Source organism: Prionailurus bengalensis, chromosome E2 (assembly GCF_016509475.1).
Source record: "Prionailurus bengalensis isolate Pbe53 chromosome E2, Fcat_Pben_1.1_paternal_pri, whole genome shotgun sequence".
NCBI lineage: Eukaryota > Metazoa > Chordata > Mammalia > Carnivora > Felidae > Prionailurus > Prionailurus bengalensis.
Window position 1 is genome coordinate 18,792,243 of NC_057352.1, and position 142,493 is coordinate 18,934,735.

At 47.0% G+C, this 142,493-nt stretch overlaps 3 protein-coding genes, 2 long non-coding RNA genes and 1 pseudogene across 12 annotated transcripts; 3 read left to right on the forward strand and 3 right to left on the reverse strand.

Annotated features, from left to right (window-relative positions):
* Positions 1-1,283: 1,283 nt before the first annotated feature.
* Positions 1,284-23,102, reverse strand: GRAMD1A (GRAM domain containing 1A). 6 transcript variants are annotated; one of them, XM_043600570.1, is made up of 20 exons: positions 23,021-23,102; positions 15,632-15,842; positions 15,523-15,543; positions 14,963-15,047; positions 14,721-14,824; positions 14,548-14,643; positions 13,728-13,808; positions 10,188-10,300; positions 9,871-10,021; positions 9,122-9,320; positions 8,107-8,250; positions 6,390-6,508; positions 6,166-6,308; positions 5,360-5,463; positions 5,101-5,274; positions 4,916-5,003; positions 4,090-4,101; positions 3,653-3,760; positions 3,449-3,569; positions 1,284-1,741 (listed from the first exon to the last, which is right to left on the reverse strand). In XM_043600570.1, exons 2-20 carry the CDS (start codon positions 15,731-15,733, stop codon positions 1,649-1,651), a joined length of 2,058 nt encoding a protein of 685 aa, XP_043456505.1. In that variant the 5' UTR covers positions 15,734-15,842; positions 23,021-23,102; the 3' UTR covers positions 1,284-1,648. The 6 variants fall into 6 exon arrangements, with proteins under 6 accessions (XP_043456505.1, XP_043456503.1, XP_043456506.1 ...); XM_043600568.1 differs by lacking the exon at positions 23,021-23,102 and adding an exon at positions 22,343-22,487; XM_043600571.1 differs by lacking the exon at positions 23,021-23,102 and adding an exon at positions 21,735-21,963.
* Positions 22,976-24,561, forward strand: LOC122495083. The gene is made up of 2 exons (XR_006300334.1): positions 22,976-23,092; positions 23,227-24,561. It is a non-coding gene; the product is annotated as an uncharacterized LOC122495083 (long non-coding RNA).
* Positions 24,562-49,154: 24,593 nt separating this feature from the next.
* Positions 49,155-50,100, forward strand: LOC122495035 (annotated as a pseudogene).
* A 6,397-nt stretch (positions 50,101-56,497) lies between these two features.
* Positions 56,498-67,960, reverse strand: LOC122495077. The gene is made up of 3 exons (XR_006300328.1): positions 67,831-67,960; positions 58,302-58,364; positions 56,498-56,869 (listed from the first exon to the last, which is right to left on the reverse strand). It is a non-coding gene; the product is annotated as an uncharacterized LOC122495077 (long non-coding RNA).
* Positions 67,961-68,743: 783 nt separating this feature from the next.
* ZNF792 (zinc finger protein 792) lies at positions 68,744-104,252 on the forward strand. 3 transcript variants are annotated; one of them, XR_006300310.1, is made up of 6 exons: positions 68,744-69,111; positions 72,301-72,427; positions 72,910-73,032; positions 73,896-76,647; positions 88,772-88,869; positions 103,839-104,252. XR_006300310.1 is itself a non-coding variant. In XM_043600613.1 (4 exons), the coding sequence occupies exons 1-4, from the start codon at positions 69,076-69,078 to the stop codon at positions 75,512-75,514; spliced, it is 1,905 nt and encodes a 634-aa protein (XP_043456548.1). In that variant the 5' UTR covers positions 68,744-69,075; the 3' UTR covers positions 75,515-78,352. The 3 variants fall into 3 exon arrangements, 1 of the variants encoding a protein (XP_043456548.1); XR_006300311.1 differs by lacking the exon at positions 103,839-104,252 and having other exon boundaries at positions 88,772-89,153; XM_043600613.1 differs by lacking the exons at positions 88,772-88,869; positions 103,839-104,252 and having other exon boundaries at positions 73,896-78,352.
* ZNF30 (zinc finger protein 30) lies at positions 98,282-99,888 on the reverse strand. The gene is given in 4 exon segments (XM_043599370.1): positions 98,282-98,705; positions 98,708-99,244; positions 99,247-99,442; positions 99,445-99,888. Coding segments are annotated over 4 exon segments (1,392 nt in total). The 3' UTR covers positions 98,282-98,490.
* Positions 104,253-142,493: the final 38,241 nt, after the last annotated feature.

Below are 142,493 nucleotides of genomic sequence, written 5' to 3' on the forward strand. Positions count from 1 at the left end.
GGCAGGGGCATCTACTCACAGCCCTATAAGCCGGTGTTCACTGAGCACCTACTATGGGCTTGGTGCTATTCTAAGCACTTTACTAATAGGAACTGAAATTCTCCCCACATGATGGGTATTACCATTATTCCTAATTAACAGGTATGGTAAACTGAGGCCCACAGTGGGTGGGTAACCTGCCACGATCACATAGTTAGAGGAGAGCCTGGCTCTGCCCTTTGCCACTTACGGCCCCTCCTGCCTCCATCCAACCCTTCCTCCAGTCCTCTCCCTCAAGCCCTTAATCAAGAACTTTCTTACAGGCTGTGTGTGACATGTCAAAGGTCTCTCCTTACCCCTCACTATGGAACCAGAACAGGGCTGTGTGAGACAGACCTGGGTTCTACCTGGACCAGAGACTTTGCCTCTAAGCCCATTTCTTCATTGGTAGGTTAGAGGTCCGGATGGCCTCAACCTGGACAGGCTGTTGTGGGGTCCCGCAGGGGTAGGACCTTGCATCTAAATGTGGAGACACCATGGACTGGGCCTGCAGCCCTCGTCTTCTGCAGAGTGGCCTCAGTCATGTAACTATCCGTCTGTGTCTCATATGGAGTCGCCGGGAGACTTAAAGGAACACCAGACCCTGGCATGGAGCCTGGTGCACACTTGGTGCTTCCTACAGGACTTACTTTTTTCTCCCCCCAGTTCTTCCACGATGAGTAACATTATTGGAAACTTCCTGAGCCAGGCCCTGTTGTAAGCGGCCACGTTTATGAACTCCTCGACTGTTGTAGTAGTCGTGGCTCGCAAAGCAAGGTCCCTGAACAGGCACCATCAGCATCCCTGGGAACTCGCTGGCGGTGCAGACCCTCAGCTCACCCCAGATCTGCAGGCTCAGAAACTCTGCGCGTGGGCTCTGGCACTCTTTCAATAAGCCTCCAGGAGATTCTGGTGCAGCTCAAGTTAGAGAACTAGTCACTTCCAAGAACGCTGGGAGACAGGTGCCACTCTTATGCCCGTTGTACAAAAGGGGAGACCAAAGCTCAGAGGGCTTGACCCCGCTCCATGTTACATGACTGCTAAAAATCAGGGGTAGAACTTGAACTCGGGCCTCCAGGCGCCTGACTCTGTCCTCACAGCCTGGCACTGGACTCTGATGACACAAGGCTTGTGGAAGATGCTAGAGAATCCCAGATCGTGTCGGTGACTTAGGCCCCAGAAAATGGACCAACCCCTGCCCCCCGCCCTTCTAGTGCAATGGGAGGCTCCCACCCGCTCCCAGGGACCTCACAGGCACAGCCACAGCCATTTCCAACCCTTTATTGGGGCTCTGTCAGCCCCAAATAAATATAATACATTAAACCCAGAGCTGAGGGCATCGTGCACCCCAGAGGCACCCCCCACAACCCCAGCTGGGCAAAATAAGTTAGCGGGGGGCCTGCCGAAAGCCAGGCCAGCTCCCTGGCTAGGCAGGCGATGGCAGCTGGACTCGCACACGCTGATCTAAAGTGCATCTCGGTTCTGTGGTCCCCATGTCTGTGTGGCCCCTGGCTGGGCCACTGGGAGGGGCGGGCGGGAGGCTCCCGGCGCTCACACCGTGCCAGCAGTGGCCGCCGAGGCTCTGTGTCCATCTGTCCGTTAGGGGGGTCGGCCACATGGCTGGGTGTCCTCAGGAGAAGCTGTCGTCGGGCCGTGGCTGGGAGTCGAAGGGCGGGTCTGAGACCGTGATGCCTTGATGCAGCTTCTCCAGAGAGAACTTCATCTGGGAGGAGGAAGTGGGCAGGGTAGGGGGTGAGTACCGGCAGGGGTGACGTTCCTCCCCTTCATGCAGTTGAGGGACTGGGCAGGGTCCAGAGAGGCCACATCCCCTGCCAAGGTCACCCTGTGACAATAGCGGAGCCACACTGCACCCAGTTTAACTTCCAAGGTGCTGGAGATGGAAGGTGCCCAGGTGGCCCAGGTTCAAGTTGCAGCTCTGCTACTTACTGGGTAGCCTCGGGCAAGCCCCTTAACGGTCCCAACGTCCCTCAGCTGAAAGACAGGTCAGTCACAAACCTGCTTCACAGGATTATTTCAGGGATCCGATGGGCAAACACCTGGCACTTGGCACACAGGAAGTGCCTGATGCACATCAGCTACTCTTGTTCCCCGCTGTGTGACCTTGAGCAAGTCTGAACTTCCCAGACCTTAGCACCCCCATCTAAAAGATGGGGAATAACAAGAGCATCCCTCTCATATAGGCTGGCCACGAAGAGCAAATCAGTGGGTCACAGCAGCACATGGAACAGTCCAAATCAATCTGTGGCTGCTGCTAACAAGTCTATGAAGTTGACCCTGTGCCCTCGGCAGTTAAGGGAGGAAAATAATGGGACTTTAACTCGGGATGGGGAGGCCCTGCCATCCCTCTCTGTGAGTGACGTGACCCCAGCCTCAATGCCTTTCCACCCTGTTCTGCACGGCCCTTCCTAGCACGAGCGTCTCCCCGCAAGTATGACTTCAGGGTGCAACGAGGCCCCTAGAGGCGACTCCATATCACGGTCTACGGTGACCACACGTGATTTCACCATTACCCACCAACTTGGGCTCTGATACCCTTGGGTGTCCAGCCAATGCCAGCCAGCTCTCGGCTTCCCACACACCCCCCTCCCACCTAAGGCACTAATCCAGGACCTGACATTTATGCTGACCCACCACCACATGAATTGGGCACCTACTGTGTGCGGGCATTGGGTTCACACTAATGACAGCAAACGCGTGTACAGAGTTCACTCTGAGCTTGACGTTGTTCGTACGTGAACTCACTTGATTTTCACAACGGTCTTTGAGGGAACAGCAATCATTGTCCCGCTCGCAGAGGAGGAAGCCAAGGCTGGCAATGGTGAAGTCACTCGCACAAGGTCACACACCAGAATTTGAACCTCAACATCTGAATAGATGCTGCCACCGCACTACAGACAGTGTCTGGAGCAACCCCTTCTGGAGATCTGACCCCAGCATCCTCTGGAGAAACTCTTTCCCACCTTCACGTGACCCTAATCACCCCACAGCGGCCGTGGGGTTCAAGGACGAAGCCTCGCCTACCCCCGGCCTCTCCGACTGGCTCAGGGACGGGCCTGTGACCCTAGCAGCCAGTGAGAATGAACGCTTTCCTTTACATGTCAGCCTAGAGCTGCAGGTACCACCCTGGTCAAGGGTGGGAGAGGAGGATGCCCAAAACAAAGCCAGCCCTGGGGGTGAACAGAGTCAAGAGATGGAATGAGGGTGGCTGGATCCAGCCATGCCTGAGGTCAGACACCCGTGGATATTTTTCCTGGGACGAGGGCCAATTCTTTCTCCGATTTGTCCAGCCACCCCGGGAGCTGGGGACTCTGAATGGCTTCCTCATTTTACGGAGGAAGAAACTGAGGCCCAGATGTGTCTGCCACATGGTGGGATCTGACCACAGGGCCCTTCGGCCCCAAAGCCGCACCTCGTCTAGGAGCTCCACGGAAGCCCTCAGGATCTGCCTCCACTTGTGCACCTCGACGCTGTGGAACTGCTTCTGCAGGGCTAGGATCTCCGCCCACTCCGTGGCCGTCTGGGGGAATTTGCTGTAGGGGATGCAGGGCTTGAGTGGGGCGGTCGCCTTTCCCAACCTACCCAAGTTCCCAACCCCCTCAGGCCACCCACTCACCCCTTGGCCAGGGCCAGACTGTGCCAGGACTCGAAGGTATGGGCCGTCCTTTCCAGAGACCAGAGGCGGTAAAAGAGGAGGACATTGAGGGCGATGAGGACGATGAGGCTGAGGGCAGGGGTCAGAGGTCAGAGGTCAGAACCAGCACGCAGACACTCCCATAAGTCAGCACCCACACAACCCCACCTCGAAGGAGCACCACAATTACCCCCTTCTCAGAGGAGAAAGTGAAGGTTCAGAGAGGGTGAGACACACGCCTAGGGTCACACAGTCCACAAGCAGCAAAGTCAGGGTTCAAATCCGGGCCTGACACCCACACCCCCTAACTTGCACAGCAGGCTGCCTCACTGGGAGAGCTGGGGGCACTGAGTGGGGAGAAGGGGCTGTGGCTGGGACTGAGGCGAGGGGTGCCAGGGATGCGGGATGCGGGGCCCTACCTCACACAGATCCTGAGGCGGCAGCAAGGGGGAGACAAAGAGGTGAGAGCCGCCCAGCCCTGAGAGCCGCCCCCGCCCCTCCGGAAGCATGCTGCGCTGCCCCGCTCTGGACTGCCCGTGCTGGGAAACTGAGGCCCAGAGTGTGTGACCAAGCTGACTGTCACTCCCCAGGGTCTGCTGGGAGCTCGGACCTCACTTCCAGGTCCTCGGAGTGCCCTGCCCCCCACGTCCCCTACCGCCCCCCAGGCCTTTGTGCACGTTAGCATCCCTGCCCGGGCTCTCTGGGTTCTCAGCTCAGGAATCCTCCACTGTCCCAGGAAGCCTTCCCCTGCCTCCCACAGCTTTCCCGTCCCGGCCCTGTCCCCCAGCACTCTGGCCTGGTGTTAGGTCCGTTAGTCACTACCGTGTCCCCAGTGTCACCCAGGTTAGGGTTGGGTACAGAAAGTAGGAATGAGATGTGTCAGTGACAGTGCTCCTTTTCCGTATCTCTCCTGGAGCACCTCATTCCACCTCCTTTGGGTGCCTGCTCCCCCAGAATGCCCTCCCTGCCCCCTGGGTGAGGGCAGGCCCTTCCGACCTCCCAGAGCCCCCAGGGCTTCCCTCTTCCAGCAGGACACGCTTCTCCACGACCCACTGAGCAGCACACTGTGTAAGGAGCTCTGGGCACCTTCCAAACATCCTCTCCTTTCGTCTTTGCCCGGCTAGGAGGTGTGCCCATGCTCCCGCTTCAGGAGAGGCCCAGAGAGGCCAGGCACCTGCCCGACGTCACACAGCCAGAATACAGATCCAGGCCTGGGTGACCCCAAAGCCCGGGCCCCTTACTCACACGACGCTGATGAGAACAAGGGCGCTGGGGATGCCTGCCCCGGGACCCTGGTCCACGGACGGTTCCGAGAAGCGCGAGCTGAGGGAGCCTGAGGAGAGCACCACGGAGTCAGACAGACCCATCCCGGCATGACCCCCCCGAGCCCCGCTCCTCCGTCTGCCCTGCCCAGGCCTGAGGGGACACACCCGAGGTGTGCATGCCAGCCCGGGCACAGGGGTCAGGGTCCGGGTGCTGGGGCCCATCGCCGTGACCCCTCCAGCTCAGGGGCCGCTTCCGCCTCCGCAGGCCTGACAGCAATCCCCGGGCATCCTTCCCGCCTTCCTCCAGGGACAGCTTCTCGGCTTTGGCAAGCTCTCGCTCTGTGGACACAGGAGAGGCCTCTGCACGGCTGCCCCTCGCCAGGCTCCGAGCCCGTCCCTGCCCTGGCCAACCTCCGGCCCCTACCCAGGTGGTGGAAGTAATCTTCGATGCCACTCCACGAGTTCTTCTCGATGAGTGACTTCACAAGGCTCCAGGGCTGTTTCCGGTAGCGGATCTCAGAGGACACTCTGGGGTTGGGGAACAGGGCGAGGGGGTCGGGGTCTGACTCCAACCTCGCAGCCCCACTCCCCAGGGGGAGCTCTCCTTCCGCCAATTCAGAGAGGGCCCGTCGTCACCCACAGACACACACCTTGACAAGTCTCCCGACCTTAGCAGCGCCCATCCACGCCGGCAGCTGACCCCGCACCTCCTTCCCGACTCTTCCATCCTGCCGCTGTGCCCCAGCTCCACACGGAGTCTGAGACAGCTCAGCACATCCCACTCCTGATCTTCCCCCGAAACCTATTCGTCCCCACCTTCCCCATCGCAGTCAATGGCAGCTTCATCCTGCTATTGGCTCAGGCTGGACACCCCCAGGTGCTCCTGACACGTCTCCCCGAGAGAAGGGATTGTCTGGTTTGCTGCACCCCCACCGCCTGGAACAGTGCCAGGCACAGAGCACATAACCCACAGCCAACAAACAACTAAACCGATCACCGTGCACTCAGTCACTCGCCTCCGGCTCAAACCCCTTCCACGGATCGGGGAGAGGTCCCCGGGGCTGCCCTCGTCTACCCTCCACTGTTCAGGGTTCAGAGAACTCAGGGACCCAGAACGTCTGCTCCTCTGCGGTGGTAACCCACGTCGTGCTGCGGGCTCGGGGTGGGGACAGAAGGGCGGGGACCCCGGGAGCAGCAGGGTGGCCAGTGAGGGGCCAGGCCGCCGCTTACCGGAGTCGGGCCTTGTTCCGGGCAAGGCCCAGGATGCAGTAGCGGTGGGCGGTGTAGAAGTAGTCGTGGTAAGGGATGCCCTGCGTCAGCACCTCGGAGTCCACCACACATGCGCCTGCCTGCGGGCCGCGCCGGAACAGCGTCTGCGGGGGCGAGGAAGGAGGAAGCGGTCAGGGGCACGCCACCCGGCCACGCCACCCGGCCCGCCGCTCTGCCTGGCCCACCTGTGTCTCCACCACAGAGGCGCTCTTGGGGCCCAGCGGGTTGCTGATGGGAATGGTGTAGGTCAGCACTCGGCGCTGGTGGCACTTGCTGTCCCCGCTCCAGGGACTCAAGGTCACATCTGGGGGAGGCAGGAACAGGATGAGGAGACCATTCTCCAGTGTCTGCCCACAGGCCATAGGAGAAAGCCTTTTCGGGTAGTTCCGGTTCTCTCGGGACTTGCCCCCAAACCCACCCCACCTCCAGGCCCCCCACCTTGGTGTCTGCCCCACCTTCCTTCTAGACACCTAAAACTTCAGATGTCGGTGATTCAGAGCTGGGACTTCTCCCTACACTTCTCACCCATCCTGGGGCCTTCTTGTCCACTCTTGCAGCCTCAGCTTCCCTCTCTGTACCAGTCCAGGCTTCTCCCCTGAGCCTCAGACCTAGGGCCCTGTGACCTCCTGAACACCTTCTCTTGGAAGTTCTCCAGATACCTCACACCCACCAGGTCCCACGCTGGCTTCCGCATCCCCCTCAACCTCCCTTCCTCTCGGGGTGCCATCGCAGGGGCAGCCCCACCATCCCCCAGGTTCCCCCCGGAGGCCTGGGCCTGCCCTGGACACTCCCTCCCCTGGGTATCCACTTGACCTCCTGAGCATTGCGCCTGCTTCAGCCCACCCCTGCCCACCCTGGGTCCCGCTACAGCCCCCGGGAATTTCTGGCCTCAGTTTCCACCTCTGAGGTCCAGGGGGTAGCTTCTTAAAGCCAAGCTTGTGCCCTGCCCCTAACCTGCCTAGAATACTCCCTGGCTCTCCAGGGCCTCTGGACAGAATCGGAGTTCGTCAGTCTGATGTGTCAGTGTCTCCAGGACATAAGCATAGTTTTGAAGACCGTGGGGCCCCAACTCAAGGCCCAGTCTTACTCATTCTGCAGGGGATTTACATGGTTCATTTCCATGGACAGAGGAAAAAGAAACAGAGAGAAACTACCTTCTGACTAGCCCCTCCCCGGCCTGAATCTTTCAACTGGTCCCACAGTCAACCCTTCCACATCACCTGACGCTGGGGCTCCACCTCGCCACACCTGGCCACAGAGGCCCGGCCTCAAGGGACTCACCCAGCGCCTGCCTCTGGTCTCAGGACCTCTGCAGATGCCTTGCTGGCCTCCTGGGTTTCTCCTCCATCTGCTCCCCCTTCCCCAGAAGAGTTCCTCCTTCAGGCCTTGGTCTCAATTTCACATCCTTCCAGCTGCTTTTCTGGATACCCCTCAGATCACAGCTACCCCTCTGACACTCACAGTCTCGGCACATCTGTGACTTATTTGTGTACCTATTTACCTTCGTTCTCACGAGATTCTCGAGTTCATCTGGCCTGGCCTCTGCACAAATCTGACAGACTGGGCACTAAAGGTGTGATCGTGAACTTGTATTTATTAAGCGCTTACTATATACTACCGTTCTAAGACACTTTTCTAGCATTAACTCACATAGTTCATAGGAGACCTGGATACAACAGGTACTATTATCACACCCCCAACGTACACAAGAAGAAACTGAGGCAGAGAGGCTTGAAACCCGGCGCAAGGCCACTCAGCTAGTTAAGAGGCAGAGCCAGTCCGGTCTCACAGATGCTGCTTCTAAGCCAGCAAGGGCGCCACATGTGCACAGCAGCCACCCGCTGTCTCCTGCTTCCTCCTCCCCACCCCCGCCCCGTGCCTGTGCAGCCTCAGCCCCCTGACCTGTGAACTTGCACTGCTGCAGGAAGCCCTGCAGGAAGGGCGAGTCCGAGAAGAGCATCTGCTGGAGCCGCTCGGCACCCACGTGGAAGACTGAGTTGATGAGCAGACGGCCAGAGAGGTCAGGAAGCAGGGCGGCCAGGTCAGCTGGGTGACGGAGAAGGGCAGTGGATGACGCATTCCTCCCACCTCGGAACGGCTCTGGGTGGCTGCCCCCTTCCACTCCCAGGCCTCGTACGGTGGACGGACAGACCCACCCTCCAGGGCTGAACGCAAGTGGAGCGCCCACTGCTCGGCCCCTTTCAGCCACAGGCTGGCTTTAGGGTGGGCATGTGCCCCAGGGTCAGCCAGTCAGGATTGGTTCAGGGGTGGGCCTGGGCTCTCAGCCACAGTGATCGGCTCCGGGCTGGGCTTGTTGCCCAAGTTGGACCAAACAGAGCCAACCCTAGAGCTTCTGGTGCAGCCCCTGGGAAAAGCGTGCTTTCTCTCAACTAGGCTTGTCTGGGGCGGGGCTGGGGCTCTCTGTGCCCCCACAAACACAGAGGCTACCTGTGAACGAAGCTGGCACAGAGAAAATGGAAATAGTCATAATAATGACAACAACAGCAGCCAACACTAACGGGCCTGAGCTCTTTGCGGATGTTAACTCATTTTAGCGTCCTTAACACCAACCCTATGAAGTAGGTATGATTATTGCCAACCCCACTTTTCAGGTAAGTAAAATAAGTCTTGAAAGAGATTAAACAATTCGCCCAAGTTACACAGCTAGGAAGCTGTGTAGCCAGAAATTGGACCTCGGCAATCTGGCTTCAGAGTCTGTGTTCTTATCTGCTCTGCTCTGCTGCCTTCAAAGCACCGCTAAAGACACACAGATTTCTAACACCGCCATCTGTATGCCTTACCTGCCTGCCCACCCCTGGATTTCAGTCCCACGAGCCAGCAAATCCCTTGCTAACGCCAGCCTGTGTAAGGTTTACCACACATAACCGAAGAGAAGGACTCGGGCCACCTGTCTCACCTTCCTCCCCTGTGGACGAGGAGGAGTTACTCGTGTCTGTCAACAGTTCCTCACTGGGCAGCAGGTCCAAGGGGCCCAGGGAGGTGGGCCCATCAGGCGGGGTAGGCTCTGCGCTCGGGGGTTCAGCCACCGGCGTCACTGTCTGGCTGGAGGAGGCGTCGGGCTGGCTGTCCGTCTGCTCCTCCTTGTCCTCCTCTGCCTGCAGAGAAAGGGCTTAATCCAGCTTTGTCCCACCGCCATTCCAGCCCGAGGGCCCCCGTGTACCCGCATTGGCCGTAAGGACTCAGCGCTGTAGGGAAACCAACGCTGGAGGGTCACGTGGGCACGTAAAGCTTCCAGCTGAGCATGTCACAAGGGGCCCTGGGGCTGCCCGGGTAAGGGCCCCCCTCAGTCCCGACCAGGCCCATCTTGGGTGCCTGGGCCATAAGCCTTCTGATGCCCCTCCTGCCCACTGGTCCATCCTGTCCATGCCTTGTCTCCTACTTCATCTGTCCATCTGTATATCCATCTGTCTGTCCATCCGTCCATCCATCCCTTGCTTCTTCTGTCTCTTAGCTTTTCCCTGTCTGTCTGCCCTTGAGCTGATTGCTCTCATTCCCCGTTTTCTCTGCCATCTTTTCAGGTCCATCCCATCCCTCCATCCATCCCCTCCCCACCGCCCCCCTCAGTCCGTCCCTCTCCCTGACACCACCACCCGCCTTCCCCTCTCTCGCCATCAGCATCCTCTCTGTGCCCCATCCTCCGCTCACCCCGTGGTCTGCATCGCTGCTGGCCCGGGAAAGGTTGGGGGTGATGCGGCCACGGCGCGAACCCACCGGGCTCGGCTCCTGGCTATTGTCAGCTGCCCCAGAGGGGGTGATGTCACTCAGGGCGATCACATCTCCCACTTCCTTGGGGTTCCTGTGGGGTAAAGGAGGGTGTGAGATGGCTGTATCTCTGAGACCCCCCACACCCTCCTGGTCGCCCAGACCATATACCCACCTCAGTCCAGCCAGGACTCCCAGGAGCTCTGCACACAGCCCCTTCTGTCTCCCCCGACCCCAGGAGCCACCAGCCTCTGACTCACCCCAGACCATTCAGCTGCAAGGGGCAGACGTAGTCCTCATCCTCGCTGGTGAGGCCCAGCTCTGAGCCGTAGCACTGATGCACCAGGTGCCAGAGCTCACGGGGACTCAGCGTCTGGGCAGGCAGGACATGGGGTTGGCCTGAGTTTCCCTGGGCCCAGAACCCTTGTTCTGAGCCCAGTCCCCACCAGCCCTCCGACGCGGCGCTCCCCCGGCGTCCACAAGGGGGCAGCCCTCACCCAATCTGGCTCCGAAAGGTCCGGCACCAGGAGCCAGGGCCATCTGGACTTTCCCCCTGGGTCCTCACGATACTCCCGCGTCTACAGGTTAGCATCCCCAGACTTACAGAGGAGAATATGGGGGCCCAGGGAGGGGAAACCACGCGCTGAGGTCACACAGCTGACTGGGGGCGACCCAGGGATTCAAACCCAGCCGGACCCCAGAGCCAACGCACCCTCCGCCAGGCCATCCTGCCCCTATCTTCCTTAGTGCTCCTGGCCAGAGCGGCAAGGCCGACGACGAAATGGTAGTAAAAAGTTAAGAGCAGCAGCAGCAGGGGCGGCCATCCACTGAGTTGTTACCAGGCGCCAGGCACTCTTCCAACCCCCTCCCGCGCACTCACTGAATCTTCAAAAACAATTCTGTGAAGCGCTAACGCCGTCAGTTTAAGGCAGTGACGCTGAGGCGCAGAGGTGCTCAAGTGGCGGGGCTGAGATGGGTCCCGGGGAGGGGCTGGTCTGGCACCCTGGAGCTCACCATTGGACGGGTCTGCCCCACAAGAGCTGACCCGACTGAGCACGGATTCTGGGCTCAGCCCTGGAGCTCTGGAGTAGGGAATGTCCCTATCTGAAGGGATTCAGCGACCTGCTGGTCACTCAGCTCCTCAGGGATGGGGCTGGAATCCCAGCGCTGGCAGGCTGGCTCCAGGCCCTGAGCTTTGAAGCCTCCTCTGCCCCCACCCTCCCTGGAGACCCTGCCGCTGCACTGTCCCTCCCCAGGCTCCTACTCCAGCACCCTGGCCCCTGAGGACGGGTGTGGCTGGAGCCGCCCCAAGGGGACAGGACAGGAGTGCAGCCAGAGAAGCAGGCTTGGCCTTCTGGGGTGCCGCAGGCCAGCAGGAGCAGCCTACCCGACACCTATCCACCCTCCCTCCCTGCCGGCAGAACCCCAATGTGTTTGGGGTGAGACTCTTCCCCACCCCTAGGGATAAATTATAACTGGCTTACATCGAGTTTTCCATCTTTCCTTTGCAACTGAGGGTGGTCATGTCACCCAGTTCTAGCCAAAGAAGTGCAGAGCCCTCCTTTAAAGGGGGTTTTCCCTCCCTGATAAAGGAAAGTCCCCTTTCTATCCACCTGTTTCTCCTTCACATCTGGGACACTCATGTGAGGGCATGATGCCTATAGCTGAAGCAGCCATCTTGCAACCACGAGGCAAAAAGCATGTGGACAAAACATCAAAATGCAGAGGGTGATAGTACGGAGGAACAAACAAGAGCTTGGGTCCCTGATGACATGGGGGAGCCCTCAAATCCACCCTGGACTGCCTGCCTCCAGACCTCTAGTTACATGAGCGTCAGCTGGATATAGAACCTAACCGCAACAGGTCAGAACCCCAGCTCTGCCACACAAAAACCCTTGTGGCCATGGGCAAGTCTATCGCTCCATGCTTCGCTGGTGAAACAGGTAATAACCATGCTGCCTCGTAGGGTGGTTGTGAAGATAAGGTGAATTAAGTCATGTAATGCTCAGATCAGCGCCTGGCACCCAGTAGCACCATAAGTATTAGCTGTTATGAACTCAGTATGTTTGTTTAAAGCATGTTTGGTTGAGTTTTCAGTTACTTGTGGTCAACTGTATCCTACGTAAACTCATGCAACCACGGTGGGCACTGTGGGAGGGTCTGCTCAGGCTGGCGCACAGCAGATCATCAGAAGGCAGGAAGTCCAGGGGCACCTGGGGGGCTCGGTCGGTGAGGCGTCTGACTCCTGATTTTGGCTCAGGTCATGATCTCACGGTTCGTGGATTCGAGCCCCACATCGGGCTCTGTGCTGACAGCTCAGATTGGGATTCTCTCTCTCCCTCTCTCTCTGCCCCTACATCGCTCTTATGTGCTCACTCTCTCTCTCAAAAATAAACTTTAAAAAAAAAAAAAAAGGGATGGGGTCAGTCTAAAAGCCCTTACTCAAAACCTGTGGGGCAAGATGTAATTCAAAATTAAGCAGTTTGGGGGTTTAAAAAAGCTAATACAGTGCCTATACTGTATATAGCAATACGGTATCAATAACGATAACTGTATTATGTTTAGTATTCAGTGCGGTATATACCAAAGGTTCTCAAAGTGTGGTCCAAGGATTTCTGGGGGTCCCCAAACCCTTCCAGGAGATCCATGACACCAAAATTATTTTCGTAAGTATGTTAAGTGCTACTAGCAATATGAGATGCTACTCGCTTTTGTCACTTTTATTCTCATACTGGTACACGGTGGAATTTTCCAGAGGCTACATGACATGGGATGCTGCCTTTTTCCAGGGGCCAATGCAATATGTGCTCCTGTATTCTTGTGTCTGAGAATTCCCCAGTTTCAATTTCTAATACAGTAAATATTGGTAGACATAGCCCACCTAAACAAAAGCTCTTTGGCGTCCACAATTATTTTAAAAGAGTATGAAAGGTTCCTGAAGCCCTACAGTTTGAGAATCACTGGTATATTCTATATTGGATAGATATTATAACTTTATATTGAATTCCAATTATACCTAAGGTGTACCTCAGTCATGCACATTGATATTTTTTGTCCTGAAACACATGAACAGTCACACTGAGATAAATGGAGGCCTGAGCTATACAAGAAGCACATGCGGCCATTTAAGTATAAATGAATTAAAACTTAAAATGCAGACATTCAGCTACACTATCCACTTTTCAAGAGTTCAATAGGCACATGTGGCCAGTGGCTACCATATTTTGACAGCATGGATGGAGAATACTTTCATCTTATTTATTTATTTATTTTTTAACATTTATTTATTTTTGAGACACAGAGAGAGAGAGAGCATGAACAGGGGAGGGTCAGAGAAAGAGGGAGACACAGAATCTGAAACAGGCTCCAGGCTCTGAGCTGTCAGCACAGAGCCCGACGCGGGGCTCGAACCCACAGCCCGCGAGATTATGACCTGAGCCGAAGTCGGCCGCTTAACCAACTGAGCCATCCAGGCGCCCCGAGAATACTTTCATCTTAGCAGAAACTTCTATCAGTGCTGATACAGACTACAAATAACCATGCTAGCTCAGGTGAGGTTTTGCAGCCACACATACAAAGATACCTCCCTCAGCTGAGAGCAGTTTTGATTTGTGGACAGTGAATAAAAGGCCATGGACGCACGTACATGTGGACAGGCCTGGCACTAGGGCCCATGGTGGCCCCCTGGTGGAGTCCACAGATGCTGCAGGTACGGCAGGCCTGTGCCCATTCCCCAAGTTCTGGCCCTCCCGGCTCCATGATTTCCCCTCATCCCCCATCCAGGTCCCGTCCAGACCCACCTTCTCAAGCAGCGCATTCTGCCAGAGGCGGAAGATAAGCAGGAAGCAGCGGTCCCGGGCCCCAAAGGAGGTGAAGAAATGCTGCAGGAGAGAGAGGGGTGTGATGGGGTGGGGGACAGACATGGCCTGGATCTCCATCCTGATGCATCCGTTCATTCCGCCCTTCATTCACTCCACAGAATGTCTATCCTATGCCCAGCCTGGCAGTGGACGATGCTGGAGTCACTGTGTTGAGGACACGGCCCCCGGCCCTGCCCCCGGAACTCACAGCCCAGGGCGAGAGACAGGTATGGCCCAAAGTGGTTGGGCTGTGATGGGGTGAAGCCCAGGGCACCTTCCCAGTCTCCTTCGGCCAGTAGGGGTGGTCACCCAATCCATGTTTGACCAACAAAACACAAAGGGGAGTCGGCTGTGAAGTCTTCCCACCGTTCCCTTCTCCCTTTCTGAGTCATTAGTGGGAGGCAGCCATCTTGGGACCACGAGGCAACAATCATCAGGACAGAATGGAGTGTCAGGGGGGGCTTCCAAGGAGAGGGGGCATCTGAGTTGACAGATATAGGAACTCACGAGGGAAAAATTTTACTAATAATATTATCTCCGAGCAGCTATGTGAAAGGACAGACTGACTATAAGGACTGAGACGAGGGGCTGGTGTGGGGGTTCCAGGTCGGTGGTGATAGGCCAGGCCGGTGGAACGGCAAGGGGGTAAAGAGAAAGCGAGGGATCCGAGAGTTCAGGCTGCAGAATAAGCAGGGCTTGGGGCGGGAGGGGCTGGCTAAGACCAGTGACCACAGCCCCCCGAGCAGGTGGTCAGGCTCACCTTCTCGCTCTCAGTGCAGATCTGGATGGCATTGGGGATCAGCTTAGCTGTCTTTTCCTTCTTCAGACACGTCACTTCCTTCAGCTGGATGGAAATCTGAAGACGAAAGGCCAGTCAGAAGAGGCCAGGGCCCAGCCCGCCCGGAGCCCCTCCTTGACCCTGAGTCGGCTCACTGTTGTTTCCCAGCGGAAGATGTTGCTGTAGAAGCAGATCCAGTTCTCAGAGAGGTAGAGGCGGCCCTGGAGGAGGATCTCGCGCTGCAAGGCACAGGAGTAATCTGAGGCGGCCGAGGGGAGAGACGGCAGACACCCGAGTCACACACGCTGTGCTGGCCAGCGAGGGCGGGGAGAGGCGGGAGGGCAGAGCTGGGAACCCAGGGCCCGGCCCAGCACTGGGTCTGGGCGTCAGGACTCACCCACAATGAGGCGTTCAGCCTCAGGGAGTTTGCTAAACAGTTTCCGGAAGTCCTCGTTCCGCTGTTTGTATGTGGGGCTCAGCATCTGGGGGAGGTTGGAAGGTGAGTACCCGGATGTGGGCTCACACCCCTACTTCTGCCCCACAAAGCCCCCAGAAGCCCCCTGAGTCTCCTCATCCCCAGAGAAGCTCTCTGCGGTTTCAAGTCTAGCTCACGTCTGGCCTCCACTGCCCATAACCCAAAACTAACCACGACGAGAGCTGTCATTCGTGGATTTCCACATAAGCCAGGCCCTGCAGCAAGTACCCACCAGCACCACGGACTCTTAGGGAGTGTTCCCTCCAGCCTTGAAAGGTTGGGACAGTTTCTCAGGAAACAGGCCCGGAGAAGTTAAACAGCTCACTCAAGGTCACACAGGAAGTAAGGAGCGGCACAGAATGTGACCCTAGGTCAGCTGGCCCCCGCACCCACTCCTTGACTGCTACAGCCTGGGGCTCCCGGCCCAGCACCTGCCCCCCTCCCTCGCTCCCCGCCAGCAAGCCCCCCTGCCCAGCACTTACACTGTACCAGCTCTGCATCTTCTGTAAGAGAAAGGAGCAGCGTCAGAATGAGCCCCTAACTCCCCCACCCTTCCACTTCTCTCCCCACCCGACCTGGGCTTGCACCAACCTTGCTATTGCGGATGAAGTTCCTGCCGCCCAGGCTCTGGGTGCTGGGGGTCCCAGGCACGCCACCCTTCTCTGAGGAGCTGTCTGACCCCTTCTCCACCATGGTGCCTGGTTCAGGCTCGGGTGGGGGCCGGCTTGAGGGCAAGAGCTGCAGCCGCTTACGGAGAGACGGGGAGCTGCTCGGCGTGCTCCGGCCGGAGTGGGGGGTGGTGCTGGGGGAGGAAAAGAGGGGCATCAGGGGGGAAAAACAGGCTAGGTGCGGGCACAGGCTTATTTTAGGAGGCCACACAGGAGCCCGCTGATCCCCACCCACAAATTTCTCTCCCCTTCTCGCAGGGTGACCGAGCAGTTCCCTAACTCTGCACCTCGGTGACTTCATCCGTGATCCAGGGGAGATAATACTTGTCCTCGTCTGCTTGTTTGGACAGTCAAGTCAATCAACACGTATAAAGTGCTTTTAGTAGAGCCTGGCATATAGGGAGGTCTATTTTTAAAATTAACTTATCAATTCATTTGTACGAACATTTACGGAGTAGCCACTCTCCAGTCTATTGCTTCAGCTAAAAAGCCTAAGCGTCTAATTTTTCCTGTTCACTCTTCATTTCTCATCTATCAGCAAGTCCCACCTGCTCTACCTCCAAGATCTACTTCAGTTATTTCTATTATGCCCATTTCCCCTGCTCCAGCACCCTAGCCCAGCCTCCACCCTCCCCCTCCCAGACACCACAGCAGCCCCGCCCTGGGCCCCCTGTCCCCATCCCCACCCCCCTGCAGAGGGTGAACCCGAGTCAGGTCAGGGACCTCCTTGTAAAGGCCGAGCCCCCCCCTCCCACCTTGGCACCCAAGGCCCTGCTGTGGCCTGTCACACCCTCCACTCCAGCCACCCCGGCCTCCTTTTTTCCCCAAGCATCACCGACAGCATTCCCACATCAAGGCCCCTGCACTTCCGTTCCCTCTGCCCAGAACATCGTTCCACAGCCCAGCCTAACAGATTCTGTCTTATTTGGCTCAAATGCTCCTCCTCCCCTGGGGGCCCAGCCCCCCCGAAGCCCACCTCACACTACCTCAACTCTTGCTGTTGGCTTATTCGGTTTGCCTATTGTTGCCTCCAACTGTGTGGATTAAGGAGGTCTTGGTTGCCGCTGTGTCCCTGGCACCCAAAACTGTACCCAGCACGCAGTGAACTCCCAACAAACAATGGTGACTACCCGGACGATCTGTGCACCGGCTGGAGCGGGAGCGGCAGAGGGACACTTGGCTCTGTACCAAGACTCCGGCAAGCTCTCTGTATCATTACTTATTCCTCCGGCAACCCTGTGCACGTGACACTATCACCATCCATCCCTGCTTTACAGAGGAAGAAGCTGAGGCATAAAGCAGCAAACCACTTGTCCAAGGAAACATTCCTGCTACTTTAAAAAAAAATTTGGCGGGGGGGTGGGGGGGGAGTGGCAGAGAGCGGGGGGGGGGGGGCGGGGGGCGGGGCAGGGAGAGAGAGAATCCCAAGCAGGCTCCACACTGTCTGTGCAGAGCCCAATACGGGGCTCGACCCCACGAACTAGGAGATCATGACCTGAGCTGAAATCAAGAGTCGGACACTTAACCGGCTGAACCACCCAGGGGCCCCTTGCACAGTTGCTTTAAGTCAGGGCAGGGTTCTACCTTGGGGGGCTTCTATCTACTCCATCCCAAGTCCCTGGACCACTCGGGGCTCCTCAGACTTCCCTCTCTTGCCTCCAAGCCTCGGCACAGCCGTTCTCCCAGTGGAGACTGCCCTTTGCCTTCTTCGCCTAGTGAATTCAAGTGCATCCTCCAGGATTCTTGCTCACCACCCCTCCCTCCTGGACAGAGCCTCCCTGCTGTGCGTCCCCATTCCCACAGACCCCTGGCAGCTCCCATCCTTTCCCGAACCACCGCACCACCGCCACTCTGCCTCTGCTTCCCCCATCCCAGCCCTGACTACTCCTGGGCTGTCACTGCCTGGTGACAGCTCCATTTCCCCCACAGGTCCATTAGCTCCCTGGTGGCCAGCCTGTTGTCCCGGTCACTGCTCTGTCCCCAGGATTGCTTGGACCAGGACCCAGGGTAGGCATTCATGTCACACTTGTGAATTTGTGGAAGAAAATTGTAAGTAAATAAATGAGATAGGTGGTGACCCAAGTGACTGCCGTTCCCCCGTACTACTGGAGCTGGCTTCTCCCAGACCTCCCTGACCCCTACCCCCTTCCCATGCTCTGCTCCCCACCTGCAGCCAGAGGGGGGCCTGTGAACACCTGAGTCAGGTGGGAACCCCCCCACCTCCCCGCTGTACCTGACTCCAGCTAAAAGCCCAGGGCTGGACCTTGTCATCAACCCCTTGCTCACTCTTCCCCAGCTCCTGCCTTGGCTGTTCCCTCTGCCCAAACGCTTCCTCCCAGATGTCTGGAGGGCTCCTGAGCCTCCTCAGGTGTCTGCTCAGTGGATGCTTCTCCAAGTCTCAACTCTCTATTGAAATCACACTCCCCGCCTCTCCATCCTCCTCCCTCTTCCTCTTTCTCCTCAGCCCTTCCCCCACTTGAACTTCTGGAATCTCTCTCTCCATGCTCCACAGGGGAAGGGGGTTTGTTTCCAGCTACATCCCTATGGCCTAGAACTAGGCACAGTAGGTGCTCCAAAAGCATCTGCTCCCTGTGGACTGAATGAATGGCTGACCCTCTCCCGCCCCTCAGGGAACCCAGATTCAAGCCAGTGTGAGACCTGCCCAACCCCTCAGCGACCCCCGGCCACTTGCTCCCTGTGTGACTTTGGGCAAGTGTCTGCACCTTCCTGTACTTCAGCTCCTTCCTGAATACAATGGGAATAATAATAGCGTCCACCTCACAGGGTTGTCTGGGGGAGAAAGTGAGGTAATATACAGTTGACCCTTGAACAGCATGGGCTTGAACTGCACGGGGTCACTTCTATGGGAAGTTCATTCAACAGATACAGTACACTCTTGTACATGTATTTTCTTTGTTTTTTTTTTTTCTTTCTTTTTAAGTAGGCTCCACGCCCAGCCTGGAGCCCAAGGTGGGGCTTGAACTCACAACCCCGAGATCAAGACCTGAGCTGAGACCAAGAGTCGGTTAAGACTGAGCCACCCAAGCGCCCCATTTTATGATTTTCTTAATACCATTTTTTCTAGGTTACTTTATTGTAATAATACAATATCGTAATAATATAATACAGTATATAATATAGACACTAAACAGAATAACGTGTTAATCGACGGTTTAGGTTATCAGTAAGGCTTCAGATCAACAGGAAACTAAGTAGCTACGTTTTGGGGGAGTCAAAAGTTACACACCAATTTTCCACTGCGCGGCAGATCAGCCCTCCCTAACTTCTGTGTTGTTCAAGGGTCAAGCGCACATGAAGCCCAGGGCGTGGAAGGCACTCCGCTCTGATCAGTAGGGACTAGGGCTAAAATGAGGACAAGGACCGGCCATCGCCCCAGCACACCTGTGTCCAAGATGCAAACGCCGACCCCGACAGGCACCATATAAACACCTCAGCCTGGGGCTCAGGGCCCAAACTGACCCCCAAGCTCCACCGTTCACTAAGCATGCACTGAGCACGTGCCCTGTGCCAGGCACTGGGGACACAGAAGTGAGCAAAACGGATACCTTCCCTGCCTGCAGGGACCTGACATTCGGTTGGGGAACAGAGATGACCGACAAGAAAACGTGTAAACGAAGACGCTGATCTCAGACGCTGGTCTGTGCTATAAAGCAGCACAGCTCACAGCACCGGCAGAGCAGGAAATCGTGAGACATGCAGATTCGGGGACCCGGGACCCACCTCCAGGTGGGGCCCAGGAGACTGGTGCATGTTCAGGTTTGAGGACCACAGAAATAAATGAGGGCTAAGTGGGCGGGTGGGTGGAGTGCGGGGCACACTTGAGCTGAGCCTGAGGACAAAGGGCAGCTCTGGCAGGGGAAGGCTGTTTTAGGGACAGAAGCATGGAGTTCAGGGACAGGACAGAGCCTGGCAGGTCTGAGGAGGACTGAGGTGGCCAGCGGAGCTGGGGAAGGAGGACAGGAGGGTACAGGCCCACCTGCGGGCCCCGAACCTTGGTCAGGAGCTTGGGCTTCACCCTGAGGGCACTGGTGAGCTATGCAAGGGTTCTGAAGGAGGGGGTGACCACATTCCTCCCCCGTCTCATTTTCTCACCTCTCTACCCTAAAATGCAGACCCTCTCCCCTTGTCCTACCTTCCCACAGCCCCAGGTCTAGGGGGCTGGTCCTTAGGACTAGGCCAGTAACAGGTCCATTAACACACAGACGGGGCAGGTCTCTCACCCCCAGATGTGGCTCTTTGTAGGAGGAAGAGGAAGTGCTTGAGGGCAGGCACAGCCCTGAGGCTGCCCAACCAGACAGGCTGTAGCAGAGGGAAGGGAAGAGCCCGTCGTGGCTGAAGGACCGTTGGCGGGGGGAGGGGGCAGGGACTCGGAAGAGAACCGGGTTTTGCCCCTGCAGATACGGACTTCCGGGGCCTAAACAGCCCTGAGCTCTCGTCACAGAGGAACAGACGCACACGCAGGTGTGCATAAAAGGGAAACCTGGTGTGGGTCCCACACAGCCAGCATCACGGGCAACCGTACTTCCCCACGGTGCAAGAAGTCTCCCCCACCCCACACCATCCCGGACACGTATGCACACACACCACAGAGTCACAACCGGACACACAGGCAACTTACAGTGACACCTGGAGCCCACACGTGGCAGCGGTATCAGGGTGTGTTACCCTCACGCAGGACCACAGTGTGCCAGCACTGACACACGCAGCTGCAGCATGACAAGCACGCTACAGTCACAAAGTCCCAGACGTCACACACACATGAATGTGCGTGATGCATACATGCAGCTGCAGAGGGTCACAGAAACCATAGGAAGCCCCGGATAAATTACATGCACACATACAGCCTCGAGAAAGTCTCAAAGAGGTGAAAGCAAATCACATTCTACAGAGAGCGCCATACAAGTAGAACAGCCGCAGAGGAACAACGTCAGTAAATTTAAGTCACAGGCTCAGCTCGACTCTCCCGATGTTCACCAACTGGTGGGGAAGACAAAGGGAAGGCCTGCTCTAACGTGGCAAGGGATGGAAGTGCCAGCTATGTCACCGCCAGAGAACCCAGACACTCACAAAGCCATGAAGGACCCAGGAGGTCACGGCCACATCTTAATAGCACAGTGGCCAGGTATTGAAATTACGTGTGGCATGTGCTTTCTCAACTGCAACAGGGGAACAATGCCAGTTCTTACTGCTCGAGAGTCAAGGGTACACCCCAGGTCTCAGGAAAGAGGGTCCCAGGCCCACTAAAAGCCACAAGGGATTTCTTCCTCTTGCTCTTCACACACATAAAGCCCCAGAGTGTCTCAGCTGGACACACAAAGCCTAGGCACGCGCAAAACTGCCACATATGAATACACTCCGGAACCTTCACACGAAGATGTAATCAGAGGTAAATTACAGGCACAACCCCCCAACCCCAGGGGGATCCAGCCACATATGCCAGGCCCCAGACACACAATGTCACATCTGGACACACACAGGTAACTTACATTTATACAAAGAGCTAATGCATTCAGAGAGGAATTACAGGCACCCAGACAGAAAGTGACAGCTGTAAGCACCGTCCCAGACATGTACGCACACACACCACAGAGTCACAACTGGACACACAGGCAACTTGCAGTGACACCTGGAGCCACAGATGAAATGAGAGGAAAATTTCACAGACACACACACTCAACCAGGGAGGAGCACAGCTGTCTGCACACTAGGAGACCCAGACACATGTACACACACTCCAAAGTCACAACCAGGTATGCACAGGTCCGACGGGATGTGATAATACTTCACACACTACGACCACAGAAGGTCACAGGCACACACGCAGAGCCCCCCCCCCCCCCACTAGAGTCATTGTCAGACATCCTCAGGGAACTTACAGTAACACATGGAGCCACAGATGGAGTTTGACGTAAATTACACACACAGTCAAAGATGATGCACAGTAGGGATACAGGCACGCGTACACACATTTCCAAGACACCTACGATTCATACTGGAAAACATACCGGGCCCAGGGAGTAGGAGGTCAATCCTGGGCCCGCAATCCCAGAGAATTTCAGGCACCAGGCCCCCACCATCGACAGTCCGAGGCTCACGGAGCCCCGCGACAGACAAGGGCGGTGGGAGGGGGCCCAGACCGGGAGGGGCTGCTCACGGGCCTGCCCGGGGCTCGGTGGCTGTGTGGGGGCCAGCGGGGGCTAGAGTCCGCCCAGCCTCCACCCCAGCCCCAAAGCCCGGGGTCGGCCTTGCGCTCACCCCTCTCCTCCCGGGCCGCGGCCAGTTAGGCCGGGGCCCTCCCCGCAGGTCACGCTCCCCGCGGGATGAGCCCGGGACCCCCACCAAAGCCCCGCCACCCCGGCGCGTCGCGCCCCGTCAGTGACGAGCGAGCCCTGGAGCCTCCCCGCCTTCAGCGCCCTGCCCCCAGGGCGGCCCCGGCCCCCTCCCCGCCCCCACCCGGTCGCCCGCCACCCCCCACCTCGCCGACCCCGCGAGCCCCAACCCCCAGCCTCGGCTCCGACCGCGCTACCCGCAAGCCGAGCGCGCGGAGCCGCCGGCCGACCGGCCGGCCCGGTCCTCCCGCCCGCCCGCCCGCCCGCCGCGCCCCGGTCCTTACTCAAACATGGATGCGGCGCGGCGGGCGCGCCCGGCCGCAGGGCACGGCCGGCCGAGCGGGGATGGGCTGAGCTGGGCGTCCCCGCGGGGCACCTGCCTCGCCTTCCGCGGCCGCCGCCCCCACCCGACCGCGCCGCCCGCCGCCCGCCGCCCGCGGCCCGCACAAAGGCCGGAGCCCCGGAGCAGCGGGAGCCGCCGCAGCGTCAGCTCACCCCTCCCTCCCCCGCCCCCGCCCCGTCGCGTCACCGCGCCGCCCCCGCCTGCGCGGGAAGGGGGGCGGTGCGGCCCAGAGGGAGGGCCCTCGGACCCGGGCGGGGGAGGGGCGGGGGGAGGGGCGCGGGCCGGCACCCCGCGGCGGGGGCTGGCCTAGGCCCGGGAGGCCCGGCGGGCGCCGCCAGGCCCGGAGCGGGAGGCCCGCGGCCAGAGTTGGAGATGCTGGGACGGGGAGGGGAGGGGGGTGCACCGGGGGAGGGAGGGCGACGCGGGGAACCGAGAGGAGCAGCTGGGACGCCGGAGATACCGAAACAGGAGAGAGGAAGAGAAAAGATAGAGACTGAGAATCGGAGGAGGCAGAGAAACGAACAGAGGAGAGAGAAGGATAGAAAGGGGAACGGTTGGTTCAAAGGAAACCCCGCCATGGCAGTGCCTCGGCACCGGCTGCGACCCTCTCCTCTGGTACCCGGAAAGGGTCTTCGGCTCCACTTCTGCCCCCGGCCGGGAGCTGCCGGCCGCCCGGGGCAGAACCTAAGAGGTGGGACGAAGTTTCTGGGAAGTGGAGGGGTGGGGGCTGCGAGCACCGAAGAACGGCCTCTGGCGGGAACGGGGTGGGGCCTGTAGGCCGCCTCCCTCTTCCCATCCGTTTCCGCCCCCCCCCCCGCCCCCCAGTGTTGGCCCAGGAGGTCCTCGACATCTGGGGACCCCTCTCCATCCCAGTCCCCGTCAGCAGACCAAGTTAGAATCCAGCCTGCCTGGCTCTTAGCTGTGTCGTGACCTTAGGCAAGTCACCCCAGTCCTGGAGATCCCACGAACTGTGTGGTAAGGGGCTTTCCCATGGGGCAGCGCTGGGGTGGGGGACAGCAGCCCTTTCACAGATGGGGAAGCCCCTCCTCAAAGACGGGAAGTGGCTTGGCCCAGGTCACGCAGCGGGTAGGCTGCAGAGTTGGCCACAGCCCTGCTGTGACGCGGTAACCTGCGTCCATCCCTGTGGGGCAGTCTGTTGGTGTCCCGGGCTCCTTGCAGGAAGACACGGAAACGTGAGTCCCACCTCACAGCTCCTGGCCGGAGGCACCTCAGCACTCCCCACCCTTCCCTATGACATTCTGTTCCTAGTCTTGAAAAAATTCCATTCCCATCTCTCTCCGCACCTGTGCAGCATCTCCCCTCACCGCCCCCCCCCCCCCCGCCCCAAAAGCCACTCCACTTCTCCATTTTGGTGGATGGCCGGCCCAAAACTTCCATCTTCCCTGACCCCTCTGTTTCCCTCACACCTACATGCAATCTCTCAGCAATCCCTGTCCACTCCACCCACAGAATCTCTCCAGAATCTAAGGACCTGGTGGCCCTTGTCACCATTCTGACTTCACCTCCTCCTCCTCCTTTTTTTGCATTCCCTCCCACCACCCATTTTTCCTCTAGCTCACCAGGCACCCCCACCCCTACCCGGGCCTTTGCACTTGCTGTTTGTTTCCTCTGCGTTCTTCTCTCGGATCTTAGGGGCTTCTTCCACCATCCCCCTCTGTTTCATTGGTGCCGTTCTCTATACAGGTGATCCTCGAACAACATGGGTTTGAATTATGTGAATCCATTTACACATGGATATTTTTACAGTATAGTACTGCACCTGTATTTTGTCTGCTTTATGATTTTCTTAGAAACATTTTCTTTCCTCTAGCTTACTTTATTGTAAGAATACAGTGTATAATACAGGTAACGTACCAAATACGTGTTAATTGATTGTTTATGTTATAGGGAAGCCTTCTGGCCAACAGTAGGTTATTAGTGGCTAAATTTTTGAGGAGTCAAAAGTTACACTTGGATTTTTGACTGAATGGTGGGCCAGTGCCTCCTAACCGCCCCCCCCCCCCCCCATCGTTCAAAGGTCACCTCGACTTCTCTTTACCCGTTTCTTCTTTTGAAATACTTTTAAATTTTTAATTAGGGAATATCTATTTCAAACTGGAAAAAAAATAAAACAATCATCCCCACCATCCATAGACGGTAGATGTGGGTATTTTGCCATTTTCATTTCAGATCTTATTTTCTTTTATAAACTGTTACAGGCACAGCCAAAGGCCCAGTTCCCCATCCCTCCGTTCTCTGGTCTTACCCCCAAGGTACCCACCTCCCTGAAGCTGTGTTCCTCCCGTGCCCTTTCTCATCCTTTTTTTGACATCAGGATGCATCTATCAACAATATAGCCTATTGTTCAGTGTCTTTTGAAAGATACACACGATTAGTCTCCTACTGTATCATTTTGCAACTTGTTTTCTCCATCATCGTTGTTTCTGAGTTTTCTCCACACTGATACACAGAGCTCTATTTCATAAACCTTAACTCTTATCTAGCATCCATTGTTAGAAGAAACCACAGTGGATATTTCTACTCAGAGCCAATATAGTTCTTTCTTCTTTTCCCCTTGCAGCCTTGAACTTTCATCTCCTGTCTCCCTGTGCCAGAGGCAGCGTTTATTCACAGAAGTTTTGTTTAAGTTTCTTTTTTCTTTTTTTCCCATGAGCTACAGCAAGACATACCTTTTACACTGGTCTCCAGTACAAGAAGTACCTGTAATATGTATATAATATATATATATAAATACATGTAATGTCACAGAAGTTGCAGGAAACCCCACTTAATTCACTATGCCTCATACATTGTATTTTAAATTCTACCCTATTTCTGTTTGGAAAAAGTTCTGTTCGCAACGCACTACCTTGGTTTCACGGCCCTTAAATGGTCACGATCCACAGTTTGAAAAACACCAGAGGGGCACCTGGGTGGCTTAGTTGGTTAAGCTTCCGACTCCTGATTTTGGCTCAGGTCACGATCTCAGTTTGTGAGTTCGAGCCCCGTGTCTGGCTCCACACCGTCAGCAGGAAGCCTGCTTGGGATTCTGTGTCTCCTTCTCTTTCTGCCTCTCTCTCTCTCTGTGTCTCTCAAAAAGAAATAAACATTTTTAAAAATTAAAAAAAAAAAAGGAAGGAGAAACACTGGGTGTGTCGTAAGGGGTGTCCCCTTAATAGGCAGTGCTCTGCTGAGAGCAGGGAGCTCAGAATCAGTTGTCTCAACACATAGTCCCAGTTGCCTGGTTTTATTTGTGTACCTATTTCACAACTTCAGTCCAACTGACCTTCAGCTCCTGCACCTGGACGGTGTCAGCCACCCTCGAGCACGAGTCCCTAGAGAGAGAGCACCTCTCTTTTGTCCCAACACCGGGGTCTGACCTGTCCTGGGGTAGACTCTCCAGGTCTGGGGTCCTCGGCAGCCGTAGGCGCTGGGGGGTCGGGGTGCAAGGGGGTGACTCTCCATCACTGGATGGTGTTATGTGAATGGAAGGCACCTCCGGGAGCCTCCAGGTCTCAGGGGATGGGCCCTCTGCCCTGCCATCTCGTGGCTGCTGGTTCTGCCACTCGGCTGCAGGGACTGATGAGTTCTGGACACCACCCTCCACCGATGGGGGCCAAGGCAGCTGGGGCAGGAGCTCAGCCATGGGAAGGGCTCCACCTGCCGGCTCTGGAGCCTTGGATAACTGCACAGTCTCTGGGGGAGAAATAAGAGAGGTGAAGGGAAGGGCCCCTGTTGAAGCCTTGCCTCTCACCACCCCGCACTGCTCCATAGCCGAACTGAGGTTCAGAGCACAGTGTAGGGTCAGAGAGGTCTGGGTGGGAATCCCACCTCTGTCACTGTCCTCTCTTCCTGACCCTGAGCCTCAGTTTCCTCTTCTGGAAACTGGAGATCCTGATGCCCACCTCCTATGGTGGCTGGGCTGCATCAGAGAGCTCTGACATGTGGGGTGCCCAGCCCAGGGCCTGGCACACAGTAAGTGCTCAGTGAACCTCTGTTTGTGCTCCTGAGTTGGGGTTTATTTTGTCTGAACATTCACCAAGGCCAAGCCCTGGGTTTTCTATACACCAGTCACCCTAGCTCCTTTCCACACACACCAGGCCAGGAAGGAGCCGGGCCTGAGCGGGCCCCAGAGGTCTCCGGGCCTAGGTAACGGCTGATCAAGCTGAGGAGACAGAATCCAGGATTTCCCTTCCCTGTTTGCTCAGCAATTGCCCCTCCCAAGACAAACAAAGGGAGGGTGGCCGGCTGTGGCCTCCTCAGCTGGGAGGAAGCCAGGCCAGTTCTTGCACCGCAGATGTGACATTACAGGCCACCTGGGTCTGCGGAGATCAAATCAGTGTCTGTCCACACGGCAGAACACAGCAAGGGCTGCTTGGTGTCCAGCTGCCCAGGGAGTAGGGAAGGGAGACCTGTGGGACCCAGAGAGGGTGGCCCCTGGCTTGGGGAAGAGACCCTGACCCTTACAGGCCAGGCCCGGACCCCAGGGTCCTTCCCAGGCACCCCAATACCCTTACCTTCTGGTTTCCTCCTCCTTCTGTCCCCACGGGGTTTGGACTTCCAGGATAAGGACAGGAGACCAGGCCCTTCCCGCCCCCCAGGAGTCCTGGCTGGACCGAAGAGTCACAACCTTGCGGCCAGAATAGCATGTCCAGCTGGAGTCGTGTTCCCCTCTGACCAGCTGTTCCTGGGAGAAGGGACAGAGTGGGGGTGGGGGCGCCCGTACAGAGGAGGGTGAAGTCAGCCGCCTTGTCTTGCCCTCGTGACTGCCCCACTGAGGAAGGGGCTGTCTTCCCTAGGCCTCTGCTGGTCCTTCTCTCCACAGTGTAGCTCCTGCCTGTCCCCCATTATTCCCCCAGAGCTGCTCCTCCAAGCCCAGGGGTCACCCCTGGGTGACCAAATCCAGGACGCTTTCCAGTCCTCATCTTCCCGCCCTGCTCTTAGAAGCCACAACCTGGGACAGCCCTCTTCCTTCTGGGAGCTTCTCTTTGCCTCTGAGATGCCGCAGTTTCTGCCTCTCCTCCCACCTCGCTGACAGCACCCCCTCACACTTTTGTGCACACCCCTCTCCGCTACCCTGTCTGGAGAAGCTAGTATTCCCCACGGCTCAGGTCTAGGCGCTTTTCTCTTGCTTTTCCATTTTTATTGCATAATAATTGACACATACTAACGAGTGTCTGCATCATAGACATGAGTTATAAATTATAACAGTAAATGGGCCCTTTAGCCCCCCCCACCCGATTCGAGAACCAGCACATCACTGGTGATTGCCTTAGGCTCCTCCCCCAGCCCACCCGGCTTCCCTTCCAGAATTCTCCATCACCCCTGCTGGACGGTCATCAACCCTTCACATTTTTAATAGTTTAAAATTATTTTACTTATTTATTTATTTATTTTTATTTTATCTTATTTTATTTTTTATTTTATTTCTTTATTTCTTTATTTTATTTCTTTATTTTATTTATTTTTATTTTATTTTATTTTATTATTATTTTTTTTGAGTAGCCTTCATGCCCAGCTCAGAGCTCAGTGTGGGGCTTGAACTCATGACCCCTCATGATCAAGACCTGAACTGAGATCAAGAGTCAGACGCTTAATTGACTGAGCCGCCCAGGCACCCCTTTAATAGTTTTTTTTTATTTTTTATTTTTTAATTTTTTTTTTAACGTTTATTTATTTTTGAGACAGAGAGAGACAGAGCATGAACAGGGGAGGGTCAGAGAGAGAGGGAGACACAGAATCTGAAACAGGCTCCAGGCTCTGAGCCATCAGCCCAGAGCCCGACGCGGGGCTCGAACTCCCGGACCGCGAGATCGTGACCTGGCTGAAGTCGGACGCTCAACCGACTGCGCCACCCAGGCGCCCCAATAGTTTTTTTTTTAATAGTTTTTTTTTTAAGTTTTTTTTTTTTTCAACGTTTTTTATTTATTTTTGGGACAGAGAGAGACAGAGCATGAACGGGGGAGGGGCAGAGAGAGAGGGAGACACAGAATCGGAAACAGGCTCCAGGCTCCGAGCCATCAGCCCAGAGCCTGATGCGGGGCTCGAACTCCCGGACCGCGAGATCGTGACCTGGCTGAAGTCGGACGCTTAACCGACTGCGCCACCCAGGCGCCCCTTTAATAGTTTTTTTAATCACATTGCTATACAACCCTAAACAATGTATTTTTTTTAGTTTTTCTTGCGTCTGAGCTCTTGAACCATACCTTATGTCATCTGTGACTTGCTTTCCTTGCTCAATGTGAGTTCTAAGATTCAGCCATAGGGGTAGCCCCACTTATCCTGTTTTTGCTACTATGCTACCTTCCGTTGTCAGAATATACCACACTTTCTTTATCTTACCTGCTCATGGACGGCAGGTTGTTTCTGGTTTTCTGCTCTGATGAATGACGCCGTCCTGACATTCCCCGCATGTGTTCCTTGCGTAACTCCCTGGTAAACCAGCATCCCAGTGATCGTCCAGCCACCCGCGTGCCTCCCCTGTGCGTGCTCGTGTCTGAGTGCTCAGGGTGTTTCTGTGGATCTTCTACCCCGCCTTTGTTACTTAATTTTTTACTTTATTTTATTACTTTACTTATTATTTTAAGACACTGACTTTATTACTTTAGTGTTAAAGTAAGTCTTGATGTCTGGTGAGCAAATCTTCCTATCTTGTTCCTCTTCTCCCAGAGTCAGCTTGTCGAGTTCCAAGGGGGAAAAATCAGTAAGAATTCCATGGTTATGCTATAACCAACAATTGATATCTTTACTGACTTCTCCAAAATGTCCACATGGGGTCACTCTCCTAGTACTTAGGTCACTCTCTGGGCGTTTAGGAATTTTTCTTAATTGTGGCAAAATACCCATAAAAGTTACCATCTTAACCTTTTTTTTAAGTAGGCTCCAAGCCCGACGCAGGGTAAAAAGATCACTCCACTGACTGAGCCACCCAGGCACCCCCCATCTTAACCATTTCTTTTTTTTTTTTTTTTTTTAATTTTTTTTTTTCAACGTTTATTTCTTTTTGGGACAGAGAGAGACAGAGCATGAACGGGGGAGGGGCAGAGAGAGAGGGAGACACAGAATCGGAAACAGGCTCCAGGCTCTGAGCCATCAGTCCAGAGCCCGACGCGGGGCTCAAACTCCCGGACCGCGAGATCGTGACCTGGCTGAAGTCGGACGGTTAACCGACTTCGCCACCCAGGCGCCCCTTAACCATTTCTAAGTGTAGAGTTCCATAGTGTCAACAATACTCAACATTATGCAGCCATAATCATCATGTGTTTAGGTACTTTTGAAAAATAATTGTTCTTTTAAAGTTCTTTCTTATCTTTTTTTTCCCCAGTTTTATTGAGAAATAGTTGACATACCTCACTGTATGGCTTAGGAGGTACATACAGCATGATGGTTTGACACATATATTGTGAAACGATCACAGTAGAGTTCAGCTAACAATCATCTTCTCATATAAATACAATAAAAAGAAAAGCAGGAAGAAAAGAAGAAAGAAAAATAATTTTCTCCTGGTGGTGGGAATGCTTAGGATCTACTCTCTTGAGAACCTTCCTGTCTGTCACACAGTGGCGTTGACTATGGTCGTCATGTTGTACTTTGCATCTCTAGGAGGTCAGTATCTTATAACTGGGATTTTGTGCCTTTTGGCCCTTTCCTCCAATTCTCCTTCCTCCCACTTTTGTATCTTTTGTTAGATTTTTTTTCCTTTGGTATTTCATGTTTACAGAAGTTCTTTTGTGACAGATAATACACACATGAAAGGGCATAAAATATAAACGTATGGCTTAATATATAATTATGAAGGAAGAACACATGGACCCACTACCCAGGCCAAGAAAAAATATGCCAGCATCCCCAGAAGCCACAAATGCCTTCCCAGCCAAACCCCTCTCCCTCCACCCAGTCATCCATCCATCCATCCATCATCCATCTGTCCACCCATCCACCCACCCATTGAGCCATCCGCCCATCCATCCATCCATCCATCCATCTCTGGGTATTTCAGAGCTTCCTTGGTCTATTTGTCTATCCCTGTGTAAAACCCACACTATCTTTATTATACACACATTGACTTCTTTGAAAATTCCTTCCTTTGCTTTTCTTTGGTTTTACCACTTAAGCACATATTCCCCAAAACCCTAGTTTAGTTTCTGAACTTTGTACAAATAGAATAACACCCTTTGAATTCTTTTGTATTTTGCTTTTGTTATTTAACAGTATGCTTGTAAATTATTCACCTTATTGTGAATAGCTGTAATGTGTTCATTTTTAATATTGTATAGTATTGATATAGTATCAATGAAATAAGTTGTGGATAAATACCATTACTTGCTTATCAATTATACTGATGGACAGTTGAGGGCTTCCCAGTTTGGGCTATTAAAAATAGTGCTGCTGGGGCGCCTGGGTGGCGCAGTCGGTTAGGCGTCCGACTTCAGCCAGGTCACGATCTCGCGGTCCGGGAGTTCGAGCCCCACGTCAGGCTCTGGGCTGATGGCTCAGAGCCTGGAGCCTGTTTCCGATTCTGTGTCTCCCTCTCTCTCTGCCCCTCCCCCGTTCATGCTCTGTCTCTCTCTGTCCCAAAAATAAATAAACGTTGAAAAAAAAAAATTTAAAAAAAAAAATAAATAAAAAATAAAAAATAGTGCTGCTGTGAACATTCTTTTACATGTCTCGTTGCATTCCTCTTTGTCAGGCATCAGGTATCTGTCCATCCACCCATCCACCCATTCATCCATCCATTTATCCATCCACCCATTCATCTACTCACCTGTCCGTCCATCCATTCATCCATCCATCCTCTCATCCATTCATCCAGCCATCTCTGGGTGTTTCAGAGCTTCCTTGGTCTATTTGTCTATCCTTGTGCAAAACTCACACTTTCTTAATTATATATGCCTAATTATCCTAATTATATGTACAGTTTTATAAGTAGCCTCGATATCCTCCCACCTTGCTCTTCTTTAAGAGTCTCTTGGCTTTTCATGTTCGATGCTTACCTCAGCTGTGCATGATCCTTGCCTATCAGTTCATGGATAGGAGTGGGGCCCGGTGTGAGGCTCAGCCTGTAGTGTGAAACTGAAAACGCAGTGGGAGATTGAAATAAGAAAATGGTTTGCTGAAACACATCAAGAGTCCTATGGAAAACTTGTTGGAGATGTGCCTACAGAACCCCTAGATGGACAGGTTCAGTCGGCAGCTGGACAAATAAAGATCAGCGCTGGTCTGGGCGTTCCCCAGCGTGTTGGCGGAGGTCACTCACCCCAAGAAATCTAGCTGTCAAATGTGCCTCACCTCACCTGGCACATCTGTTTCCAGCACCCACCCTTCTCTCCCTGCACAGGATTATCGTCTTCAAGAAACATCAAGGTTGGCATAAGATTCTTTCTTAGGGGTTGAGGTTACAGGGGGGAATTGGGCTTGTGGTCAGTGTTTTTTTACCTTTCCTGACCTCTGCCTTTGCAGACAGATTTCTCAGTCAAGTTCATGGCTGGTGGAGAGAAGGAAACTCATTAGAACCCAATGTCCTTGGAAACATGGGCAGGGCTGGTGTGTGGAAATGAAATCTCAAACAGAGCAAGGCTACAGAAGAACACCCCATGTGTTCTCCATCCTAGAAGCTCTGTGGCTGAAAACCACCTGCTTCTTGTCCATTATTTCCGCCTTCCCCTCATCCAGGGGAGCACTGCCCACTGGAGTCTCTTCCCAACTGGAACGTGGAGTCTGGGCTGAGGAGTCCAGACTCTGTGCTGTTTCTGTAGTATTTTTCCACATGGAGATTTCGTGTACAGATAGAATCTATGCTCACTGTTCCATTTTCTACCCCTACGTGGGTGCTCCAGAGAGTGTGGGCTTATGTATCTCTGACGAATAATAAGCAATAATGTGATGTTTGCACTCCCCAGATACTTCAAGATTTCCTGACTGTATCTATCTGTTTCCAGTGAACTGTGACTTCTGGTTTCCTCTCTGACTGTGCCCACATGGGCCTGGTAAAATTTGACTTCTTACCAAATCTCTCCCACACTCTCTGTATACGCAAGGTTTCTTCCCTCGTGTGTCTGATTTTAGCAAATTCCTTCCCACACTCTCCACCCTGGAAAGTCCCAAATTCTCTGATGTCCTCCCCTTCAATGCCTTGTTGGCATCCCGAGACTTCTCCCTTTGGGCCAGACTGAGTTCCATTTCTACAACACAGATGTGCACCAGGTGGTGACCCGCCACTGTGGGGGGTGGGGCGCAAGTTGGACAGTGCCCTGCCCGCCGCCCTCTGCCTTGACCTCCCAGTCAGTGCTGTTGGGGCCTCTGTGTCTCATGAACTTCTGCTTTGTCTTTCCAGCATCTTGGAAGGAAGTGTCATGCTGCTCCTCTCAGGCAAAGACACCCAGGCCAAGACCATTTCCTGCCCTGAAACTTGGGGCTCTCTGAGGAGAAAGCTGGGTGTACCTCGAGTTGTCCGAGGATGGGCACCTTGACAAGACTAGGAACGAATGATGAAGGTGGATTTTTGTCATCCAGAAACTCCCAAGGGTTTCTTCCTTCTCCCAGCTTCCTTCCCAGCACCTAGTTTTCCATTTTGCCTTCTGATTTTGTATATTTTACTCCCACCCAAAAAAAAAAAAACAAAAGGAAGGTCCCAAAACACGGTCTAAGAAAAAGTGGCCTGCTCTCCTTCTCAAAGCCTGAAAAATCACATTTTTCTGACCATTTGGATTCATTTCCGCAAGGACTTGTCGGGACCAGATGCAACATTTTCTGTAGAAAATACCTGCTTCGGGAGGGATCTGTTATGCCCGGTGGCCCTTCCATCTCTGTCTCACCTGGACTGGGAACTCTTCAAGGAAACGTCCAGATTGGGGGCTTCCTTTCAGCAGGGATGATGGGAAGTCTTTTGATAAACTGCAATGATTTCCAGGCTGCCCCCCACCCGCTGATGTACACACTGTTGGCTGCTCTGCTGGAAAATGGGGACTAAGCTAAGGACAGAGACACAATCCCTGTAGTCAGTGAGTTTCCAGCCTTCCTCTGGGAAGTGTGGGAAATGCTGATGCCCACCTCAAGGGGTTCTGAGAGATTCTGATGAGATAATGCAAGTAAAATGCTTAGGCTGGGCTCGAGCACACAGCGAATGCCCGATCAGTGTTTTAGTTGCTATTATATGTTCGGGGGTGGGGGGCGGTGTTTGAAAGAGCATCTGTGGTTCAGGATTTCGACAACCACACTACCAAGATGCTGGAAAGCAGGTGCTGGGGGAAATAGGGCGGGGAGGAATGCAAGAATTCTAGAACGCTGGTCATGTCCCCATGTCGGTTTGGTTTAGCTCAGGGTGTTTTTCCACATCACTTATTAGGCAAACTTTTTTTTTTTTTTAAATTTTTTTTTTCAACGTTTATTTATTTTTTTGGGGACAGAGAGAGACAGAGCATGAACGGGGGAGGGGCAGAGAGAGAGGGAGATACAGAATCGGAAACAGGCTCCAGGCTCCGAGCCATCAGCCCAGAGCCCGACGCGGGGCTCGAACTCACGGACCGCGAGATCGTGACCTGGCTGAAGTCTGACGCTTAACCGACTGCGCCACCCAGGCGCCCCTTAGGCAAACTTTTAAAATGAGAAACTGACATTCCCTTGCAGAGGCCGAGGGAGGAACTAGAAAGATTTCATTCCGCTCCACAGTCAGGCCTGTGAGGCGGAGAGCCCTCCAAACATGGCAGCTTTGGTATGGTTCGTTTTTATTTTTTTCTGTTTTATGTATTGGAATTATGTATAATATGTAAATATAAAATTATGTATAAAACCTTTTTTGGTTTTATTTAAAAATGTTTTTCAGGGGCACCTGGGTAGCTCAGTCAGTAGAGTGTCTGACTCTTCATTTTGGCTCAGGTCATGATCCCAGGGTCAGGGGATCGAGCCCCCACTTCGGGCTCTGTGCTGAGCATGGAGCCTGCTTAAGGGTCAGTCTCTCTCTCTCTCTCCCCCTCTGGCCCTCTCCCCCACTCACATGTTCTGTCTCTCTCTCTTTCTCTCTCTAACAAAAAAAGATAATAAATAAAGATTTAAAAATAAAAATAGTTTTTAAAAGTTAGGTATAGCTAATTTAAATTTTTTTAATGTTTATTTATTTTTGAGAGAGAGAGAGACCGCAAGCAGGGGAGGGGCAGAGAGAGAGAGGGAGACACAGAATGTGAAGCAGGCTCCAGGCTCTGAGCTGTCAGCACAGAGTCAGATGCGGGGCTCAAATCCACGAACTGGGAGATCATGACCTGAGCCGAAGTTGGATGCGTAACCGACTGAGCCACCCAGGTGCCCCAAGTATAGCTAGTTAAATGGGAAACAACTGGCTTTGCCCCCGGAAGCCTGCGGAAAGGAAGGATAGGAAGAGGGAACTGGCTGCACAAGGGAGGCACAGGCCACTGTGGGGATGGCTCTCAGAGTGGCCCCACTGAGACCGAGGAGGTTCACAGATCCACTCCACAAGCCTGTCAGGGCCACTCTCAGCTCTTTCGAACACTGAGCAAAACACTACCTGTTCTCAGAAATGGGAGAAAAAAATCGGTCTGGCTTGGGAAAATCTGCACGCAAAACATTTTTAAAAATTTCAGTTGGAATGTTGCACACATCACAAGCGAGTTTAAATAGGTGTCAATAAAGCTGAATTTTAAACGACACCTGTATGAGTTTCCTGGAGCCGCCAGAACAACTTCCCATGAACTTGGGGGCTTCTAACCACAGAAATTCATGGTCTCAGAGTTCTGAAGTTTGGTAGCCTGAAGTCGAGGGGTTCCGGAGGCTCCAGGGCAGGATCCCTCCTTGCCTCTCCCGGTGTCCTTGCGTTGTTCAAGGGGAATAAAGGTACTGATAAGAAACTTTGAAACAGTAAGCATGCATCTAAAATAAGAGAAAGAGAATGTCTACCATCTAAACTAGTAGAAGGAAGAAAATGGAAAAGAAAAACCTTCGATCCAAAACGTGAAAGAAGCACGGAAAAAGTGGAATAAAGGGAAAGTGTACACAATATTATGGCTGAAATCTAACAAGCATATCAATTATAATCCAAGTTAAAAGACCACTCCTCTCAAAGCACAAACATTGCTAGGTTAGACCAAGAAAAACACGTAGTTACATGCTCTTTGCAAGACAAATAACTGACAAATAAGGATAAAGAAAGGTTGAAAGTAAAGGGACAAAGATTTATCAGGAAAATACTAACTGGAGGAAAGGTAGTGTAGCTGTAATACATCAGACAACAAAGATGTAAAGCAAAAAACACTTTTAAAGGTAAAGACAGCTACAACCTAACAGTATAAAAGTTCGACTCACCAGGAAAATGTAACAGTTCTAAGCTTGGGTGCACAAATAAATTGTATTCAGTAAGGAAAGAATAAACATTTTTAAAGCTTGAAGTATTTTTGACACACATTAAATTAGTTTCGGGCGTACAACATAGTGATTCGACAAGAATATACATTCTTTTTTTTTAATGTCTATTTATTTTCTGAGAGAGAGACAGACAGAGCGTGAGCAGGGGAGGGGCAGAGAGAGAGGGAGTCACAGAATCCCAAGCAGGCTCCGGGCTCCAAGCTATCAGCACAGAGCCCGACGTAGGGGCTTGAAACTCACGAACTGCGAGGTCATGACCAGAGCCAAAGTCGGATGCATAACCGACTGAGCCACCCAGGCGCCCCCTAGGATATACATTCTTCATTCTTTTTTTCAATATATGAAATTTATTGTCAAATTGGTTTCCATAGGATATACATTCCTTAAAGCACACCTGGAATATTTACAAAATTTCATCACAGTCTGACATAAAAAAAAAAAAGTGCCAATGCACTGTTAAAGTTTTTAATGGCAAACAAATTCATTCTCTGAGCAGAATAAAATTGTCAGAAATTAATAACTAAAATATTACTAGGAGGGGCGCCTGGGTGGCGCAGTCGGTCAAGCGTCCGACTTCAGCCAGGTCACGATCTCGCGGTCCGTGAGTTCGAGCCCCGCATCGGGCTCTGGGCTGACGGCTCAGAGCCTGGAGCCTGTTTCCGATTCTGTGTCTCCCTCTCTCTCTGCCCCTCGCCCGTTCATGCTCTGTCTCTCTCTGTCCCAAAAATAAATAAACGTTGGAAAAAAAATTAAAATAAATAAATAAATAAAATATTACTAGGAAACTCACCTGTTTGGAAATTAAAGACTTCTCAATAATTCACAAGTCAAATAAGAAACCATAAGAGAAATTAGAAAATATACAGAACTAACAATAATGAAAATGCCATGTATAAAAACTTGAAAAACAAGGAAAACTACAGCCTTAAACGCTATTTAATGAAGTGAGCAATCAAATTAGGAAGATGGGAGAGGGGAATAAATCCTAAGAATACATGAGGAAGGAAACAATAAAGGTAAGAGCAGAAAATAAAATAGGGAAGATTGGAAGTCACAAGTTGGTTCTTGAAAAAGATTTGAAAAAATGGGGCACCTGGGTGGCTCAGTTGGTTGAGGGTCTGATGTTGGTTCAAGTCATGATCTCATGGTTTGTGAGTTCAAGCCCCACATCGGGCTCTGTGCTGACGGCTCACAGCCTGGAGCCTGCTTCGGTTTCTGTGTCTCCCTCTGTCCCCCCCTTGGAGGACTCAAGGAAGAAAGTGGGAGATGGTGGGAGGGAAGCAGTGGGAGAAGGGCGAGTGTAGCTGGTGTGTGTGTGGCGGGGGGAGCACGGGGTGGGGCCTCAGGGCAAAAACACGGGGTGAAGGCAGAGCACACCGTTCCCCATCCCTCCTCAAACATCAGGGGGTGGAGAGGGTGCCTGGAGCCCCGGGAAGGAGAAGGGTTTCTACCCAAGAGGAGTAAGGCACTTGACAGAGGAGAGCTGGAGGGCCCTCATGGTAGGAGTCCACATCTGGAGGTTCACTGAACTCTTCAAAGAACTTCATAGCATTTCGCTTGAGCAGGAAATCCATCCAGACCTAAACTTCCTTTTTCTGCACCATAGAGAAGAACAGGAAAAGGGCGTAGGATGCAGAGCGTCGGCCATGATTGGAGAGGATGAGCCCAGCTCGCTCCCCGCGGTGTCTACCCTGCACCATCCTTCAGGGCTCTGGGGTCCGAGGTTGGCCCGCCCCCGACTGGATTGGTTTTCTCTATCGGCTTCCTCTCTCCCTCCCATTTCACTTGGCAAATCCCTCCACTTCATCCGTGATTCATTCATTCCACAAATATTTTGTGAAAGTGCTGGAGACACAACAGGAAATCAGTCCTTTGCATTCAAGAAAGCGATAATGAAATCGTTGTTGTTGTTAGTCTGTATTGAGACTTCGCTCCCCACCCCCCTACCCCCCCACCCCACCCCCGTCCCGGGAAATCTTCTATCGAGCATGAGAAATCGTAGAAGACAATGGACATTTTTATTTTATTTTTATTTTTTTTTAATTTTTTTTCAACGTTTATTTATTTTTGGGACAGAGAGAGACAGAGCATGAACGGGGGAGGGGCAGAGAGAGAGGGAGACACAGAATCGGAAACAGGCTCCAGGCTCTGAGCCATCAGCCCAGAGCCCGATGCGGGGCTCGAACTCACGGACCGCGAGATCGTGACCTGGCTGAAGTCGGACGCTTAACCGACTGCGCCACCCAGGCGCCCCAAGAAATCGTAGAAGACAATAGACATTTTTAATAGGAGATTGAGAATTCCAGAATGAAAAAAACAAACCCCCCGTTGGGGGGAGGGGAACGGAGAAGGAAGAACAATGATAAAATACCCAGAAATGCCCCCAAACGGTGAGGAAAGGACCGTCAGAAGTCGGATATTGCCACATCCTGGAAATAGCACTTAGCAAATGAGGAAATTTCGTAAGGCGATTTCTTGCCCTAGTTCGGCCTGTCTCATCCTGCGAACTTCAACATACCCATTCACCCCTCGGTCACTCCGTTTCCCACATCTGCACCGTTAACCCGGTCTAAGCTAACTGGGTGGGTGTAGGTAGAGTACAGTGAAAACGAGGCGCTGTGCATAAAAGTGCACTGGGACTGGGAGACGCCATATAAATGGTGAGGAGAAAGGTTTTTAAAAGTCCCTCCTAACACTGCTGAGCTCCTCCGCCCTCCAGGTACCGTCTTTCTTGAAGTCAGCTCCCCGGGTCCACCATCAGCGGAGTGGGGGGGGGGGGGCGGGGAGGGCGAGGCGGGGGTGGGGGGGGGTGGCTGCTCAGGTCAAGGTAGGGCTGTGGAGGGTGCTTGGTGGAGCAAACATTTCCTGTTCTCAAGGTGGCCGCCAGGAGGCAGCATCATGATCAGAGGGCACCCATCAAGAAGTGTTCTCACCAAGCACCGGGCAGAGAAACCGGGGTTTCCGACGGAGGAATTGGTGTTTGACCCGGGTTTCAGACGCACTTTGAGTATGAGAGAACACTTCCTCAGCGTTTCACACTTCCACATTTGTCCCGACTTGGTCTTGCATCCCAGGAGACCCCTGACCATGGGGCTTTGCGTCCTTCTCCTGTGTCTACACCCAAGGTGGTGAACCCCGGTTCTGGCCCAGCTCGGTTCCTACACCAGGTGCTTAAAGCCAGGAATGAGCCAGACTTGCAGAGAATCTCATCCTCGGAAGCGCGTTACAATATTCAGGGCGCCCTTTAACAATCTGGCCTCAGGGCAGTTAAAATCAGAATCTGTGGGGGGAAAGGAGCCCTTGCCCCCAGGAATTTTCAAAGCTCCCGAGGTGATTCTAAACATGCAGCCGAGATGGGGCGCCTGGGTGGCGCAGTCGGTTAAGCGTCCGACTTCAGCCAGGTCACGATCTCGTGGTCCGGGAGTTCGAGCCCCGCGTCGGGCTCTGGGCTGATGGCTCGGAGCCTGGAGCCTGTTTCCGATTCTGTGTCTCCCTCTCTCTCTGCCCCTCCCCCGTTCATGCTCTGTCTCTCTCTGTCCCAAAAATAAATAAACGTTGAAAAAAAAAAAAAAAGAAAGAAAGAAAAAAAAATAATAATAAACATGCAGCCGAGGGTGAGAACTCCTGAGCTGCAGTGCCCATCCAGCTTTCATGTGCACACAAATTGCCTGGGGGTCTTGACAAAACCTAGATTTTGACTCAACAGCTCTGGGTTTGGGGCCCGAGATTCCACTTTTCTAACAAGTTTCTGGGCATTGCTGACGCTGCCGGTAAGTGGGCCAAGACCGGAGCTGGAACCCAGGCGACAGGGATTAAGGTTCTTGCGCCCTCTGGTGGTCAAAAATTTCCCTAGCGTCACCCAGCGGAGAATGATGCGAGACGCCTTCCCCAATAGATTCAATTTCTAGAATGTTTGCAGATTCTTCCCCAGAGACTGGCCACTGACATCTTCATCTCAGAGTTGCGATAACCTGAATGCAAACCTGCCTGGACTCCTCACCTACGAAACCGTGAAGTAATAAATGGGTATCGTTCAAGCTGCTGAATTTGTGATACTGTGTTACCCTGCAACAGAAAACTAACACAGGGAGTTTTACAGGCTTTACGATAATAGGCCAAGTGCAACTCTCAAGCCCACAGGCTTGGCTCAGTGGCCCTGCACGATTGTCTCTGATGGATCTGTTCCCAACCTCCCACTCAATGGGAGAAGAGGCAGAAAGGATTGTATTTCTTATTTATCAGCATTACACCTGCTGTCTTATTTCCCATGACCACACACACCTCCTTTCACCCTGTGAGGTCTGTTGTCACTGACACTCGTGAAAGCTCAAGGATGGGGTGGCAGCTGGTCTGCTCTCGGTGGCGGATTGTATTTTCCAAAGATGAATCCCATCCTATGTGCCCTTCTCACAATAGGACCTTCTTACAGTGGAGACACTCCTCCATCAAGATGTGGGTTATATTAAAAAGGGGGGGAGGGCTCCTGGGTGGTTCAGTCGGTTAAGCTTTGGACTCGAGGTCAGCTCAGGTCTGGATCTGAGGGTCACAAGTTCAAGCCCCATGTTGGGCTCCACGCCGGACGTGAAGCTTACTTAAAAAAAAAAAAAAAAGATGTGGGATCTGCATTCCGTCCCCTTGAGCCCAGCAGACGCAAGACCATGGTGGGGGTGACAGTAGGTGTCTTTAAAGGCTAAGTCGTAAAAGGTGGTACACCCTGCCTCAGTTTCTCTCAGGACACTCATCCTTGGAGCCCAGGCCCCATGCTGCGAGGACACCCTAGCAGCCACATAGAAGGGCCACCTGTAAGTGTCCTGGCCAGAGGCCCCCATCCACTGCAGCGTCAACTGCAGACATGTGAGTGAGAGAGCCTTGAGAAGATTCCAGGCCCGCCTTCAGGCCGCCCCAGCTGATGCTGAGTACAACAGACCTGAGCTGCAGGCACCGAGCCCTGTCCAGATTGCAGATCTGTGAGCAATATAAACGTTGTTTAAAGCTACTAAACTTTGGCTTGTTTTTATGGGGCAAGAGGTAACTGGAACCCTCTCAGACTCTCCCAGGGACAAGACTCTGAATTTGGCCAGGTGTGGGGGGTGGCGGTGGGGAAACTCTGGTTTCAATTAATTACAGGTGAGTTACCTATTTTTTGTTATTTACTATTTTTACAAGGCCATCTCCTTAGAAATTAAGTTCAGTGCTTATAAACTGCTAGGAAATCAGCCCCTCGCGTGTGTTAGAAAGCCTGGCATTTTGTGTAACGTTTCTTCTTTGCCATTTAATTCACTTAAAAGTTTGTCTCCTTAAATACTTCTCAGGAGTATTTTTCTGCAGATTCTTCCCCACCTGCGGGAGGCCAGCTTCTAAGAGGGCCTGCGGTGCCCCTCCCCCATCTGTCATTGGTGCCCTTGTGTAACTCCCTTCCTTGAGTGTGGGGCCTGACCTTGTGACTTGCTTCTAATGGATAGAACATGGTAAGGGTAATGGGCTGTCGTTCCCATGACTAGATGACAGACGTTGTGACTTCTGTCTTGCTAGCCGACTCCCTCAATTGCCTTCTTGGCTCATACGCTTTGACATCACAGCTTCCACGTTGGGGAAAAGCACCCAATGGCGGCCTCTGGCCAACAGCCAGTGAGGAACGGAGGCCCCCGGTCCAAGAGCTCGTGAGAAAGGAATGAACTAGAAAGCGGCTCCTTCCTGGCTGAGCCAGGCGATGAGACATCAGCCCTGGCCGGCATCTCGATGGCAGCAACAGGAGAGACCCCGAGGAGGGGACCCCAGCTACACTGTGCCCGGACTCCTGACCCACAGAAACTGGGGGATAATAAATGTGTGTTGTTCTAAGCCACTAAGTCTTGGGAGAATTTGTTATGCAGCGACAGATAACGAACGTACCACCCCTCCTCTGGCTGCCGAGCGTCACTTCTTTATCAGAATCCCCAATCACTCTCAGGCTAACAACATGTGTCTACACTCACCGCACACAACCAGGGTTTTCACCCAAGCGTGCTGACCTGCATCGAAGCGAAGGAAGTGTTTCAGGTCCCCCCGGCCAGGTGGCTTCTTTCCTGTGTGTCTGTACCTGTGTTTGCTGAGCCTGTCTTAGAACACTGACCGTCTTCCTCACCCTGGAGCCTGGGTGGATCCTGTCTGAATCAGGCAGAGCCTCAGATATATGTTCCATCCCTGAGTACTGCAAATTCACGTTCTCTCCCCCTGGGCCAGGCTGAGCTCAGACTCTGCAAATATGTGGCTTCCTCAGGATGTACTGGCTCTTCCTGTGACAGGAAGAATCATTTCCTCCAAGTCAAGGGCTTTCTTTCATTTGAGCTCCTGCCTCTCCTCTGGCAGTTCTGGCCCGGGATCCTCAGATCCGAAGCTGTTTATGCTCCTTAGTGTTGGAACCTGAGAAGTCTTGCCCCGTGCTGATTGATTGGAGCAGCCGGAGGGCAGGAGGAGAGGAAGTTGATTTCTGGGCTGAGTTTTGTTGGAAAAAGAATATTTTAAGGCAGAACAGTGGAAGTTGGGGCCACTTGGGTGTTTCCGCCTGGCCTCTCTGCCTCCCCTCCCTGCCCCCACATCCACCCCCTCATATCACGTAACAACATAAGCTGTTTTCCCCACAAAGGTGGCCTTCGTCCCCCTGATATTTCCTTCTGTCTTCACACGTTGCATTTTATTTATTTTTCTAAAGTTTTCTTTTTTTTTTCCTTAATGTTTACTATTTTTGAGAACGAGAGAAAGTGGGGGAGGGGCAGAGAGAGAGGGAGGCACAGAACCCGAAGCAGGCTCCAGGCTCTGTGCTGTCAGCGCAGAGCCCGACGCGGGGCTCGAACGCACGGGGCCGCGAGATCGTGACCTGAGCCGCAGGCCGACACGCAACCGACTGAGCCACCCAGGCGCCCCCACCCATCACATTTTAAATTTGCGTTCTATAAACAGGAACCAAACACTGCACACGGAGAAAAAAAAGACCTGTTCTGGTTCTCGAACACCAGCCTTTTCCCAGGACTTTTGGGTTCACATCTTCAATGGTTTTCAGTGCCAGGCCTAGAAGAAGAGGTGTTCCGTGCTCTGGAACCAGGCATATTTTAACTCCCGCCCCACATTACAAAAAGGAATTCAGCCAGGCTGGTTAAGTAACCACCATGGAGACAGCAGTAGCGTGGACAGCCACAATCGGAGCCTGAGGAGAGACTGCAGACAAGTCTCCAAATGTGCATGCACGTTGCTCTGCGAGGAAATGCTCTGAGTTCTCCTGTGAGAAATAAGAGAAATGCGAGGCGTGCCCTTGTGTCATTTTCTTCTTTCGAATGCGGGCCTGACTTCACGACTTGCTTCTGACCCATGGAATATGCGAATATGAAGGAACTTGCTTCTGACCCATGGACTATGCGAGTATGAAGGGACTTCGGTTCCATGATTAGGTTACAAGAGATTGTGACTTCTGTCTTACCAGCAGCCTCTCTCAGTACCTGGCTTGCACACTTTGATGACGCAGGCCACCATGTTGGAGTACACAGTGTGGAAGGTCTCTGAGATGCCACAAAGCACCACAGGCAGCAGAAAATAATGGTTTCTGGAGAGGGTGGATTGGCAGACCTGAGTGTTAATTTGCTCATCCGCTCAATAAATATTCCTTGAGTCGGGGCGCCTGGGTGGCTCAGTCGGTCAAGCGTCAGACTTCGGCTCAGGTCATGATCTCATTGTTCGTGGGTTCGAGCCCCGCGTGGGGCTCTGTGCCGGCAGCTCAGAGCCTGGAGCCGGCTCCGGATTCTGCGTCTCCTTCTCTCTCTGCCCCTCCCCCACTCGTGCTCTGTCTCTCAAAAAATAAAAAAACATTTAACACATTAAACATTAAGAAAGAGAGACATGAAAAATAAAAATAAAAAAATAAATAAATATTCATTGAATATCTATTAGGTGTCAGGCACCGTCTTAGAAAGTGGTGCCACCGAGGAAGATAAGACACAGAGAACCATCATCTCAAATCAGGGTCCATTCCAAATGACGCAGAGTTTGCCTAAACATAAGGCATGGAAACCACGAAATGCAGACGTAAGCATGGAAAAGTATTTTTAAAAATTAATCTCAGCTTTGGCGTGGTCTTTTTATGTATGATGTCATAAAATTAGAGACGCCTGGGTGGCTCGGTCGGTTTAGCATCGGGCTTTGGCTCAGGTCACGATCTCTCGGTTTGTGAGTTCGAGCCCTGCATCAGGCTCACTGCTGTCTGCACTGAAGCTGTCAGCCCAGAGCCCGCTTGGGATCCTCTGTTCCCCTCTCTCTCTGCCCCTCCCCCACTTGCGTGCATGCACTCTCTCTCTCAGAAATAAACACTAAAACATTTTTTAAAAAGCGGTGCCTGGGTGGCTCAGTCGGTTGGTTCAACTGAGTTGGTTCAACTTCGGCTCAGATCATGATCTCACGGTTTGTGAGTTCAAGCCCCGTGTCGGTCTCTGTGCTGACAGCTCAGAACCTGGAGCCTGCTTCAGATTCTGTGTCTCCCTCTCTCTCTCTGCTCCTCCCCCGCTCACGCTCTCTCTCTCTCTCTCAAAAATGAATAAACATTAAAAAAATGTTTTTAAGAAAAATAAAGAAAAACACTCCCACATTTAAAAGTGCCATAAATAAAACACAAGTGCTAAAAATAGGGGTTCCTGGGTGGTTCAGTCAGTTAAGTGTCCAACTCTTGATTTCTGCTCAGGTCATGATCTCAAGGTTCGTGAGATCCAGCCCCACATTGGGTTCTGCACTGACTGCACAGAGCCTGCTTGGGATTCTCTCTCCCTCTCTCTCTGCCCCTCCCCCACTCACACGTGCCCCTACCCTATGTCTCTCAAAATAAACAGACATTTAAAAAATGCTAAAAATGCTTGCTCTTCCCATAACAAAGGGTTACATATATATAAAGAGCTCCTAAAAATCAATAAGAAAAAAAAAGCAACCATCTAGTTTAAAAATGGGCAAAGAATATGAAGAGGTAGTTCATAGAAAAGAAAAAGGGAAATCTAAGGTCCCTTAAACATAAGAAGACTCACTCAGCCTCCCTTGAGAGAAATGCCAATGGCCCTCCTACACACATGTAATGTTTTCCACAACAACTTGTGGTTTGGAGAAGCCAGGACACCGCAGCTCACCAACTGCACACCCAAACCCAGATTACATTTGCACTTTTGTCTCCTTCCAGTATCACAGTTAGCCTCGTGACTTCTTTAATTACTATAGCATCCATTCATTTATTCACTCAGAAGATTTTTCTTGGGGCCATATGGTGTCTTGTCCTTGAGCCAAGATCTGGGGTTACGTCGATGAATAAGAGGTGTTCCTTATGCTGAAGGAGCTAATATAATGAAATACTTCTCACCACAGATACATTCACTGAGCACCCATCATGAGTCAAAACTTTTAGATTTAAGTATACGTTTTCACGAATGCTGTAAGTTACCCTCCACCTTCCCGTCACCCCATGTTGTCGTTAGCAATCCGGAGCACAGAGAAATCGGGGGACCTGGCCATTTCACAGTTTTTATGGGGATTCGAATCAGACCTACGAGACCCCCAAACCCCTTATTCTTCGGTGTTTGCCAATAATGGATTAAAATTTGGCCTTGACTCACTCTGGACAATCCATGCACCCCCAGGGCTGGACCCAAGCCTGGACAGAAGCCATCCCACACAGGGAGCCTAAACTGGGCAGCCAGGGAGAAAGTGGGCGAGAGGAAACACCAGGGAATAATTCTCCGCCCATTATCCTTTGTAGGCGTAACTTCCTCTGGGTCTGCTCTGGGTGATCGCACTCAAGGAATCTGTTGCTCCCGCCAATAAACTCGAGCAATATTTTTTATTTGGTGGATCACTTGGCATCGACTTTTTAATTTGAGAATCACATAAGAGACGATAACAATTAACGGCATTTCTCTAGTGCTTTAGAATTTGCAAAGTGGTCTCACCAATAGGATCCCAGTCGACCCACACCCGAAACACGAGGAGCCTGAAGCTTGGAGGGAAGAGTCATGGCCCGCGTGAAAGTGGAATCCAGAGTTAGAACTCAAATCTTGAGGCTTTTCTGTAACAAAAGTTACACGTTTCCATGGAAGAGGTTCTGTAGGAGAGAGAAGGTTTGGGAACGATGTTGGGGGATCAGCAAGGTGTGTGAAAAGAGGGGTGAGGGGGTCTGTAGAAAAGGGGGAATCTTATAAGTTAGTAGACATTTTATGGGAGAGAGAATGAAAAAGTAAGTACAGAGGGAGGTAATATCAAGACATATTTATGAAATGATGGGAGGGAGGGATGAGATTGAAATTGTAAAAGAGAGAGTTAAGACAAAGTCCTCAGAGACTCATCTATACTGATAAGGAAGGGAGGCCAGGAGTGCTCACTGCCCAGAAAAGAACATAGTGTTTGGAAGCAGGCGAGCTGGACCTCAGACCAATTCCACCTATGAACTAAGCACCGTCGGGCAACTCTCTTAATTTATCACTTAGTCTCTCGGACTACAAAATGGACGTAATTCTGAAGGTGAGTGGGAAGATCAAGTTCTGTAACATCCTTTAAAATATGTTGTGGGGGCACCTGGGTGGCTCAGTGGGTTAAGCATCTGACTTCAGCTCAGGTCACAAGCCCCGCTTCAGGCTCTGTGCTGACAGCTCAGAGCCTGGAGCCTGCTTTGGATTCTGTGTCTCCCCCTCTCTCTGCCCCTCCCCTGCACACACATATACTCTCTCTCTCTCTCTCTCTCTCTCTCTCAAAAATAAATAAAATTGGGGCACCTGGGTGGCTCAGTCGGTTGAACGTCCGACTTCGACTCAGGTCACGATCTCGCGGTTCGTGAGTTCGAGCCCTGCGTCGGGCTCTGGGCTGACGGCTCAGAGCCTGGAGCCTGCTTCCGATTCTGTGTCTCCCTCTCTCTCTGCCCCTCCCCCGCTCGTGCTCACTCTCTCTCTCTGTCAAAAATAAATAAACGTTAAAAAAAAAATAAAAATAAAAAAATAAAATCCACTGCCTGGATATCGTTGTGGGTTCTACCATGTCGCTCCGATTACACTCAAGCCATCTTCCTCAGAAGCCCTTACCCTGCATGCTTCTGGGTTACCGTTGGCCAGGAAAGCACTTTTATGAGATTTGGTTGGTGAAAGTGAAGCAGTTGTATAAGGTCTACTTTTCTTTTTTTTTTTTTAATGTTTATTTATTTATTTTGAGAGAGACCGGGGGGGGGGGGGGAGGGCAGAGAGAGAGGGAAAGAGAGAGCATCCCAAGCAGGCTCCACACCATTAGCACAGAGCCCAACGTGGGGCTCGATCTCGTGAATCGTGAGATCACGGAAGGCCCAGTTCTCACAAGCAATCCCTTACCCCAGAATCCCCGGAGAAGTTCTGCTTCCCTGGCTGAATGCAGACGTGTAGACAGCGATGGTGCTGTGAGCGGTTCCAGGGAACAGAAACTCGAGGATAGGAATCTGGACCGGGTTCTCTGGCCGGACTCAACCGGATTCATGACCCCGTTTCTGACTGTAAAGGAGACGCCAGTTGTCTGCGGCGTGCAACAGTAGCAAAATGGTGACAACAACGACCGCCTGTCGTGGTGGAAGGAAGTGTCGGGGTGTAATGCCTGAATTAAGCATTGATTGGCAAGGCATCCATTTCAAAAGCCGTCTGCTCCAGATCAGCACAACCAGATAAGGCAGTAGGCACCCCCACGCCCACGAAGTTTTCCTCTCAGAAAACCCTGGATGACCATGAAAACGGACACGCCTTGAGTGGCCCTGCCTTTGGTCTCCCATGCCCTGAATCCCACTCTTAGGCTTCAAATTAGTCAATATAGAGTGACCTCATGAGCCCCCAGGAACCCCCCCTCCCAGACGCTAATGAAGGCAGAGCCCCAGGTCTGCGTTCTGTCTGCCTGTGACCTCACTCGGTGGCCCCGGCATGCCAGGACTTGGGAGTAATTAGCCTTGTTCGTCAAAGTTCCCTGATGGTTTTCACTGACGCACATCCTGCAGTCGTAACAGGAGCCACGAGATCCAGTCCAGTCACAACACGGGCCCTGCTGGGGGGAACGTCTGCATTATGGGTCTGGTGAGTGCCTCAGGTATTCCCAGCTGGGAGTATCACCTTCGAAATCAAGAGTCCGATGCTTGGGGCGCCTGGGTGGTTCAGTGGGTTAGGGGTCCAACTTCAGCTCAGGTCATGATCTCAAGATTCATGGGTTGGAGCCTCGCGTCAGGCTCTGTGCTGACGGCTCAGAGCCCGGAGCCTGCTTTGGATTCTGTGTCTCCCTCTCTCTCTGCCCCTCCCCGACGCGTGCTCTCTCTCTTTCTCTCTCTCTCTCAAAAATAAACATTAAAAAAAAACAATTAAAAAAAAGAGATGTTTAACCGACTGAGCCACCCAGGTGCCCCCGGTTGGTTGCTTTTAAGTGCAGAAAGAAAATGAGCTCAGGGCTTTAAATTCTCAGCTCAAAGTCAAGGTAAGGGATAGAAAGCCATTAATGACCATCCTAAGAGAAATCCTTATCTCCCTTAGCTCCCGAGTTGAGATTTCTGGAAACTAAACCCACAGTCTAATCCTTTGGATGGCTGAATTGCAATACAAATCGAATCCCCAGCGTTGCATGGTGTCACGTTAAGGGAAAGGCGTCTCCGAGGTTATAAGAAAACAGCTAGTTGACTCAGGGGATATGCATGTGCTGTGGCTGAGTTGTATGGGAGGGAAGAGTAAGATACAGAATATGGGTGAATAGCTTGGTGGCTCCATTTAATCCTCGGCGGCTGGAACCCAGAAGATCAGTCCTGGTGATGGTGGGATGGCTTGGCTGAGCTTCTGGAGAGGACAGCGAGAAGCCACACGATGCTTGTATGTCACTTGGGGTTTTCAAGTCTGGGGCAGCTGTCATACGTGCAGAGTCAGAACTGATGCGGCTGTCATTTGAGGGAGTTGTGGTCGAGAACACTTGTAAAGGACGGATCCGGATTTTGGAAGGACCAACATCAGAAACACTCCTCGCCTAAAACAGACAACTGGATTACTAGTCACTTGATGGCTTTATATACATTTTCTTCTTCAAGCTCACCTGTAGGCTGTTTGTGGGAGAGGCTTGCAGAGGCTGAGATAAGCCAACAACCAGCTGAGCCAGGAATCCAACTGGTGCCTGAGTTCAGACACCTCGATATTTAAAAAAAAAATTTTTTTTTAACGTTTACTTTTGAGACAGAGAATGAGGGAGGGAGGGGCCGAGAGAGAGGGAGACACAGAATCCAAAGCAGGCTCCGGGCTCTGAGCTGTCAGCACAGAGCCCGACGCGGGGCTCGAACTCCCGAACCGTGAGATCATGACCTGAGCCGAAGTTGGTCCCCCAACTAACTGAGGCACCCAGGTGCCCCGAGAATGGTTTTAAAATAGACGAACAATTCAGATAGTCTTGGACATAAAACACAGGCGGCTCCCGTGGAAGAAAATGTAACTCAGAAACTCAATCACCTGCAGATCTGTGCTGATGAGTTCTCTGGCTCCTCAGCCAGCTCCCGAACACTCGAGGTCGGTTGTGGCGTGAGAGACACAGTCTTTCTGATTTTACAGACTGACCGGGATCCAGGACTCTGTTTACTGCTGTGATTTTTCTTCCACGGCTGTAGAACTGGCTCAGACAAATTTAGCACAGGATCCTTGCTGGTGTTTTCCCTTTGTTCACAATCCATGTGATGAAGATCAGAGTTACCCAGTGCCCACGGCTAGTCTCGAGATTGTCCCCCTCAGGACAAGATGCAGGAGGCTCTCAACAGGCTGAGCAGGCTTCTGGAGCCCAGAGGGATGATGCCTCTTCGAGATTATGGCCGCTATGACACGGCTTAGCTTGGGTTTAAAAAAGGTCAGCGTCGGGGCACCTGGGTGGCTCGGTCGGTTAAGCGGCTGTCTTCGGCTCAGGTCACGATCTCACAGCTCGTGAGTTCAAGCCCCGCGTCGGGCTCTGTGCTGACAGCTCAGAGCCTGGAGCCTGCTTCGGCTTCTTTGTCTCCCTCTCTCTGTCCCTCCCCTTGCTCACACTCTGTCTCTCTCTCTCAAAAGTAAACATTAAAAATAAGCAAATAAATAAATAAACATTAAAAAGAAACGATCAGTGTCTGTCTGAAATTTCCATGTGACAGGCAATGGTACTAGAGTTTAGTTCTTCACACCAGGTGAACTGGATACACTTTTCACTACTGCTGGACCGGAGAAGGTCCAGAACATGGTGGATTGCCGATTATAAGCGACCCGACAGAAAGAGCCAACAATGTACTGAGTTTGGATTCGGTGCAAGCATCACAAGCCTCTTCTGTCCAGCGCTGGCTGAGAGGCACCTGTTCCTGACACGGGAGCTCACTGGAGCTTTCCGAAAAGAACACTCACAAATGGTGTGTTGATGGTGGGAAGTTTAAGGATTCAGACTTGAGCCTTGGATCTAGGAAAAATTGCCTTTTATTGTGCTTCATATTTGTGAAGCCCTTTAACATATCCTTTCCTCAAGTTTTTTAATATTTTTTAACTTTTTTAAATGTTTTATTTTTGAGAGAGAGAGAGAGACAGAGAGAGAGAGACAGAGCGTGAGTGGGGGAGGTGCAGAGAGAGAGAAGGAGACACAGAATCCGAAGCAGGCTCCAGGCTCCCAGCTGTCAGCACAGAGCCTGACGCGAGGCTCAGACTCACGAACCACGAGATCACGACCTGAGCCGAAGTTGGACGCTTAATTGACTAAGCCACCCAGGCGCCCCACCTCAAGTTTTTTCTTACTTCAAGATCTCCAAGAACTTTTCTTGCCATCCTGTAATTTACCATAACTGAAATGTTCCTGGGAATCATGAATGCGCAAGGCATGAAGAATTTATTTCCAGGTGAAGGTATTATGCATGATAAAGTGTCATTTGTGAGTTGCATTGAGATATTTCAGAGTTCGAGTACTTGCGCTAGACGGTTGATACATACAAAGGTGAATAAAGGTGTTGTTCAGCGAGAAAGCACATCAGGAAGAATCATCTTTCTCTGGATACTTTCCCGACTCAAAAGTACTGCTTTAAAGAGCATAAAACATGTCTTGGTTACACATTTATTTGGTCATGGCCTCCACTTAACCTTAGTGCTATAGAATTTTAAGCACTCTTCCCCCTCTAGGTAACCCCTCCCTAAAGAATTTAAAGGATCTTCCCTTTTAGCAAAATTGCCTTATTTTTTTTTAGTGTGCCCTTAAATGTTTGACACAAAAGGAACCAGAAGACCTTTATTTTAGCCACATGACGGCACAACTGAATGTGAGCATCATCAGTATTACTTCATGTCGTTTTTTTTTTCAGTTACCACTTTCACATGTTTCCCTCTTGGTGGTCCATGAGTTACACAATGTAATCTTAATTTTACCAAATAAAGAATTTTCTTTCTTTTTTTTTAAGTTTATTTATTTTGAGACAGAGTGTGTGTGTGTGTGTGTGTGTGCAGGGGAGGGGCAGAGAAAGAAGGAGAGAGAGAGCATCCCAAACAGGCTCCACACTGCCAGCACTGAGCCCGATGCGGGGCTCAAACCCACGAACTGTGAGATCATGACCTAGCTGAAACCAAAAGTCAGACGCATAACTGACTGAGCCACCCAGGTGCCCCCCAAATAAAGAATTTTCAATTCTTCTTACGTTTTGGATTTTCAACTAAAAAAAATGTGGTATTTATTTAAAAAAATTTTTTTTTTAGAGAAAGAAAGAGAGCATGTACAAACAGGGGAGGGGCAGAAGAAGGAGAGAGAATCTTAAGCAGGCTCCGCTAACAGCACAGAGCTCGGCTCAGGGCTTGATCCCACGACTGGGAGATCACGACCTCAGTCAAAATCAAGTCAGACTCTTAACCGACTGAGCCACCCAGGCACCCTGAAGATGTGGTACTTATATACAAGAATGAAATCTTGCCATTTGCAACAACATGATGGATCTAGAGAGTATAATGTTAAGCAAAGTAAGTCAGTTAGAGAAAGAGAAATACCATAGGATTTCATTCATGTGTGGAATCGTTTTTAATGTTTATTTATTTTGAGAGAGAGAGAGAGAGGGCAATCAGGTGAGGGGCAGAGAGAGAGGGAGAGAGAGAATCCCAAGCAGGCTCCAGGCTGTCAGTGCAGAGCCCTATCTATGTAGGGCTTAATCCCATGAGCTGTGAGGACATAACCTGAGCTGAAACCGAGAGTCGGACGCTTACCTGACTGAGACATCCAGGACCACTCCTCGTACGTGGATTTTGAGGAACAAAACAAATGAACAAAGATGAAAAAGAGACAAACCAAGAAACAGACTCTCTACTATAGAGAACAAACTGATGATTCCCAAAGGGAAGGCGGGTGGGGGGGGATGCGTGAAACAGGTGATGGGGATTAAGGAGAGCACTTATCTTTTTTTTTAACGTTTATTTATTTTTGAGACAGGGAGAGACAGAGCATGAACGGGGGAGGGGCAGAGAGAGAGGGAGACACACAGAATCGGAAACAGGCTCCAGGCTCTGAGCTGTCAGCACAGAGCCCGACGCGGGGCTTGAACTCACGGACGGCGAGATCATGACCTGAGCCGAAGTGGGACGCCCAACCGACTGGGCCACCCAGGCGCCCCAGGAGAGCACTTATCTTGATGAGCGCTAAGGAATGCCCAGAATTGTTGCATCACTATATTGGACACCTGAAACTAAGATAACACTATATGTGAACTACACTGGAATTAAAATAACAACAATAATAATAAAGTAATGAAGAGGTGCTTACTGTTCCTAGCATATAAATTAGGAAGCTATGGTAATTTAAAAAGAATGGACTTGCATTATATATGAATATGTAATTCAAAGAAATAAAGCATTCAAGTATTAGAAGAAAATCCAAAGAACATCCATTTTTTAATTTTCTGGTTGGGGAGAGGGATGACTTTTGGAAGACTGGCAGAGATTCCATCTAATTAAAGATCCAGGAACAAAGGGGGCACCCGGGGGGCTCACTCGGTTGAGCGTCCAACTCTTGATTTCCGCTCAGGTCATGATCTCACGGTTCTCAGGTTCGAGCCCCCCATCAGGCTCTGCTCTCACAGTGAGGAGCCTGTTTGGGATTCTCTCTCCCTCTCTCACCCCCTCCCCCAGTCACGCCGTCTCTCTCTGTCTCTCTCAAAATAAATAAATAAACTTAAAAAAATAAAATATATTAAAAAATTTAAAGATCCAGGAACAAAGAAGAACGTATGTAGGAGAGGAAAGTTTTTCCAAAAACCTATTTTCTAGATTGAACAATGATCCAAATTCTCAGCTTGAAAGCATCTGCTGACTCCTGGCTGGCTCAGTAGGAAGAGTGTGCGACTCTTGATCTCAGGGGTCATGAGTTCGAGCCCCATGCTGGGCGTAGAGACTACTAAAAAAATCAATAAGTAAAACTTAAAAAAAAAAAAAAAAAAGGATCTGCTGAACTCAAATACTAAACAAACACATGACTCCTGGAGGAAGGCGCCTTCACCATAGGTCCCAGAGAGTTCCCATAAATATTTTAAAAGTAGAATGAATAGGGGGCGCCTGGGTGGCGCAGTCGGTTAAGCGTCCGACTTCAGCCAGGTCACGATCTCGTGGTCTGTGGGTTCGAGCCCCGCGTCAGGCTCTGGGCTGATGGCTCAGAGCCTGGAGCCTGTTTCCGATTCTGTGTCTCCCTCTCTCTCTGCCCCTCCCCCCGTTCATGCTCTGTCTCTCTCTGTCCCAAAAATAAATAAACGTTGAAGAAAAAAAAAAAAAGTTAAAAAAAAAAAAAAGTAGAATGAATAGAATGCCATCAAAACAACCAAGTCGACTTGCACTTCCCACGGTGGTTGACTGGGTCACTTCAGATCAACCTTTCCACAGAAGAACACTCGGAAGGCTGGACAAAATATGAAAAGTTGAAGGTAGTTCAGAGGGTCACCGAGGCGGTGCAAATCTCAATTATACTGAGAAGCCAGCGTGCCTACCGTACGACTCCGTCTATCTACAATTTTCGTAAATGCAAATGACCAATCTGGACAAAATCCCTGCTAACTCGTTCTGACCAAACTGGTCAGGCTTCTCTCCTCTCCACAGGCCCTTGAACTTCAGCCCACCCTTGAGCTGAGGCAAGCATTAGAAAGCAGGACAACCTCAACGGCACCTCCCGAGGATCGAGGATCGGGTGACGGCAGAGAAAGACATTTCCTGTTCCTGTTCGGGTGCTTGACGACACCACTTGCTTACCTCCCTACCCCACACCTGGCTCTTTCCAGCCTCGTCTGTGCCTCCCTGTAAAAGAAATGCCATTTCCCCACAGCCTCCTCAGGTGCTTACAGATCTGATGGTCTGTCCAGACTTCTGGATAGTCTTTCTCTAGGCAAGTTTGGATTTTTTTTTTTTTTTTTTTTTTTTTTTGACAGTGTTCTGGTGCCGTGACTCGGAGGGAGTGCTGGCTCGGGTCCTTGTATCGTCACCCAGGTGTTCATGTCAGCCTCTCGTACCCCTTGTGTCCTTTCCACATTGGGGAGATCTGGCTCCACACTGCCAATCACAACCCCTAATCCAGTGCTCCAGACATGTGCCGTTGTAGCACAAGCAAGGAGTTACTTTGATTCTCTTTGAATGAAAACTTTTTCCTTGGGCTCTTGAGTGGGCATCCGATCTGCCCGTTGAACAGGAATCTTGCAAGTTTGGGGACGGGTGAGAATCTTCCCAGCTCTTGGGGGAAACCTCTTTTGTTTATTTGAATACATGTCTAATCCCATGGGAAATTCTCGTTCCCCTGGATCCCCCCTTTCCTCCTCTGTTCTTGATTACACACTCTGCCTCGATAGCACTAATGCAGTCCGACATTCCAGAAAAAGGTAGAATTTCACTAAGGATAATTTGGAACTACAATCATCGCTCTGGAGTTCTTGGGGTCTCCCCAAATTGGTTTATCGCCAGGGGACCTTGAATCCTCAGGATCCCAAATCCCCTCTAGAAAATGGTCCTCGGGGGCGCCTGTGTGGCTCAGTTGGTTAAGTGTCCAACTCTTGATTTTGGCTCAGGTCATGATCTTATGGTTCATGAGTTCAAGCCCCACGTCGGGCCCTGCACTGATAGCATGGGGCCTGCTTGGGATTCTGTTTCTTTCTGTCTCTCTCCCTCTCTCTCAAAAATAAATAAACGTTTTTTTTAAAGTGGTCTGCTAGTTTCTCCTAGTATGAAATTGAAAAATGGCCATTTTAGGGGCACCTGGGTGGCTCTGTTGATTAAGCGTCCAACTTCAGCTCAGGTCATGATCTCGCGGTTTGTGGATTTGAGCCCCACATCGGGCTCTGTGCTGACAGCTCAGAGCCTGGAGCCTGCTTCACATTCTGTGTCCTACCCTGCTCACGCTCTCTCTCTCCCTCTCTCCAAAATAAACATTAAAAATTTTTTAAAAGAAAAGAAAAATGGCCTTTTTAGTACAACCCTCATCAGGTCATTCAACAGTCTCTTTGTACCTTACCTGAGGCCATGTAACCTCTCAGAGTTCACCTCCCCTCTGTAATTGTTACTCCCAATGACTTCCCTTTAAGGAATCTGTTCCTGTCTTTCCCCAGACACCCTTGAATACACGGGGTGAGATGATCACCTCAGTCAATGGGCACACTGCCACCTACCTTTCTGGTGGGGTCACATACTCCACCCTCAACACCTCAGATGGCCCTACTATAATTCCTCAGGGTGCACAACTCACCTCTGTAGTGAGGTTAGATAATCCCTCACATGATTAGATAATCAGTCACATGATCCATCCCTTAAAAAAATAAACAAATAAACAAACAAAAATATCCTTTCTTTGTCTCTTGGACCCCATGATGCCCAACAAAGCTTTTCTCTTAAGCCCCCCAACCTCTTTTAAGCTACGAGGCAGAGACTTGATTTCTCATTGTAATGTTAATATTTAACGTTCATCCAAGGGACTCACCTTTGAAGTTCCAGACTCCAACCTCAGGCACTGTGCCCTCTGACAGCTTTGATAGATTACCAAGGTTTTCTTGACCCCTCAGAGCTCCCCAAGCCCTTGATAAGGGCTGCATGCAGGGACACGCTCATTCACCTTCCTGACTCACTTTCGCCTAAAGGAATGGCAGGTGTAGGACGCCGCTGAGAGGTAGAGCCTTTAAAGGTGGATGCAGACCTCGCTATGTCTCTCTCTAAATTAACTCAATACGATACCTTAAAAATGAGGTAATTTATGGTCTCGGACCTATTACTCATATATTACTTGACAAAGGGCTTCTGATCTCCACATGGAGCCCCTGCAGCACATCTATCCTACCCATAAAGAAACCTAACGGAAGGGGTTACCAGTTTGTCCAAGAACTGTGAGCCATAAATAAAATTGTAAAATGCATATTGTTTTTTCCCAAATCGCAACACTATCTTTGCTCCTATACCCTCGGACACTATTCATTTCGCCATTGTTGATACGCTCTGCTCTCTTCAGCAGACCCCTTTATCTAACTCCCAAATACCTCTTCACCTCGCATGGGAAAACCAACAGCATACCTGGATCGTCGTGCTCCAGGGATGTTCCAAAGTCCCCGCTTATTTTTGCCTGAATATTAAGTGTAAATCCAAAGAATGTAGGCTTCGTCTATAATTCAAGCCTCAGTCAATATCCGGATGAGCTTCTTTGTTTTACTAGGTTCAGTAACCCACAGACGCTTGATACTTATTCGAAGCTCCGGCTTGTGTTAACCTTAAAAATAAAACTGTTAATTATTTTGCCAGAAAAACTGATTTATTCGGGAGCAGCAGAGAATTACAATTCAAGCCACGCAAGCTACAGCAAAACCACAAACAAGTCCAAAGCACAAAGGAGAAGTTGGTTCTTTCATAGAGAAAAGGGGGGTGGGGGACTTGGGAGGAGCTGTTGTAAACAAAAAGTCCATTGGAGTAAACCGGGAGTCGGAAGTGTAGTGGCTTTTCATTGGTTGAGTTGTGTGTGACAGTCTCTCATTGGCTAGGCTGTTGCTGGGCTGGGAGAAAATCTTTCTTCCTCTGCTGGGATTGTAAAGCAGGCTGCTTCTCTTTGGGAACGCAGGTCTGTCTCTTTCTGTTTGCTCTGCAAAGGGCTGTGAGGAGTGGTACAGCGTGAGAGCTCCCCCTTCTGGCCTTCCAACTCCACTTTAAATGAGACATAAAAAAAGATAACGGACATTTTCCTTATTCAGTTTCACATTTACGAGGAGCATAAGGTTTCCAGGGGCAAAATACAACTTTGCGGTCCAGGCGCAATATTTAGAACATGGTATCTAACCCTGAGGGAAAACCCTTGTCCTCAGAACTAGCAAGACCGTCCTTCATTACCTTCAGCCTGAAACCAAAAGACAGCTCTGGGGCTTTCTAGGATTACCTGGATGTTGTAGGAAGTGGATTCCAAGTTTTTCTAACGTAGCGTCCCCTTTATATGGCATAATTTAGGAAACTATGCCTCACCTTCTACAATGGGACTCACTTTCCGTGATGTATTCAAATCCTTCAAAACTTCCCTTTCCTGTGCTTCCACCTTGAGGCTCCCAAAGCATCCTTTGCCCTTCTCACTAGTCATTCATTCATGAGAGAGAAGGACATGCTTTAGGTGCTTTTTCAAGCAGAGGCCCATTGGGTATTTTAGTCTCGCGCTGGACTGCGTGGCTGAAGCCATTTCTTGTTGTAGAGCAGTCATGGCAAGAGCAAAGTTGGTTCAGGCGACAATGGATCTTGTGTTAGGTACGTACCCCATGTGTGCCCAAATCCTTCTCCTAACTGAAACACCGCATTTTTTTTTCACCTCTCATCTTGCCTCTCTTGAGATCCTTTAGCTCGCTTCTTCTCACATTACCACCCCCGTTGTTCGAAATCTTAGCGTTGCTGGTCTTCTTCCTTTCCTGACTGGAGGGGACGCACGTGACTGCAAGGCAGCCACCTGAACTTAACCCTTCTGCACTCCCGCCTTTCAGAGCTTCCCCTAACAGACCCAGACCTCACCTTCTCTGTTGATGGATACTAGCTCCTCACTTCACAAGGAACATTTCAGGCAGGATCTGCCTGAATCTGTAGGTTTCCAGAACCCCATGAATATGAGTGTCAGCCTCACACCCAATCATCCCAGATAACAGAATTCATTCCAGTTGGCGGAACTTATGGTTCTCACGCGGGGCTGCACGTTCGTTAAGGATAGATAGGAGAATTAGTATCTGCACAGATAACAGATACCTTTTGAGTTGGAACTATGGAACTGAAAAAAGGGAATGTCGTTTTAAATGGAGTTGGGAGGTCCCTGGGTGGCTCAGTCAGTTGAGCCGCTCACTCGTGATTTCAGCCCAGGTCAAGATCTCAAGGTTTACGGGTTTGAGTCCTGACTTGGGCTCCATGCCGTCAGCATGCAGCCTGCTTGGGATTCTCTCTCTCACCTCTCTCTCTCTCTCTCTCTCTCTCTGCCCCTCCACTGCTATGTCTCTCTCTCTCTCTCAAAAATTAATAAACTTAAATAAACTAAACTAAAATGGAATTGGGAGGGGGTACCTGGTTGGCTCAGTTGGAAGAACATGCAACCCTCAATCTTGGGGTCATAGGTTGGAGTCCCACCTGGGATACAAAGAAATAAAAAAAAAAACTTCAATTTAAAAAAAGGGGGCCCTGGGTGGCTCAGTCGGCTAAGCATTCAACTCTTGATTTCAGCTCAGGTCATGATCTCACAGTTCGTGAGTCTGAGCCCCACACGGGGCTCTGAGCGCTGACGCTGTGGAGCCTCCTTGGGATTCTCCCTCTGCCCCTCCCCCACTTGAGCATGCACACTCTCTCTCTCTCTTTCAAAATAAATAAATATTTCTAAAAAGCAAGGTTCCCTATAAATGAATAAATAAATAAGGCCGGAAGGGGGAGCGCTCACGCTGTACCACTCCTCACAGCCCTTTGCAGACCCCACAAGAGACCTTCCTTGCATTTTCCCACAGGAAGAAGCCTGTTTTTACTACGCCAGCAGGCGGAAGGAAGATTTTCTCCCTGCCCGCCAACAGGGTCGCCTATGGTTGTGCTGTAGCTTGCATGTCTTGAGTTGCAGTTCTCTGCTATTCCTGAACAAGCCCATTTTTCTGGCAAAATAGTCAACAGTTTTACTTTTAAGGTTAGCGATACTTGATCGGTATTTATGACTGCACGTGGCACAGCAACTCAAAACGGGAAATGCGTGGCTGATCACTTCGAGGATTTATCGGCGCCAAAAGAAGTGGACGTATTTAAAACAGAAACTCATATGGGCGATAAGATCCACACGCAAAGGGGGAACTTGCTAAAGCCAACAGCTCAGAAACCTGCCCCCATTCCACAGCAGACAGAATGTTAAATCTCCTCTGCCTACGCGGATCAAAGCTTCCCCGTGTAAGAGGGCTACTGCTTAACCACTGTTGCTACATTGCTGCTGGAACAATTTTTCTCTCTCTGGGATGTTGCTTTTGCCCTGTCTTGACTGAGCGCATGAATGGATTATTAAATCTAAAATTGCAAAACTCTCAGAGAAACTTGGCCTTCCACGATCCGAGGTTTTATCTTCGGCTTTGATGACTTTCGAATCTCCACCCACGTCAACTCTTCTTCTATGAGACACTTACTGGAGCATCTGTGAGAATTCCACACATGGCATGGGCTACAGAAGACTCTGGTCTGGTCATTTCAGACCTTCCCAAATATTGCAATGGACTGACTGACTATGCCCATGCCTTATCAACAGGTTAACACTGTTTTTCCTCCAGTCTTCCCATCTAAACTAGTCCACATATAAAAGTTGGGGATTTCGCTCTCTGGAAACCTCACTATCAAAAGATTAACCTTGAACTTCGTCCGAAGGGTTCATATATGCAAGTCTCGGTTTTCCTACCTGCACCCAAGAGCGCTGTAGCTCTGATTCTCCATCCCACACGTTTCTTGGCATATCCTCTGTCCACAATCACACCTGTAAGCTCTAAATATCCCAGAGTTTTTAAACTTAATAATAGACTTTATGTTTTTGAAGAATAGTTTTAGATTTACAGGGGAAAAAATGAGCAGGTAAGTACAGAAGGCTTCTATATACCTCTCCCATATGCACATAACATCTTACATTATATGATACATCTGTTACAATGAATGAATCGATGTTGATACATTATTATTAGATGAAGCCCATAGTTTATCCAGACTTCCCAAGCTCTTAACCTAATGCCCTTTTCATGTATCAGACTCCCATCCAGGATGCTGCATTCAGTTGTCCTGTCGTTGCAGGCTCTGCTTGCCCGTGATAGTTTGTCAGACGTTCCTTGTTTTTGATGAACTTGGCAGTTCTGAGTAGTACTGGTCAGGTATACTGTAGGACGTGCCTCCATGGGAATTTATCTCATGATTTTCTCATAATTAGACTGCGGTTATAGGACTTGGGTAAGAAGATCATAGAGGTAAAGTGTCATTTTCCCCACATAATATCAAAGGTACTGTGCTATAATAGGAAATATATTTGGTCTTTGTCTCTGGTCACTGAAAAAACTCCTAGAACCCACGGAATTCCCTGAGTGATAAGAGTGTCTCTGTTATTTATAAGGAGCCCCTTTTGAGTACACCCAAGTTTATGCTAGTAAGCTGACTTAGAAGGGATCCCTAGACAACCTCGGGTTGGGGCTGATCACCAGACAGATCAAGTGATTTAAGGTCGAAACTTTCAGCTCCAGCCATTGATCTCTGGGAAGAAAGGGGGGAGGAGGAGTATCACAGATTAAATTCTATAAAAACTCTTGAACAACAAGATTTGATGAGCTTCCAGGTTGGTGAGTTCATCCACATGTCCAGAGGGTAGTGCACCCCAGTTTCATGGGGACAGAAACTCCTGCACATGGGACTCTACCAAACCTGGCCCTACGTACCTCTTCATCTGGCTGTTCGTCAGTATCCTTTATAATATCCTTTATAATAAGTACTTACTTATATCCTTTATAATAAGTACTCACTGGTAAGTGTAAGTCAATGTTTCCCTGAGCTTTGTGAGCATTCTAACAAATGATCAAATCCAAGGAGGAGATTGTGGGAACCTCTGATTTATAGTCAATCAGTCAGTGGCACAGGTAACAATCTGGACTTGGAATTGGCATCTGAAGTGGGGACAGTCTTGTGAGACTGAACCTTTAACCTTTAGGATATTGATGAGGGAGCATGAGGCAAGCTGAGACCCCGCAAACACCCTGCAGCCTCTCACCTCGCCTCCGGTGGGATACATGTGACAATCCTCAAGCACTCCTGGCTGCCTTAAAGCTAAGAGAAGGAGAAAACAAAGGGCTAACTGATAGAGATCACAGTCCTGCAGGACATGAGTCTCCGTCAGTTTACAAATGTCTTAGTAAATTACAAGAAAAAGGCAATCTTATCAATAGCCTAACCTCCAGAAACCCATAGACTCAATTTCCTGGAGCCCTAACCTCACCTTCCCCTCCATGGTGATGTAGGGAACAAAGGCAAGACACAAATGTAATACAATTAAATTTCTTTGTAACCTGCAGCCCACTGACAAATATTTGAGAGAGGCAGAGTAAAACATTCCTCCGATAAACTCCCAACTGTCTTGTCTTACCGAAAAACAATCTGTGAAAGAAAAAACTGATTACTGGACTTCATTAAGATTAAAAACTTCTGCTCTGTGAAAGACATCGTCAATAGAATAAGAAGACAGGCTTCAGATTGGGAGGAACTTTTTTGCAAAAGGTGTATCTGATGGGGTGCCTGGGTGGCTCAGTCGGTTGAGTGGCCGACTTCAGCTCAGGTCATGATCTCACAGTTCGTGGGTTCGAGCCCCGCATCAGGCTCTGTGCTGACCGCTTGCTCAGAGCCTGGAGCCTGCTTCAGATTCTGTGTCTCCTACTCTCTCTGCCCCTCCCCCATTCACGCTTTGTCTCACTCTGTTTCTCAAAAATAAATAAATGTAAAAAAAATTTTTTTTAAGGTGTATCTGATAAAGGACTGTGAGCTAAAACAAAGGACTATTTTTTTTTAATTTTTTTTCAACGTTTATTTATTTTTGGGACAGAGAGAGACAGAGCATGAACGGGGGAGGGGCAGAGACAGAGGGAGACACAGAATCGGAAACTGGCTCCAGGCTCTGAGCCATCAGCCCAGAGCCTGACGCGGGGCTTGAACTCACGGACCGTGAGATCGTGAGATCGTGACCTGGCTGAAGTCGGACGCTTAACCGACTGCGCCACCCAGGCGCCCCAAAACAAAGGACTATTAACAGAGAAAGTAAACAACCCAAACCCAATAAAAAATGGGCAAAAGATGGAACAGATACCTCACCAAAGAAGATATCCAGAGGGCAAACAAGAATATGAAGATGCACACGAGATATCATTAGGGAAACGCAAATTAACACAATGACATACCACTACACACCTATTAGAATTGCCAAAATCCAAAACACTGACAACACTGAATGTTGATGAGTTTGTGTAGCAACAGAAACTCTCATTCCTGGCCGATGGGAATGCAAAACGGTCCGTTTGCTTCGTAAGACAATTTGGCAATTTCTTCCGAAACGAAACTGACTCTTAGCCTACAAGCCAGCAAATGCATTCCTCGGTATTTCCTTGAAAGAAGTGAAAACTCGTGTCCACACAAAAACTTGAACACGGATTTTTATAGCAGCTTTATTCATAATTGCCGGAAACTGCAAGTCATCAAGATGTCCTCCAGTAGGTGAACGCATAAACTGTGGTACGTCCAGACGGTGGAATATTATGCAGTGCTATAAAGAAACGAGCTATCAGGCTATTGAAAGACTTAGAGGGAACTTGAATGTATATTCCTAAGTGAAAGAAGCCAATCTGAAAAGACTACATATGATTCCAACTATATGACATTCTGGAAAAGGCAAAATTATGGAGGCAATAAAAAGTTCAGTGGTTACCAGGAGCTCGTGGGGGCCGAGAGGGATGGATGGATGAATAGATGCAACACGGGATTTTTTTTTTTTTTTTTTTTTTAGGGCCGTGAAAGTATTTTGTATGAAACTATAATGGTGGACACATGACATCATACATTTGTCAAAGCCCAGAGAGAGTGATGCAGGCAGGGCAGGTGCGATGACCCAGAGGGGGTCCCATAGGTCCAGCCAAGAGGGTGTTTGGCATTGAGCAGGATGGAAATCAAATGCAAACCAGCAGGAAGTAAGAGCAGAGTTTATTGAAGATGTAGTGAGAACAGATACAGACAGAGCATCTGGAAGAGACTCAGGAAGGAAAAGAATAATGACTCTCCTGTTTGTTTGGGGTCTGGAGTTTTTACTGAAGAGTGTGGTCTGGTATACATGTCCTCTTGGGCATCCAGGACCTAGTCGGATAAGGACAAGTACCTGGGTGTCCTCCATAAGTCACTTATGCCCTGGTCTCGGTGTCTGGAGTCAGTTGTCTTGGAAACCTACATGAAACCCCACCTGGTCACCCCTTTAGATGTTAGCTATTTGCTAGAAGACTCCAAAGAAATCATTAACTCCTTGCGCTCTACAAGGAGGACATACAATAGGCATATATAAGCTGGGGGTGGGGGGTGGTCCTCACAAGAATAGAAGCAGGAAAAGGAGTTTTTTTGAACAGGGTCCTTTCAGTTTCCCTGTCTCAAAAGTACAACACAGTGAACTCAAATGTAAACTGAAGATTAATTTTGTTTGATAACGATGTGTCAATGTTAGTTCATAGATTATAACAAATGCACAACACTCTGCAGATGTTGAGGGAGGAGAACCTAAGTGCACATGTGCGGGAAGAGGTATATGGGAACACTATACATTCTGTTCAATTTTGCTGTACCTAAAACTGCTCTAAATATACTGTCTATTAATTTTCAAAATTTAATCCTTTACCTTATGCCTGTTTGACAGTCTAAAATAAAAAAAGACAGGGGCACCTGGGTGGCTCAGTCGGTTAAGCAACTGACTTGGGCTCAGGTCATGATGTCATGGTTCATGGGTTTGAGCCCCACATCGGGCTCTATGCTGACAGCTCAGAGCCTGGAGCCTGCTTTGGATTCTGTGTCTCCCTCTCTCTCTGTCCCTCCCCCATTTGTGCTCTGTCTCTCTCTGTCTCAAAAATAAATAAAATGTAAAAAAAAAAAATTAAATTAAAAAAGACAGGAAATAACAAAGTGTTGGCAAGGACGTGGAGAACAAGGAACCCTTGTGCACTGTTGGTAGGCGTGGAAATTGACATGGCCACTGTGGAAACAGTACGCGGGCTCCTCAAAAAAACAGAAATACCGTATGATGCAATAATTCCACTAACTGGGTATTTACCCAAAGAAAAAGAAAACACTAATTTGAAAAAGATATAGGCACCCCTATGTTTATTGCAGCATTATATACAATAGCCAACATATGGAAGCAACCTAGAAGTCCACCGATAGATGAATGGATAAGGAAGATGTGGATGGAATATTATGCAGCCATAAAAAAGGATGAGTGTGTGCCATTTGTGACAACACGAATGGACCTAGAAGGTACTAAGCCAAGTGAAAGAAGTCACATTGAGAAAGACAAATACCATACGATTTCATTCATACGTGGAATCTAAAAAAAAAAAAAAAATCCCAAATGGATAAACAAAAAGCAGAATCAGATCTATAAATACAGAGAACAAACTGATGGTTGCTATAGGGAAGGGAGATGGGCAAAATGATAAAAGGTTTCTAGTTATAGAATGATTAGGTCACAGGAATGAGGGTTGTAGCATGGGAAGTACAGTCGATATTGTGGTCACATTGTATGGGGACAGATGGTAGCTTCCTTGTGGTGAGCGCAATGCATAAACTTGTATAATCACTACACTATACACCCGAAACTAGTGTGTGTCAGCTAATTATTTATTTAAAAATAATTAAGACGAATCCTTCAGGGACATATTGAGCCATTAAAAATCTCTGACTGCTGGGGCGCCTGGGTGGCTCAGTCAGTTGAGCGTCCAACTTTGGCTCAGGTTATGATCTCGCAGTTTGTGGGTTCGAGCCTTGCATTGGGCTCTGTGCTGACAGCTCAGAGCCTGGAGCCTGCTTCGGATTCTAGGTCTCCTCCTCTCTCTGCCCCTCCCATGCTCATGCTTTGTCGCTCTCTGTCTCTCAATAATAAATAAACGTTAAGAAAAAAAAAGAAAAAGAAAAAAATCTCTGATTGCTAATCTGAATATTTATTCGATAGCAACTTAGTGTAAAAGTTGATGCATTTGGGTTCTCTGCTTTTCTTTGCCTCCCTTCTTCTTTACCCACTACTTTATTTTTTTTTTAATTTTTTTTAACGTTTATTTATTTTTGAGACAGGGAGAGACAGAGCATGAACGGGGGAGGGTCAGAGAGAAGGAGACACAGAATCTGAAACAGGCTCCAGGCTCTGAACTGTCAGCACAGAGCCCGACGCGGGGCTCTAACTCACAGAGTGCAAGATCGTGACCTGAGCCGAAGTCGGCCGCTTAACCGACTGAGCCACCCAGGTGCCCCTTTACCCACTACTTTAAAAGTACTGTCTACTCATTTACAACCCCCAAATTTTTCTACTTTGGAAAGTATTTTCTTTGATTTTACTTATTTAAGCAAAAAATTACAAATAGTTATTTTCATCCATTAGCGCAGAGTTATAAATACCTTTACCTTGCTTCTAGGCAATATAGGGAACTCAGAATATCCATCACTTTGTCCCATTTCGATTACTATGATTTTTATGGTATGCATGGCAATGCCATCATTCTAACCCCACAGGAGATAGTATTTCTGTTTTACACAGAGAATGAACAGTTGCATGAGCCCACAAACACACCCCTCTCTCAGATCCTCATTCCTTTCACCCTGAAGATTTCACCTGGAATCACTTCTCCTTGTTCTTAATTATAATCATTAGCATTGAGTTTTATGTGGGTTAATTTCCCATTAACCTTTTCTTTTTTGGCTTGAAGTAATCTTTTTTAAGATATCTTTTTTCTTGAGAGACACTTTTGCTATGTATAGAAATCTAGGTTGGTGGTAATTTCTTCAGCAGTTTGAAAAGATCCTTTCACCGTGTCCCTGAACCACAGCCATCTAGAGGGAGTGAGAAGTGAGAAGTAACCTATTTTGCTGTAGTCTCCTGGTATGAGGTTAGGTTCAGAGTGTAAATACTAAGATTGAGATTGAGGTGGTGATGGGATGGGGTTTTGGGTTGTCAGAGAAAAGAGGGGCAGCAAGTGTTCATGCGTAGGAGAAATACAGAATGAGTATTTGGTTACCAAACTGATGGATTGTTTTTGAAGCCAGTTATATTTGCTCACCGATCTCTTTTTCTCTTTCTGTACACCCAGCTTCCCTGACATTTAATTTGGACTGTTGCAAATTAGTTTGGGGCAATGAAAAATGGACAGATGTAACCGTGAAATTGCGTCTTTCTTATGTCTTCATTTTGTGCCCCTTCCTGGTATGGCCTCCTTGGACCTCCGTTTTCGCCTCTCCAGGATTTAGTGCTGCCTGGTGGGCTACAGGCCCAGGCGGTGGTGGGCTGATTCTGTCTTGATGAGGACAAGGGCCTCCAGCCAACGGGCATCAAGCTGGCTTGATCGCATGATCTTGCGATCATATATTTGTACCTGGATCTGGCTACTCTGAATACGACAGTCAGGAGAGGGGCAAGTTTTGGTTCCTGTGACAGTGATATTCTCTTTGACCAACCTCTACTTAGACACTTCCGAATTCTCTTCTCAACTAGGCCCTGGCTTTCAGACTTCCATGTTTCTCTCCGCATTGTCTAATTGTAGCAAGAACCCTAAAGTCAGTTTGACCAGAACTACCCTCCATATCGGATCACGGGTGATATCTGATCCAGTCCCTCATTCCCCAACACCCCCCAGGTCTGATCATCCTGACCTGCCTTCAGCAAGAATCTTGTTAAGTCGGTTCAGTTGGAACCCCTCTTATCCCCTGATGTATCCTCTTAGTAATTTCCCATCCCCTCCCTCCCACCTGCGCCTATAAATTCCTACTTTTCCTTGTTCTCTCTGGAGAACAAGGAAACTCTTGTTCTCAAACTCTTTCTCACTACAAACTCCTACTGCAGTGGTCCCTATACTTAACACGATAGGGCCCGTGAAGAAAGTCCGCCTTATCATTCTCAACAAGTGTCTTGAATAACTTTTTCTTTAATGCCTGAGAACCAGAGATGAGTAATGGCATCTCATCTTATGTAACAAACGTGAAACCATGTGAGTTCCATTGCCCACTTAGGCCTGAGGGCATCTAACCCTGCTGTTCTCAAATGTTGAGTCATGTGGCCTGTAAGAATCTGTCCCTTGTGCAGTAGGCCTGCCTGTAGTTGATGAAACTCTCCTGCATAATGTATTTCAAAGAATACAAAAAAATAACCAAATGGTAAAAAGTGTGCGCTCATGTAAGCATTATCATCATTACCTCTGCTGCTACTTGCTGAATGAGACTCATTATTTTGACAAATAAGTTACCGTGCAGAGAACGGTCTCTGATTTGCCCTCTCACAGCAGGGTTTGTGACTTGTGATAACAATGATGATGATGAATCTTTTTAAAAACATTATTATTTTGAGAGAGAGAGAGAGAGCAACTGGGAAAAGGGCAGAGAGAGGGAGACATGATCTGAGCCAAAACCAGGAGTCAGACGCTTAACCTACTCAACCATCCACGCACCCCCATAACGACTCTTAAGTATCCAGCAGTAAGCACACCCTGGGCCCTGTTACTTACCAAGACTCCTTTTTCTCAAATTGGAGTCCCCTGGACGGCTTGTTCACATGCAGAACGCTGGGCCCCACCCGCAAAATTTCTGAGTACCTAGGTTTGGGCTGTTGCCCCCCAAACGAGGATTTTTAACAAATTCCCAGATGATGCTAATGCAGGTCTGAGAAGCACTGAATTAGAGCTACATTCCATGTTAGTACACAGACCCCGCGGATCAGGTGTTACCTTCAATTGTCAGTGTGAACCTGGGCCCCCCCGAAAGGTCTGAGAATTGCAGGACCAGCCTCTGTCCCCGCACGCAGAAATGGGTATCCCGTGATACACACCTGGGGGCGACTGGGACTTGGTTCCATTAAGAGAAGTCTAGAGACAGCCTCGTTAAGAGGAAAAGCTCGCGCTCCGCTGTCACAGAGAACCAGCAGGAACCAGCGAGAAGCAGGTAACGGAGCGCGTGCCAACATCCCCCCCCTCCACCCGGCACCGCCCCCTCGCACCGATAACCCCCACCCAGAGTCACCCCCTCGCACTACCCCCCCCCCACCAGACTCCCCCAAGTGCCACCCCAGCACCGCCCCTGCGCTCCGCCCTCCAGTTCCATACCACCACCCCGCACCGCCCCTAAGCACCACCCCCTCGCAGTGCCCCCCGCGCCACTCCCAAGCACCGCCCCCAAGAATCCCCCCCAGCACTCCACCCCTCGCTTCACCGCCCACAATGCCGCCCTCTCCCCAATTGCCGCCCCCTCTCACCACACCCCGAGCACCGCCCCCTCGCCCCTCCCAAGCAGCGGCCCCCAGCACCGTCCGCAGAACCACCGCCCAGCACTCCCTCCTCGCTCCGCCTTCAACACCGCCCCCCTAGCATCACCCACCCGCGCGCTCTCCCCAGTGCCACCACCTCTCATCGCTCCCAGCACCGCCCCAGCTCCGCCCCCTCGCACCGCCCCCAGCACCACCCCAGCTCCACCTCCTCGCACCGCCCCCAGCACCTCCCCAGATCCGCCTCCTCGCTGAGCCCTCCAGCACCGCCCCAGAGCCACCTCCTCGCACCGCCCCCAGCACCGCCCCAGCTCTGCCTCCTCGCACCGCCCCCAACACCGCCCCAGCTCCGCCCCTTCTCACCGCCCCAGCTCCACCTCCTCGCACCGCCCCCAGCACCGCCCCGGGGCCGCCCCCTCGCTCAGCCCTCCGGCGGGGCCGAGCGTGGGCGGGACGAGAAACGCAGGTCCTTGGAGGCTGAACCAGGAGTCCGCGCCTGGCGCCGGGCCAATGACAGCCCTTGAGCTCGGCGCCGCTTCGGGCCGGAACTTCCTGCGTTCCAGGCCAGCCAGTCCTAGCCGGGGCCGGGTGTGCGCGCCGGCGTCACTCGTGGCTTTTCCGGAGCCGGGGGCCGGGACCCTGCTCCGTGCCGCGCCCCAGAGACGCGGGTCCGCCCGGTCCGGCTGTGCCCCGCGTCCCGCGCGCCTGCACTAGCCGGGAGCCCGAGGGCCCGCCGCACCTGGGGCCAGGCGAGGGAGGGGGGCACTGGGGGCCCACTCGTCTCTGGCGGCTGCTCTGCGAGACCGGGTCCCGATGGCGGCGGCTGCGGCGCTCAGGGACCCGGCGCAGGTGAGTGCCCAGGTGTATGCCGCGACCCCTACGTTCGCGTACCCCGCACCTGGACCGCGGAGGTGGGCCTTGTCTGTCTTCTGTCGTCTCCCACCTCTCTCCGGGTTTTGAGTCTGGGAGCGCTGGAGGGGAGCCACGCCCGGTCCGGGGTGCTGAATCCAGGCCGGCGATTATACAGAGCGCTTCCCATTTCTGAAATCTTAGGACGCGAGGAAGGGTTTTCTAGGCACGGGAATCGGCGTGCACAAATGCCTGGAGGTGAGATTGACCTGAGTGTTCGGAGAGCAGTTGGGAGACAGTGAGCCCCGGAATGGCGGGCTGAGGAGCTTGATCTCTATTCTGACTGTGTTGGGAGCCATAGATGGGTTAGAGTAAAAGAGGAAACACCTGACTCGGGTCTTGACAGGCTCCCTGTGGATGCAGAGTGGAAAATTGACTTGGGGTAAGGGTGGAGGCAGGAAGACCAAGGAGTCCGCTATTGCAGTAGTTCGGATGAGTAGTGCAGGTGGCTGGAGGTAGAAATGATTGGGTTCTAGATCCGCCTTTTAAGTCAGGCTGACCAGATTTTCTGATGTGGAAGGTGAGAAGGAAAAGGGGTGGTTTTTGGCTTCAGCAGCTGGAAGGATGGATTGCCATCAACGGAGATGGGGAGGTTGAGTGTAGAAGGAATATTCAATATAAAAGTAGAAGTGAGGCTTTGGCCCTTTTGAGCTCTGATGTTCTAGAGACGCCTGAATGGAGTTGAGTGGGCAGGTAGACAACCAATTTTGGTGTTTTGGTGAGGTATAGTTAAGGTTATGAGAGACCGAATACACAAGAGGACAAAGGCTAGACCATACATAAAAATAGAATTCTGACCCACAACCTGCAGGGACCTGCCCAGGAAACCAACCTCTTTATCTACAATAAACAACCCAGGAAGCAGCCTGCTTAAATTAGAGTTCAGGAAGCCAGATTGCTATCTCTAGTGACAATCCAGGAACAATAGCTTCTGTAACAACTGCCCCCAAATGACCAGGGCTTGATTAATAACTGACAGCTTCTGTAATTTTTGTCCCCGCTTCCACCTTGGGACCAAGGAGAGAAAGCCAAATATGCACCCCTAACCCATCACATAGGACGCCCCATTTCTAGTTAGCCTGCCTGCCGCTTCCCCGTGCCCACAGCCCCCAGTCAGGGCACATCTGAAGCCTTCCCGTTTCCTCTATAAAGCTTTCCCACGCCTCTGCCTGCCTTCAAGGTGGCCAAACGTAAGTGATGGTAGCGCTCTCCCTTGCTATAGCAAGCTCAGTATAAATACCTTTGCTTGGGGAGCCTGGGTGGCGCAGTCGGTTAAGCGTCCGACTTCAGCTCAGGTCACGATCTCGCGGTCCGTGAGTTCGAGCCCCGCGTCAGGCCCTGGGCTGATGGCTCGGAGCCTGGAGCCTGTTTCCGATTCTGTGTCTTCCTCTCTCTCTGCCCCTCCCCCGTTCATGCTCTGTCTCTCTCTGTCTCAAAAATAAATAAACGTTAAAAAAAAATTGGTTAAATACCTTTGCTTTTCTTATTTGGTTGCTCTTTATTTCCACAGTTAAAATATCTAAAATGTGGCATCTGGTATGTGGACAAGGGTGTGGTTGTGTGTCCAGTTCAGGAGGGTGAACTTTCAGGTCATGGTGGCAGTGACACTAGAGGGAAAGAGGAAGGTGGGGCCTGAGAACTGAGAACAGGGGACTATGATTGGCTTGTTTGGCATTATAAAGACAGACATGGGGGCACCTGGGTGGCTCAGTCAGTTGAGCATCCAGCTTCAGCTCAGGTCATGCTCTTGTGATTCGTGAGTTCAAGCCCCACAGGGGTTCGCTTCTGTCAGCCTGTCGGCACAGAGTCTGCTTGGGGTCCTCTGTCCCCCTCTCTCTGCCCCTCCCCCACTTGCGCTCTCCCCAAAATAAATATTTTTTTAAAAAGACAAACATGAAGAGTAGCGCTCATGGTGGTGGTGGGGGACAGCTGGTGGGCTGTGTAAGGAGGGAGGAGTCTGGCAGGTGGTGTGGATTTGGGTGGGATGGGGAGGCTCAGTAGTAATGGAGCTGTTGTTACACTGAGCCCTGGGCTGTGCTTATTCACCCCTTTGCGTTCCCAGCAGGCCTTTGTAGTGACCCTTGATGGGGCCTCGAGGTTTTCAGTTGGGCTGGGGAATTGGCTCAGGGGCAAGTGGGGTCAGCTGGGAGAGCCACTAGACCCTGAGTGGGTGAGAACCAGAGTCACAGAGTGTGACTGATGAAGGGACAGGATGTGCCACACCGAAGTGGAGGAGGCCCAAGGGTATCTGATGTCTGTGTGGTTTTGCATGGCTTAGATTGAAGCCAGAAAAGGGCCGGGCGGGGAGACCTTCAAATCAATGGTCTGTGTTGCCCTTGGCAGTGGGAGCCACCCAAGGGTCTGGGTTGTATTTGCTGAGAATTTCTGGATGCCATGTGCAGAGTGACATGTGAGGGTCCTTGGAGGTGGCTATGATGTGGGCTTGGATGGGGGAGGGTACAGTGACAATAGGGATACAAGGTGCAGTCCAGGATGTGATATGTGTATAGGAGTAAGTGTGAGGGGCACCTGGGGGGCTCAGTCAGTTAAGCGTCTGACTTCGGCTCAGGTCATGATCTCACAGTTTGTGGGTTCGAGCCCCATGTCGGGCTCTGTGCTGACAGCTCAGAGCCTGGAGCCTGCTTTGGATTCTGGATTCTGTGTCTCCCTCTCTCTCTGCCCCTTCCCCGCTCACACCGTCTCTCTCTCTCTCTCTCTCTCTCTCTCTCTCTCAAAAATAAATGGACATTAAAAAAAGATTAAAAGAAAAAAAAAAAGGAGTGAGTGTGAGCCGTTGGCCCCAGGGGCCTGGTACTGGGGATTACGGGAGAAGACTGAGTCCGTGTTTGTATGTGGAAAGCCTGAAGTTGGTGGCATGGGAGGGGGCCCACAGAAGAGGGTGGGGCCCTGCACTTCAGGCCCAGAGCTTAGCTGGTGTCTCGCTGCTCACCCGCCTGTGGGGGGACTGACGCGGGTCAGGTGAGGCATGAGAAAAGAGCTGACATCCGTGGAACCAGGGCCTGGGATCTCCTCTGAGTTGGGAAGCTGGGGAGGTGGGGGAGCAGGGGACAGACAGGGAGTCCTGAGGAGAGAAGCTGATCGTGGAATGGACTGTCCCCATCATGGCAGGGCTGTGTGACCTTTGAGGACGTGACCATTTACTTCTCCCAGGAGGAGTGGGGGCTCCTTGATGAGGCTCAGAGACTCCTGTACTGCGACGTGATGCTGGAGAACTTTGCACTTATAGCCTCATTGGGTAAGGCCTTCGCACCCACCCGGTGTCCCGGGCTCATTTCCGCCTGTCCCCTTTTCCTTCCCGTGGCCAAACCGTGGGCAATGCTTCCTTCCCCACTCTCCCGGGATACGTGCTGCGATTTTCAGGGCTAAGCTGTGTGCAGGGTTCCCCTCCCCTCCCGCCCCCCCTCTCCCTGAGCAGCCCCAATACCTGCTGCCCCAAAACCTTGTGGGGAAGGCACTGGAATGAGGAATCTTGTAGGCAGCCCAGTGGATCCTGGCCAGCTTGGTCAGTGTCCACCTGGGTGACCATTTCCTTCGGCTGACGTTTCCTAGGTCCTGACTGCTAGGAATTCTAGGCCCTGCTGTGACCACTGGGATTTTCCGGCCATACCTCCCCAGTGTGTTCTTTTTTGTAATATTTCACTTTCTTTCCTGTGGTCTGTCAGCAGGTAGTTCACCTGGCCAAGTGCTGGCCACTCACCTGCCCCGTCTTTCCCGTAGGACTTACGTCTTTCAGGTCTCACATAGTTGCCCGGCTGGAGATGGGAGCAGAGCCATGGGTGCCTGACAGAGTGGACATGACTTCCGCCATGGCAAGAGGGGCATACAGTGGGCCCGGCTCTGGTGAGTCGGGGATGGGAGAGTGTGTGACGTCAGTGCTGTCTGCAAATCATAACTGCAGTCTTTGTCGCGTTCGTCATTGTTTGGGTGCCAAAGCCAACGGGCACATCTCTCTTTGACCTTTCGTTTCCCATTCTTGACGCATCGCCCCCCTGTCATTTTCTGCTGACTTGGGGCCCCTGGCTGGGCCCCACCTGTCTGGCCTTCCCATCTCACTCTTGCCACAGCTCCCTCTGTGACAGTCTCCCGCATGGACCTACACTCCTTATGTCATGATATGTGTATATTCCCTTCAGTAGTCCTTAAACACCAGCTACTTACTTGCAGTCAGATTTTCCTGGGCCTGGACACACCTTCTGCACAGGGCTCGTGTGTTACCAACAGCCAAGGCCCTGCCAAAAAGCCTTTATGGAGGAGTTGGAGGGGCGCCTGGGTGACTCAGTCGGTTGAGCATCCGACTGGCTCAGGCCACGATCTCCCAGTTTGTGAGTTCGAGCTCCACGTTGGGCTCCGTGCTGACAGCTCAGAGCCTGGAGCCTGCTTCGGAATCTGTGTCTCCCTCTCTCTCTGCCCCTCCCCTGCTTGCACTCTCTCAAAAATAAATAAGCATTAAAAAAAAATTTTAGAGGAGTTGGAGACCCCACCTTTAGGCTCAATACGTGTGCCCCATCATTGTGTCCTTCGTCCTGGTAAGACCCCCCTGTTTTGTGACCTTGTCGAACAGAACCTTCCTCACCCTGACCTCGGGTTTCTTATCTTGCCAGCAATCCTGTGGACTCATTCCTGGGTCAGGCATGCGTTTGTCACGGGGCCGTTTCCTTCCAGCAGAGTTCTTGTTAACTTCACCAGCATTTCTCTGCTTTCAGATTTTTGCTCTGGAACAGAGGGTGAGCATGGTGCGTCTGTAGGAGGAGTGCCACGTGACCGGAATCTCAAGGCAGCTCCGTCTGGCCAGAAGGACTACTCCTGCGACATGTGTGGCCTACACTTGAAAGACATTTTGGCCCTGGCTGAACACCGGGCAGCACATCCCAGGCAGAAGCCGTACGTGTGCCAGGCATACGGGAGAGAGTTCAAGTCCAGTGCGTACCATAACCAGCATCAGATGCAGCAGGGTGTAGACAAGCCTATCAGAAGGGATGAGGACAGGGCCTCCCTCATGAAGAGCTGCAGAGATGACGCATCACAGAAACCTTTCACAGTCAGGGAGGGTGGGAAGGACTTTGCGGATGGGAAGGCCGGATCCGGCTTTCTGCCGCATCAGGTCCCTCACAGAGTGGAGGAGCCACCCCGGGACGCTGGTGTCGGGGATCGTCACACCGTCCAAAGCCATAACAAGTGCAGCAAGTCTGGGAACACTTTCAGTGACAAACGCGCACTCGTTCAGCACCAGAGAACCCACGCTGGAGAAAGGCCTTATGAGTGCAACAAATGTGGGATATTCTTTAGCCATGCCTCCGGCCTCCTTCAACACCAGAGAGACCACAACAGAGGAAAGCCTTATGAGTGCCGGGAATGTGGGAAGTTCTTCAGCCAACACTCCAGTCTCGTTAAACATCAGAGAGTTCACACCGGGGAAAGCCCGCACGTGTGCAGCGAATGTGGGAAGTTCTTCAGCCGGAACTCCAACCTCATTCAACATAAGAGAGTTCACACTGGAGAGAAGCCTTATGAGTGCAGCGAATGCGGGAAATTCTTCAGCCAGCGCTCCAACCTCATTCATCATAAGAGGGTTCATACTGGCAGAAGCGCTCACGAGTGCAGCGAGTGTGGGAAATCTTTCAACTGCAACTCCAGTCTCATCAAACACTGGAGGGTTCACACTGGAGAAAGACCTTACAAGTGCAACGAATGCGGGAAATTCTTCAGCCACATCGCCAGTCTTATCCAACATCAGATAGTCCACACTGGCGAACGGCCTTACGGGTGCAGCGAATGTGGGAAAGCCTTCAGCCGGAGCTCTGACCTCATGAAGCATCAGAGAGTCCACACTGGGGAACGGCCTTATGAGTGCATCGAATGTGGGAAATTGTTTAGCCAGAGCTCCAGCCTCAACAGCCATCGGAGACTTCACACTGGCGAGCGGCCTTATCAGTGCCCCGAATGTGGGAAATTCTTTAACCAGAGCTCCAGCCTCAATAACCATCGGAGACTTCACACCGGGGAGCGGCCTTATGAGTGCCTCGAATGTGGGAAAACCTTCAGGCAAAGGTCTAATCTGAGGCAGCACCAGAAGGTTCACAAACCAGACAGGCCATATAAGTGCAGTGAATGTGGAAAAGCCTTCAGCCAGAGGCCTACCCTTGTCCGGCATCAGAAAATTCACATCAGAGAAAGGAGTGCAGAGAATGTGCTTCCTCCTCCAGCACAACCGTGCGCACTGGAGATAAGCTCTGAGGGCAGACTTTATGAGGGGGCCATCAGCCAGAGGTTGAACCTTGTTCATCCCAGTGTCCACACTGGGAAGATTCCCTATGAATGCTAGTTATGTTGAAAGCTTTCTGGAACAACGTTGCATTTTTCTCGCCACGGACTTTACCAGACCTTTGTCACCGCGAGTGTTTGTGGTAGGAGCCCTTTCAGCATTCCCAAGGACAGCAGGTCTCCAAGAGTGTGTCTCAGCCAGTCCCTGTGTTCAGACCTCTTCTTGTTTCAAGAGGGAATCCTGTGGAGCCTGAGGCCAAAGGAAGATGTCATTCCCTCCCTCTGTGACCAGTGTAGCTCTGGACATGACCCATCTTTGACCATGAAGACCTGAGCTGGATTCTGCTGGCAGCTTGCAGAAAAGGTTTCCCTTTTGTCAAGGATGGTTGATCTCCTGTGATGCTCGTGATGGATTTATCCAGACTCCACATTACCTATCCCAGCAACTACCTAGTTCACATCGCCTTATTGTAAAGCCACCTTTAGTATGTTTTGATCATTGTGAAGTGGGTTGAGGTCTCCCAAACTAAAAGGGTCTCCAGGCATTGCCTCAGAGGGGACGTTGCCACAGGATGGTGGAGAACACCTCTCGGTCCAGATTTGGCCTCCTTTGTGAGTTGCTATACAAGGCCTCCTGGGGAAGATTGTAGGACTCTGTGGGACTAATGTGATCTGAACGGCATGAATTTTTGTGAAGTAGAGATTACCCTGAGGATGGGGCAGTTGTGACAACCTCCACTGCATCTGGGAGCTGCATGAATAGGGCCCCATGTTTCCAGGGGATGCCTCACTTTCCCTAGCACTGTTAAACAGGCACCATTTACCTGGCACCTGTCAAGGAGCCATACGCCTTGAAGTCTAGCATCTGGTATACTGGTGTCCTAACTAAGCCTTACTGGGCCCAGTTGAGAGCATAATTTGTATGGAAGCACTTGGGGTGACAACGGAGTAGGTGAGGCTGCAGCAAACTAGAGGGAATGTACCTATTCTAGAAGTGCATCCACATTTGTCTCCTTGAATGTGACTGTGCAGGATTCAGGCTTTGCAGAAATTCTCAGGACCTCCAGACCTCTGTCCTATGACTTAGGCCACTGGCAGAGCAAAACTCTAAAGGTTTTGTGGCCACTAAGGCTCTCTGCACCATTCATGCCACAGCCATTGCTGCCTTGGCAGGAAAGTGGAGGCTGAGCGAAGGTGGGTCTTGTATTCCAGGGATGTAGCATTTGTGACATAGCCAGCCATTTTTGCCGCCAAGGCATGAGAGAGCAAGAATAGAGTCAACATAGGGTTGCCAAACCTAATTTTCTAAAATGAATGTGCAACAATTTCCTTAAATGCTTTAATGAGATAGGATTGTCATGCAACAGTTGTACATATTTGATGTGCACAATTTCATAAGTTTTTCAGTACGTGTTACGCTCAGGGAACCAACACCATCATGATAACGAACGTATCCATCACCCGCAAAGCTACCTCGTGCCTTTTACCGGCCCTCCTTGCCTTCCCAGAAAACCATAAAATTTACCTTTTCTTTGTTTCACCATAGATTTGTTGGCCTTCTTAGAATTTTATACAACTGGAGTTATTAAGTACTTATACCCTGTATTTGGTCCGTTTTCCTTCACGGCGTAATTTTCTTGAGAATTATCCATGCTGTGTGTAGGAATGGTTCATTCCTTTTGCCACCGAGTAGTGTTCTATTGAGTGAACCCATCATAATTTTTCATGCTTTATTTTTTTAATTAAAAAATATCTGGTAAAATACACTTAACAGAATTTGCCATGGTAACTATCTCTAAGTGCACAGTTCAGGGGTATTAAGAACATTCATATTGTGCAGCCATCACCACCATGCACATCCCGAGCCCTTTTCATCTTGTAAAACAAAGTCTGTACCCGTTAAACAATAATTCCAATGTCCCCCCTCCGCTGAGCCCCTGGAAACTTCCATTCTACTTTCTGTCTCTGTGAATTTGACTACTCCAGATACCTCATATGAGTGAAGTCATACAGTATTTGTCTATTTGTGACTGGTTTATTTCACTTAGCATCATGTCCTCAAGGTTCATCCATGTTTTATAGCCTGTGTCAGAATTTCCTTTTTTTTTTTTTTTAAGGCTGAATAATATGCCTTTGAATTTCTATGTCATATTTTGCTTATTCATTAATCTTTCAATGGATATTTGGTTTACTTCCACCTTTTGGCTATTGTGAATCATGCAGCTATGAACGTGGGTGTACAAATATCTCTTTGAGACCTTTCTTTCTGTTCTTTTGGATATATACCTGTTAGTGGAATTACTGGATCGTGTGGTAATTATGTGTTTAATTTTTTGAAGAGCCCGCATACTGTTTTTCACAGTTGCTCTATCATTTTACATTCCTACCAACCGTATACACGGGTTCTAATTTTTCTACATCCTCACCAACACCTGTTTTTTCTGAAAAAAACATTTTTAAATTTTTGAGTAGCATCTATCCTGATAGATATGAAGTGGTTTCGTGTTTTTATGAAAGGGTGTTGGATTTTGTCAAATTCTTTTTTGTATCAATTGAGAGGGTCATATATTCTTTGTTCTGTTAACGTGGTGCATTACACTGATTGATTTTCATAGGTCGCACTATCCTTGCATTCCAGGAATAAACCCCACTCCAACATGGTGTATAATCCTTTCAGTATGCTGCTAAACTCTGGTTGCTAGTATTTGGTTAAAGATATTTTCATCAGTGTTCATAAGGGATACTGGTCTGTATATTTCTTATAGTATCATTTTCTGGCTTTGGCATCAGGACAACTAAGTTAGGAATTGTTCTCTCCAAGTTTTTGAAATTTTCTTAACAAAGATCACTGCTACTTCTTTAATGTGTAAAATTCACCAATAAAGTCATTGGGTCCAGAGGTTGGTTTGTTGTGGGGAGGTTTTTAGTTGCGTATACATTATACTCACTACTTACACGTTTATTGAGATATTCTCTTCATGATTCAGTCTCAATAGGTTTTGTGTTTTTAGGGAGTAGTCTATTTCATCTCAGTTCCATTTTTGTGTGTGTGCACACTTGTTCTTGGTACTCTTGTAATCCTTTTTATTTCTGTAGAATTGGTAGTAATGTCCCCACTTTTATTTCTGATTTGAGTAATTTGAGTCATCTCTCTTTTTTAGTCACTCTAACTAAAGGTTTGTCAATTTTGTTAATCTTTTCAAAGAACCTTCTTCTGGTTTTGTTGAATTTTCCCTATTGTATTTCTATTCTCTTTAATCTCTAACCTTTATTATTTCTTTCTTTTGTCTAGCTCTTGGTTTAGTTTGTTCTTTTTCAAGTTCTTTAAATTGTAAAGTTGTTGATTTGAGATCTTTCTTTTTTAATGTAAGCTTCCTCCTTCATACTGCTTTTGCTGCATTTCATGAGTTTTGGTATGTTGTGTTTTTGTTTTCTTTCATCTCCAAGTATTTTCTAATATTCCTTGTGATTTCTCCTTTGTTCCATTGATTAAATATGGGTTAATTTCCACAAATTTGTGAATTTTCTAGTTTGCCTTTTATCAATGTCTAACTTCGTCCTATTGAGTTTGGACAAAATACTTTGCATAATATCTACCTTTTAAAATCTATTAAGCCTTAATTTGTGGCCTAACATGGTCTATCATAGAAATATCCCATGTGCACTTGAGAACAGTGTGTTTTCTATTGTTGTTGGTTAGAATATTATGTAAATTTCCACTAGTCTGATTGGTTTATGTGTTGTTCAAGACCTTTATTTCCTTACTGACTTTTTGTTTATTATTGAGAGTGGTCTCCAACTATTGTAAAACTGTCCACTTCTTCCTATCAATTTTTGCTTTTTATGTTTTGTTGGTCTGTTATTAGTTGCATAAATGTTTATAATTGTATATCCCTTCTTACTGGACATTTTATTACAATATAAAAATGTCCAAATTTGTCTCATAACTTTTTAAAATTTAAAGTCTGTTTTGTCTGATATTAATATAGCCACCCTTACTGTAATTGTTTATTATTTATATGGAATATGTTTTTCCATCCTTTCAACCTACTTTTGTCTTTGGCTATAAAGTTAGTCTCTGTGGACAACATATAGTTGGATCTTTTTTTATTTTTTTTAATGTTTACTTTTGAGAGAGAGAGACAGAGTGGGGAGGGGCAGAGAGAGAGGGGGACAGAGGATCTGAAGTGGGCTCTGTACTGACAGCAGAGGGCCTGGTGTGGGGCTTGAACTCACAAACTGTGAGATCACGACCTGAGCTGAAGTCTGACGCTTAACTGACTGACTGAGTCACCCGGGTACCCCTAGTTGGGTCATTTTTAAACATCCATTCTGTCAGTTTCTGTATTTTGATTGGAGAGTTTAATCCACTTACATTTAAAGTAATTACTGATAAGGAAGGACTTCTGTCATTTTGCTATTTGTTTTCTATATGGCTTTTGGGTCCCCATTTCCTATAGTACTGTCTTCTTTTGTTTTTGATTGTTTTAATGTAAAATGTTTTAACACCCTTCTCATTTCCTTTTGTGTGTATTCTATAGCTATTTTCTTTGTGGGTACCATGGAGATTATGTTGAACATCCTAAAACTATAACACTCTAATTTGAATTTATATTAGCCTAATTTCCATACCATACGAAAACTCTGCTCCTATGCAGTTCCACCTCCAACCCTTTCAGTTATTGATATCACAGAATTACATCTTTATACATTTTAGGTCCAAAATATATGCTAATAATTGTTTTTTTTAAATGCATTATCTTTTTAAATCGTGGAAATTAGCGAAGTTATAACCCAAAGTTACAATAATAGTGGTTTTAAAAATTGCACTTGTAGGGGCGCCTGGGTGGCGCAGTCGGTTAAGCGTCCGACTTCAGCCAGGTCACGATCTCGTGGTCCGGGAGTTCGAGCCCCGCGTCGGGCTCTGGGCTGATGGCTCAGAGCCTGGAGCCTGTTTCCGATTCTGTGTCTCCCTCTCTCTCTGCCCCTCCCCCGTTCAAGCTCTGTCTCTCTCTGTCCCAAAAATAAATAAACGTTGAAAAAAAAAATTTTTTTTAAATAATAAAAAAAAAATTGCACTTGTATTTACCTTTATGGGTGATCTTTATTCCTTCACACGGCTTAGAGTTAGTCTAATGTCCTTTGACTTCAAATGGAAGGACTCCCTTTAGCACTTCTTGCTAGGCAGGTCTAGTGATTGTAAACTTCCTCGGATTTCGTTTATCTGAGAATTAATTTCCCCCTTACTTTTGAAAGACAGTTTTGCCAGATACATGATTCTTGGTTACCATTTTTCTTTTCTTTCAGCACTTTGAACATACCAGCCCACTGTTTTCTGGCTTCTAAGGAATTTTTTTTAAGTTTGTATTTATTGTGAGAGAGAGAGGGAGAGAGAGCTAGTGGGGGAGGGGCAGAGAGGGAGGGAGAGAGAGAATCCCAAGCAGGCTCTGCACGGACAATGCAAGCCCGATGCAGGCTTGAACTCACGACCCTGGGATCATGACCAGAGTCAAAACCAAGAGTCAGACGCTTAACCAACTGAGCCATCCAGGCGACCCTCTGGCTTCGAAAGGATCTGATGAAGAACCTGTGGACGATCTTACTGAGGATCCCTTGTGTTGACAGGTCAGCTCCCTTGTTCCTGTCAAATTTCTCTGTCTTTTGACAGATTGTAGTTTGTCTTGATTTGGGTCTCTTCGAATTCATCCTTTTTGGAGTTCATTGAGCTTCTTGGGTGCTTATATTTATGTATTTCATCAATCTGGGGGAGTTTTCAGCCATTAAATCTTCAGGTTATCTCTCCTTTGTCTCATGTCCTGAGACTCCGACAAAGTGCGTGTTGTTCCTCTTGAAGGTGTTCCCGAGGTGCCTCATATTCTGTTTACTTTCCTTCACTCCTTTCTCTTTTGATTTTCCTATCTTGAAGTTCACTGATTCTTCCATGTTCTCAAATCTGCTTTTGGATCCCTCTAGCGAATTTTTCATTTCAGTCGTGGTAATTTTAGCACTAGAATCTCGTTTTGATTCCTTTTTATGTTTTCTATGTCTTGTGTGATATTTCCATTTTTGTTCATACAGCATTTCCTTGCTTTTCTCCATGTCTTCCTTTAGTTATCTGATCATCTATAAGATAGGGTTTTTTTCCTTTTTTTTTCAATATATGAAATTTATTGTCAGATTGGTTTCCATACAACACCCAGTGCTCATCCCAAAAGGTGCCCTCTTCAATACCCATCACCCACCCCCCCCCTTCCACCCCCCATCAACCCTCAGTTTGTTCTCAGTTTTTTTAAGAGTCTCTTATGCTTTGGCTCTCTCCCACTCTAACCCCCTTTTTTTTATTCCTTCCCCTCCCCCATGGGTTTCTGTTAAGTTTCTCAGGATCCACATAAGAGTGAAAACATGGTTATCTGTCTTTCTCTGTATGGCTTGTTTCACTTAGCATCACACTCTCCAGTTCCACGTTGCTACAAAGGGCCATATTTCATTCTTTCTCATTGCCACGTAGTACTCCATTGTGTATATAAACCACAATTTCTTTATCCATTCATCAGTTGATGGACATTTAGGCTCTTTCCATAATTTGGCTATTGTTGAGGGGGGTGCTGCTATAAACATTGGGGTACATGTGCCCCTATGCACTCCTGTATCTCTTGGGTCAATTCCTAGCAGTGCTATTGCTGGGTCATAAGGTAGGTCTATTTTTAATTTTTTGAGGAACCTCCACACTGTTTTCCAGAGTGGCTGCACCAGTTTGCATTCCCACCAACAGGGCAAGCGGGTTCCCATTTCTCCACATCCTCTCCAGCATCTATAGTCTCCTGATTTGTTCATTTTGGCCACTCTGACTGGCGTGAGGTGATATCTGAGTGTGGTTTTGATTTGTATTTCCCTGATGAGAAGCAACATTGAGCATCTTTTCATGTGCCTGTGGGCCATCTGGATGTCTTCTTTAGAGAAGTGTCTATTTATGTTTTCTGTCCATTTCTTCACTGGATTATTTGTTTTTCGGGTGTGGAGTTTGGTGAGCTCTTTATAGATTTTGGATACTAGCCCTTTGTCTGATATGTCATTTGCAAATATCTTTTCCCATTCCGTGGGTTGCCTTTTAGTTTTGTTGATTGTTTCCTTTGCTGTGCAGAAGCTTTTTATCTTCATGAGGTCCCAATAGTTCATTTTTGCTTTTAATTCCCTTGCCTTTGGGGATGTGTCAAGAAATTGCTACGGCTGAGGTCAGAGAGGTCTTTTCCTGCTTTCTCCTCTAGGGCTTTGATGGTTTCCTGTCTCACATTCAGGTCCTTTATCCATTTTGAGTTTATTTTTGTGAATGGTGTGAGGAAGTGGTCTAGTTTCATCCTTCTGCATGTTGCTGTCCAGTTCTCCCAGCACCATTTGTTAAAGAGACTGTCTTTTTTCCATTGGATATTCTTTCCTGCTTTGTCAAAGATTAGTTGGCCATTCTTTTGTGGGTCTAGTTCTGGGGTTTCTATTCAATTCCATTGGTCTGTGTGTCTGTTTTTGTGCCAGTACCATGCTGTCTTGATGATGACAGCTTTGTAGTAGAGGCTAAAGTCTGGGATTGTGATGCCTCCTGCTTTGGTCTTCTTCTTCAAAATTACTTTGGCTATTCAGGGCCTTTTGTGGTTCCATATGAATTTTAGGATTGCTTGTTCTAGCTTCGAGAAGAATGCTGGTGCAATTTTGCTTGGGATTGCATTGAGTGTGTAGATAGCTTTGGGTAGTATTGACATTTTGACAATATTTATTTTTCCAACCCATGAGCATGGAATGTTTTTCCATTTCTTTATATCTTCTTCAATTTCCTTCATAAGCTTTCTATAGTTTTCAGCATACAGATCTTTTACATCTTTGGTTAGATTTATCCCTAGGTATTTTATGCTTCTTGGTGCAATTGTGAATGGGATCTGTTTCTTTATTTGTCTTTCTGTTACTTCATTATTAGTGTATAAGAATGCAGCTGATTTCTGTACATTGATTTTGTATCCTGCAACTTTGCTGAATTCATGTATCAGTTCTAGCAGACTTTTGGTGGAGTCTATCGGATTTTCCATGTATAATATCATGTCATCTGCAAAAAGTGAAAGCTTAACTTCATCTTTGCCAATTTTGATGCTTTTGATTTCTTTTTGTTGTCTGATGATGCTAGAACTTCCAACACTGTGTTAAACAACAGTGGTGAGAGTGGACATCCTTGTGTTCCTGATCTCAGGGAAAAAGCTCTCAGTTTTTCCCCATTGAGGATGATGTTAGCTGTGGGCTTTTCATAAATGGCTTTCATGATGTTTAAGTGTGTTCCTTCTATCCCGACTTTCTTGAGGGTTTTTATTAAGAAATTGCTGAATTTTGTCAAATGCTTTTTCTGCATCGATTGACAGGATCATGTGGTTCTTATCTTCCTTTTTATTAATGTGATGTATCACGTTGATTGATTTGCGAATGTTGAACCAGCCCTGCATCCCAGGAATGAATCCCACTTGATCATGGTGAATCATTCTTTTTATATGCTGTTGAATTCGATTTGCTAGTATCTTATTGAGAATTTTTGCATCCATAATCATCAGGGATATTGGCCTGTAGTTCTCTCTCTCTCTCTCTCTCTCTCTTTTTTTTTTACTGGGTCTCTGTCTGGTTTAGGAATCAAAGTAATACTGGCTTCATAGAATGAGCCTGGAAGTTTTCCTTCCCTTTCTATTTTTTGAAATAGCTTGAGAAGGATAGGTATTATCTCTGCTTTAAATGTCTGGTAGAACTCACCTGGGAAGCCATCTAGTCCTGGACTCTTATTTGTTGGGAGATTTTTGATAACTGATTCAATTTCTTCCCTGGTTATGGGTCTGTTCAAGCTTTCTATTTCCTCCTGATTGAGTATTGGAAGTGTGTGGGTGTTTAGGAATTTGTCCATTTCTTCCAGGTTGTCCAGTTTGTTGGCATATAATTTTTCATGGTATTCCCTGATAATTGCTTGTATTTCTGAGGGATTGGTTGTAATAATTCCATTTTCATTCATGATTTTATCTATGTGGACCATCTCCCTTTTCTTTTTGAGAAGCCTGGTTAGAGGTTTATCAATTTTATTTTTTCAAAAAACCAACTCTTGGTTTCATTGATCTGCTCTACAGTTTTTTTAGATTCTATATTGTTTATTTCTGCTCTGATCTTTATTATTTCTCTTCTTCTGCTGGGTTTAGGCTGTCTTTGCTGTTCTGCTTCAATTTCCTTTAGGTGTGCTGTTAGATTTTGTATTTGGGATTTTTCTTGTTTCTTGAGATAGGCCTGGATTGCAACCTATTTTCCTCTCAGGACTGCCTTCGCTGCATCCCAGAGCGTTTGGATTGTTGTATTTTCATTTTCATTTGTTTCCATATATTTTTGAATTTCTTCTCTAATTGCCTGGTTGACCCACTCATTCTTTAGTAGGGTGTTCTTTAACCTCCATGCTTTTGGAGGTTTTCCAGACTTTATCCTGTGGTTGATTGCAAGCTTCATAGCATTGTGGTCTGAAAGTATGCATGGTATGATCGAAATTTTTGTATACTTATGAAGGGCTGTTTTGTGACCCAGTATATGATCTATCTTGGAGAATGTTCCATGTGCACTCGAGAAGAAAGTATGTTCTGTTGCTTTGGGATGCAGAGTTCTAAATATATCTGTCAAGTCCATCTGATCCAATGTCTCATTCAGGGCCCTTGTTTCTTTATTGACCGTGTGTCTAGATGATCTATCCATTGTTGTAAGTGGGGTATTAAAGTCCGCTGCAATTACCACATTCTTATCAATAAGGTTGCTTACGTTTGTGAGTAATTGTTTTATATATTTGGGGGCTTCCGTATTTGGTGCATAGACATTTATAATTGTTAGCTCTTCCTGATGGATAGACCCTGTAATTATTATATAATGCCCTTCTTCATCTCTTGTTACAGCCTTTAATTTAAAGTCTAGTTTGTCTGATATAAGTATGGCTACTCCAGCTTTCTTTTGACTTCCAAGCATGATAAATAGTTCTCCATCCCCTCACTCTCAATCTGAAGGTGTCCTCAGGTCTAAAATGAGTCTCTTGTAGACAGCAAACAGATGGGTCTTGTTTTTTTATCCATTCTGATACCCTATGTCTTGTGGTTGGCGCATTTAGTCCATTTATGTTCAGTGTTATTATAGAAAGATATGGGTTTAGAGTCATTGCGATGTCTGTAGGTTTCATGCTTGTGCAGAAAATCGATTCAAGTTATGTCTAAAGGGAGTTCTCTGTGCCTCTTGGATTTCAATGCCTCTTTCCTTCCCCAGATCAGGGAAGTTCTCAGCTATTATTTCTTCAAGTACCCCTTCAGCACCTTTCCCTCTCTCTTCCTCCTCTGGAATACCAATTATGCGTAGATTATTTCTCTTTAGTGCAACACTTAGTTCTCTAATTTTCCCCTCATACTCCTGGATTTTTTTTTAATCTCTCTTTCTCTCAGCTTCCTCTTTTTCCATAACTTTATCTTCTAGTTCACCTATTCTCTCCTCTGCCTCTTCAAGCCGAGCTGTGGTGGTTTCCATTTTGTTATGCATTTCGTTTAAAGCGTTTTTCAGATCCTCGTGACTGTTCCTTAGTCCCTTGATCTCTGTAGCAAGAGATTCTCTGCTGTCCTCTATACTGTTTTCAAGCCCAGCGATTAATTTTATGACTATTATTCTAAATTCACTTTCTGTTATATTATTTAAATCCTTTTTGATCAGCTCATTAGCTGTTGTTATTTCCTGGAGATTCTTCTGAGGGGAATTCTTCCGCTTGGTCATTTTGGATAGTCCCTGGCGTGGTGAGGACCTGCAGGGCACTTCCCCTGTGCTGTGGTGTATACCTGGAGTTGGTGGGCGGGGCCGCAGTCAGACCTGATGTCTGCCCCCAGCCCACCGCTGGGGCCACAGTCAGACTGGTGTGTGCCTTCTCTTCCCCTCTCCTAGGGGCGGGATTCACTGTGGGGTGGTGTGGCTCGTCTGGGCTACTTGCACCCTGCCAGGCTTGTGATGCTGGGGATCTGGCGTATTAGCTGGGGTGGGTAGGCAAGGTGCTCGGGGGCAGGAGGGGCAGGCTTAGATCGCTTCTCCTTAGGTGATCCACTTCAGGAGGGGCCCTGTGGCAGCGGGAGGGAGTCAGATCCGCTGCCGGAGGGGTGGCTCCGCAGAAGCACAGCGTTGAGTGCGCAGAGCAAGCAAGTTCCCCGGCAAGAACTGGTTCCCTTTGGGATTTTGGCTGGGGGGTGGGCGAGGGAGATGGCGCTGGCGAGCGCCTTTGTTCCCCACCAAACTGAGCTCTGTCGTCCGGGGGCTCAGCAGCTCTCCCTCCCTTTGTCCTCCAGCCTTCCCGCTTTCCGAGCAGAGCTGTTAATTTCTGACCTCCCAGACGCTAAGTCGCGCTTGCTGTCGGAACACAGTCCGCCCGGCCCCTCCGCTTTTGCAAGCCCGACTCGGGGGCTCTGCTTGGCCGGCGAGCCGCCCCTCCGCCCCGGCTCCCTCCCGCCAGTCCGTGGAGCGCGCACCGCCTCGCCGCCCTTCCTACCCTCTTCCGAGGGCCTCTCGTCTGCGCTTGGCTCCGGAGACTCCGTTCTGCTAGTCTTCTGGTGGTTTTCTGGGTTATTTAGGCAGGTGTGGGTGGAATCTAAGTGATCAGCAGGACGCGGTGAGCCCAGCGTCCTCCTACGCCACCATCTCCCTCAGGATCCTAAGATAGTTGTTTTAAAGTCTTTGTCTAATGGGAGCTGACATCAGGGTTTTTTTATGAGACAGTTTCTGGTGATGTTTTTCCCCCTTTGAACGGGCCATGCTTTCCTGTTTTTTTGTTTGTTTGTTTGTTTGCCTTGTGATTTTTGTTGTTGTTGAGCACTGAACACTTAAATTTAATTATGTGTTAACTCTGGAAATCAGATTCTTCATCTTTTCCCAGCGTTTGCCATTTTTATTTAGAAATGTTTTTAACCATCCTAGGCCGTCTCTGCCAGGGATCAGCCTGAAGTGTATCTATCTCAGGTCTCTTCTGAGCCTGTTAACTTGACTTCTAAAATTCTCCTGTATATGTGATTGCTTTGGAATGTCTTAATCCTAAGTATTTGACTCCCAAAAGGAGAAAAAGAAAAATGAAGGGGAAGAAATGTGCTGGCACCTAAAATCCCCTGGGAGTCACCTCAGCCAGAGGGGTAGTGGCTTGTAACAATTGGACAAGAGTTGCACAAATGGCCGCCCACTTCTGCGTTTTCACCTCTGCGGTCAGATTAGAGCACAGATCCTCAATATTTGGAGAGTGGGGTCCTACCCAGTCTCCCCAAAACTGCACGCAAGCTGCTCCAGGGACACACAAATAGCTGCCTGCCACAGGGCAAGGGGATAAGGGATAGGTAGCTGCTACAGTGCTGAGGACATACACTGAGCAAAATTAACTGCAATTTACTGCTTAAGGCTTCCTCTGTAAGTTGTAAGCCTTTGAATAGACCCCAGAGTTCCAAAATAGTTACAGTAGACATATTCTGCCAATACAATTGTTGTGTAGATAGGGAGATGACTTTCTAGTGCTTCCTATTCTACCATTTTACCAGAAAACTTACTCAAAGGCACTATAATTTTTTAAGCTTTTTATATGTTAAATAACATGAGTTTTTGGCTATTACAAACTGAGCTATGGGCATGAATGTACAGGTATTCATATGGGCCTGTGCCTTCATTTCCCTTGTGATAATATCTAGGAGTCCAATGCCTTTGTCAAGGGCAGGTGAATATTAACAATTTTTGGAAACCGACAAATTGTTTTCTAAAGTACTAATACCATGTTACTTTCCCCCCAAAAGTGAGTGAGTTCCAGTTCTTCCGTATAGTAGCCAAGAATTGATATGATCAATGTTTCTAATGTTTGCCATTTTAATAGGCCTGTAGTAGTAGAATCTCGCTGTGGTTTTACCTGGCATTTCTCTAATGACTCATGACCTTGAGCATTTGTAAAATGTTATTTACTACCCAAGTATCTTTGGTAAAATGCCCATTCATATCTTTTGCCTATTGTTAAAATGTTGGTTGAAGAATACAATGAAACAGCAAAGAAATTTGTTGGAATTTCATTTATCAGTGATGTTGGTAACTTATTTACGTAATGGGGCAATACATTTTGAATACTGAAAACATGTCCTCAAAATTTTGCGCTGTTCCCAGTGGGAAACTATAGACACAATGTACTTTTAAGTTGAATTTGAATTAACATAGTGTCTACTTTCTTGCGTCTTCACAGCTAATGAAAAAGTAAGTCAAGCTCTGAGTTCTAGTATTTACCTTGCAGCCATTTGCAAGCTACGTGCGGTCTCTGAATGTGAAGTTGGCAAATATGTGCAGTAGGACAACATTGTATCCTTTGTCCAGCATAGAGACGCAACAGATGTAAGTAACTTTATGCAAAGATTTCTAATTCAAAATTTAATTATAGATATAGGGCTACATAGGTTATCTATTTTTTTTATCTGTTTTTGTAAGCTTTAGTCATTTGTGTCTTTAAAGGAAGTTGTTAATTTCATTTAAATTGTTTATTGGTAGACATAGGTTCATGATTTTCCCTTTTTCCCCTCAATATTTGTGTAATTGTAGTGATGTCTCCTTTCTCATTCCTGATATTGGTAATTTGTGTATTTCCTTTTATAACTTGATAAATCTTGCATAGAGGCTTATCTATTTTATTATTCTTAAGGCTTTTGGTTTTACTCTTTTATTTTGAGAAAGACAGAGTGAGTGAGTGGGGGAGGGGCAGAGAGCGGGAGACAGGATCCAAAGTGGGCTTTGTGCTGACAGTAGAGAGCCGGATACAGGGCTTGAACTCACAAACCATGAAGTCGTGACCTGAGCTGAAGTCAGACACTTAACCGACTGAGCCACCCAGGTGCCCCTTACTGACTTTCTCTATAGTCTGTTTACTTCACTGATTTCCATTTAGATCTTTATTATTCTGCGTTTTTAAAAATTTTTATTTCAAGATTTCAAGTAAACTCTATACCCAACCTGGGGCTCAAACTCATAACCCCGAGATCAAGAGTTGCATGCTTCACCAACTGAGCCAGCCAGCCCCCCGCCTTTTTTCCCCTAGTTTTAAAATGTGGAAACAGATCCTTGATACTTTTGTTGTTGTTGCTTAATGTTTGTTTATACTTCACATAGCCTTCAGTCCTGACAATTTCCTCTTGTATTTCCTTCTAAATATTTTGGTGGGGCGTTTGTTTTTTGAGAGAGAGAGGGCACAAGTGAGTGAGGGGCAGAGAGAAAATCCCAGGAGGAGCGGGGGGGGGGGGGGGGGGGGGGGGGGGGCAGAGGAGCAAGGCTCATAGATGCAGGGCTCGTGCTCACCTAATGTGGGACTCGAACTCACCAACCATGAGATCATGACCTAAGCTGAAGTCTGACACTTAATGACTGAGCCGCTCAGTACCCCTAAATATTTTGTACTTTTGCATTTTATTGCAGTCTGTGGTCTATTTTAAGTTCATTTTTGTTTGAAGGTTGGAGGCATTTCTTCCTCTTGTGCCTCACATCTGGGCAGACTGATGAGAAAAGCCCAGGGGTTCCTTCTTTTGCAAGATTCAAACCCTGCAAGCCCTGCCCAAGCAAGAAAGCTTTACCTCAGCCCCATTTTCAGGTGTTCTGGGTATACTGGTGTGTTTCTATAATAATAATAAATGTTCTGTATTTTGGAAATTTTAATAATAAAAAGTTGTAAAATTAATATAATTTTGTCCAGAGACAAAGAAGTGAGCTACACCTCTGGCCAGTTACAAGTTGAGCGTTGGGGCACCTGGGTGGCTCCCAGTGGTTGAGTGTCTGACTCTTGATTTCTGCTCAGGTCATGAATCTGGGGCCATGGGATCAAGCTCTGTGCTGAGCACAGGGTCTGCTTGGGATTCTTTCTCCCTCTGCCCCTCCCCCCCCCCCCCCACTCATATTCTCTTTCTAAAATAACAAAAAAATTTTTTGAGCAAAGAGAATATGGACTATTGTGGGTTAAAATGCATGAATGAATAAAAATGAGCCCATAATGAGACTTCTTAGAAAAGATAAGCAAAAGAATTGTATGTTATTACATCTGTATGACACTGCAAGATAATTAAGTATGAAACTTTATATGAGCTTAAACTCATAAGATTGTGCAAAGACAAAAAATGCAAGTGAAATTATAATAAAGTAGCCTGAGGATACATACCAAATTCACACTGGCTGAGACTTTTGGGGAGGCAGAATGTGACTAGGTATTCAGACAAAGAAAAATTTTAAATCACCTGTACCGTTCTCTCCATTCTCTTTCATAATAAAACATATAAAACATAACACAAGGAGCTATTAAAGTTGATGACTGACAAACTTAAGCGGTGGAGTTATGTCCATTGCACTTTTTAGCAAGTAACAGATGGGATTGTTTTTGATAAAATAATTTTCTTTAATGAGGGGTAGAAATAAAAGTACTTACTATGATGAAAAAAATTTGGGGGCGCCTGGGTGGCGCAGTCGGTTAAGCGTCCGACTTCAGCCAGGTCACGATCTCGCGGTCCGGGAGTTCGAGCCCCGCGTCGGGCTCTGGGCTGATGGCTCAGAGCCTGGAGCCAGTTTCCGATTCTGTGTCTCCCTCTCTCTCTGACCCTCCCCCGTTCATGCTCTGTCTCTCTCTGTCCCAAAAATAAATAAACGTTGAAAAAAAAAATTAAAAAAAAAAATTTGGACAAATTTATCATACTATGTAGGAGAGTATATTAAGTCCAATTTTTATTCAATGAAATAACACTTTCTCATTGGAGGCAGAAGTAGCCTCTTCCATGGAGAACAAGCTTGGCTGTCTTGTCACGGGGATCATTGCTGAAAGTCTAGAACTCATTCCTATTGTTATTTCAGCGATTGTGTTAAACCCCAATTCTCTTACCATTTAGCTGCTTATTTACTCTGTTTCCTGAAATCGAACACTAATTTATAGAGTGTTTGGTGCTGGAATAGGTTATAGGCAACAGATCATGAGCATCTGGGAATGTTTGTCAGACCTGATTGCGTTTAAAGGTAGGAAGATCCAGTTAACACTGGAAAATACTCTGACCAGAAATGGACAAAACAACTGGCACATAGTGCTTGGGGCATGGTCGAATTAAGTGTTGGAAGACCGTTCTTCCTGGATTTCTTGGTGTTCATGCACCGTCTGGGTCTTCTGAGCAGCAAATATTGACACTGTAATGATGGACATGTCTCCCCTCACCAGAGTCCTATTCTAAGGGTAAGACAGTCTGGAGATACCCTTTTATCTCCCCCAGAGCCAGTTGCTTACATTCTGGGCTAGAGACCTTTCCTTTGTCCCCCAAGAGACCAGATGGGCTCCCTCCCTCCCCCTCTTTATTTCACATTCGAATCCAAAGCAGAATACACATGTCTTCTCAAGTACACAGAAAACATTGTTCAGGACAGGTCATACACAAAATGAATCTCAATAAATTTAAGACGACCGAAATCATACCAAGCCTCTTTTCATACCACAGTGGTATAAAACTAGAAATCAATCACAAAAAGAAAACTGGAAAAATCACAAATATGTGGAGATTAAACAACATGCTACCGAGTAACCAATGGATTATTTCTTTTTTGAATAAATCAGAGGATAACTCAAAAGTACCTCGAGACAAATGAAAATACAACGTATCAAAATCTGCGGGATGCAGAAAAAGCAATTCTAAAGTGCGTAGCAATACAGACCTAACTGAAGAAATGAGAAAACTCTCAAACAATCTAACTTCATACCTGAAGGAACTAGAAGGAGAGGAACAAAGCCCAGAGTTAGTAGAAGGGTGGAAATAATAAAGATCAGAGCAGAAATAAAAAAGACTAAAAATAGAAAAGATTAATGAAACTAAGAGTTGGTCCTTTGGAAAGATAAACAAAATTGATAAACCTTTAGACTAAGAAAAGAGAAGGCTCATATAAATAAAATCAGAAACGAAAGAGGGGAAGTTACAACTGACCCCAAAGAAATACAAAAGATCATAAGAGACTACTATGAACAAATATACGCCAACAAACTGAACAACCTAGAAGAAACATAAATTCCTAGACACATACAATCTTCTAAGACTGAATCATGAAGAAATAGAAAATCTGAATAGACTGATTACTAGAAAGAAGATTGAATCCGTAACCAAAAACGCAGCAAACAAAAGTCCAGGACCAGACAGCTTCATTAATGAAGTCTACCTATCCTTCCCAAACTCTTCAAAAACAAAACAACATAACGATACAAACAAAACACCGAAAAAAACAAAGAGAAAGAACGAAAAGAAAATCTGAAGAAAGGAAATCCTTCCAGACTCATTTTATAAGGCCAGCATTACCCTGATACCAAAAACAAAGACACCACAAAAAAAGGAAATTACAGGCCAATATCCCTGATGGACATAGACACAAAAATCCTCAACAAAATATTAGCAATCCAAGTTAATCCATTAAAAAGATTATACATTGTGATGAAGTGAGATTTATTCCAGGGATAAAAATATGGTTCAATATCCACAAATCAATGTGATAAACTACATCAACAAAAGGAATAAAAATCATATGATTATCTCAGTTGAAGGAAAAGCATTTAACAAATTAAACATCAATTTATGATAAAAAAAAAATTCAACAAAGTGGGTAGAGTGGAAATGTACCTCAACATAAGGCCATTTAAGATCAGCCCACAGCAAACATACTCAACAGTGAAAAGCTGAAAACTTTTATCATCAGGGACAAATCAAGGATGCCCACTCTCTCCACTTTTATTCAACATAGTATTGGAAGTCCTAGCCAGAGCAACTAGGCAAGAAAAAGAAATAGAAGGTATCCAAACTGAAGAAGTAAAACTATCGCTATTTGTGGACAGTAAGATTTTATATATAGAAACCCCTAAAGACTCCACCAAAAAACTATTTGAATTAAAAAACAATTTCAGTAAAGTTGCAGGATACAAAATCAATATACAAAAACCGGTTGTGTTTCTATATGCTAACAAACTATCAGAAAAAAATTAAGAAAACAATCCCATTTACAATTGCATCAAAAGGAATAAAATAACTAGAATAAATTTAACCAAGGAGGTAGAATGCCCTTACACTGAAAATTTTAAAACATTGATAAAAGAAGTCAAAGAAGACACAAATAAATCTAAAGATATTCCATGCTCATGGATTGGAAGAATTAATATTGTTAAGATGTCCATATTACCCAAAGCAATCTATGGATTCAGTGCAATCCCTATCAAAATCCCAATGGCATTTTTCACAGAAATAGAACAATCCTAAACTTTGTATGGAACCACAAAAGGTACTATATCACCAAAGCAATCTTGAGAAAGAAGAACAAAGCTGGAGGCATCACACTTCCTGATTTCAGACTACATTACAAGGCTACAGTAATCAAAACAGTATGGTATTGGCATTGAGCAGACACACAGACTGATGCAATGGAATAGAGAGCCTATAATAAATTCATGCATAGTCAGCTAATTTATGAGAAAGAAGCCAAGAATATACAATGGGGAAAGGACAGTCTCTTCAATAAACGGCACTGGGAAACCCAGAGAGCCACATCCAAAAGAATGAAACTGTACCACTATGTTAACACCATACCCAAAATTTAACTCACATGGATTAAAGACTTGAAAATGGGAGACCATAAAACTCTTATAAGAAAACAGGCAGTAAGCTGTTTGACATTGCTCTTGGAGATCGTTTTTGGATCTGACTCCAGAGGCAATGGCAACAAAAGCAAAAGTAAACAAATGGAACTAGATCAAACTAAAATGCTTCTACACAGCAAAAGAAACCATCAACAGTATAAAAAGGCAACCTACTGAATGGGAGACCATATCTGCAAATGGTACATTTGATAAAGGGTTAATATCTAAAAAAAAAAAATTAACTCCTACAACTCAGTAGCAAAAAATCCAATTAAAATATGAGCAGAAGATCTGAACAGAGATTTTTCCAAAGACATAGACCATTAGGAAAACGCAAATTAAAAACACAATGAGTTACCACCAGACACCTACCTATTAGAGTAACTGAAAACAAAAACAAGCTGACAACACCAAGTGCTGACAACGATGTGTAACTGCAACTCTCACACATTGACGATGGGAACGTAAAACGGCGCAGCCACTTTACAAGAAATTGCCAAACTTTTCCAAAGTTAAAACCAAAGTTACCATACAACAGCACTTCGAGTCCTTGGCATTTACCTAAAGAAATGAAAATGTCCACACAAAAGTGCAAACAATGCCTTCATTCATGACTGCCCATCCTGGAAACAACCCAAATTGCTATCATCTGGTGAACGGGTAAACAGATTGTGGTTCACCCACAATGGAATACGACGCAACAATACAAATGAACAACTTATACACATAATAAAATGGATGAATCACAAGTGCACTGTGCTAAATTAAAGCCAGAAACAAAAGTCTACTGACTGTATTTGTATGACATTCTGCAAACCACAAAACCATAGGTTAGTTGTCATGACCTGGGGTTGGGGGAAGGGAACTAATTACCCAAGAGCATGGAAGAACTTTTTTTTGGGGGGGGGGTGACAAATATTCTGTATCTTGGTTGTGGTTATGGTTATAGGACTGTATATATTTGTCAAAAAATATATAGAACTGTATACCTCAACAGGGTGAATGTTACTATATGCAAATTATATCAATAACCCCCAAATAAAAAACAAAAAATTCCCTCATCAACATAGATGTGAAAATTCCTTAATAAACATTAGCAAAATGAAAGCAGGAATGTATGACAAGTACGCTATGATCTTGGGAATGAAAAGTGGAGCCAACTGTTGAAAATCAATGTAAGTCACTGTATAAAAAAATGCTTATATTGTATGAGAATCTCAGTTGCTGAAAAAGAAAGCGTTTGACGAAGTGCAACTCACTTTAATGATAAAAGGAAAATCCCTCACCCTGATAAGGGACATGGATGAAAAATCAAAAGCTAACATTATATTTAACGGTAAAGAACTGAATGCTTCCCTCAAGATTCGACAAAAGCCAAGGATGTCCATTTTCATCAGCTCTATTCAACACTGGTGTGCTGGACACCGTAGGAAATGCTGCAAGAGAAGAAAATTCAAACTGGGTAGGACATAGTAAAAGTGCTCGCAAACGACACTGTTGTGTATACAGAAAAATCTAAGCAATCTATGAAAAGCGACTAGAACTGAAATTTAATATCACAGGAAACAGTCGATACACAGAAAAAAATTCATATATTCAGCAACAGCATTTATCGTAATATCAAGAATTATGACACACTAAAGGATACGCTTAACAAAATATGTGGAGGACTCAAAAGCACACAACATTGCAGAGAGAAATTAAAGACCTAAGTAAAAGGAAATATATGTTTATGAATTAATGGATTAATAGTATTAGGAAGTGAATTATCTCCATATTGATCTATAGATTCAATACACTCCACATTATAATTCCCCAAAACGTTTTCTCCCATGGCAATTGACAAGTTGATCTGCAAGGATGTAATTGAAAAAAAGACTTTCAACAAAGCAGTAGCAGTCCTGAAACGTGCAGTAATACTCTTCGGTATTGTTAGAATAATGGACACATGGTACAATGGTATGAGAAGTGTATTTGGAAATGAATATATTTATGTAGTCTACTGATTTCCAAAAAGCAACTCAATGGAGAAAGATAATTCTTTTCAAGAAATGGCCCCAGAACAAATGTATATGATTGTTTCCTCTTTTCACAGATTCGTTAATTGTATACACGGTGACAATAATTTTCTAATTAATTTTGTTGTTTTAAAATTAATGTTCCAATTACAGTTCTGGCGTCACATGAAAATTTCTGATACACAGGCATCTCATTACCTTTTCTGAGTAGACCTCAATTTCATAATTTTTGGTTTTCTCTTTAATCCCAAACTTATGCATACATGTGGTGACTTCCCAAATCAAGATGTTAAAACTATCACTATTCAGATCATTAATCGCAAGAAGCCTCCGTACAGTGGAAAGCTCCAGCAGTGACTACCCTATCTGAGTTTCAATACTTAGTTATGTGTTTACAAAATCTGCAGCATTACCTTGGAAGTGTTTTTCAGAACCCAGTGAAATCTGTGTAACTTCCAATTATAGAGAAAAATCTGGGTAGAGGAACAAGTTAGGTGACTGAGAAAAATACAGAATGTGAAGCATTCTCTAACACAACTTCCTTGGACTTTCCCCCCAAAATCATGTAAAAAAGGTGGGACTCAAGAGTATATAGGGGCACCTGGGTGGCTCAGTTGGGAAGCATCCGACTTCGGCTCAGGTCATGATCTCACAGTCTATGGGTTCGAGCCCCGCATCAGGCTCTGTGCTGGAAGCTCGGAGCCTGGAGCCTGCTTCGGATTCTGTGTCTCCCTCTCTCTGCCCCTCCCCCACTCGTACTCTGTCTCTCTCTCTCAAAAATAAACATTAAACAATTTTTATTAAAAAAGTAGAAGGCTATTATTTAGGAGTGAAGTCTACAACTCCCTCTTACATGCAGAAATAACATGTATACATGGAGAGATAAGTAGAGATAAAATAAATAAGGCAAAATGTTACCAAAGATGTGGCAATTTTACTATTCTTTCAACTTTTCTCGGTTAAAATTTCTATTAACAAAAAAGTTGTAAAAGAAATTTCCGAAGTGGACAGTATTTTTCTCTCATTATTTCTGACTTACCCTGAGTTTTGGACAAAGAATGAGGATTATAGGCTATTCTCAACAACTTCACATACATTGAAAGACTGAGTATCTTTCAAGCATTAATTCAATTTAAGGGATGACTTCAAAATGAATATCCTCTCATTTCTTTCTTTCTACAAAGTTTTATCCAGAGAGATTTACCTAAAATTGTAAAATGGATACACGAATATAAAGGCATTTTTTTTAACTTTTATATATATATATATATTTTTTTTCAACGTTTATTTATTTTTGGGACAGAGAGAGACAGAGCATGAACGGGGGAGGGGCAGAGAGAGAGGGAGACACAGAATCGGAAACAGGCTCCAGGCTCTGAGCCATCAGCCCAGAGCCTGACGCGGGGCTCGAACTCCCGGACCGCGAGATCGTGACCTGGCTGAAGTCGGATGCTTAACCGACTGCGCCACCCAGGCGCCCCTTTTATAGATTTTTTTAATGTTTATTCATTTTTGAGAGACAGCATGAGTGGGGGAGGGGCAGAGAAAGAGGGAGACATGGAATCTGAGACAGGCTCCGAGCCGTCAGCACAGAGCCTGATGCGGGACTCGAACGCACGGACTGTGAGATCATGACCCGAGCCGATGTCGGTGTCTTAACCTACTGAGCCATCCAGGTGCCCCAGGGCATTTCTAAATTACACCTGTAGGGCCTTACTCTCAAAATTTCACTAGCAGTTGAAAAACATGCTAATAGTAAAATTAATAAATATCAGGCGTAGGTTTTTACGAGTATGTAGGTTCTAATAACCACCATTTTAAAGCAATGCCCTGAAATAGCACGTATGGTGCCTGGGGTCAAACAGGTTGGAAGGCGGTGGCATGACATGATGGGAGCTGATGTGTGCTTTCCAATATACATTAACTGGTTTTGTTTGTTTTTTTAACTAGGATGGATTATCTGAAGTTCAGCAATGATTTAAGAGTAACTGGAAGGTTTTTTTTATTCACTAGTTCATTCAACCATAGTAGAATAGGTCATATCAAATTTCATGCTACCAATGCTGTACTAAAGTTTCCTACCTTTTCTGAATTGGCCACCAATCCCGAATATTCTGATATTATAAACACAAGAGTGACAAATGAAGGCTTTCCTATGTTTTCTGAATTCCATTATGAATTCTGTAATACGAGAATATTTTCTAAAGGCCTACAAGATTTTTTACATACAGGTTTTTCATTAGCATAAATTCTGATGCTAAATAATGTTTGAGTCATACATAAAGGACTCCCCAAATTCCTTAAATTCTTAGGGTTTCACACCCATATGGTTTCTCTGATTGCTTTAAGGGCTGAACTGTATCTAAAGCCCTTCCCACATTTTTTACACTTAAAGGGTTTCTCACCAGTGTGCAACCTCTGATGTTCAGTAAGGAAGGAATTAAGTCTAAAGGTCTTGCCACATTCCTTACATTCAAAGGGTTTCTCACCAGTATGAATTCTGCCACGTTGTACAAGGTATGAGGCACAACTGTTTTTCCACATTCCTTACATTTATAGGGTTTCACATCACCATGAATTTTCTGATGCTGTGTAACACGTACATGTACTCGAAAGGTCTTTCCACATTCCTTACATTCGTAGGGTTTCTCACCAGTATGAATCCTCTGATGTTGAACAAGGTATGAGCCAGCACTAAGAGCCTTGTCGCACTCCTTACACTCATAGGGTTTCTCACCTGTATAAAGTCTTTCATGTTGAACAAGGTATGAGGCACGACTAAAGGCTTTCCCACATTCCTTGCATTCATAGGGCTTTACCCCTGCATGAATTCTCTGAGGCGCATTAAGAAATGAACTCAGTCTAAAGGCCTTTCCACATTCCTTACATTCATAAGGTTTCTCACCAGTATGAATTCTCTGATGTTTAACAAGGGGTGAGCTACTACTAAAGGCCTTCCCACATTCTTTACATTCATAGGGTTTCTCACCAGTATGAATTCGCTGATGTTGAACAAGGTATGAGAAGGTACTAAAGGCCTTCCTACATTCTTTACACACAAAAGGTTTTTACCAGTATGAATACTCTGATGCTGAAGAAGTTTTCCATACACTATAAAAGCGTTCCCACATTTCTTACATTCATAGGGTTTCTCACCGCTATGGATTCTTTGATGTTGAACAAGGTATGAGCTACTATAAAAAGCTTTTCCACATTCCCCACATTCATAAGCTTTCTTAGCAGTATGACTACTCTGATGTACAGTAAATTATGGCTACTACCAGAGGTCCTCCCACATTCCTTGCATTCATATGGTTTCTCGCCAGTATGAGTTCTCCCATGTTTAACAAAGCCTGAGCCTCTAATAAAAGCCTTCCCACATTCTTTACATTCATAGACTTTCTTAACAGTGTGAGTTCTCTGATGTTGAACAAGGTACGAAAAGGTACTAAAGGACTTCCCACATTCCTTACATTTACAAGGTTTCTCACCAGTATGAAATCTCTGATGTACAGTGAGCCGATGTCCATTACTAAAGTTCTTCCCACATTCTTTGTATTTGTAGGGTTTTTCACTAGAATGTGTTCTCTCACGTTGAACAGGGTTTGAGTACTGGTAAAAAGTCTTCCCACATTCCTGATATTCATATGATTGCTCTCTATTAAGAATTCTCGGATGTAAAGCAAAAGATGTATATTTCTCAAAGGTGGGCATTTCTTTATTGCTGTCTCATCCTTCGACTGAGAATCTGAAAGAAAACAAAAAACAAATATCTGTTTTCCTATATGAGAAAATACAGGAATCGATTTCTCTGGAAGAAAAGAGACTAAAAATATCCATTAGATATCAAAAGCCTAGATTATACTAAAATACTGTTATAAAAATTTTTCCAAGGTCAAAGAGAAATGCAGAGACCAGTGAGAGTTTATTTAAAATAGTAAGGTTGGGGATAAAATAGGTTTCATTTCTGATATTTAAGTGTGGGTCAGGAGCTTTGAGGAGCATGTTGAAAAGCTGTCCCCACACACCATCCCAGACCTCCTGAATCAGAAGACACAGGGCAAGTTCTGGGCACGAATATGTTTAACATTTCCAACAAATGTTTCTGATACAGATGAAATTTCATTTACCCCCACTGTGACTTCTCTTCACACTTTGAATAAAATCCATGTATCTTTCATTAATATGATTCCTGCTTACCTATCAGCCCTCATATCAAGTCAGAATTTCTTTGTTCCCTCTTCACCTCACTTTCCCCTCTCAGCACTTGGAATGTGTCACAAGTTTTCTCATCGTTTGGCTCCATCTGCAGGTGATGGTAACCTCCCCCAAATTCTCTGGCATGTGTTGTTTGCAGACTGGATCTTTCTCATCCTATATATGTTTAAGGTGAAATATCACTTTATCAGGAATACTGTAAATTGCTGACCTTGTCTAAGGATGCCCATGTCTTTAGCTTCTGTTATAACACTTAATTCTTGTAATTCCAACCTGTTCTCAATTACACAATTATTTCTCTTTGCTAAAAGTTTTAATTTATTTCCCCCACACCTACCTGCGGTTGATAGTATTTTGGTCTTCATGGCCTTTGCCATTATCATGCCTGTGAATATGTTGCATCACATGACAAAAGATATATAATTAAGGTTACTAATCAGTTGATTTGAGATGGAGAAATCAACCTGGCTTGCCTGGCTCTGCTCCCTAAAGAGCAGAGCTTTCTCCTGGCTGAGGGCAGAAAGGGAGCCAGGGACATTCAAAGTGTGAGAAGGACAAGACTTGCTGGTTGCTGGCCGGAAGATGGAGGGGACCACATGGAAAGTGTGAGAAGGAAATAAATTCTGCCAATAACCAGTGAGCCTAGAAGGCCCTATGCCCTAAAGAACTGTAGTCGCAGCTGATACTCGGATTTAGCCATCCTGTGCTGAACTGGTCTACAGAACTATGGGATAATAAAGGACTGTAGTCTTAAGCTGCCAAATGTGTGGTGATTTGTTACAAAGCAATAGAAAACGAACACTTTCCCCCAAAGCAGGCCCAACCCCTGTGTCATTCAGCACTGAACTATAACCCCCTAGCACACAGCAGAAATTGATTGCAAAAAAAAAAAAAAAAAAAAAAGACAAATCTCCAGACAAAAAAAAAGAATTACGATATAGTTAAAAGACAATGTCATACAAATAATTCACCAATAATCCATTAATATAAAATAGAGAATCCTTTACGAAATAATCAATTTCTGGAATGAGGCAGGGAAGGTGTAAGGTATCTTTGCCAAAAAGTCAGGTACATTTCCAAGACTCCTAGGTTTCTCCAAGAAACAGAAGAGACTTAACACGGAGCTCTGGATGACAAATGCAATGACAAAAGGGATACATGACTGATTATCTTGAATTATACATTCTGAATCAGTGATGATGGATAAAAGATGAGTCCATCATAATTCTTGCAAGAGAACAGAAAAATAATTTTTAATCTCTGTTGTTGAATCTCCTATTTAGAAAAAGTATTTACTAGCGAAGACTCAAATAATTCCTCTTCCTCTTTTCACTGGAGCTATGTTTCCAGTTAACCAAAAGTACTGGTTTAGAAAACTAATAAATACACAAGAAATACCAGTAACAAAGTATCTTCCTACAAATAATGATATTTTCTTATTTTTTTAAGTTTATTTATTTTGAGAGAGAGAGAGAGAGAGGAGAGAGAGAGAGTGAGTTTGAGAGCAGGGGAGGGGCACAGAGAGGGAGAGGGAGAATCCCAAGGAAAGCGGGCTCTGCACTGACAGCCTGTCATCGCAATGCCGGCTTCAGATCTTCTGTCCACACCCCCCCCCACCCCCAGCTCCTCCCCAGCATGCGCACACTCTCAAAAATAAACATTAAAAAAATACTGCTAGCAATTTGAAAACCATGTCACAGTGTTGCTGTAAGAATCAATAAGGCAATACATGTAAAATACCTAGAACGGTGTCAGGCATAGGGTACAGATTTCGTGTTACTTTACTGCAGTCACTTCTGCTGTTACCACCGCCACCAGCACCACCACCACTGGCTGCATAAGAGACAATGATCAAAAAGGGGAGGGGCTCCTGGGCGGCTCAGTCGGTTGGGCTTCCGACTTCGGCTCAGGTCATGATCTCACGGTTCGTGAGTTCAAGCCCCGCAACGGGCTCTGGGCTGACAGCTCAGAGCCTGGAACCTGCTTTGGATTCTGGGTCTCCCTCTCTCTCTGCCCCTCCCCTGCTCATGGTCTGTCTCTCTCACTCTCAAAAATGAATAAATGTTTTAAAAATTTTAAAAAAAAGGGGGGGGGGTCCTGCATGGCATGAGCAAACTGAACAAGATTTCATACCTCCCCTGACAAATTTTCAGTTAATGACTTTTCTTCTTAGGTCTACGAGAAAACACAAAATAAAGGATACTTACTCGTTCCTCTACTATATCAACTATCTACATCCAAATCCACTGTCAACCATTTTTTCTTGTGCACAAAATTCCACCATCTTACCCCTCCAGGTCAAGGCCGTTGCTGCTATAATAATTTCCTCCTCCCAATTCACCCATTTTGACCACTCAAATGGAACCATTCCCATCATTAATCATGCAGGTGTAACCCCATGTCCCAACCAACCCCATCTCTTCGTGAGCAAATGCCACTGCAGAGCCCTTTCATGGCTGCCTCACCCCGTTCTGCTTACACCGGGCCTGTCAGGCTTTCACTCCTGGATCCCGCTGAGAATTTCCCCTTCTGGGAAGGCCACACCTCAAACTCAACGCTCATGTCTTAATTCATGTTTCAGTAATCATTCCTCCATCTTGAAACGTTTTCTTCATTTGCCTTTGCTGGTACCACTTTCCCGTTTTAATTCTACCTCAAAACATGCTTCTTCTCAGTAGTCTCTTTTGTGGCATCCTCTGACGGACGTAACTGTGACACTCCTCTACCCGCCCTGGCTCTCTGGGAGACCTCATGCAGCGCCATGGCTTTAAATACCAGCCACAGGAGTGCCGGGTGGCTCAGTCGGTTAAACGCTGGACTTTGCTAAGGTCACGATCTCACGGTTCGTGGGTTCGAGCCCCGTGTCGTGCTCTGTGCTGACAGCTCAGAGCCTGGAGCCTGCTTCGGATTCTGTGTCTCCCTCTCTCTCGGCACCTCCCCGGCTCTATCCCTCTCTCAAAAATAAATAAACATTACAATTTTTTTTTATAAATAAGTAAATACATACCAGCCATAAGCCAATAAAACTCAACTGCTATTGTCAGCCCATCTTCTCAACTTCAGGCTTCATATTCACCAGCCTACTCAGCCTTCTAATCGGATGACTTATGACCATCTCAGACTTAACATATTCAAAGCACACATATTTCAATTGGCTCTCCGTCCTGCCTTTTCCCTCTTTCCCATCTGAGGCAACTGTCACCATTCGGCCGCTCAAGCCAAAACGTGCTCATCCTTCTAAACGTCCCTCTTCCTCCACACTCATTTATAACCCACCAGCATGCTGTGAGTTCTATGCTCAAAGCAGCTTCTTGCCACTTTCCACCACCAACACGCGAACCCAAACCACTAGCGCCCCCAGTCTGCACTACCGAAGTGGCCTCCCAGCAGCTTTTCCTCTCCTGACCCTTGTCCCCATTCACGCAACCCTCTCTGCATCTGTGCAGGAAAAAGCAGAAGGGAGTGATGGACGGTATCTGCAGACCCGAGAACCTCAAAATAGCCATTTTCATCCGAAAGATTAGCAGACTAATTGGAGAGGCACGAGCCATCTGGGGTGCTTGGTAAGGTTTGACGTGGTTGGAAGCTGATTTATCAGGGAGGGAGGAAAGAGGGTTGTGATTAGGCAGAGGCAGCTAAAGGGCTTAAGGGGTAGTTGGAAAAGGTTTATCTCCTCATTTGGAGAGTCTGGTTGAAGAGTAGGTGAAAATTCTTTATATAGTTTTGCAACTTCTCTGTAAGCCTGAAGTTATTATTTTAAAATGTTTTGCTTCTTTCTGCTCAAGGTGTTTATAAGGCTATCTGCCTGGAGTACCTGAGTGGCTCAGTCGGTTAAGTGTCCAACTTTGGCTCAGGTCATGATCTCATGGTTCGCGAGTTCAGGCCCCACGTCGGGCTCTGTGCTGACAGCTCGGAGCCTGGAGCTGCTTCAGATTCTGTGTCTCCCTTTCTCTGCCCCTCCCCTGCTCACACTCTCTCTCTCTCCCTCTCTCTCTTAAAAATAAACATTAAAAAAAATTTTTAAGGATATCTTCCTTATAGTAATTCATTAAGCTGTGTATTTTAATATGGTTTTCTAGTTTTTATCTCATTTAACAAAAGTGTTTTTTTTTTAATTTAAAATTGGAAAAATATAAATTAGATCATGCCTTCTAGTCACTTTCAGGAAAGAATCCCAATTCCTGATAATTAACAAAAATATATACAAGACTTGGCCTCTTCCGACATTCTCCCTTTTTTCTTGTTGCTTACCCCCCTCATTAATTCTGTTCTGGTCTGTTTATTGCTCCCGAATCACCAAAGCTCACTCCCACCTCAAAGCATGTACATTTGCCGTTCACGCTGCCTGGCATGTTCTATATAATCATATAGCCTACGCCCTTCTTGTTCTTGTCTCTGCTCCGTTATCACCACCTCTGAATATACAAATAAATCTAAATGCAGGCGAGGAGCTGAAAGCAGTCAAATTCAAGATGCAATGGAAATACTGCACTATGAAAGAGAAGAGGCCCAATAAAATGACAGGGAAATAAGAGGTGAGTGAGTGTTAAAATTTGCAAAGACAAAGTTTCTTTGGACATTTTGGTGAGATATTCCTCTTTCTCCCAAGTTTCAGGCTTTTCTATGCAGGCCTTGCTTGGGCTCCCTTTGAAGGGACAGTTCCAGGCAACATCTCAGAAAAGTGCCTCCTCCCTGACCCAATGAGGGCTTCTCTACCCGATGGGATCTTACTCACCTATGCACGGTCTTCTTTGATCTTCCCTCACTATCATCCAGGGCTCTTTCCATCACTCCGATAAAGTAATCACATGTGGTTTAGAAAGGGAACGTCCAGGGGCGCCTGGGTGGCGCAGACGGTTAAGCGTCCGACTTCAGCCAGGTCACGATCTTGCGGTCCGTGAGTTCGAGCCCCGCGTCAGGCTCTGGGCTGATGGCTCAGAGCCTGGAGCCTGTTTCCGATTCTGTGTCTCCCTCTCTCTGCCCCTCCCCCGTTCATGCTCTGTCTCTCTCCCAAAAATAAACGTTGAAAAAAAAATTTTTTTTTTTAAATAGAAAGGGAATGTCCAGCTTACAAGGTAAGAATGTCATACAAGGTAGAAAAGAAATAAAATATGAATTAACAAATACTTTGAGCTTAGAACTTGGAATAAACTAGAGTCAAAATGATATTGATAAGTATTTCTGGGAAGGGCAAGGGGATTCAAGAATCCAGACAGATGGGGAAAAGCTTTTGAGTGAAATCTACTTCTCTCTCTCTCTCTCTCTCTCTTGCATCTTGACAGAAAGCATGACCTTGTAATTGAGAACACAGACCATGGAACCAGAGTGCTTGCATTCAAATTCCTGCTTCTGCCTCCTACCAGCTGTGTGACCTTGGGAAACTCACTTAAACTCACTGTGCTCCAACATGCTTATCTGAAATGGTTACAAAAATAGTACCCATGACACAGGATGGTTGTGAGGATAGAGATCAGTTAATACAAATCAAACACAAAAATGTAGGGTGTAGAATAGTGATTGGTACATAGTAAACAATACACTCACCTGTGTATTGTCTTCTTGTGAGTTATTAACATTGTTATTTTTCTAAGAGAAAAAACAAAGATTCTTGAGACATCTCTAAGATATTCATTCAATCTTAAATGCAAAGTTCATGAATTATAAATTTTAACTATAAAATCAGGGTAATTATTTTGTTTTTGTTTTTGAGAGAGAGGAGAGAAGGCTCAAGTGAGCAAGGGCAGAGAGAGTCCCAGAAGGGGCAGAAGGAGAGAGAGGGCGGGGGAGAGAGGAAGAGAGAGAGAGAGAAAGCAGGGCTTGAGCTCACCCGATGTGGGACTCAAACTCAGAAACTGTGAGATGGTGACCTGAGCCAAAGTCAGATAATGACTGAATCACCCAGGTGCCCCCAGGTAACTGTTTTGTAAGAAAGAAAATGCAGTAACTTCAGTTTTTGTTTGTTTTTGAGAGAGACAGACACACACAGTGTGAGTGGGGGAGGGGGAGAGAGGGAGAAAGAGAGAATTCCAAGTAGACTCTATGTTGCTAGCACAGAGCCCAGGCATGGGGCTTGAACCCACAAAGCCCTGAGATCATGACCTGAGCAGAAACCAAGAGCTGGAGGCTTACCCAACTGAGTCGCCCAGGCGCCCCCCCCCCCTTTTTTTAACGCTTATTTTTGAGAGAGAGAGAGAAAAAAAGCATGAGTGGAGGAGGGGGCAGAGAGAGATGGAAAGAAAGAACCCCAAGCAGGCTCCACACTGACAGCAGAGAGCCCGATTCGGGGCTTGAACTTGCAAACTAGGAGATCATGACTGAAACAGGGTGCTGTCAAGAAAACAAAACAAAACAAACCACCAGACGCTGAATAGAAGGCAAGATTTTATTCACAGCCGGGCCAAATCTGATCTCCTGAGCTTAAGGAGAAAAGTGCAGTGAACAGCCCCCGAACAAAGGTAGCAGTGAGCTTAGGTGGATTTTAGCAAGTCAGAGTACATCATTATTTAGTTAACCAATTACAATTTACAGCATTTCATGGTAGCCAATCATACTGTGACACACAGACATTAGTCTTGATGGGAACCTATCAATTTAAAGTTCTTTGTCCTAATGGATTTTAAAACGACCAATCATAATTAGACACCTAAGATACCGTGGGGCAGTGAGTTCTGACTTTTTACACGTTGGTCTTGACTAGGCTAGATCTTGGTAGAAGGGGTGGGGGAGCGTTTTGCAACCTAAGGTATCTATTTAGCAAGCAGGCGAAGTTACAGAAGCGAGATAGGGCGGTTAGTAATTTCCGATAACCCTAATAGGGAACCACATAAGCTTTTATCTCAATTATTCATGAAAGGGGAGTTTAAGCCGAACTTATATACAATAAGCTTTCTGATATAAGTTGACCTATTACATTCCCCACTCCTGTTTGTTAGTTATTCAAACCTCTGAATAACCTTATTCTGGGATTTGAGCTAGTGGGACCTATGGGCTACATAATACCATAAGCTTTATAGATCCTATTTTTCGATTTATGAACTGAAGTAGTAGTTTTATCAAACAGGGTCCTATAGTTACAGCTAGAAAGAGAAAGATAAGGGGTCCCGCAAGGGCACTTAGGAGAGTTGTTAGCCAAGGGGACCAGGAAAATAGACTCATACCAATTTTGATTAATTTGTCTTTGTCTTTCTCTCTCCTCTAATCGTTGTCTGACCTGACTCAAGGTCTGCTTGATGATTCCTGAATTATTGACATAAAAACAGCACTGTTCCCCCAGGGCCATACAAAGCCCTCCTTGTTGTAAAAATAACAGGTCTAAGCCCCTCCGATTCTGAAGTACCACCTCTGCTAAAGAGTTTACAGATTCAGACAGTTTATCAATATTCCTTTCTAATTCTGATATATCCTGATCAATTTGTTTGCTTAGTAATTTGAAGTTCTGATCCCCGGTGATGAAAGCGGCAGTACTTACGCCAATGGATCCTGCAACCCCCAGTCCTACAAAGAGGGGCACTAGGATAGGAGAAATGGGTTCCCTCGGAAATCGAGACTGGGGAATGAAACCTAGGTGTTCTTTTCCTCCTTCACCTGAAAAGTAGAAGACTTGGGGTAGGAGGTGGACCAGAATGCAGAAATCAGACCTCTTGATTATAAGGTGGAGGTTTAAACAAGGGGTTAAATCCAAGGAGCAAGCGAACCAAGTCCCAGAGGGCGGTACAAGGAAGTAAAGGGTACCCCCCACATGAGTATTATTTGGCAAGTAGATGGTGCTGTTACAATAAGCCAAATACCTGGACCGTTGTATCTGGTAATTTCCAGCATAGAAACAAGTCTCCATTCCTTCTAGATCTCCTAAGGTGAGACTTGGGTTCTGCCCCCAGGTACAATGACCCTCTATCTGGCCATGGCTCAAATTCCTGATTTGGTCTTCCCTCGTTCCCAAAGGGACCGGAGCAGGTGCTCCTATGTAGTAGGGGGGCCTAGGATTCAAACATAGCCAACAATCCCAAGTGATGTTAGGGTTGGTGGCATTTAAAAACTTAAAGGTATAGTACAAGGCTTTAAAGGTATCGGTCTCTCTTACTTCAGGTTTGTTCCTAGCGGGGGAAGGAGTCAACATAAGGGCAGCAGTGGTGGGTGAACGGGCCGTAGACTTAGCTGATGACCGTGATAGAGGCCTGGGGGGGGGGCAGTTTACCAGGGTCAGGGAGAAGGTTAATTACAGGATTGGGCCCAATGGGCGCTCTAGGGGTGACTCTAAATCTCTGAATGGTGAACTCAGTGCCGGGATCAAGACCAGAAACGTATAATCTCAATCCCCATGTTCTCCCCCTATTCCATCGGGGATCTAAACCATTTCTAATGATGACAGTGACTAGGCATTGGCTCTCGGTCATAGATACTGCTCTTATAGACAGTATAAACTGATCCTTTTCAGTGACCCAGTCAGCTATGGTTTCACAACCCCATGAGGCACAGTGAAACTGGCCTCGTCCTTGACAGCCGGGGGGCGTATCAGAGGGACAAGCATAAAACTGTACTCCTTTGAAACTTGGGCAGTCTGGGGTTCTCTGGTAAGGCAAAACTCCGGTAGCACCTTGATATCATGGTTGTTATTTCCACTCAATGGGGAACAGAAGACACAGATTAAAGGTCAAGGCAGGGGAAGCGTAAGAGGTAGAATTTGCTAAAACCTGTCCCGTAGTGGTTTTGCTAACTATCCAACGGTACTGGACAGGGGCGTGGTCAGAAAATGTCCCTCCAGCCAGGGAAATAAAGAACAAAATTACCCAGCAGATTCTTTTACCAGCTGGACCTCCAAAGGATTTTCAGTCCGTTTGACAGTCCATTGTAGAGGAATGTGGTCAGGGTGTGCCGCTTTAATTTGAGAGCGATGCATCCTGTGGCTCCGGCCAGCAACTGTCACAGCAGATGGGGTGGACAGGATGATCGGATAGGGCCCAACCCAGCGTGCCTCTAAATTTGGGGAGGTGTGACGTTGCACCCAGATCCAATCTCCAGGTCCGAGTCCTTGGTCTGATGGTTCGACTGTAGAGGGCGGTTCCTTCCGGCTTTCTTTTACTAGGTTATGGATGGCTAGAAGTGTACTTTGTAGAGCCTGCAAGGACTTAAGGAGATGTTGGTTTGAGATTTCCGCCCGTTGTTCATCTCCCAATCTTGGAAACAAGGGAGGTGGTCTTCCAAATAGGATTTCAAAGGGGGGAATGCCTCTTACGTAAGGTACACAGCGTCCTCTGAGGAGGGCAAAAGGAAGGAGGCCTACCCAGTTTTCGCCAGTTTCTGGAATTAATTTAGTCAAGGTTTCTTTTAGAGTTCTATTCATTCTTTCTACCTGCCCTGAACTCTGGGGGTGGTGGGCACAACGTAATTTCCAATTTATTTGTAAACTTTTGGCCAACATTTTAGATATCTGGGCTATGAAAGCCGGGCCATTATCTGACCCCAGACCAATAGGGATGCCAAATCGGGGAACCAATTCATCGAGTAATTTCTTAGCCACTATCTGAGCGGACTCTGTTCTAGTAGGGGGAGCCTCTACCCATCCAGAGAAGGTGTCCACTAGTACGAGGAGATAATGATAGCCATAGGGTCCATGTTTCATCTCAATGAAGTCAAGTTCCCATACTTCTCCAGGCATCTGTCCATGTAGTCTCTGTCCTGAAAAATTTAACTTGGGAGATGGGTTAGTCTGAGCACAGGCTTTGCATTGGTCTCCTAGGCTTTTTACGATTTTATTAAGGTCTATTTATTAATAGTCTCTTTGGGCTAGTGCAGACAACTTGGTTGCCCCTAGATGCGTGGAGCTGTGGACTTGCGGGAGCCAGGTCCGTCCTATAGCTTCTGGTATGAAGATGCGTCCGTCCTCGAGGTGATACCAATGCTGGTCATCTCTTTTTGCCTTCAAGGTTTCTATCAGGCGTAGCTCTTCTTTTAAAACGGTTCCGAGGGGAGAAAGCGTGGAGGCAGCAGAGGCAAAATTTTAATCGGGAGAACATCTCTTTCTGCTGTGGCCTTTGCCGTTGCGTCAGCAAAGGCGCTTCCTTTCGCTCGGGGCGAGTCTGCCTTTTGGTGGCTCTTGCAATGTACAATGGCCACCTTTTTAGGAAGCCATAAGGCTCCCAGTAGGGCCAGGATTTCTTTTTTATTTTTAATTTTCTTCCCTCCTGATGTTAACGGTCCTCTTTCCTTATATAGAGCTTCATGAACATGGGCGGTGGCGAAGGCCTACCTGCTATCCGTGAAGACGTTCACCGTTTTTCCCTTTGCCCATCTGAGGGCCTGGGCTAGACCCTTCAGCTCTGCTCTTTGGGCAGAAGTGTCGTGCTCAAGGGCTCAGGCCCAGATAACCTGGTCCTGAGTCACTACAGCTGCACCTGCGTGTCTGAGTCCATCTTTGACAAAACGGCTGCCATCAGAGAACAGCTCGAAATCCACCTTTGGCAGAGGTTGATCTCTTAAGTCCCTCCTCACTCCCGTCAGAGTACTCCCAGTTTCTAAGCAATCGTGGTGTGGGGCCTCGGAGTCGCCAGCAGGCAGCAACGTGGCTGGATTTAAAGCCTCTGTCTTCAGGAAAGCGATGTGTGGAGGGTCCAGTAGCAATACCTGATCCTGGAGGATTCGTGCGTTGATCCATCGGTCTGGTGGGGAGCGCAGCAGGGACGCTACTGCATGAGGTCCTGTGATCTGAAGGTCTTGCCCAAGCATTAGTTTGGAAGCTTCTTTAACCAGTGGCGGCAACAGCTCTGAGGCAACTGGGCCACCTGGTGGCAACAGAGTCCAGCCGCTTGGACAAGTAGGCTACGGGTCGTTTCCAGGGGCCCAAAGTTTGAGTAAGGACCCTTTTCACAATGCCCCAGATCTCATGTACAAATAGTTAGAAGGGTTTGGTAATATCAGGTAAAGCTAGGGCTGGGGCTTGGGTAAGGGTGGTCTTGATTTGCTCAAAAGCCCTATCTTCTTGTTCTCCCCACACCATCTCAGTTCCTTCACCCCCAGTAGCGGAGTACAGGGGTTTTGCCATTTCAGCGAAACCTGGTATCCAGAGGCGGCAATACCCAGCGGCCCCTAGGAACTCCCTGATCTGCCTTTTAGTTGTGGGTTTAGGAATGTTGAGGATAGCTTGGATTCTTTCCGGCCCCAGCGATCGCTTGCCTTCATGCAGTTGGTAGCCCACGTATATTACAGAGTCCAAGCAAATTTGCACCTTTTTTTGCGGAAACTTTATATCCCAGGACATCTAATTCCCTTAGCAGGTCCTCTGTAGCCTTTGTGCAGTTCTCTAAGGAGTCAGCGGCTAGGAGCAAGTCATCTACATATTGTAACAGCGTAACATCTGGGTGGCTCTCCCAGTAGGGGACCAAATCCCTTCGAAGAGCCTCATTAAAAAGACTAGGGGAGTTTTTAAACCCTTGGGGCAGTCGAGTCCAGGTTAACTGTCTGTTGTAGGTTCCGTTTGGGTCTGTCCATTCAAAGGCAAAAATAGGCTGACTGACCTTTGCAATCGGCAAAGCAAAGAATGCATCCTTTAAGTCCAGGACAGAGTAAAGGCGGTAATTCGGAGAGTTCACTCAGGAGAGTGTAGGGGTTGGGGACTGTAGGATGAATTGTCTCCACCCTTTTGTTAACTTCTCTGAGGTCTTGTACCGGCCTATATTCTGAAGTCCCAGGTTTTGGGACAGGAAGCAAGGGAGTATTCCAGGGGGAATGGCATGGCATTAGGATCCCAGCTTCTCACAAGCGGTTGATGTGTTTGGCAATTCCCTCCCTCGCTTGCTGGCTGATGGGATGGATACTGCCTCACCCGGATGGGGGTGGCTGTGGCAGCTAGCTGGATCACTAGCAGCACTTGTTGAATGGCTAGTCCAGGGGGGTTAGTTTCAGCCCAAACTGTAGGAATTGTCTCTTTCCACTTTTCTATTGATGGAGAAGCTTTCCACTCTGGTTTTTCTAAGAGTAGATACTCCTCTGATATAGGGCAGGTAACTAGAATGGCAGGTGGCGGTAGGTTCAAGTCTATAGAATTTCCGGTAAAGGAGATTTGGGCCTTAAGCTTGTGCAACAGATCTCTCCCCAGAAGGGAATATGGGCAATCAGGTATGAGCACAAAGGAATGAGCTAGGTCAGTGATTCAGGCATGAGTCCGTAGGTAGCCTTGCGTTCGTCCTGTGGCTCCCTGAATGTATACCTTTTCTTTAATCACAGGTCCTAAGGGTTCTTTAAGAACGGAATACATAGCCCCAGTGTCAACCAGGAATCTGGGTTCTTTCCCTTCTACGTTGAGGGTAACCACAGGCCCCTGGGGATTCAGGGAAAGAGGGGAGCTGTGGTGGCGTCATTGTTCTTGGGCGACCAGGATGGGAGGCTTTTTGTTGGGGCGTTTATCTTTCCAATGTCCTTCTTCCTTACAATAAGCACATTGATTTTTTCCCAATGTTGCTCGGGGTCCTTTCTGGCGGGGTTGAGGCCTCCCCTGTCCTTTGCTGTTGCCTGGGGGTTTTCCCCAGGCTGGTACGAGGACTTTCCCTATTTCCTTCCCCTGCATAATGGCAGGGCTGTCCCTGCTCTGAAAAACTCACTGGGCTATTTCTACCAACTCTGAAATTACCTTCCCTTCGAATCCTTCTAATTTTTGGAGGTTTTTATGGATGTCTGGGGCCGACTGAGAAACGAAAGCCATGTTAATGGCTTTTCGGTTCTCTGTTGCCTCGGGGTCAACAGGAGAATATAAGCGGTAAGCCTGGTAAAGCCTTTCAAGGAAGGCTGCAGGCGACTCATTCGGTCCTTGGACCGTGTCATGAGTTTTTGTCAGATGGGTGGGCTTTTGGGCCGCTGCGCAAAGCCCCTGTTATAATCTGGAGATACTGAAGTAGACGCTCCCTACCATTATCTGTGTTAGGGTCCCACTGGGGCGGTGCGGAAGGGAAAACATGCTCAATTCTGCGAAGGTCTGTGGTAGGCATTCCATCCAGGCCAAGGACTGCTCTTGTTGCTTCCTGGAGCACTCGGGCCCTTTCCTCAGAAGCCAGTAAGACCTGCAAGAGTTGGTGACAATCTTCCCAAGTAGGTAAGTGAGTGGTGAAAATAGAGCTCAATAAGTCAATTAGGCCCTGGGGGTTTTCAGAGAAAGGCGGGTTCTGAGTTTTCCAGTTATAGAGGTCCGTGGTGGAGAAAGGAGTGTAGACAAGCTTCGGGCGTGTTGGCTGCCCGTCTGGACCGGGAGCCGGAGCCATTTGCCTAAGAGGAAGGATGAGAACTGGGGCATCAGAGGACTGGTGTTCTCCTCTACAGAGGGCTCCTGACCTGGTGTGGGGGGGACTAGCCAAAGGGTCACCTGTGGCTTTTGGTTCCTGGGGAGCTAGTGGAGTCTGGGGATAAGGAGGTGGTCTCTAAGGATCGGATAACAAGTCCCTCCCTTGGGTATCTCCTGAAGCACTGGGTAAAGCCTCTTTGAAGGCTGAGTGATGGGAAGCAAGGGTTTGGAGTTTGGAGGAGAACAGGAAGGGGAGTGGGAAAGGGAGATGCCGGATGACAGCTTTTGGCTGTTTCTGGCACTCTCTCAGCCAGGAAGGTGGGTCTTCTAGGAGGTCGACCCAAGTCACAGCATATGGCTCCTGGTGGGGATGAACATCATGACAAATCCTGCGGACAGCATAAGCAAGGTTAAGATTCTAGGAGCCCTCTGGGGGCCAGTCAACCCCAGAGAATGTCAGCCAGTCCGGTTGGCAATATGTCCGCAGCCAGGATGGCTTTAGGTTACAGCCATAGTTCCTTCCTCTTTTTCTGAAACCAGAGAAGTTATTTAGCATGCATTTAAGGGGGGAGCAAGGGTCGGACAAAGACTGACCCATGATGGAGGTTAAACAGTGGGTCACACCAGAGATAATGATAGGTTAACAGGAAACGTTTAACAGGGCACACAGAGCACTGAACGTAGAACAAATGGTTGGGGTGATCAAGCCCAACCCAGACGGCCCGAAGACCCGGATGGTCCGGAGACCCAGATGGTGCTGGGGGCATCTCCACCAGACACCAGCTAGGGGGAAGTTAAGCCGCGTCCAGCTTTCCCTCCTAGAATCAGATCTGGCCAGTAACAGAAAACAGGCGCCACCCCGCATACCTTACTTTTAAGCCAGGTCTGAGAATGGAAGGCCGGGGCCGAGGAACGTCTCTCAGAGCTCTCCCCTAGCTGTTCCGCTTCAGCCTCCGAATCTTGGGTGGTCATAGAATCTCGGTGGAACCTCCAAATGAAACAGGGTGCTGTCGAGAGACAAAAAAAAAAAAAAACAACCAAAAACCAAACAACAACAACAACAACACCAGACGCTGAATAGAAGCAACACAAGATTTTATTCACAGCCGGGCCAAATCTCATCTCCTGATCTTAAGGAGAAAAGTGCAGAGAACGGCCCCCGAACAAAGGTAGCAGCGAGCTTATATGGATTTTAGCAAGTCAGAGTACGTCATTATTTAGTTAACCAATTACAATTTACAGCATTTCATCAGACTAACACACAGACGTTAGTCTTGGCGGGAACCTATCAATTTAAAGTTTTTTGTCCTAATGGATTTTAAAACGACCAATCATAATTAGACACCTAGGATACCGTGGGGCAGTGAGTTCTGACTTTTTACACGTTGGTCTTGCCTAGGCCAGATCTTGGTAGAAGGGGTGGGGGAGCGTTTTGCAACCTAAGGTATCTATTTAGCAAGCAGGCGAAGTTACAGAAGCGAGATAGGGCGGTTAGTAATTTCCGGTAACCCTAACAGGGAACCACATAAGCTTTTATCTCAATTATTCATGAAAGGGGAGTTTAAGCCGAACTTATATACAATAAGCTTTCTGATAGCTTATAAGTTGACCTATTACAACGACCTGAGCGGAAGTCAGATGCTCAGCTGACTGAGCCACCCAGGCGTCCAGTAACTTCAGTTTTAAATTTATTTGTTTATCCAACCGACCACTGTGTAGGTTGCACAGGCTCTTCAGATAGGACAAACCAGGACCCTCTGTCCAGCTGTTCTGCTGGCAGGTGGCTCAGATATTAATGGAAGCACTTATAGCAATTTTGAGTATAAACATAATAGGAAATTTGGCCTTTGTCAATGTTTATGCAATAAACACCCCCGGTTCTAATCCTGCCATTTCATCCTTTCCAGCCCAACAAAGCTCAAACCATTTCTTTGGGAACAGAGAGAAGAAAGTACATTCACTTCTTAAGATAGCCCTAAAGGTACAAGGGAGAAAGTGTTTGAGGGAGAAGACTCTAATTTACTTGAAAGAGGAAAACTTACCCAGTGAGACCAAGTTACTACAGTTCTCCAACATCACATCTCTGTGTAAGTCCCTCTGAGCAGAATTCAGACTCTCCCGCTTCTGCTGAGAGAAGGCTACGGCCGCATCCCGGAATGTCACTGATCCCTGAAATGGCAAACCCACATATTTCTGGTGCAGTTAAAAAAAAAAAAAGTTTTTAAGATGCAAGAAGAGGAAATAAAAAGTTTCAATGTGGCAAGGGAGCAATCAGAACAATCAAGTAGGTTTAAAGCTTATGACCTAAAAAGTATTATGAATCAGAATATCTGCATGTTCTGGAAGAACCCTGTTGCTAGGGACAAAATTTTCTGTATGTTGTAGGATACCACGGGACTTCAGACCTGTTGAGAAACTGACAAAATAATCCAAGTTTCTCTGTTAAAGTAAATAACAGACACAAAGACACTGCCTGCTCAGTACCCAACCTAAAATATTCTCAAGAAATATTAATCTCTGCACTATTTTCCCTTTAAGAGAAGTTTTTTTTTTCCCAAGCATAAAATCTTTATTTTAGAAAATAGGTATTATACAAATTTGCTAATTTCTGAAACTTCAAGATTATGTCCGATTACATCATCAACATTTTCCTTTATTAATAGAAACATTTTCATGATGAAATAAAAGTACCTTTCATGAATATATATCAGAGTTAGGCATTATTTTATATTTTTATAAGACTGGACCAAATGTCTCAGATTTCCCCAATGCTGGTAATCTATGTTAAGCTACTGTTTATGATAATATGCTCATAGTGTCATTTACCACTCATCACTCAACACTTCTGCTGTTCCTCAGTTAGTGGACTACGATGAAGGTGATTCAAATCAAACGAACGCCACCCGAGTCTAGCAGGTCCCCCGCCACCACAAAACTGACCTAGTACACGCTCTCGGGCATCGCCTCGCAGGAACGGTATCAATGTTTCCAAGTCATAGTTATGTCCCCACTGTGTCCCTAAAAGCCTCACAGAGCATGCGATCTCATCATATTAAGAGACCAATTGGTACAAAATTGGTAGGTCTGTGGAGATTTTGTAACCTTCTGACGTATGGCCAAATGAGGCCAGTATCTCAAACTCACCAAACCACTGACTGACGCAAAGGAGCTCCAATAATTCACGAGGCTTCACATCTTCACTGCTCCATCACAGTCCTTTAGCAAAGACTCATCACGTAGGGCCTGTTCCGTAATTTGCTCGATGAATTAATGAACACCAGTCAGAAAAGGTGACCTTGTAAGGAGGAAGCAATCGTTTGGCAATGTTTCAAACAGAAGGAACCAAGCAGGTAATTAGATAGTCCCCGCTTAGGAAGAACGCCTCAGGTTAATTAATGAAAATATCTACGTAGTCTAGGGGCGCCTGGGTGGCTCAGTCGGTTAAGCGTCCGACTTCGGCTCAGGTCATGATCTCACGGTTCATGAGTTGGAGCCCCGCGTCGGGATCTGTGCTGACAGCTCAGAGCCAGGAGCCTGCTTCGGATTCTGTCCCTACCTCTGCCTCTCTCTCTCTCTCAAAAATAAACATCAAAAAAATTTTTAAAAAGAAAAGAAAATATCTACGTAGTGTAAAAATCCCAGTATTTCAAGGAGTAACAACTTAAACGGCTATGCTTTTAGAAATGTAAGAACCGAGGGGCGCCTGGGTGGCGCAGTCGGTTGGGCGTCCGACTTCAGCCAGGTCACGATCTCGCGGTCCGGGAGTTCGAGCCCCGCGTCGGGCTCTGGGCTGATGGCTCAGAGCCTGGAGCCTGTTTCCGATTCTGTGTCTCCCTCTCTCTCTGCCCCTCCCCCGTTCATGCTCTGTCTCTCTCTGTCCCAAAAATAAATAAACGTTGAAAAAAAAATTAAAAAAAAAAAAGAAATGTAAGAACCGATCAGTCTTCCTGGGGATTCCTCTAGAAGTTCAAACTCTAGAAAACCCAGAGCTGAGAGAAGAAAAGGAGGTTTTAGGGTTCCCAATAGCTTCAGCCAGTAAGCCTTCTTGTCCCTCCATTTCAGCTTCCACGTTATGCTACAACCATCCTCACATAAAATTTTGGAAACAGAGGGATTCTGGATAAAGCCGAACCCCAGTGAACCGAGCTGCACACAGCTGGATGCCGAGCCAACGGCACTTCTTCAAGGAAGACAGAGTTAGACCTTCAGCAGGACGCTTTCCGGCTAGGCCTTCATTCTGGGGACGCTGATCTGGAGCTAATATCCGGCTACGCAGTTCTGCTTTGAACAGATTCTCCTCCTGACACTCCTACATTCTTTTTTTTTTTTTTTTGGTTGGAATTTTTTTTTGTAATTGAAGTGTGGTTGACATATAATGTCAGTTTCACATAAACAACATGGTGGCTTGACATTTATACACATTATGAACCAATCACGCCAATAAGTCTGGTTATCACCTGCCACCAAAGTTATTAGAATATTATTGCGTATATTTCCTATGCTATACTTCACATCTCTGTGACTTGACTGGAGGTTTGTACCTTTTGAGGTCTGTCACCAATCCTCCCCCCACCCCACCCCCTGCCAGTCAACCACTTGTTTGTTCTCTGTTATTTTTGAGTCTGTTTCTGTTTTGTTTGCTTGTTGTCTTGTTTTTATATTCAACATACAAGTGAAATCATATGGTATTTGTTTTTCTCGGACTTATTTTACTGAGCATAATCATCTCTAGGTCCATCCATGTTATCACAAATGGCAAGATTTTATTCTTTTTTATGAAGGAATACTATTCCATTGTATATATACACTTCATCTTCTTTATCCATTCATCTATTGATGGATGCTTGAGTTGCTCCCATAGCTCAGCTATTTTTCTTGGGCCGCCTGGGTGGCTTAGTCGGTTAAGCCTCTGACTTCGGATTTCGGCACATCTGGTTCATGAGTTCCAGCCACCGCATGGGGCTCTGTGCTGACAGTGCAGAGCCTGGAGCCTGCTTCGAGTTCTGTGTGTGTGTGTGTGTGTGTCTCTCTCTCTCTCTCTCTCTCTCTCTGCCCCTCTCCTGCTCACGCTGTGTCTCTCTCTCTCTCAAAAATAAATATTTAAAAAATTTAAAAAAAAAATAAAATAATTAAATTAAATTCCCATCTCCAGATCAGCTCCGGGCTTTCCGGCGGCTCCTGCTGGAAGGTTCATTCAGGGGCTCCCTAACCCACCTCCCTCTGGGGGCCTCCAGTCTAGGACAGACCACGTGGCTGCGAGGGGAGAGGGGCCCCAGGAACCTGGAACACGGGTCACAATGATACCCCTCCTAGCCTTGGCAGGCGCACACCCCTGGGCCAAACCACCCAGTCCCCCTCCCGCCCCCAGCTGTTGCGGCTCACGCACGCCGGGGATGCGGGCAGCCTCCGCCCGACCCTTTGCCGCTCCCCGCACGCCCCACACTCACTGTTTCCCTTCACTGAGGTCCACGTTGCCCTGTGGGCGGGTCTGACTCTGCAGAACTCTCTCCACGAGGTCGGGTGTTGGTTTTCTGCAGCGCCAACAATCACGAAACAGTGGGGAAGAGGGCGGGGGGGGGGGGGGGGTAAGGCTGAAGTCCAGGTTGCCCCCGCGGCCTTCGGGAAGTGTAATCCCAGGCTTCTTTGGCCTGAGCGCAGTAGCCTGCGGGAAACGTGGTCTGGCGCGCTAAAATCGTAAAACCTACGCGTTCCCGCCGCCCACAAGGACCACCCAACCCCGCTCCCGGGAGCCTGGGGAGTTCCCATCGGTCCTCGGATGGCGCAGGCGCAGGCGCAGGCTCCCGCTGAGCTGACGACCCGACCTTTTATGGGGCTGGGCGAGTTTGATGGGCTGCGGTCGCGGCGCAAAGGACGCGAATAAGTACCTGACCCCACCTGGGAAGGCAGAGTTGAGGATTCAGGTGTTCGCTATCGGCGGACGCTTGAGGCCCGAAGCAGAGAGCCAAGCCAGGGCACTGCCATACCAGACCTCCCCAAACCATAATAATGTATTCTAAATTGTGTTTTTAGTTTAACATAAAAATATGAAAAATAGGTGTTTGAAATTATTTATCTTTCTGTATTGTTTACTTTTCTATTGCAGAAATGTTATTAAATAGAACGTCAATAGAACTACTACTGGTGGCAATTAATAAGGGTAAGACAAACACGTGTGAGGGGCACCTGGGTAGCTCAGTCGGTTAAGCATCCGACCTCTTAAGGCATCCCACTTGGGCTCAGGGCATGATCTCACGGTTCGTGGGTTCGAGCCCCATGTCGGGCTCTGTGCTGACAGCTCAGAGACTGCAGCCTGCTTTGCATTCTGTGTCTCCCTCTCTCTGCCCCTCCCGCACTCTGTCTCTCTCTCAAAAATAAATAAACATTAAAAAATTAAAAAAAAAAAAAGACAAACACGTGTGAGAAAAATGTTTCCATCCTCTGATACAGCAACTTCTTACTAGATATCTAAACTTTGTATGCTATATTGTTGTGTATTTTTGTATTATGTATTCTTAAGATACATAAATGTAAGAACTTTAAAATGGAAAATGTAAATACAGTAGGATTAAACACGTATCTTTAAAAGAAATGTTTCTGTACCATTATACATTAGGATATCTTTACTTTTTTCTCTTTTCCAATAATACTTGTCTGAATCTGTAGCCTCTATGGCATTCTTTTCTTTAATGTAGTGGTAAATCTGCATACAATCAAACAAAATTCGCTTTGACTTGTAGATCTGGTCTTAGTAAGCCTATATTACACTCATTTTTGGTGTTAGCTCAGTGTTATATCAAGCTAAATATCCTTTCAACAGTGTTTGCATATGGGGTACTTAGGATTTTACTAATGAACAACAGTACATTTTTAGCCTTGTAGGAATTGATTTCCAGCTGCAAATTAGTGGAAAAATTAAAGGGTCTTATAATATTTTTAGTCTCAAAATAACTCTCCCAAAATGTTTACTAATTAGACTACAGTTGTTTAAACATGTGATACTCCTCTCTTCCAGGTGGCAAAGCCTAATTTGTCTCCCATGGGGATTGGGCATAGTGACTGGGATGTAACAAACAATATGAAAAGGGAAGAACATTAACTTTACAGTGGAGAAATCTGGCAGGTACTGCCTTAACTAAGTGATCAGGGTTTGTATCACTGGACGTAAATCATGTTTATATTACGCATCCCTTGATATAATGAGGTGAAGACACTTCCCCTGTGTAGCGTTCTTCCCCAAAATATATAACATCAAATAATAATGAGAAAACATTGGACAAACCCCAATTGAGTATTCTATTTTTTCTGTTTATTTTATTTATTTTGAGAGAGAGAGAGTATGTGTGTGTGTGAGCAGGGGAGGGCCAGAGAGAGAGGGAGAGAGAATCCCAAGCAGGCTCTGTGCTGTCAGCCCAGAGCCTGATGTGGGGCTTGATCCCACAAACTGTGAGATCATGAGCCGAAAACCACGAATTGGATGTTTAACTGACTGAGCCACACAGATGCCCGAGTATTATTCTAATATATATTCTAATATATATATAGCCTCTATATAGCCCCCTTCTCTCTAATATATATTATTATACATATCCATATAATACATACAATATATATGTGTATGTAGATAGATAGATACAGATTACTATTCCTCAAAAGTATACAGGTCATGAAAGACAATCCTGGAACAGAAAAGGATATTAGTGGAAAAACTGGAGAAAAACCAAATAAGGTCTGCAATGCATTAAATAGCATTAAGCCAATATTAATTTCCTGCTTGGATAAATGTACATGGTTATAGAAGATGTTGACAATGGGAGATACTGGGTGACAGGCATAGGGAACATTCTGTATTATCACTAAAACTATTCTGAAAATAAATGTTTCAAAATAAAAAGGTTTTATTTATTAAAATTTTTTTTAATGTTTATTACTTATTTTTGAGAGTGAGACAACGTGTGAGCAGGGGAGGGGCAGAGGGAGAGGGAGACACAGAATCCGAGGCAGGTTTCAGGCTCTGAGCTGTCAGCACAGAACCTGATACAGGGCTCGAACTCATGAACCGTGAGATCATGACCTGAGCTGAAGTCAGACTTAACCAATGGAGCCACCCGGGTGCCACTAAAATAAAAAGTTTTAAAACTTCAAAGAAATCTTAAAAAAAATTTTTTTTTTAACCTTTATTGATTTTTGAGACAGAGAGAGCATGAACGGGGGAGGTTCAGAGAGAGAGGGAGACACAGAATCTGAGACAGGCTCCAGGCTCCGAGCTGTCAGCACAGAGCCCGACGTGGGGCTCAAACTCACGGACTGTGAGATCATGACCTGAGCCGAAGTCGGACGCTCAACCGACTGAGCCACCCAGGCGCCCCAAAACTTCAAAGAAATCTTAAATTGTTGTATATTATCACAGTAACAAAATTATCAGAATTTTTATTTGTAAAAAAGTTATTAGCTTAAAATAATAGTAGATGCAAATATAAAACCATAAATATTGAGTAGAAGTTCTGCATTTCTAAATTGGTTCAAAAATATCAGCATAAACTTGAAGCATAATCTTTAAAAAATAGGTATATTAGCCCTTTCCACTGATAAGTTCTTCAACGTTTATTTATTTTTGGGACAGAGAGAGACAGAGCATGAACGGGGGAGGGGCAGAGAGAGAGGGAGACACAGAATCGGAAACAGGCTCCAGGCTCTGAGCCATCAGTCCAGAGCCCGACGCGGGGCTCGAACTCACGGACCGCGAGATTGTGACCTGGCTGAAGTCGGACGCTTAACCGACTGCGCCACCCAGGCACCCCATCCACTGATAAGTTCTAAGTACAACCCAGTAGTTATAAGTCCCCCCTCAGAATGTGGAGGGAAATATTTATTGATTTATATGATATTATTTATTAAAATTTACAGTTATTACCATTACATTACCATATTAAACTCAAACATTTTACACAATAGCCATTTTTATAGTAATCCAGAATTTGGAGCTTATTCCAAAGCATTGGTGATTAGATTAATTTAAAGGACTGTCTTTCTTTTGGGGCTCCTGGGTGTCTCAGTTGGTTAAGCTCTCCACTTCGGCTCAGGTCATGATCTGAGTTCGTGGGTTCGTGGGTTTTAGCCCCACATCGGGCTCTGTGCTGACAGTGCAGAGCCTGCTTGGGATTCTCTCTCTCCCTCCCTCTCTACCCCTCCCCTGCTCTCTCACTCACTCTCTTGCAACATAAATAAACTTAAAAAAAAATAAAGAACTATCTTTTTTTTGAAAGCCATATCAAAGTTGCCCCTGGTATGTTAAATGCCTTATGTAATTTAACTAAAATGTAAGGATGACATCAATGTTTTTAGTAGAAAACAATAGACTTTTCATAAACAAACAAACAAACAAACAAAAAACTCAAGTAGTTGGAACTGAAAAATTGGGGCATGGAGACACAGAGCTGACCAGCAATGATCTTTCGGCCTTCCGTGGACACCAATGTTATACATCTCATAGAGGGGTACAACATGAATTACCACGAGAAGGTCAAGTACAGATTTAAAGGAGATTTCACTGAGAAGTAATAAATGAATAAAAGCCAATATTCTTTTTTTAATTGAAAAGCGCTTCTTAAAGAATATATACCAGTTAATGACACTGTTTACTCTTCGGATTCTTGAAATAGGAGAGAGGAACAGGGAACTTAGATAAAGAATATTCACATTAACTTTGTAAACATATGGATTTGTTAAAGATGTTTGTGAATATACTTTTTATGACAGCAATTAATATTAGGGTGAAAATTTCAGAATCATAGAGAAGAAGCAAAGTAAGCCAAAAGACGACGAGAAAGAAGCAGAAATCATTCTGAAGATGAGGAGGTAAATAACAAACAGGAAGTCATCTGACTTGGAGTGAGAACTCACACAGCTCATGTAAATCAGAGACAACTTTGCAGAAGCCTGTGATTCCAGAACCAGCTGTTTTCACTGATTGCTCCTGCCCTGCGGGAACTGGAGATATTCGAGGACAAATAAAGACCCATTGCATTCCCCTGATCACAGGACTTTTCTCGGAGACTGTTAGAGCCTACATGTGTACATTTCGCTCCCTGTAGTGGCGATCGGGAAATATCAATCAGCACTTATCAGGACAAGAGTTTTATTTATGAGAACAAACTGTCGGACTAATGTGTTCAGGCGTAAGGGGTGAGTACATTAGCAATTTGTATTTGGCAGAGGGGAATGTGAGTTCCTTGGTGGGAAGAAATGCAGTCAATTAGAAGGATAATTCTTAGATCAAAGAAATTTTAAAATCACGAACATTTTTGGGAAACAATTGTTAGTCTCATTTAACCATGACAGTCCCAATGGGGGGGGGGAGCCTCCCCCCACATACATACAAACTTATGTACATATCAGAAAATGTCCCTCAGACACCAAGTAACCGTTACTCCAGAATGAATGGTCATCATCTTACTGTTCTTCACTAGTGTTTAAAGAGTTCAGCATGAGCACAGTGATGTTATAAGTGTTTGATTAGTCAGGGGTAAGATGCAGATTTTGGACAAAGCTATGTCAGGGAGGAAGGATGCCTAGAAACCCGAAAGCAGGTAGAAAAGCCCACAGCGTGTCTCAGAAAGCTCTCTGGTCTCTTTCTTTCTCTAACCCAGGAAAGCAGAACTTTTTGTCTATCTCCTGGTGTTTTTTTTTTTTTTTTAATGGCGTTTCCTGAAATATATTCTATTTCATCTAAGTTCATATATTTGTCTGAAAAGAACAGCCACTTATCAAATTGTGTTTCCTGCTAGGACAGTGGCTGCAGTTGTGGTTCATCTATACTTTCAGAGAATTTAAGATGGTCTCTGAAACACATTTGAAAGGTGAGCCATTCCCAGCAGATCATTAATGTTGACTCATGAAGTTATCTAGAAAGACAGACAAGAATAGCTTGTCTATTATAATGTCTATAGCATTATTATCCTTATTGATAATGGAGGGGCGCAGGGTCGGCGCTGTGATCCCAGCCAGCCCCGGGGAAGCGCTGGTGGCCGGTGCGGCGTGGGGGCAGAAGGCGCGAGCGGGGTCAGCCTTAGGAAGGAGGTGGCAGCGAAGAGCAGGTGCGCGCTGCGGAATCTTCGGAGCGCGGGGAGACGCAGGCGAGGGGGTCTCCTCGCTCCCGCCCCTCCACCTCCAAGGCCGCGCTGCCCGGCGAACGTTGGGCTCCATCACCGCAACGGATGACAGAGAAAGGGTGCGCGAGCCAAGGGCGCGAAGAACTAGCGGCTAAGGGCAAAGGGCGGGGTCCAACGGCCAGAGCCCGGCTGACTCGCTTGGGCTTCGAGCCTTCCCTCACCTAGCTCCAGACGTTGGGCACCAAAAGGGCCCCTCCAGGTGGGAGCTGTTCAGGAGGCTCTCGGGGCATCCGGCAGCCAGGCCTGTGAGCCCGCCAGCCCTTCCTCCCGGGGTCCCTGGAGGCAGAAGGGCCTCAAAGCCCAAGGCGCGAGCAAGCCTGATCCTCCCACGGGGGGTTGCGGCTTACAGGGAGGGTTAGGGCGGTGCCGTCTCGCTGGGTGACCGACTGCGCCGTGGGGAGCTGGGGTGCAGCGGGCCAGTGCCAAGTGGGGGAGGACAGACCCGAGCAGCCGCGGCGCAAGAACAGCCGTGGAGCACACGCTTTCCCTCCCTCATCCCCATACAGGTAGTTCAGGCTCCCGACACCGCGGCCTCCAGGAAGGAACTGGTCTGGCGCCTCGCCGCGTCCCGCAGCCGGGGAAAGTACGAGCCGAGCCGACAGCATCCCCGTCCGGCAGTGAGGTTTTCTGAGGCGGAAACAAGATGCCCCCGCCAGCCCGGATGCTGCTTTCCACATCTCTTCCTAGCAGGCAGGTCCTCTTCACGGCCTTTTTGTCAATTTGGTAAAACAGCACTTTCCCCAGGTTGTACAGGTGGCGGAGCCCCCATTTGAACCCAGTCCGTCTGATTCCAGAGTTCCTTAATTTAGCCACTGGATTGTGGTGCCTCCTTATCAGGTAGGCATCATGTATTACCATTACTTATAGTCCTCGAGGTACTTAGGACACCTGTAATGAGCCCATGGGCTGCCTACTAGGCGTCTGGATTGGTTCACCTAAGTGGGCCCTTGGCTACACTGGGCTCCAGGCTCTTGAGAAGATGCTGGGCAGAGACCCCAATTGCCAGCATATCCCCATAGGGCATTTCTTTTCTTACAGATCCTTGTAGCCAACCACATCGCTGTCTGTGCAGGGACAGGAGATACACATCAGATGAGTAAAGGATCCATCCTGGCTTAAAAAAGCCTTGTGCCCCAAGGGCACCCATATCCGTAGACCAGTTTTCAGGATCCTGGTCGAAACTGGCAATTTAACAATATTAATTTCTGCAGTCCACTGCATGGGACAGATCTGTATAAAATTAGGTGTTTTGAATTTTCTCTCCGCTATGTTTTGAAGCAAGGGTCAGCAAATTATAGCCTGTGGGCAAAATTCAGCTCATAGCCTGTGAAGCTGAAGCCTGTTAACACACTAAGCATTGTGTTAACATTTTTAAAGAGCTGCAAAGAAAAATATGTGATAGAGACTATATGTGAGCCACAGAATTTATATTATTTGCTATCTGGCCCTGTACAGAGCAACTTTACAACTACTGTTTCGTAGTTTTGTGTGTACAGGTCTTGAATAGCTTTTGCTAATTTATTCCTAAGTATTTTACGAGATTTGTGAACGTTATTTTTTTTTCGTGTTTGTTTTTGAGAGAGACAGAGTGCGAGAGGGGGAGGTGCAGAGAGGGAGGGAGACACAGAATGTGAAGCAGGCTCCAGGCTCTGAGCTGTCAGCACAGAGCCTGATGCGGGGCTTGAACTCACGAGCTCTGAGATCATGACCTGAGCTGAAGTCAGATGCTTAACAGATTGAGCCATCCAGGCACCCCTGTAAATATTTTTTATTTTATTTTATTTTTGAGTAATCTCCATACCCAACATGGGGCTCAAACTCACAACCCCGAGATCAAGAGTTGCATGTTCCACTGACTGAGCCAGCCAGGCACCCTGTAAATGTTATTTTAAATGATCTCTTTATTCTTATTTATTTATTTATATTTTAGAGAGAGAGAGAGAGAGAGAGCATGGGCAAGCCAGAGAGAGGGGCAGAGAGAGAGAGAGAGAGAGAGAGAGTCTTAGGTAGGCTCCATGCTCAGCTCAGAGCCTACATTGGGACTGATTCCCACAACCCTGGGGTTATGACCTGAGTCAAAATTAAGAGATGTTCAACCAACTGAGCCACCCAGTGGCCCCCAAATGGTTTCTTTTAAATAGGTTATTGGTAGTACATGGAAAATACATTTATCTGTTTATCTGTATCTACACAACACTCACACGTAAAATATACACACTATATAGATATATGGATGATATATACATATACATATACATATACATATACATATACATCCAGATATAGACCTTGCTAAATTTACTTTTTACTTCTGGTGGTTTCTTTGCAGACTCCTTTGAGTTTTCTACATCCACACAGTATTTTCTGTAAATCACGTATCTCTGAATAAACATGGCTTTATTTCTGTATGATCTGCATGTCTTTTGTTTCTCTTTCTTACCCTACATTTGCAGAGACCAACAATTATCAGCACAGCAATACTGGGCATTTCTCTTCTAGTTGAGCTTTGTAGCTGACAGCACAGCTATGAGTGATCTTATCCCCTCTGGGAGAAAGAGAGGAGATGCATTTCAGGTGGGTACAGTATCCACCCTGGCTTAAAAGCCAAGGACTGCAATATATCTTGTAATAATTGCATAACCAGCTTTTAGGGGCCTGGCTGAAAATGACTACTTACCAACATTAACTGGTCCAGTCCGCTTGTATGATATATGGAGATATAGGTACAGCTAGAGATGGAGACATAGATGCAGATGATATATAGACATAAACATCTGTGTTTGTATCCGTATGAAGATAAGGTCTTTGCAATGATTTTTTGCATTTGACACCAAGAGCAAAGGCAACAAAAGCAAAAATAAACAAGGAGGACTGCATCACACCAAAAAGCTTCTGCACCGAAGAAAGAAGGCAATGAAACGAAAAGCCAACTTGCTGAATGAGAGAAAGTAATGGCACATCGTATTCCTGATACAAGATTAATATACAAAATATATAAAGACCTCGTACAACTCAATACCAAAAACACAGTATGATTTAAAATGAGCAGAGGACCTGAATAGACATTTTTTTAATAGGTACATGAAAAGGTGCTCAACATCACTAATCATCAGAGAAATGCATCAAAACCACGATGAGAAAAAAAAAAACAAACAAACCACCTGACACCTGTTAGAATGGCTGCCATCAAAAGACAAGGAATAACAAGTGTTGGTGAGAGGATGTAGAGAAAAGGGAACTTGTACATAATTGGTGAGCATGTAATTAGTGCAGCCAGTATGGAAACAATTATAGACATTCCTCAAAACATTAAAAAATAGAAGGGCGCCTGGGGGGCTCAGTTGGTTAAGTGTCTGACTTCAGCTCAGTTCATGATCTCACAGTTCGTGAGTTCGAGCCCTGTGTTGGGCTCCTCGCTGCCTGGGCAGAGCCTGCTTAGGATTCTCCCTATCTCTGCCCCTCCCCGACTTGTGCTCGCACTCTCTCTCTCTCTCTCTGATAAATAAACTTAAAAAAACCCAAACAAACAGAACTACAACGTGATCCTGCAATTTCACTTCCGGATATTTGTCGAAGAGAAGGAAAACACTGTCTTGAAGAGATATCTGCATTATTCACAGTAGCCAACCCATGGAAGCAACCAAGGTGTCCGTCAATGTATTCATGGATAAAGAAGATGAATGGATAGGGATATTATTAAGCCCTAAAAAAAAAAAAAAAGAATTAAATCTTGCCATTTGTGACAACATGGATGGGTCTTGAGGGGCCATTATGCTAAATGAAATAAATCAGACAGAAAAAGGCAAATAGCATTATGATCTAACTTTTTTTTTTTTAACGTTTATTTACTTTTGAGACAGAGAGAGCATGAACAGGGGAGGGTCAGAGAAAGAAGGAGACACAGAATCTGAAACAGGCTCCAGGCTCTGAGCTGTCAGCACAGAGCCCAATGCGGGGCTTGAACTCACGGACCGCGAGATCATGACCTGAACCGAAGTCAGACGCCCAACCGACTGAACCACCCAGGCGCCCCTATGATCTCACTTCTACATGAAATCCAAAAAACACTGAACTCCTATATAAAGAGAACAGATTGGTGTTTGTCAGAGGTAGGGGCTGAGGGTGTGCAGAATAAGTAAAGGTGAAGGTAGTCAAAAGGTTCAAACTTCCAGTTATAAAATAAATAAATCCTGGATATGTAATGTACAGCATGATGACTATAGTTAATCATATTATATTGTATACTTGAAGTTTTCTAAGAGAGTATATCTTAAAAGTCCTTGTCACAACAAAAAAAAATTATAACTGTGTGGTGATGATCTCACCTAGACTTGTGGTTATCACTTTGCAATATATATAAATATCAAATCATTATGTTGTACATCTGAAACTAATATGTCAATTAGAATTAATTCATTGCCAGACACCGTATCAATAGAATTTTTTAAAAAATCATGATCATCTCAACAGATGCAGAAAAAAGCGTGTGACAAAATCCAACATCCTTTCATTAGAAAAGAACAAAGAATAAAAGTGAATCTCCTCGACCTGGTAAGGGATGGACAAAAACCCACAGCAAATGTGTACGTAATGGTCGAAGATGGATGCTTTATCCCTAAGATGAGGAACAAGATTAGAATGTCCACTCTCCCCCCTTTTACTCAATATTTTACTGGAGTCTCTAGCCAAGGCAATTCAGCAAGAGAAAGAAAAAAAAATGCCATCCAAATTGAAAAAGCATAAGTAAAACTATATCCACAGAGATATGCATCTTATATAGAGAGTATCTAAAGGAATACACTAAAAATATTTTTTAAAATGTTTAATGTTTATTATTTATTTTTGAGAGAGAGACAGACAGAGTGCAAGCAGGGGAGGGGCAGAGAGAGAGGGAGACACAGAATCCGAAGCAGGCTCCGGGCTCTGAGCTGTCAGCACAGAGCCTGATGCAGGGCTCAAACCCACAAACCACGAGATCATGACCTGAGCCAAAGTTCGACGCTTAACTGACTGAGCCACCCAGGCGCTCCAATACACTAAAAAAAATATTAAAACTAATAAACAATTTCATCAAGATTACCAGATACAAAACACTATACAAAAATCAATTATCTTTCTATATACTTATGCTGAACCAATAAAAAAAATGAAATTAAGAAAACCATTTCATTTTCAATACCATCATAAAAATAAAATATTTAGGAATAAATTTAACAAGAAGTTTCCTGTTTATACTCTGAAGACTGCAAAAACACTGTTGAAAGAGATTTTGAAAGATATAAATAATATGAAAAACAACTCCTGTTCATGAATAAGATTTGATTTAAGGTGGTGAGACTTCCCAAACCAATCTGCAGATTCAACATGATCCCTGTTAGAATTCCAGTTGTCTTTTTTGTTGAGATTTACAATCTGATTCTCGAATTCACAAGGAATTGCAAAGGACCCCAATTAACCAAACAGCCTGAAAAAGAAGCACAGCGTAAGACTCACACTTCTCTAGTTCAAAAGCTACTACAATGCAGTGGCAATCAAGACCGTGTGGTATTGGTGTAGGGTAGATAGATAGATGATGGAATAAATTAGGAGTCCAGAAATAAACCCATATGTCTATGGTCAACTTTTTTTTGATAAGGGTGCTAAGACCATTCAATAAGAGAAAAATAGTTTTTTCAATAAATGGTGGTGGAACAGCTAACTGTCTTCTACCATTACCATTATCTTTTACCATATACAAAAATTAACTCAAAATGGATCAACTACCTAAATGAGTTAAAAACTTTATAGATAAAACTCTTAGGAGAAAACATAGGAGTAAATCTTCAGGACCTTTTGTTTGTTGCATTTGGCCAAGGATTCTTAGGTAAGATATCAAAGCACAAGCGAAAGAAACAGATAAAATGGATTAGATGAAAATTTAAAAACTTGTGCTTCAAAGGATACAATCAAGAAATTGAGAAGAAAAACCACAGAATGGAAGAAAATATTTATACATCATATATCTGATTAGGAACTTGTCTCCATATGCATGTAAGAAACACAACTCAATTAAAAAAAAAAACAGACGAAAAGAAGAATCAAAAAATAGGCAAAGTACCCTCATGACCAATTTGCACATGAGATGTTCAACAGCATTAGTCATCAGGGAAATGCAAATCAAAACCACAATGATATACCATTTCATACCAACTAGGTTGACTAGAATCAGAAAGTAAGATAACAAATGTGGGGGAGAATATGGAGAAATTGGAAGCCTTAAACACTGTTAATGGGAATGTAAAAGGGTGCGGACACTTTGGAAAACAGTCTGTCAGTTCCTCAAAATATTAAACATAAGAGTTATCCTATATCCCAGCAATTCTACTCCAAGGCATGGACACAAGAGAAATGAAAACATATGTCCACACAGAAACTGTATATGAATGATTATAGCATTATTTATAATGGCCAGACGGTATCAACAATCTAAATGTCCATCAACTGATAAATGGATAAATGAATGTGGTGTATTCATACAAGGGAACATTATTCAGTCATAAAAAGGAACGAAGCATCGATACATGCTACAACATGGATGAACTTTGAAAACATTATGCTAAGTGAAAGAAGACCATCACAAAAAAACCCACATATTATATGATTTCATTCATATGAAGTGTCCAGAACATGGACTCTCTTGACACAAAAAGTAGGTTAGTGGTTGCCTAGAACTTGAAGGGGTAGGGAGATAGAGGGTTGTAGCTGAACAGTAGGAGGTTTCTTTTTGAGGTGATAAAAAATCTAAAATTGATTTTGGGGATGGTTGCTGGCCCTTGGAATTTCCTAAGTAAGGAGAGTAATAAAGGCAACTTTTGTCATGTTAATGATGTGGCTTTTGGAAAACCCCCAGGTAACCTCAGGATGGGGGGGGAAGTATGTCAATAGAGAGTTGAAAGTTTCAGTCCCTCCACCTACCTCTGGGGAGAGGACCTGGAGAAAATCAAGTTCAATCACCAATGACCAATGATTAAGTCAACCATGCCTATGTCACAAAGCCTCCATTAGAAACCCAAGAAGGACAGGGTTTAGAGAGCTTCCCTGTTTGTGAATCAGAATGCATTTATGTGCCTAGAGGGTGGTGTACCCAAATTCCACAGGGAAAGAAACTCCTGTATTTGGGACCTTTCCAGACCTTGGCCTGTGTGTCTCTTCATCTAGCTATTCATTCATATCCTTTAATATCCTCTATAGTAAAGTGGTAATCTAGTAGTGAGTAAACTGGTGTCCTGAGTTTTGTGAGTTGCTCTAGCAAATTAATAGAACCTCTGGAGAAAGTCACGGGAACCTCCAGTTTATAGCCAGTCAGTCAGAAGCCAGGTAACAACCTGGGGTTTGTGACTGGCACCTGAAACAGAGGCAGTCTTGTGGGACTGAGCCCTTAATGTAAGGGATCTGACACTATCTCCTAGCGGATAGTGTCACAACTGAGCTAAATTTGTAGGACTCTGCTGAGAATTGGAGAACTTCTTGGTGTGTATGTAGAAAACCTACCCATCTGGTGTCAGAAGTAATGTGGCAGTGTAAATAAAAGTAGGAGAGAGACACACAGGAGCATGAGTTTATCCATTACAATTGCACATATCTGTGATTCTACTGCAAACCATTGAACTATATACACTTTAATTGAGTAAATTGTAGGAGCATGTGAACTGTATCTCAATAAAGTTTAAAAAAAAAACCCAAATAACTACAAATATGAATAAAACTACAGCATGAATACAGATCTGACAGATACTGAAAGGATAATAAGGGACTAAAAAAAAACCTTTCTGGGGGTGCCTGGGTGGCTTAGTCGGTTGAGCGTCCGACTTTAGCTCAGGTCATGATCTCACGGTTTGTGAGTTCGAGCCCCGCGTCAGGCTCTGTGCTGACAGCTCAGAGCCTGGAGCCTGCTTTGGATTCTGGGTCTCCCTCTCTCTCTGCCCCTCCCCACTCATGCTCTGTCTCTCTCTGTCTCTCTCTGTCTCTCAAAAATAAACAAATGTTAAAAAAAAAAAAAAAAAAAAAAAAAACCTTTCCAGGAAAAGAACTGCAGGCTCAAATGGGTCTACTGGAAAATTCTATCAAACCTATAAGGAAGAAATTTTGCCAGTGTTGTTCTTCTGCACATTCTTTCAGAAAATACAGAAAAAGGAATATTTCCTAGCTTGCTCTGTGTGGCCAGCATTACTCTAACACCAGAATTTAACAAGAAAAGAATACAATGGATTAGTAACTCTCTTGAACGGATATTAAAAATTCTTTCACAACATTTTAGGAAATTTAAATTCAGCCAAATAGTAATTTGTGTTCTCTTTCTCTCTCTTTTTCTCAGTTGGTCTGGTTAGGGGCTTATTGATTTTATTGATATTTCAAAGAACTATCTTTTGAATTCACTGATTTTCTCTATTTCCTGTTTTCAATTTCATTGATTTTTGCTCTAATTCTTATTATTTCTTTTCCTGTGCTTACTTTGGATTTAATTTTCTCTTTTCCTTCTAGCTTCCTAAGGTTGAAACTTAGATTATTCATTTTAGATCTTTTCATCTTTTTGAATATAGGCACTCAATACTATAAATTTCCCCCAGGCACTGCTTTCACTATATCCCAAAATTTTTGATAAGCTGTGTTTTCATTTCCATTTAGTTCAAAATATCGTTTAACCTATCTTGATATTTCTTCTTTGATCTATGTGTTATTTACAAGTGTGTTGTTTAATCTCCTCGTATTTGGGGATTTTCCAGTTACATTTCAGTTATTATTTTCTAATTTAATTCCAGTGTGGTTTAAGAGCAGACATTGTATGAATTATAATCTTTTAAATTTATTAAGCTCATTTTATGGCCCAATATACGGTCTACCTTGTTGAATGTTCCATGTGAGCTTGAGAAGAATTTGTATTCTGCTGTGGTTGAATGAGGTGGTCTGTAGATGTCAATTATATCTAGTGAATCTATCATGGCATTGTGTTCAACTTTGTCCTTACAGGTTTTCTGCCTGCTGGATTTGTCCACTTCTGATAGAGGGGTTTGTTAAAGCCTCCAACTATGACAGTGGATTCATTTCCTTCTTCTTACTGTTTTACCAGTTTTTGCCTCCTGTGGTATAGCATGTTCTTGTTATGCGAATATATGTTCAGGATTATTATGTGCCCCTGGAGAATTGACCCCTTTATCATTATATAATGCCCCTTATCCCTGATAATTTTCCTTGCTTTGACATCTGCTCTGAAATTAATATAGCTACGCCTGCTTTCTTTTGATTGGTGTTAGCATGGTATAGTTTTCTCCATACATTGACTTTTAATCTATATGTGTCTTTACATTTAAAGTGCTTTTCTTGTACACGGCATCCACTTGGGTTATGGTTTTTGATCCATTTTGACAATCTCTGTCTTTTAATTGGTGAATTTAGCCCACTGATGTTAAAAGTGATTACTCCTGTGTCAACTGAAAAATGTTAGGAGGCAATAACTAAGCAAAAGCCTTCATTTGGGATCAAATAATTACAATTTGGGGTACCCAGATTTGGGTAGCAACCCAAATAGTGTCCCACTAAGTAGGAGAAACGGGGGTGTTTGAAAGACAAAAGGAATGCATGTACATGTTTGCAAAGAGTTTTTATTGGTGTTGGCAGCAGAAAACTAATCTTGGCCAAACGTAATTGCTTGCTAAAGCTATCACTAAGCAAAAACAAGCCGTTACTGTAGCCAGTTGTAGGTGTTTGTGCAGAGTCCTTGGAGTATTTGCAGTTTGGCCCAGTTCAAGAGTTCACCGTTCCACTTGGTGAGGCCCTGCATTGAAGCCCATTTTGTTAAAGGCTCCTTTTTAAAACTCCTTGACCTAAATGACTCCATTTTGTTTCACCTTTTATATAGTTAGATTAACATTTACTTTATTTGTTACTGATTTCCTATTTATTGCCCTCGTTCTATGTTCCTGTTTTTTGTCTTCTACTCTCTTCCTGCCTCAACTGAGCATTTTATATTACTCCATTTCTTTTTTTTTTTTTTTATAACAGGTGTATTTCTCTTTTTCCCTCTTAGTGGTTGCCCTAGAGTTTGCAATATACATTTACAACTGACCCAAGTCTACCTTCAGGTAACACTATACCACTTCACAGGTAGTGTATTTTGTAATAACAAAATAATCCAAATTACTCCCTCCCATCATTCGTTTCATCTATATACAAGCATGTGTAATGATAGATGGATAACATAATCCCATATAATCAAATTATTATTTTTAAACAAACTGTTATCTGTTAGAACAATTAAGAATGAGAAAAATAAAAACTTTTTTTTACCTTCACTCATTCCTTCTTTGATGTTCATCCTTTCTTTGAGCAGAACTGAGTTTCTGTCCTATATTATTTTACTTCTCTCTAAAGAACTTCTCTCTCTATATATATGTGTGTGTGTGTGTGTGTGTGTGTGTATTTGCAAAGCAGGTCTACTGGAAACAAATTCCCTCAATTTTTGTCTGAGAAAGTCTTTATTTCTCCTTCACTTTTGAAGCATAATTTCACCAAATGTAGAATTACAGGTTAGTGGGTTTTTGTGTTTTTTTCCTCTCAACACTAAATTTTTCACTCCATTCTTCTGTTTGCACAGTGTCTGTGGAGATTCAGATGTAATTCCTTGTTGCTCTAGGTAAGGTGTTTTCTCCCCACACCCTGCCTCTTTCAAGATTTTTTCTTTTTTTTTTTAAATGTTCATTTATTTTTGAGACAGAGAGAGAGAGAGAGAATAAGCAGCGGAGGGACAGAGAGAGAGATACGCACAGAATCTGAAGCAGGCTCCAAGCTCTGAGCTGTCAGCACAGAGCCGGATGCGGGGCTTGAACTTACCAGCAGTGAGCTGAAACCAAGAGTCAGACACTTAACCTACTCAGCCACCCAGGTGCCCCTCAAGATTTTTTCTTTATCTTTGATTTTCTGCAGTTTGAAAATGATACGTCTAAGCGTAATTTTATGGCCTGTTGTTTTCTGAGCTGCTTGGATCCCTGGTTTGGTGTCTGACTTTAATTTGGGGAAATTCTCAGTTACTGTTTAAAATATTTCTTCAGTTACTCTCTTTCTTTCTCCTTTTGGTACTCCCGTTGTGTGTATGGTACACCTTTTTAGTTGTCCCACTTTCTTGATTATTCTGTTGTTCTTTTTTTTTTTTTTTTGTCTTTGTTCTTTTTGCTTTTCAGTTTTGTATGTTGTTATGGAGATATCCTCAAGCTCGGAGATTTCTGTCTTCAGTTGTGTCTGGTCTGCTGGTCAGCCTAGCAAAAGCACTCATTTCGGTTACAGTGTTTTATCTCTAGCATTTGTTTTGGTTCTGTCTTAGGATTTCCATCTGTCGGCTCACATCACGCATCTGTCCTTGTATGCCGGCTACTTGATCCATTAGAGCTCTTAGCATATTAATCATACTTGTTTTGTTGATAATTGGATCTGATAATTCTAACATCCTTACCAGTTCTGGTTCAGTTGCTTGCTTTCTATCTTCAAGCTGTGTGTGGGGGGGGGGGGGGGTGCTTTTGGTTTTGGTTTTGTTTTGGCCTTTTAGGAATGTTTTCTTGCAATGCCTTATTTTAGTAATCCTTGTAATGTTTCCCTGATAGGTGAACATGAGGTACTGGGTAACACGGAGCTGCTGTAAGTAGGCCTTTAGTAATGTGGTGGTAACGTGTCGGGGGAAGACGAGCGTTTTAGAGTCCTCAGTTGTCAGGATTTTAGGAAGCCCGTGCTTCTGCACGGCGAACTTCACAAGTGTTGCTCAGCTTTTTTCTCCCCTCTCAGGTGGGACAGGATGGCTGGAATAGGCTGGAGTTGGGTATTTCCCTTCTCCCACGTGGAAGGCTTAGAGTGGACTGGAGCGGGGTATTCTCTTCTCCAGTAATGTGGAAGGCTGGAGCTGACTGGCGTTATGTCTTTTCCTTGTTCAGATCACTTAGGCTCTGGTTAACTAGTTTCTCTGGAGGGTGGGCCTTGTTAAGAACAGAGTGCTCTGGGGTGCCTGGGTGGTTCAGTCGGTTGAGTGTCGGACTTTGGCTCAAGTCATAATCTCACGGTTTGTGAGTTCGAGCCCCGCGTCAGGCTCTGTGCTGACAGCTCAGAGCCTGGAGCCTGCTTCGGATTCTGTGTCTCCCTCTCTCTCTGCCCCTCACTTGCTTGCTCGCTCTTTCTCTTTCTCTCTCTCTCTCTCTCTCTCTCTCTCTCAAAAATAAAACATTAGGGGCGCCTGGGTGGCGCAGTCGGTTAAGCGTCCGACTTCAGCCAGGTCACGATCTCGCGGTCCGTGAGTTCGAGCCCCGCGTCGGGCTCTGGGCTGATGGCTCAGAGCCTGGAGCCTGTTTCTGGTTCTGTGTCTCCCTCTCTCTCTGCCCCTCCCCCGTTCATGCTCTGTCTCTCTCTGTCCCAAAAATAAACGTTGAAAAAAAAATAAAACATTAAAAAGGACTTTTTAAGCATTTCAAAAAAAGAACAGAGTGCTCTGGCGTATTTCAAAAATAATCCCTCATTCCCTCCTCACCCCACACACATCAGAGCACAAGGGGATTTTTCTCTGCTATTGACTATGGGGACCTGGTCAAGTTCCTGGAAATACTACTCACTGCCGGGGCCTCCCTGTGGAGGTTCTCCAGGAGTTTTTAACTGACAGATTTGTCCACATTGTGCTTCCAGTAATTTGTCAACAACGGTTCAGGTTTTCCACCCTGGCACTGGTTCCCACAGTGGTTCCCACTCATGAATCTCTGCTCTGGTAAACCACGACTCCCCATATTCACTTGTCTCCCCAACCTTGGACAGCTGTTTGCCCTGGGTCCTCACCTCTCTCACAGATCGAAGAAGAGTGGTTGAGTTTTTCTAAGTTTATTTATTTATTTTGAGAGAGAGAGAGTGGGGGTAGGACAGAGAGAGAGAGAGAGAGAGAGAGAGAGAGAATCCCAAGCAGGTTCCCTACTGTCAGTGTAGAGCCCGACGGGGGGCCTGTACTCACAAACCATGAGATCATGACCTGAGCCAAAATCAACACATGCTTAACTGACTGAGCCACCCAGGCACCCCAAAAGTGGTTGATTTTTTAGTCTGTTCAGCTTTTTTCCTTATTAGGATAGAGTAATGACTTCCCAACTCCTTAAATGTGGAACTGAAAGTCCCCTCATCTTCTTTTTTCGGTGGGGTTTCTGAGGAATAGGTATTCTTAGTTTTATGTCTTTCTTACCTGCTCCCGAATCCCTATCAGCAACCCCTCCAGTCTTATTCTTCTGTCTCTTCTACTATATTGTAAATTCCTTTGGGGAAACTCTATGTTATTAGGCTCTCGCAGCACAACGTCTAGTGTAGAGTCATCACTGAATAAATATTTAATAAAATAATATGTAGAAGATGAGGAAAACACTTGTATTTTTCTTTTTTCCCCAGCTTTAGATAGTTCTTATAGTATGAATTGTCTTAGAAAATACTACATTTTTAAGAATGAAGTCTACTGAAGACAGCAAGGACTCTACAGCCAGCCAGGACTGGGTGATATTATAACTATTATAATTTGCTATTTTAGGGACTTAGAGTAATGCCAGACCAATTATTTCTTCCAAAAAGACTTATTATATCTCATTATTCCCTGGAAAAGAGACTCTTTTCTGAATTTTTATGGAGCATGAAAACACTCCTATACAATATGAGACATTCTAGACCTAAAATTTCCAATAATTACAAAGCAGTAGTGAGCTTTTTCTTCCTTTGTTCTTCTAGGTGTGAGAGCCCACATGCCACATCCTTCCTCTCTAGTAGAGTTATTGAATGTGTGGGAATGATTGCCCAAGTCCAGATTAAAAAGAAAGATGCCAACGAGACACTTAATTCTTTTTATAAATTATTAAATGTGTTTTCTGAATGTACATTAGGGATGACCCGACCTACAGTGAAATCAGAGTGACGGGACAGCAGCACCCGCCTCTCCTCTGAACTTCACTTCCTTGTTTCAGACATTGGCAGATGCAATAGTAAAGTGTAGCTATACCACATCCATATATATTTTTTTTTCTTGTTCTCATTAATTAATCTGCTGCTCGTACATTTTTGTTCTTTTACTCAACTGTGGAGAAAAAATTGACCTGTATGAGTGGTGATGTGTTGAGCCAGGCTTAACTTTTCAAAGTTCTGTGGTTCAGCAAATAGGATGTGGTATATCCTTATATAAGATAAAATACTACATGTGTATTGGAGAAGCCTGCACCATAGATAATATACATATATTACATATGACTATACACACGTGTGTGTGTGTGTATATATATACATATATGTGTGTGTGTGTGTGTATATATATATATATATATATATATATATAACATGTCATATTATAGACTATTTAATCTTGGTAAGAAAGCGCTCATTGAGGCAAATGCAGAAGAAGACAGCTTTAGGCAGCAAGAGGTCCTGCCCATCCAAGAATAGAGGAAAACTGGCCCGCAGCTTGAGTTTGCCAGGCTAACAGTTGCAACCAGGGAGGACATGGTTGATACTTACTGATCTCTTTCTTCTTTCCACAGCATAACTTCTCGTGGCCAGCGTGTTGACTTCTGATCAGCCTCATCTGAGACTACACCGTTTTACACATACACAAATGCCCCGAGATATCGGGCTTCAGCTTGCTCTAGAAGAACAGAGTGCAGGTTAAGTTTGTTTGACATAACTGGGAGGACCGAGCCTCTTCCCATTAGTGGCAATTAGGGGTCCCTCCCCATTTCTAGATAGCTTTTGCTGAGATATTGTTTCTTTCGGGAGAAGAAAATGAATGGGTTGGTGATCCAATACTTCTGTCTCTAAAGAAACCTGGACAGGTGACAAAGGTGCCCCAAGGCAAGAGAGCTGCGTGCTGTGCTCTAAAAGACAGCAGCAAAAGTGCTGAAGTTTAGCTACTTCCTTAGTGGTGTTCATACTCCACATCAAAGAGAGTACTCTGTCTAGGCAGACCCCAGATGTTCTGAATGAAAGGGAAAATAGAGAATCCTCTTAAAATTCTACGGTGCTGTCCCTTGAGACTGCAACAGATGTACTCTGACCATGAGTGCCCCGGCCGCTCAGTGTGACAGTGGGAACAGAAATATCCAGGAGTGCAGGTATGACGCTGTCTTTTTCTACCGTGTCACCTGTGTTTGGACCGTGAGCCTCAGGTGCTCTGACATTCGCATCTCCAGTCACAGGTATGATGCCAGCCCCTCGGACAGCAGTAGATGTGCTCTGGCCAGGCGGACGCTCGGTGTCTGATGGAGGGTGGGAACAGAAGGGTCTCGTGGCACGCATGCATTTCTTCTCAGTGGTGCAGCCTTCTCCAATAGTAACAGGGTTCCGTGATTAGATGGGTTCCAGGTGCTCAGACAGGATGCAGGAAGAGCAGTCCAAACACAGTTATGGGGTTGGGGTTGGCCCCTCCCATTGCAAAACACCTACCCCTTCAGGTAGGACCCAGGAGCCCTGACTGCAGATAGGAACGTAAAGGCCCCCAGGCGGAGCTATGGAGTCCAACTGACTGCAATAGACGTACCCTGCTTGGAGGGGTCCCAGGTGATCTGAACACAAATGTCTTATGGCACATGTACCTCCTCAGTGATGCTCTCTCCTCCAGTAGTAGTAGGCATGTCATGGCTGGGCTGGCTCTAGGTGCCCTCATTATAGGTAGGAAGGAAAGCGTTTCCAAGGACAGATTTGCCGTCTACAGTGCTGGCCTCTCCGATTGCAACAGGGATGCAATAGGCTGACAGCGTCTCCCAACACGAGCTATGGCGCTGGGTGTCCCACAGGGTCTTGCTCCAAAGCTGAGTGTTCCAGACAAGGAGCTGCAGCCTGGGACATACACACTGACCCCAAAGCTGCCACGATCTCAAAGGGCGCGCAAGCCCCGTAACCCCAAGTGGGTCTGAAGTGCTACCGGCAGAAGGTGAGCTGCAGTTCTCAGGGCCGTGCGCGTCGGCGGCAGCTCCAGAGCAGGACAGAGCAGCCGTGCCAGTGGGGAAAACAACTGAAGTGTCACCAAAAGCTGGCTGGGTGCTGACAGAGATGTAAAATTTGGAATATGGGAGCGTCGGACTCGCCGGAGCTGACTGCCGTTGGGTTCCAGGGCCGCAGTTCGGGCTAAGGTCCTGCTGGGGCTGCCAGGATTCCCAAAGGGAAAGAGCTGTTAAAGCTGTCAAGAAGAGGCCAGAACCAACAGGCTGGGAATTGAGGATGTTACCTATATTGACTTCATCAGAGTCCAAGGCAAGCTTGGAGGGTGCGTCTGAAGAGTCCCGGAGTGAGGCTACTGCAGAGGCAGTGGTGGGTGGGCCAGAAAAGACAGGGGCATTGAAGAGAGTAGCTTCCTATTGCTGCCCATATAGGCTCCCAAACTGCAGCTAAAGGGTGACCCCTGCCCCGAAAGGAAGGGGGAAGTTTCCAGTAGGGCCGCTGGCCATCTAAGCAGGTGGGCTGGTGGCAGCTGTGGCCTTTGCAGGGGTTATTTGCTCCACGCTGAGAGCGGCCTGGTCACGTGGGAGGGAGCTCACGCTGGATCCTGGTGGAGACCTGGGGATGAAAGCCTGGCAAGGCAGAGTGCTGTCTGTGGCCGTCAGACCAAAGTCCAAAGCACCCTCTGAGGTCCGGTCTGCAGATGGGCTGACTGGGCCATTGAGGGGGACTGCAGAAGCAGTGATGAGCTGGCTGGTAAAGACAGGGGACACTAGTGAAAGAGACTTGAAGAGGAGTCTGTAAGAAAAAGGGAAGAGAATCCACACACATAGATGTAGGTGACTCGGTTCTCCAGAGGGCAGGCCTGAAGGAGAAGGTGCTAGGAGGTGGTAAGCGAAGTAGAAGACGCTGCAACTGTGGCTGCGGAACTGGAACGCAAAGGGCCTCTAGTCTCGCTATTAAGCAGAACCCCAAAGATGGGCCAGAATCTATAAAGAGCGATGGTAGGAATAGGAAGAGGACGGTTAGACCCTCTGCGTCTCATTTCGTGATGGAGATCTGGTGTGGGGGTAGGCAAAGGGGCAGGTAGGATTGGGGCCAAACAGACAAGTAGGGCAGGTCAGTGACTGCTGATTTGGTAGTTTCTGGAATCTGCAAGGGGAAAGTGGCCAATGGCGAAGTAAGCGCATTCCCTGTGAGAGCGGGCGCGCCGAGGGGAACTGCTGTCTGAGGTGGTCTGAGTTGTATCCTCCAACCCTGTGGCTGCATCTTCCTTGCGGTGCTGTGTTTTCTCCAGGCTGATGTCTTCGGCAATGACCGTACAAGGAAGGTGGGGGGCGGAAGCCTCTCACTTCGACCCCACGGCGGTGGCAATAGCAGCAGCAGTGGCAAAACTCGTGGCGTTGGCATTTTGTTTCTAGGACCTGCAACCAACCGGTGTGGCCGGGGAATTTCTCCTTGACAGACTCCCTAAAAGCCTTTCTCTCTTGAGTCTTTTTCTTTGACTTCATAAGGTTAGACAGCTGAGTCCGTGGCCTTCATCAAGCTCTTCCTTCCTCACCCTCTCTGGTAGTAGGGGCAGGAAATGGCGGGGCTAGACACATCTGCTGCCCCTCTGCCTCACTCCTGCAGACAAGCGGGAGGCCTCTAACAGGGCTGTACCGCCTTTGGGTAAGGAGTTCATGGAAGGCGTCTGTGGTGTCTTGCCC

Excerpts from the sequence above, each read along its gene's own strand:
- GRAMD1A (XM_043600566.1), bottom strand. The coding sequence starts at position 16,924 with ATGATACAGAGAGCTTGCCGGAGTCTTGGTACAGAGCCAAGTGTCCCT. Across the intron at positions 9,321-9,870 it reads GCAGCGATGCAGACCACGGG|GCAGAGGAGGACAAGGAGGA; the intron begins GTGAGCGGAGGA and ends CTTTCTCTGCAG. Across the intron at positions 6,509-8,106 it reads GCAGCAGTGCAAGTTCACAG|ATGTGACCTTGAGTCCCTGG; the intron begins GTCAGGGGGCTG and ends TGCCTCCCCCAG.
- ZNF792 (XM_043600613.1), top strand. The coding sequence starts at position 69,076 with ATGGCGGCGGCTGCGGCGCTCAGGGACCCGGCGCAG. Across the intron at positions 69,112-72,300 it reads CGCTCAGGGACCCGGCGCAG|GGCTGTGTGACCTTTGAGGA; the intron begins GTGAGTGCCCAG and ends CCATCATGGCAG. Across the intron at positions 73,033-73,895 it reads ATACAGTGGGCCCGGCTCTG|ATTTTTGCTCTGGAACAGAG; the intron begins GTGAGTCGGGGA and ends CTCTGCTTTCAG.